Below are 144,179 nucleotides of genomic sequence, written 5' to 3'. Positions count from 1 at the left end.
ACCATCTGTCTCAGTCAGCTTGGGCTACTATAACAAAGTACCATAAACTGAGTGACTTGTAAACAAGATAAATTTATATCTCACCGTTCTGGAGGCTCAAACCAGGTGTCAACATGGTCAGGCTCTGGTGAAGAGCATCTTCCAGGTTGAAGATGACTGATTTCTTGTGTCCTCATATGGTGGCAAGAGATCTAGCTAGCTCTCTGCCCTCTTCTTATAAGAGCACTAACTCCATTCATGAGGAACCCACCCTTACAACTTAATTACCTCCTAACGCCATCACAATGGGGGTTAGATTTCATCATATGAATCTTGGGGGAACACAAGCATTCAGTCCATAACACCATGTATGACTTGCTAAGCTAAGGGATAGCCTAACTCCAATTCTGTGGCCTCTTTACCAATTGCCCCCCACCAGCCTAAATATGGGAGGACTAGAATCTGATTGGAGAAGGGGGTGGGACGTGGAGTGAGACAGAGGTTTACTTAAAGAGACACAGGCTGAAGTATGTTTGTAGGGAAGAGGAGTGTTTTGCTGCCTTAAGGGAGGGTCCAGAGGGACGCTTACACTCCCTCCTGGTCAAGTGAATGGGCTTAGTAGCCTGAAGAATCTTTGGAAAAAACTGACCTGTGTCCCTAGACTTCAAGGGGCATAGAGACCATGCCCCTGGAAATGTCCGAAGGTAAGAGGCTGCCTATGGCCACAGCGCCGTGAAAAGAGGTTGCGATGAGAAATGTTTGCCTCCTAATGTTGGGCTGTCACGGAGGCCTGGTGGTTCAACAGAGCCTTCCAGGTGAGGGTACTCACCAGAAAGAGGCTCTAAGCCAGGCGGAAAGATGGGGTGTCATTGGAAGGTGAGAAAGAAAACACAGCAGCCAAGTTGGTCAACAGCAGTGTCAACTTGACTGGATCACAGGGTGCCCAGGTTAAACATTATTTCTGGGCGTGTCATCAGGGTGTTTCTGGAAGAGATCAGCATTTGAATTAGTAGACTGAATGGAGCACATTGCTCTCCCCAATGTGAGTGGGCACCATCCAACCTGCTGAGGGCCTGAATAGAACAAAACATGGAAGAAGGAAGGATCCATTCCCTTCTTGGCTGCCTGCTGAGCTGTGACTTTGGTCTTCCCTGGCCCTTGGACTGGAACTTACATCCTCTGCTCCCCTGGTTCTCAGGTCTTTGCATGTGGACTGGAATGACACCACTGGCTTTCCTATGTCTCCAGATTGCAGACAACAAATTGTGAGACTTCTCAGCCTCCTAAATGGTGTGAGCCAATTCCTCGTAATAAATCTTTGGTCTGTTTCTCTGGAGATCTCTCACTAATACAGATTTGTAGGAACTGCCTATTTTAGGTCTTCAAAGAGCTCATAAATGTTGTCCATGAGAGAAAATACCAGCAATACTGGCATTTGCAATCTACCACTAAGATGACAGCACAGTACAATTGCAACATCCCAAGCCAAGTATGAACTTGCTTCTTAACCTTGCATCTCTCCTCTCCATGCCAACTCTGGAAGAGTTATAAGAAGCAGTGTAAGTATAGAAACTTAGAAAAAAAGAAGGAGAAACAAAGCAAAACAAGGCACCTTCCTTCTTCACTGAGGTCTCAAGCTTGATTCAAGCTTGAGTTGGGGGCAGAGGAAGTGCTTTCCCCTGGAGGACAAGTTCAAGTTTTGATTTGGATGAGATTTAGGTCTGAGGACTGGTTGATAATATGAGAAAGTGAGCAGAGGAGGTCTGAGCTCTGGCTGATTTGTTATCTTCAGCCAGGGAAGGGAAGGGATATGCTTCAGAACTTGTTTGAAATAGTGGTAAGAAACTGTAAAGTAGTTTCCCTCCAATCTATTTGGTAACCAGTTACATTTGACTTCCTTTGTGATATACTGAGATATGAAAATGCATATAAATATATTCAGTCCTGTATTTGAGCTTTAATTGACATATAGTATGTTTATTTTATGGACATACCTCTGGAAAAAGAGGTACCAGAACACTTGCATAATTCTGAGAAAGAAATTTTGGCATATTTCCCCCAGTAAGGACCTTATATGCTTATATATCAGAGTCTTTGCTCAACTCCAGGAAAGAACTCTTGAAACTATTGGTTGGAATACATCTAGCATTCAGAAATGTCTGGATGTGTTCAAGGCAGGAGCTTTAACTTATGCCTACATGAGTTACTCAAATCTAGTTTATTTTTATTTTTGAAGATACTGAGAAAGACATCAATATTTGTGGAACTGTGAATTCTTTAAGTAGTACCTAATCTCTCGCATCCTCAACTTTTTAATCAATAAAATAGAGACATTAATGCTAAGCTTACAGGAAATGCTGTTAGGATTAAATGAAAGAAAATAATATCTATGAAGCACTGAGCACAGTTTATGGTGGGTACTCAAGAAATGACAGTTACTAACATATACAATTCTCTGCTTGGAGGTAGATGGAGATATTTTTAATACTATAGTTGCAATGTAGGCAAATTGAAAGCTAATTCATTCCACAAACTTTTACTGCACATCTAGATGCTGGGAGTATAAGGTTGAGGAGATATGGAGTCTACCTCAGGACCTGGAGATATATAATTTATTCTGAAGAAATAGGCATAGAATATCTGTTTAGTTCATTAGGGAAGACATGTGTAAACTGGCAATCCATTGCAGTGTGACAGTTACCATGTACCAATGTACAAATTGCTCAGACTCACACGTGAATGACTAAGCTATGTGGGGCACTGGAAAGGTAGTAAAATGGTAAAAAGAAAAAAAAAGTATCCCAGAGGGAAAGCTTCCATGGAGTCTTAAAGAATACTGACAAGATGGACACATGGGGAACCAACCACCATCATCTGTGTTGTGACAGAGACGGTCACTGTCGGAAGGGCTGTATTAGCATTGTGGGAGGGGGAGAGGATCACATTTTTAAAGTCTGGACTCTTGACCAAGCTAGAGAAAAATCTGCCAATTAGGTTGTATTTGGATATCAAATCCCCACTTTAAATGGACTGGCCGCATCAAACCCAAAGAAATGTTATGAAGACACGCCAATGCAATTCTCTCTACAGATCAGGCAGTGAGCACATTGATCCTCCAAACTTCCCCAGTGAGTAGCCGCCTATGCTCTCTACAGTCTCCAGGAGCAAGGGCACTGTCCCCTCCATGTAGATGGCCTGGAGATGCTCCTTCTGGCACACGTCCCAGCAGGTTCTATAGCACTGCCCCATGACTTAATTTGTTCTGCTGAGGTCTGTGCACTTTACCTTGAGTCTAAATAGTATGTGGGTCCACAAGAGTTACTTCCAGGTTATCCCATAGACACTAATGATTGATAGGTATCCCATTAGTAATTAGTGTCTTGTGCAAAGTCCTTTACTTTCAGCTGCCAAATAGGAGTTTTACTTTTTGTTCTTTTTTTGTCTTTATTGAATTTGTTACAACATTGTTTCTGTTTTATGTTTTGGTGTTTTGGCCCCGAAGCACGTGGGATCTTAGCTCCCCTACCAGGGATTGAACCCGCACCCCCTGCCTTGGAAGGCAAAGTCTTAACCACTGGACTGACAGGGAAGTCCCAAGAGTTTTTCACTGGAGGCATTCCACCAGCAAAGGAGTCATGACCTTCCACCTTCCCCAGAATTAGATGGTGTGTCCCTTGCCCAAAGGGCTGTTTGCTAATTGTACAGAAACTGAAATTGAATTCTTTGTCCCCTTAGCTTACTTACCAGTTACTGGCTAAGATACTGGCTATGTTCTGGGAAAAGCTATATTAATAATTGCTTCTTAGGTAACTGGGGTGGATTGTACAACATTCCAAAATATGAACAGAGAAGATTAAGTAGATTTAACCCATTAACATCAGGTTTAGCCCTGTGAATTAGAAAGCCCTTCCTTACAAAGGGATTATACCTCCCTGCCCTATTGACACCAGTCCTGGCCATATGACTTCTTTTGGTCAGTGAAATGTGAGAGGAAGTAGCTTCTGACACTTCTGAGTAAAAACTTTAAAAACTCACATGTGGCTCTGTTATATTCTCCTTTCCCTCTGCCACGAAACTCACAGTTTCAAAAAGAATTGCTCCTTTATCCTGGATCCAAGAAATGTAATTGACCTGTAGTGAATGTGTAGCATGGCCCAAAAATTAATTTTGATTTTTATAAGCCCCTGACAGTTGGGGGATATTTGTTACTATCACATAATTTAGCCTATGCTGACTGATACAGACCCTGAGATCTGAGGTCACCAAAGATGTATGATACTTATTTGATCAATCTTTGTAACATGGCCTACAGAGAAGGAATTTCTAGGTATATTCCTTTAGAATTTGATATTGCTAGTTGATACTACCAATGAGCCTCAGCCTGTTCCAGAGGATCTGGGGGGAACAGAGTAGAGAAATTCAGTGTCCACAAGTCACAGCAAGCCAGGATGGACACTCATCAGTCAAAGTGTGTCATGTTTACATTCAGCCAAAAACTATTCAAAATTCAGATACTATAAGAGTCTTCCCACAATGCACTGGAGCCTTCCTGGAATGGGAATCTTGCAAAGGAAGGTGCACACCCTTCTTTAAATAGCGTGTGTTTTGTCTACAATATTTCAAAGAACATCTTTGCATTATTTTAAAATTACTACCGAAAGAATAAAGATGCTTTGTTATGTTCACTTAAATATATGCAGTCTGCTTTTAAATATTTGCAACCACTTTTAGGGATAACTATCCCTATGGTAAAAGTACACTGTTCAGACAGTGGGACTGTTATTGTTTTAATCCTGTCTAACTCAACAGGTCCTAAGGGCACAATTTCGATAACTCTGAGCTATTCAAACATTCAACCATGAGCCAAAAAAGATTAAAAGCATCTCTGAATGGAATCAGGTTTTTAAGGAAAGTTAGTTTGCTCAGGTATCCAGAATGTGTCTCTGGAATCACACCTGTATGAAATGAATTTATTTTATATCTGTATAAAATAAATTTTATCAAGTTTATGAAATTTAAATTATAACTGCATATACTATATTCTATTAAAATTTGAAGAATTACAAATACCTAAGATATTCCTTTTGGTCTTTTTCCCCTTAGAAATACTTCATTACTTATCCTTCAGGCTAGGGGCAGAAAATCTACAATTTTAGAAATATTGTTAGTGTGTCCACTAAAAAGAATGGAACTCACAGAGTTTGGCCACAAGAAGATGTATGGACAATCTTTAGTCTATGTCCAAGTTGAACTGATGATTCACTTGAAAATTACCAATCAGTTGGCCAGAAGTTACAGGACATTCTTTTGATTTATTTAATTCTATAATTAGAATTTACTTTCTTTACATTTTCTTTCAGTTCTTTTTCAAGTTGAAATGGAAATTGACCATAATTTATTCCTTTATGTATCCAAAGGTCTTCATTAGTATCTATATGAGACATCATATGTAACAAATCCTGACTGCCATTGGTAGCACAAAGGTGTGATCTTGATCAAGTTTCTTAACTCATCTGGGTCTCTTTGTGGGGCTAAGAGCAGCTCTCTGGTGAAACAGTGATGACCAGGAAAGAAGGAATCCCACGTAAAGCACCTAGCCTGGTGCCAGGCATGTAGTAAATAAATGTTAGCTTTTATTATTGTGATGGTTTTATTATTATTGCTATTTTTTATTTGCATTTAATAATTATCCCTAAGGTGTTTCAAAGAGAAAGCAGGGGATGGAAGGTGTGGAGAAGAGATACACTTTGCCCTTAGCCAGCGTAGAGTCATTCTCAGGACCCTGGAAAAGTGCTGGTAGTATCTGGTGTGCACTTTCCAGACGTTATGTTCATTTTTCCTTTTATAGATGAGGACACTAAGTCTGAGGGAGGTGAGGAATCTTGGCTAAGTCAACAAAAGTCTTGAATGGGGAGCAAGAATCTGAATCCCTGCCTCCAAAATCCCCACCTCTTTTCCATTACAAAGAGTTTCCAAACTTTTACTAAAGAAACACAGGAAAGCACTGTCCAATCTGTTTTGAGATTTTTTGAAAGTTTGATTTGTTGTATAGGCAGCATGTTCATGGTTGTAAATTGAAAGGAAAGACAAAGAAAAGGAATAACATGAAATAGCAGGTTTTTATTGCCTATGTCCTATGATGGCATATAAAATTAGGGAACGATATGAAAAACAGGTATATTGCCATAAAAATAGTAAGTACACCACTGATGTTTATCATTGTGCCAAAGATAAAAATTAAGGAATATTCCTTCAGAATTCTGAAACTAAACATTTTTAATAATCATTTTTAAATTCTCACTAACATTCAGTCTGTTTATAGCTTTTCAGTAGAAAATGGAACTCTGCGTTCCCTGCAATCCTCTTTTAGTATTGCCTGTTGCATGAAAATGGCTAATTTAAACTAACTATTCTTTTTCTAGCCTGTTCATCAATGTGCAATGTCCCAAAAGGGTAAAATAAAAATGACAAATTTATTTACACACAACAGCAGTGGCATCCAAAGTAAAAAGAACAATGCCCAAAGAATGAGAATAAAAATAAACAATGAATTTCAAACGAGCAACCGTAAATCCCAAACAAGAACTTCTGTGAGGAGTCATCAGTATCAGAGAGAAGCATTCTCCCTTCCCTTCTCATGCTGACCAGGGGTGTTTTGCTACAGAGTTTCAAGGCTGCCCATGCATCTGTTGCTCCAACCATCTCTTTCCCCTGCTCTTAGCTAAATATCCTACAGGCACAAGGAACACCTGCAAAATATGAGAATTGTGATGGTCCCATCGCTTTGCACTAAATACCAAAGTGGTGAAATATTTTCAAGCCATCTCTTCTTTATCTGAAAAACAGAGAATGGCAATTGAATTTGGTCTTGGGTGGACTGATATAGCAGAGGGAAAAATAACCCTTTACGACATATTCACTTCTTTGTAAGAATTCCCTGATAATATGCACCTCTTTGTTACTACAATATAAAGACCTGTGGCAAGGGAAGGTTTTGGTTTTGGTTGCTGTTTGTTAAAGAGTTTCAAGGGATCAAAGTCCTCCAGTTGAGGGAAAGGAATTTCAGCAGTTGTTCACCTACACAACGTGCTTCTAGAAGAAGGGAGCCCGAGGGCAGAGCTGAAGACAGCTCTCTACACCTGGTTGTAAGTTTTTATTGCTGAGACCACTGAGACTGGACTAAGTTTACTCTAATAATGCTTTCACTTGCCCTTTCTGGTGACCTGAATTTTGTCACCTGAAAAATCATATACTGAGGTCCTTATCTCATAACCTTATAATAAATACAGAATGTGACAGTATTTGGAAACAGTGCCTTTAAACATGTAATTAAGTCTTTGGGGTTGAGCCCTAAATCATTATGACAGGTGTCCTTATAAGAAGAGATTAGGACACAGATGCTCACAGAGTAAGACCACGTGAAGACGCAGCAAGGAGAGGTCTATCCACAAGCCAAGGAGAGAGGTCTCAGAAGAAACCAACGCTGCTGACACCTTGATCTTGGACTTCTGACTTCCAGAACGATGAGAAAATACATTTCGGTTGTTTAAGCCCCCCAGTCTGTGGTACTTTGTTATGGCAGCCCTAGCAATTAATATATCCATCTTTAACAATTCTAATGAAAGAATATTTTCTTAACCAAAATTCCTAAGGCTAACGTTTATCGAGTGCTTACTATGTGATAAGAGCACCACACTGGTATCTCTATACCTGAGTGTTTGTATCTGTAAAACAGGATATTAATCATAACTGCCAAGCTGTAGTGAGGATTGAATTAAATAAGCTATTTTAACTGCTGGGTTATCATTATCATCCTTACCCCCTCACAGTAGTCCTGCAAGGTATTTTTATCCCCATCTTACAGATGACCACCAAGGGCCAGATCCTACTAATCCAACCAATGGGCAAACTGAAACTCATACTCTCCCAAGTATTTAAATAATTATGCAACAACTTGGTTAAAGAGGAGGATACTGAGGCCCAGAGGCAGCCAGGGGATTGGGACATGAAGAGGTGAATGACCTGCTCAGGGTCACACATAGCCCAGTAGATGGCTGATGGGTGTTAGATGGAGGGTCTGACTCCAGACCTCACATGTTAACTATTGCAACTCACTGTTCCTTCCTTGCCTGTGCGTGGAATTGTCAACCATGGTGAACCTCAGCCATCAGGAATCAGTGGTGGAATGAAGGACACAACAGTTTACAACATGATGTTTAAAACTTGAACCTGGATTTCTACTCACCTTAATTTAAGCCATTCATATTTTTTAGTAGTGTGCTCATTCTCCACTTTGTACCTATTCACATATTTATCTGTTGAATGAATAAGTTTGGACTTCTCACTTTAGCTTTATGTATTTCAAAAGTTGTTATCACTGTCTGTCGCTAGCTACTCCCATTCAACAGGTGAGTTTTTACACAATGGAATTAGATCACGAGATACACCTTTGCCCCAGGAAAGCCCATCATATTTCCATCTGTGTGAAACTGGAGGAGACTCCTCCTTGATATGCACAGAAAATTTACTGTCTTGTCTCTAACATTCAGTCCCTGCCCCATTCAGAAGTGGAGCCCACCCAGAGAGCTGACCCAAAGAACCTCAAGCAGGGTGCAGGACCCCAGGCTCTGGGTGTTCTGCAAGGCTGTGTACATAGGACCACTCATTGCCACCTGTTCTCACCTCAGGTATCAGCTGAGCCTACAAGCTGCACCCCAGTTCCTGTACTTCCAGTCTATGTCCTGCTGGTTTCTGCCCTTCTGGGATGTGGGAGTATATCTAGAAATACCAATCTCCTCACCGGTGTATATATATGTATATATTTCATTTTCCAGAACATGTTACTTTAAAATATTGTTCAATTTGGAAGCAGAACTAAAGAACATGCCTCTGATCCTTTTATTACCCAGTCTGAACACTTCCAGGCTTCCTGAGGCAAAACCACTGGCAGAGAGTAAAGGAAGACGGATTTATCAACGTGTCAGGAACTGGCCTGAAGCTTGGTTGGCTCACTAGTGCCCGGAATGATGACACCAAGGCAAAGACTTCATGACAGCAGCCTGGTTTCTCTGGAAGGTCAGTCTGACACAAGCGCCAACCCCTCACCTCACACTTGGTTCATGAAAGATGCAAACAGCAGAAATGACAAAGGCAGGTTTTAATCTGTTGGGATAAGTGTTCTAAAGATGAAGTGAGCTGAGAATCACCATGGTAAGTGGAAAAATTTAAGTATCTATCTGAGTACATCAGGTTACAAATAATTTTTCCATATTCCCTCCTTGAAATTAAAACCAAGTGAACTTGGGTCATGAATCTTTTAGCTAATGAAGTATTTTGCTAGCAGGAGGTTTAGCCAGAAAGGGACAGAAACGTTTTTAAGTTTTTGAAGTAATTCTCTCACCACAAAAGGAAAAAACCTTCCCTCTTAAGAAAAATGTTCTAATTGTACCTGTGATCAAATTATAACTGGTTTGCTCTAAATTCAATACAACCTTGGCTGTGTATCAAGTAGTTTAACAGCTTTTCTCCAGGTTTTTTTAACCTCCATAAAATATTAATTTTTTTCTTCCCTTTTAAACATCGTTCCAATCAGCTTGGTTAATGTGATGAGGCGTGTGTGGTCGGGTAACGAGAGCTGTGTTATTACCACCAAATGCTCCGCACGATACAGCACAGTCTTTCAGAAGCAAAAGGCACATTGAAATAAAATCAGACTAAAAGTGTTCTTCTATGTTTACGTTTCACAATAGCAATCACCACCACCACGCAGGGGCGTTTCTTAGCAAGGTCTTACTGGCTAAGGTTAACTGCCCAGAGTACAGTTGAAGGCCACCAATTCTTCCCAGCCACTCATTAATCCCCAGGAAATCTCCTGAACCTTGAGGGTCATTGTTCAGAGTCCTTTAGAGGTGATTTTCCAAGTATTTTGAGTACTTGTTCTTTCCTGAACACCTACAGCCATCCAGATCGTGTCTGCATAAAGAAAGATTCTTTTTTCTTAGAAGTGGATTGAATCCAGCCTCCCCATAAGGGCACCTTAAAGGCCAGTGGCTCAGAGAAAGCCTCTTTAATTGCATTTTGTCTTCTCCCTTTCTCTAAGGGACCAAGAGAATGGAGAAGCTGAGGGAAAGTAGGGGAGGGAAGGAGACTAGGAGAAGGCAGAGGATCCCAGACACCAAATTCCTCCTTGTCCCAGGAATCACCCTGTAAAGGACATAAGAGCCGCGGAGCTTCTGGGGAGTAAGGAGAGGCCTGCTCAGGACACAAGGAGGTCAGCACGAAGGAAGCGGAGAGCCTCGGTCAGAGCCACAGGTTCCCTCCTGCCAGCCACACAGCCAGGGCCGGGGCAGCAAGGGGCACGGGCCAACTAGAGACCAAGGCTCAACTGAACAGGTGAAAGGCAACCTCACCAATTTCCTCCAGCAAATCCGAGGGATTTCTGTCAACCGAGTCCCAAGCATGCATGATTTAATATTGTACGCATGTGAATAGTAAAAACTAATTTGTCTATTTATGTCAATAAATAATATTAGAGGCCAAGGTTCAACTCAGCAGACAACCCTACTGATTTCCTTCTGCAAAACCAAGGGATTTCTATCAACAGAGTCCCATGCACACATGTTTTAATATTGCAAAAATTTGAATAGTAAAGGCTAATTTGTCAATTTATGGCAATAAAGAAAATTAAAATTTTTGTCCGCTTTGCCAAGAAAGATTTTATATTTCACCTCAACATTTAATATCTTCTAGATCAGGTGTCTGATATTAAGAAGTTGTATAAGTAACAGAGATTATTTTAAAACCACAAATTAGTTACAGTTGTCCAATGTTAACTTATTGAGGTGTTCTAAGTACCATGTATGTTTTAAGTATCGTGTGTGTATGTGTGACAAAGAGAGAAGAGGGAAGGAAAAAAGAAAGAAAGAGGTAGAGGAGAGAGAGGAAAGAATCTTCTTCTGAGTCAAAGTGGCATCGTATATTCTATGTGTTAGTACCCCTTCTTTCAAATCATTTTTCTATCGCTTATTAGTGCCCCATGAGAAAAAAGTGTCAAATGAAAATAAGGATCTTCTGAACAGATATTGTTAAAAATAAGTATATCCTTATTATGACTTAAAACTATTAGGTTCTCTTCTTAGTCATTTAAAATCAGACAAAAGACTGGATACATAGAAAAGACAGATATTTTGTTTATAAGTTTAAAAAAAAGTGAAGGCTGTCTCAAAGGACCAATGGCTTTCTAAAGTCATATCACAGAAAAATCTCCACAGATTCTTCCTTTGGATGAGAGAAGAGAGGAAAACTATTTTCATAATCAGACACATACCAAATTGCCCTACATTGACATTCAGGAGATCCCTAGCTCCCTTACAATCTAGTGATGGTTTTCCCACATAAATTTATTTTAAATCAGTCCAGTGCAAGCCAGCAAGCAGTGAAGGGGCATCTGGTCGGAGAAGAGTCCAGCCCCTGTATTTTTACTAGGAGTGTAAAATGAATTGTGACACCCTAACTGCAAAGGGAATGATGGGAGTTGCCTATTCAACCAGAGTAGAACCAAGGGAAATTTCTATTAAATGTTTCCTAATTTGACAACGTCTACACAAGCAGAATTATAGTCTTGGGTAAAGCACATTCCATTATTTCTATATCTTGGGCGTTGACATAAATACATAGGCAAGTCAGTAATTCAGTCAAACAAAAGTAGTGTTGGGTTCAGTCTTTATAATGATTTGGTAACTGGCATGAATTTAATCATAAAATACCTCAAACCAAGCCTGGAGCCAAGAACGCAGGTTGAAGGAGGTGTTCCTGCACCGTCTGACTCTAGGACTTCTAATTCAGAAAGAAGCAAACAGATTAGCTCAATTGCACTTCCTTGGCCCGAAAAGACTCCGAATCCCCAAGTGTGAGAAGGAGAAATGCCTTCCGTGGCTGACTTCAGTCTCGCTCACAGCCGCCCTGTCCCCAAAGGCTACCCGGTGACTAAACGCAGCAGGGTCTGTTGAAACCTGCAAAGTTGTGATTAAAAACAGTTGGACCAGGACTTCCACAATAACTGTTTGGGTGGGTAGGTACAGTTAATTATTATGTTTTTCTTCACCCTTTCAGAATTCATAAACTCTGCCTCAAGGTCAAGGCATGATTTTTCTGTACTTTTAACAGGTCATTTATTCTTAAAATGTTTGGGGATTTTTTTTTTTTAGAGAGAGAGTGAAATAGCTATGTAACTCTAGGGAAAAACCAACAACTCAATTTGAAGCGATGGTAAATGGGGAAAAAAATGTTTGTTTTTCTTAAATATTTCATTCATTTTTCACCCTGGGATTTTTTTAAAGCTGCATGCTTGGGATTATTATTATATGCCAGGTATCTTGCTAAGAACTTTCAAACATTATCTTTAGTTGTCACAATAACCATATGAAGAAGATATTTCCTTACCACTCTCATTTTACATACTGGAAGTTAGAAAATTTCAAAACCTCTGCAGGAGTCATGCAACTAGCTAGACACAGAGCTGACGTGTGAATTCAGGTCTGTCTTGACTCCAGATCTCTTAATCCTAATTATTGTGTAATTTTGCAACTGAATCATGTTTCTGAGGTAGACTGACTCCGATAACAAAATGAGATTTGCGTTGCCTTCCCTGCTATCATGTCCAAAGGATGATATTTTAAATCAACACTAAATTAGATCTTTATTTTCTTGTCATTTTCTTTGCTTTTGCTAAGAGCCTCATGAAATAAAAGTTTCTTTTCAAAAGACAATGACGATTTCTTTCCCAATTCTATTTCACCTTAAGGGAATCTTGTATAATTAAGGAAGACATTGGTTACCCCCCATTTTCACCCAAGAAAAGCTTTTCTAAACCACTAGAGCTTAGTAGTGACATGTTGATATTATGATGGCTGTCTATCAAGCCTAGTGTCGTACTAACACTTTTAACCAGAAAATTCACATTATCAATGTAGAAACGCCATATTATAAATTCAACCCTTTTGGTCCCCTTGGAAATGTTCAACTGTTTACATCTTTGTAAATGGATCGTTCACATTGTACCAATAGCATCACCTTCCTGCTTCCAGCTCATACACACACACACACACACACACACACACACACACACCCTGATCTCATTCTTAGAGGGAGAAATAATGAATAGGGTATTTGAATAAGCAGCTAATTAAATGCACTTAGCCTACACTGCTATCAGCTTTCTATTCAGCTTAATGTATATTCCTTTACCTATGTAATCAAGGACTATACCCCACGTTGTCAACACCTCAGCCCAAATGATCAAAGCAGCTCCTGGATAATAAAGAAACAATATGCAAACAAAGTGTATCTGTATCCTTATGAATTTATGCATGGCTCGAATTTCTTAGATATTCTTTCTATGAATTTCTGATTCAGTCATCATTCTACCTCCACCCAAAAAAGAGTGAAACATCCTTGAATAGTTTCTTATGCCAGTTTATGCTATTTACTCACAATCTAAACATTTATTTAATAAGCGTTTCATGTAATTTTTAAAAGAATCTTCATGAGAAAAGGTAACAAAGCAGCATACATAGAAGAAAGAAAATGTGTTCTATTTTAAAAGAGTATATTTTGAAAGTTCAAATTTATCCATTAAAATGCCCTTTTCAGCCATCTGAATGTTTCTTTCACAGGGAAACAGAAGAAAATCCCAACTTGTTTTACAAATATATTTCACATTAATTACCAGATCACTATCAGTCTGGAAAGAATTGTTGTTTTACCAAGTTTCAGTAAGTATGAAATGATCCTTGAGGAATGAATGTATACTAAAAATCAAATCGGAGTTGCCTTGTTTCCCAAACGCAAACTTGTTAATCTGTGGCCCGTTTATATACCGCAATTCTGAAGGGGAGAATTAGGTCATGAATGGATGTGGCTGAGAAACGGAGGTTGAAGAAAAAGGATATGACATTTCTCAACCAAGCTCAAAGTATTATGAAAATACATAATGCAATGTGACGCCCTTCCTCATAAAACAGTGACCAGTACAATTTTAATAAATATACCAGTGTCAGCGGTTAAAGGCCAGGCAAGATAGTCACGGGGAAATTATTTTCTTAGATAAATAACACATTGCATTTATATTTATGTATTTTCACCAGAGTTGATAATGGGCGAAGGTTTATGTACATTGCAAACATTCAGGGTATAAAATCTTTTTAACCAGATGCACTGTGTGCCAAGGAAATAGAACAGTGAAAATAAAAATCAGGAAAAGGTGCTGATTTTGAAAAAGTTTAAAAATGTGTTAGATTTCTTTTATTTTATACCAGTGTACTAACATGCTAACTAAAAATTGAAACTATCAATGTAAAAATGCTATAGTATAACAAAATCACCCCTTGCCATTTTAATGTGATCCAATATCTCTCTTGGCAACACAGCCTTTAAAAAGTGCCAAGATTTATTGCTTTGGGAAAATATAATAGACTATAAATCAAGTTACGATAACAACTATGAAAACTTCTCTTACTATTTTCCACCTCTGGGCTCACCTCTGCCCAAGGAAACCCTGGAAACCTTTCTATTCAATAGACTGTGTTTCCAAATAGTTATTTATCACATCTTGTGATAAGGTGGCTTAACCATTGCAGCGAAGTGTCTTGATTTGTCTTCACTTATAGTTATGAGGACAAAGGAAACTTTGATTCACTTGGTTGGGATGAAATGTATCCATATCACAGCAATATTAGGACCTTTTAATCGTCTCTCCATAAGAAAAGATTAAAATGCCTTAGTTATGCGAGATTAAATCCTCATTCAGTAATTGCAACAGACAGTATGCTTTCAGAGTGGGAGAATTAAATTAAAAGAAAGACAACTCTGGAAAATGTACTAGTGGTAGAATTAGAGAATGTTTCATCAGATCCTGATGTCTCTACAGTAATGAATCTGCCAAAAGATAATAATATTTTAGTGAAAGGTATGATTGGATGTCACATTATTTATTAACTGTTACCCTAAAATATCGCTTTTGTCTTATGATTAAGAATGGTTAGAGGGCAGCCAGGATGCCTGACACAAGGCATTAAAATTGGATTGTGTCCATCACAGACCCTGGAGGCGTGAGCTCCACGCTCCGCGGTGGAACTCACTAGCACAGCCCCACGGACTGGAAAGGTCTCAGTCAAGTCCCCAAGCTCAGCCAGTCATTCACCTGGTCCTTTCCAATGGCCTAAACAAGAGCGGGTCTTTAATTTCTAAACTTGCTTTTCAAAAATTTTCAAATAGATGCACATGCTGGAGAAGACTGTTGGAGACCAGGAAGATTAAGGTTATAAAAGTTGGTGGGAAAATGTCTCCAAAGCCATCTCTGGAGGTTACTGGCATTCTCCTGGGAAGCAAACTTTCACGGACAGCTTCATTTAACTCCGGAAATTCTCAAAGAGTGTGTGTGATAAAGACCATGATGGTGAAACAGATACCACTAAAGAGCAAAAGAATATAGACTACTTCAAGCAAAGCAGGCCTGGGGGCTAAGGAAGCAACAGGCAATCGGTAACTACCTTGAATTTCCAAGGGCCTGCAATTAACCCCCTGAACAGGAATATTAATCTAAAGCCTAAACAGTGCTGACAAACTGACAGGCATTTATCTGGTTAGCCAAAAAAGAAGAAGAAGGAGGAGGATGGGATGTGGGGAGGAGCGAAAGGAGGAAAGAAAGGAAAAACAGAGAACAGAAAGACAACTAACCACCCCAGGATTCCCTTTCATGAAATACAGGGTAGGTGAAAAACCCGAGGGGACTGCCTTAAAGTGTGATGCCTCTTCCTCCAAGTCTCAGGCAAGGACCATGTTAGTATGTTAGTACAATGGAGAGAGGTCCTTATGTCCTGGGAAAATGACACAGAGTCTCAGCACATTTCTGTTTGTAGTCTTTATGGATCATAGAATCGTAGAATAAAAGGGATATTAAGGAACCCCAGGCTTGTTGGGGCTTACAATTAAGGAAGGGACCTTACTTGTAATTCTCAAGGTTGGTCCATCCGGAGGCAGAACCGGAGCTACGGTCATTGGTCATCTGCGTCCAGCAGACACAGACCTGTACCAGCACAGTCCTAGCCCCGCCATGCACAGCACGACCCTGGGCACTGGTCTGCGTGTTCCTTTATACAAGTGTTCACTCAGGGTTTTGTTACTTTTCATGCAAGGACCCTGGATGCAGCTCCAGTCCTCTTGGGTCAATATTCAACACTGTATTTGTTAACAGTATCTCATCATTTTGGTTTTATTTTCATTCCTACTGATCACAACTTAAAAGATTGTCCCATAGCTCTAGTCTCTAAATCCCTGCATATACAAAATGCCTAATTTCATTAAATAGAACTTTATTTAGTCAGAGTGTGTTGATAGGATATCACTGCAATATCCAACATAGTGAAAAATTTAGTAAATTAACTGGTTACATGATGTAAAACTAACCAAAATGGAGTCAACCTCTTTCCCCCTTACATCCACACAATGACTTGTATTTTTATTGAGCTGCTTGATTTAGTTGTTTTAGACACATTCTCAGTCCATATTAGGGATTCCCAATATTTTCTACATCAAGACGCAATTTGCTACATTATCCGTGTAATGAAATATATCCAACTTTATAATTTACCCACATATCACATCTTTTCAAAGAGTTTCTCTACCAAAGTGCCTTTATTAAGAGTTTAAGAGTTTCTCCATCAATCTTTTTTTCTAAAAGGGCAGCAATTATAGTGCTACAAAAGTTAATAGCAATAGGAATAAAAACAGCTACACTCAGTAACAGAATTTGCAGGGCCCAGCACAAAATGAAAATGTGGAGCCCTGATCTAAAATCAGGAAACAAGCTTCTCTTTTCTTCCGCAGTCTCTCTGTTGAGCTGTCGTGGTATTTTTTGATTGGTATTTAACGTAGTGATCCTTCTGGCACCATGATAATTGCCAGGTGAGTGCGGACAACTTCTTGCATCCTGGAGCCTCCCAGGAAGGCAGGTGACAAGCTGTGGACCCACACTTCACAGTCGCCACCCCCCGAGTTAACTTGCAAAACATAAATACAAAGATGAAATTTTTAAAAATTCAAGGCGATGATCACAGAGCATCAAACCCCTTCTCACCATCAGGCTCTGGGTGACTACAGTGAAGCAGCCTTGAATGAGTAACAACCTTCCCCATTTAAAGACACGAGTGTCATTGCAGTCAGTCTATTTTTTGGATAAATGTATAATATTAAATACTTTTGAAATACTGAAAGTAGTAGGAACCTGTATTTCACATTTCCTCATTGTTCTAGAGCAGCACTGTTCAACAGTACAACTAATAACAAGAGGCTATTTTGAGCCCTTGAAATGTGGCTTGATCTGAATTAAGATGTGCCGTAAATATAGAATACACACAGACTGTTTAAAAAAAAAAAAAAGAAAAGAATATAAATAGAGTTACCATGTGATCCAGCAATCCCACTCCTTGGCATACGTCCAGAGAGATACACGTACCCCAGTGTTCATTTCATCACTATTTATAATAGCCAAGACATGGAAACAACCTAAGTGTCCATCAACAGATGAATAGATGAAGACGTGGCACATATATACAATGGAATATTACTCAGCCATAAAAAAGAATGAAATAATGCCATTTGCAGCAACATGGATGGACCTAGAGATTATCACACTAAGTGAAGTCAGACAGAGAAAGACAAATATCATAAGATCATAATATCACTTATATGTGGAATCTAAAAAATAATACAAATGAACTTATTTACAAAACAGAAATAGACTCACAGACAGAGAAAGCAAACTTATGAGATTGGTTCAAGATGGCCAAGTAGGGCTTCTCTGGTGGCGCAGTGGTTGAGAGTCTGCCTGCCGATGCAGGGGACACGGGTTCGTGCCCCGGTCCAGGAAGATCCCACATGCCACGGAGTGGCTAGGCCTGTGAGCCACAACTACTGAGCCTGCGCGTCTGGAGCCTGTGCTCTGCAACAGGAGAGGCCACAACAGTGAGAGGCCCACGCATTGCAATGAAGAGTGACCCCCACTCGCCGCAACTAGAGAAAGCCCTTGCACAGAAACGAAGACCCAACACAGCCAAAAATAAATAAATAAATAAATAAAAATTTTTTTAAAAAAGAAACAAGAAAAATCTCAAATAAACAATCTAAACTTACACCTAAAGGAACTAGAGAAAGAAGAATAAACGAAACCCAGTTAGTAGAAGGAAATAAATCATAAAGATCAGAGCAGAAATAAATGAAATAGAAACAAAGAAAACATTGGCAAAGATCAATAAAACTAAAAGCTGGTTCTTTGAGAAGATAAACAAAATTGATAAACCTTTAGCCAGACTCATCAAGAAAAAGAGGAAGAAGACTCAAATCAATAAAATTAGAAATGGAAAAGGAGAAGTTACAATGGACAACTCAGAAATACAAAGCATCATAAGAGACTACCACAAGCAACTGTATGCCAATAAAATGGACAACCTGGTAGAAATGAAAAAATTCTTAGAAAGGTATAACCTTCCAAGACTGAACCAGGAAAAATAGAAGATATGAACAGACCAATCACAAGTAATAGAATTGAAACTGAGATTAAAAATCTTCCAACAAACAGAAGTCCAGGACCAGATGGCTTCACAGGTGAATTCTATCAAACATTCAGAGAAGAGCTAACACTCATCCTTCTCAAACTCTTCCAAAAAATTGCAGAGGAAGGAACACTCCCAAACTCATTCTAGGAGGCCACCATCAGCCTGATACCAAAACCAGACAGAGATATTACAAAAAAAGAAAATTATAGACCAATATCACTGATGAATATAGATGCAAAAATCCTCAACAAAATACTACCAAACAGAATCCAACAACACATTAAAAGGATCATACACCATGATCAAGTGGGATTTATCCCAGGGATGCAAGGATTCTTCAATATATGCAAATCAATTAATGTGATACACCATATTAACAAACTGAAGAATAAAAACCATATGATCATCTCAATAGCTGCAGGAAAAGCTTTTGACAAAATTCAACACCCATTTATGATAAAAACTCTCCAGAAAGTGGACACAGAGGGAAACTACCTCAATATAATAAAGGCCATACATGACAAAGCCACAGCAAACATCATTCTCAACGGTGAAAAAGTGAAAGAATTTCCTCTGAGATCAGGAATAAGACAAGGATATCCACTCTCGGCACTATTTTTCAACATAGTTTTGAAAGTCCTAGCCACAGCAATCAGAGAAGAAAGAGAAATAATAGGAATCCAAATCGGAAAAAAAGTAAAACTGTCACTGTTTGCAGATGACATGATACTACACATAGAGAATCCTAAAGATGCCACCATAAAACTACTAGAGCTAATCAATGAATTTGGTAAAGTTGGAGGATACAATATTAATGCACAGAAATCTCTTGCATTCCTGTGCACTAACAATGAAAGATCAGAAAGAGAAATTAAGGAAACAATCCCATTCACCATTGCAACAAAAAGAATAAAATCCCTAGGAATAAACCTACCTGAGGAGGTCAAAGACATGTACTCAGAAAACTATAAGATACTGATGATAGAAATCAAAGATGACACAAACAGGTGGAAAGATATACCATGTTCTTGGATTGGAAGAATCAATATTGTGAAAATGACTATACTACCCAAAATAATCTACAGATTCAATGCAATCCCTATCAAATTACCAGTGGCACTTTTTACAGAACTAGAACAAAAAATCTTAAAATTTGTATGGAGATACAAAAGCAGTTTTGAGGGAAAAAAATGGAGCGGGAGGAATCAGACTCCCCGACTTCAGATTATACTACAAAGCTACAGTAACCAAGACAATATGGTACTGGCACAAATATAGAAATATAGATAAATGGAACAGGATAGAAAGCCCAGAGATAAACCCACACACCTATGGTCAACTAATCTATGACAAAGGAGGCAAGGATATACAATAGAGAAAAGACAGTCTCTTCAATAAGTGGTGCTGGGAAAACTGGACAGGTACATGTGAAAGAATGAAATTAGAACACACCCAAACACCATACACAAAAATAAACTCAAAATGGATTAAAGACTTAAATGTAAGAACGGACACTATAAAACTCTAGAGGAAAACATAGGCAGAACACTCTTTGACATAAATCACAGCAAGATCTTTTTTGACCCACCTCCTAGAGTAATGGAAATAAAAACAAAAATAAACAAATGGGACCTAATGAAACTTAAAAGCTTTTGCACAGCAAAGGAAACTATAAACAAAATGAAAAGACAACCCTCAGAATGGGAGAAAATGTTTGCAAATGAATCAATGGACAAAGGATTAATCTCCAAAATATATAAACAAGTCATGCAGCTCAATATTAAAAAAACAAACAACCCAATCAAAAAAGGGGCAGACGACCTAAATAGACATCTCTCCAAAGAAGACATACAGATGGCCAAGAGGCACATGAAAAGCTGCTCAACATCACTAATTATTAGAGAAATGCAAATCAAAACTACAATGAGGTATCACCTCACACCAGTCAGAATGGCCATCACCAGAAAATCTACAAACAACAAATGCTGGAGAGGGTGTGCAGAAAAGGGAATCCTCTTGCACTGTTGGCGGGAATGTAAATTGATATAGCCACCATGGAGAACAGTATGGAGGTTCCTTAAAAAACTAAAAATAGAATTACCATATGACCCAGGAATCCCACTACTGGGCATACACCCAGAGAAAACCATAATTCAAAAAGACACATGCACCCCAATGTTCACTGCAGCTCTATTTATAATAGCCAGGACATGGAAGCAACCTAAGTGTCCATTGACAGATGAATGGATAAAGAAGATGTGGTACATATATACAATAGAATATTACTCAGCCATAAAAAGGAATGAAATTGGGTCATTTGTAGAGACTTGGATGGACCTAGAGACTGTCATACAGAGTGAAGTAAGTCAGAAAGAGAAAAACAAATATCATATATTAATGCATATATGTGGAATCTAGAAAAATGGTGAAGATGAACCAGTTTGCAAGGCAGAAATAGAGACACAGATGTAGAGAACAAACATGGACACCAAGGGGGGAAAGGGGCGGGGGTGATGGGATGAATTGGGAGATCAGGATTGACATATATACACCAATATGTATAAAACAGATAACTAATAAGAACCTGCTGTATAAAAAATTAAAAAAAAAAAAACAAGTTACCAAAGGGAAAAGGGAGCAAGGAATAAATTAGGAGCTCAAGATTAACATATACACACTACTATATATAAACAACAAGGTCCTACTGTATAGCGTAGGAAACTATATTCAGTATCTTATAATAACGTATAATGGAAAACAATCTGAAAAAGAAAAAGTGATTCAGTTATATATATATACACACATTAATGAATCGCCTTTCTGTACACCAGAAACTAACAACAAAAAAAGAAAAGAAATGCAAATATTATTTATCTCATAAATAGTTTTTACAATATTGAGTACACGTTGAACTGATCATATTTAGGATATGGGTTAAATAAAATATATTATTAAACTTAATTCCTTCTGGTTCTTTTTACTTTTTTTAAGGTGGTTACTAGAAAATGTAAAATTGCTTATGTGACTCACACCTGTGGCTCACACTATATTTTATTTATTTATTACAGAGCAGACACATCCTGGTGTTATCACTCCCAATACACATCCCCGAGAACAGAATACCTTCTGTGTCCCTCTCATGTCTTCTTTTGATTGTCTAAGATTTTGCTTTTTGTTCTTGAAGGATTCAGTAAACATGTTTTGAAAATAATAGGAAATTGAACAAAAATCAGGGGATCTGGAGCATGGTTCTATTTTACTGAGATGACCTGGGCTCCTCTTCTGTTAAATACAAAAATGGAATTGAGCCCGATTATCATTGGGTCCCTTCCAGCATTAACTCCCCAGTGTCCTTACCACATGTGGGAAAGTGCACTTCAGTAACTGGGAAAGTTATGTAAAAATGTTACTAGAAGAATCTCCCCTACACCCCATTCCTCAGGAATGACTTGTTAAAAATTATGAATTAGTATATGAATTAGTATCAGCCCTCCAAATAGCTATTGATTAGAATAAGGGAAATGTGTTCCACAGTGGAGAGACCTGATGACCTAGACCAGAGGTCGAGCTTGGTGGGCATGGTCAATCCTGACTCGGCCTGACGTCCTGAGCATCCTGCATCCTGATGTGGTGGCGTGAGCAGTTCCCAAAAGCACCCCAGAGGCAAGAAGCATTTTGGCCATGCTGGGTCACTGGTGGGAGCAGCCCACGGGAAGCAGGACTGCCCTGCAGGTGTGAAGTGACGTGTACCAATCACAGCCACTGGGCCCCGGCGACCCACGTCAATTTCCTGCCACAGATCTGAGCATCCAAACAGCACATTCTCATGACTGCCACACTGTGGGCCCCAGGGGTCTGTTCCCGATGCTCAGCTTGAGCCATTCCAACCGGGGGAACCACCCTTCCCGGAGGTCCACGTTGGAAAGGGTGCTTCTCTCCTTGGCCTCCAGGAACACAGCATCTACTTGTGAGGTCCCAGACACAGAGAAAGTCACCAAGCCCAGCCAGATTCAGCTTCTTTATTCTGAAACATTGAAAGTTCCCTTGGGCCTCTGTTGAACCCTCCCAAATCTTACTAGCGCTTTGTGACATTTTAAAAACTAAAACTTTATTTTTATGCAGAACAAGAGCTATCCTTTAAAACGTTCAGAACAATGGAAATCCCAGATTAAAAAGCCGGAATTCTGCTCTGTCGGTTGTTCCAGCTCTCTCTGTATTAGTCACAGTTCTCCAGAGAAACAGAACCAACAGAATCTGTATGTGTGTGTGCATATATACGTATACATAAGTAGGCATACATATACATATACATATAGAGAGAAAGGGAGAGCGAGAGAGAGAAATTTGGAGATCTGTTCTGAGGAATTAGCTCACAGGATTGTGGAGATTCAGCTCCAAAATCTGCAGGCTAGGCTGTCAGGCTGAAGACCAGGGAAGAGTTGCGGTTCCAGTCCAAGGGCTGTCAGCTGTCAGAACTCTTTCTTGCTGGGTGGAGGTCAGACTTTGTCCTACTCAGGCCTTCCACTGATTGGAAGAATCCCACCTTCATTACGGAAAGTCATCTGCTTTACTCAAAGTCCACCCATTTAGATGTTAATCTCATCCAAAAACCACCTTCACAGAAACACCCAGTATGTTGGGCTAAATATCTGTCCACGGTAGCCTAGCCAAGTTGACGCATAGAATTAACCCTCACAGTTTCCAAATGGACTCATCACTTAAGACCCAGCTGACTGAATAGCTGGGATAAAAGCTACAACATCACTTTCAGAGAAAAGATAAAAGAAATGAAATAAATCTGCAGATAAAAATGGACTCTTCCAGATGTGAAGAAGAGAAAGGAGCCAGGGTAGGACCAATCAGGAAGAATGATTTCTTTACATAATAAAATCATTTCATCGTTTCAACTTTTCTCAAATTGAGGCAAGTGAATAACTATACAAAAAACAAAAGACTGTTTAATAAAATATTAAATCAAGCCCATGCATAATTGTATTACAGGGTGCCATGGTTAATTTTATATGTCAACTTACTTATGCTATAGTGCTCAACTGTTGGGTCGAACACCAGTCTAGATAACGCTGCAAAGGTACTTTTAGGTGTGATAAACATTTACATCAGCAGAGGAAAGCAGATGACCTTCCATAATGTGGGTGGGCCTCATCCAATCAGTTGGAGGACTTAAGAGAAAAGTCTTAGGTCCTTTGAGAAAGAGAAAATTCTGCCTCCAGACTGCCTTCAGACTTGAGATTGCAAACACTGACTTCTGCTAAAATTTCCAGCCCAGAGATGCAAAAGCACTCTGTGAGGAGACAGAAGGCAGGGAAAATAAAAATATGATTATTAATTTTAAAAAATAAAATAAACTTTGCAGCCTGCTGACCTGCCCTGCCAGATTTACCAGCCTCCACAATCACACAAGTCAATTTTTATAAATCTTTATCTGTGTCTCTCTCCCGCTTGACATGTCACTCTCTCTCTGTCTCTCTCTCTATATATATGTATACACACATCCTATTGGTTCTGTTTCTCTGGCGAACCCTGACTAATACAGTGAAGGGGTTTATGGCACCAATGGACCCAGTGTCTAAAATACTTCTCTTCCAAAATAGATGTGCTGGTCTATAAACAAGCTTTATATCTTATTTTTTAAATGTATATATTAATGCTTATTTATTTTTGTTACAAACTTTAAGACATACTTGTGTTAAATTCACAACTGACCAGCACAAAACTCCAGGAAGAGGAAACTAAGATTGCCTGAGATCTGTTCACTGACTCGCAGACAGCAAGCACTTTTTGCGTGACTGAAGTTTACCAATTAATCAGAGAGGTTTGTATAGTCTCCTAAGCATCGGAAAAGACGTAAGCTCTGTAAGTACAACATGGTAGGTGGACAGCATTCCTTAGCTGATAAGCAGAGGAGGAGAGACATTTGGTTGGCTTTCACCAACCTCTACTGCCCATGTCTCTTATCCAGCAAGTTTCAAAGAAAGAACTCCAAGAAACAGAATTTACTGACTTCCCCGGTAGCTAATTCCAGAACACACAGCACCCGCTTGCGTGCTAGAAATGATGTTCAGTGGATGACACAAACTACTGAAGTGAGTTCCTCATTCAGTTAATATTATGGTAAAACCAAATATGCACATGAAAAATTATTAAAGATTTGTTTACGTGGGACTCTGATATTTGCCATGAAAATTCCTACAATTAAAATTTGACTGAAAAAAAAAAAAGACTTCTTCCCCCTTTCAAAATCAGTTTCAAGAAACCCTTGATAGAATCAGCTAGTTAATTCTTGGCCTCTTTAACTAACACCACATTTGAAGTCACGTGCCATAAATCAGTTTCAGTTGAGATATTAAAATCAGATTATAACAGAAAAGCCTTGCAAATATTTGCCTCTAAATGAGTTTAAGAATAAATATATATTCAGTAATTCATCCATATTTAGCAGATATTAATAAGACAAAGCATAGCTTTAAATTCACTTATCATTTAATACAAAGGAGGAAATAGGAAAGTGGGTCTGATTAGCTTGTTTATTCTTGGGCTTGGTAATACCTTATTAAAATCTGAAGTTCAAAATTGATATAATCAGTCAAATGTCAGCAAAAATATTTATTCTGTAAATGAAGCTTTAGTTAATAGAACTTTAATTTGAAGTATTTTACATTTTCTTTTCCTCCATAAGGAAACTGGAAAGGGGGTGGGGAAGTCTTGATAGGAATGTGAAATTAACACAGAGGTCTGAATTTCCCTTCCAGATCTGTGCTGACACTAGAGGTCAGCAACCTTCCAGAAATGATACCTCAAATCCTCATTTACTCACTGTAATTTACGAATTTTTTTGTGACAAGAACCACAGAATTTTAGGTCAGGAAGTGGTCTTACTAATGACCTAATCTGCTGCTTTTTTTAGAGGAAACGGGAGTGAGGTCTAGTGAGATCCAGAGACTTGGCTGGTCTCACCCTTACACAGACGCAGGACTGAACTGAGGATGCTGGGAGCTGGTCAATAACACTTAGCGATGGGGATCTTCATGGCCACCAAGTTACAGAGAAATTAGGCACTACTTCCTATAAATATGGACTAATAATGTTGGAAGGGACAGGGGAAGGAGAGGAGGAGTTACAGGCTTAGAAAAAAACATGGTTCCTGGAGAAAAGACAGGGATGAAAGAGCTAAAATCTGCCAACAGCTTAGGGATGCCAATTTCACAGGTTCCACTACCTCTTCTCTCTTGACCTCCTCTCCACGGGGGTCTGGGGCTTGGACACTTGCTTCATTTCTTTCTACATTCCAGTGAAAATTCCCATAGAGAAACCTTCTCCAGTGTCTAATTAATCCAGCTCTTTACTGGGTTCACAGCACTCAAAACGACCTCATGATCCACCCTTGGCCTTGGGCCGTCACAGGCCAGCCAGGATCCTTATTCTCATCGTGGCCTTGGGCCAAATAATCATCACCCTCACCACCCCCCCCACCACCACCCCACCACCCCCCGCCTTCCTTGTGGTGCAGCGCATAAGAAAGGAAGGTCAGTTGGAGGAATTGTGGAGAAGTGGCTAAGCCCTGGGCATTGGGAGACCAGACAGTTTTTTGGAATTCCTGCCCTGCCAGTAGCTATGTAGCTTTAGGCAAGTTACTTAGCTTTTTTAAACCTTAGTTTTCTCATGCTTAAAGTGGGGATTGTATTAGTACTGGCCTCACAAGTTTTCAAATGTATTAAGTAAGATGTACATATGGGTTTGTTTGTAAGCGAAAGATATTTGACTCGGACTGTCTTATTTAAAAAAATGGGACTAGGGTGGGGAGGGAAAGTCTAGGCATGTTGCTGCCAATCCAGGGTCTGCCCTTCTCACTGCAGCCCTTCCTGAACTCACCACCTCCCTGACTGAGTCCAGGAGAGGAGAGTGTCCATGCCTCAGCATCCCAGGTAATCCCCCCAGGACTCCTGCTATCTCTGCCCTTACTATAGGCTGCTTCTCCAGTCAATAAAGAGGGGAAGAGATGAGACTCCCAACAGGTATAGTTGTGTGCTTGGCACATGGCTAAGACTTCAATAAACGTCACCTGCCCTTATTGTTGTCGTTATGATTGTAAGTCACAGTCGCCTACATCTTCCTCACTCACAGCAACCTGTTTGGTTGTGACTGACGAAGGAATGGAGGTTCACAGAAGTTAAGAAATCTGTCCCCATGATTTGGAGTGTGGACTCATACTGTGTCATTCTCAAGTCTCCCATCACCACTAGGCCCTGCACTCTGGTTAATCAATACATGAGGCATGTCAGGAATGGCTCAAAAGGCTCCTCTGTACTGAGAATGAAACCCTGCAGGAATGGAAATTAGCTATGATACTCAGATTGATGCTGGGTCAGAATAAAGGCAAAATAATTGGTGGATAACTTAAGATGGAAAGATACTTTTTTTTTTTTTCCAAATGTCTAGATAGGCTGTCTACAAGATACCAAATACTCAATTCGGATTTTATTGATAAAATCTACCCAATTCCAGTATTTTCAGTACCACAGAGGACCTTAATGCAATGATTTTGAAGAAAAATTAACCTCTGACTCTATTCTAATTCATGTTTGTAAAATGTCTACTTACTTTAGAATGGGAGATGTTCAACTTTAGCCTGAGGACACTTTCAAAGCTTTCCAATCCATCAGGTTCAGAAGACATATCACATTAGGGAGACAAAGACCCCACTGCTTTGCTTTACTGAGAGAGGCTCAGATAGCTTTTGTTTTGTTTTGTTTTCTTTTCCCCCTCTTCCTGACACTGTATCTTTGGAAGATACAGAAGAAAAACTTAAGTCTGTGACTCCTGAAATGGTCAATTAGAAAATCACTTTGAGTGAACATGTAAAACAATCTAACTACTCTAATACCATAATGAAATATTTGGTGATGATGATTTCTTTAAAAAAAATTAATTGCTGTCTTAAGTAAATAAATCCAAGTGAGGATAAAATGACTTCTGAATTTGGGAAGTGGATGAACTACACGTAAGAAAACTCAAGTTATGGCCTGCTATCCAAGATGACCCGTTCATAATTCACACTCTTTTTGTATAGAAACTGACCACTGTCTCCCAAGTATCTTTCCATTGTTTTCTGAGACATGCACCAGGCCGTAAGAAGATAAATATGTTCAGATGAGATTGTTAGCCCTACTATGCATTCCTTCCTTTCCACCAAAAATGTACAAACTGACTTCCAGTTTTGGTGAATTGACATAAATTATTCAAAGGTAAAAAGCCTCTACAGATCAAAAAAATTTTCAGTGTTTTTGTATATCATAAACTTATCAACATCTATTCTCTCCTTTTTTTCAATAACACTATCATCTGAATTTTCTTGAAAAATTATGTTTCTATAGGAACAATTTATTTGCTTTTATAGTATTATCAATGAGAAATATAAGAAATTACCATGAAGCAAATCCATGATATCTTACATAAGTGCCATTTTTTATGTAACTCTTCAATCCCATGATTTTTAAGTATTATATTAACATTAGTACCAGGTATTATTTTGCTCTCTAAATCCATGTCTGCACAAGTATGACAGTTATTAATACCCACAAGTTTTCTTCTTCAATTCTATTCAACAAAGTCTTTTAAGAATGCCTACATGACAAACAATATACTAGGTAATTCCATTAGGTTAATGGCAAAGAGAAGTTGTTGAGATTTTTGTTTGTTTGGTTTTGCTTTCAATATTTGTACTACTTTTTTAACAATGTACACATGCAAGTTCTTCATAAGACGTTAACATCGCAGTGAGAATACTGGGATAAAACCCATTTCGTATTGCTTTGAAGACTGGCGTTTGACCCATTAATGAGATCACGACCTCAGTTTTCAATCTTTATAAAATTTATCGAGCTATTAGACTGAATGCTCAGTTCTATATGAAGCCAGTGAGACCACACAGTGTCATGGTTGGTAAAGTCGACCAAAATAGAGCACTGTGGTCAGTGAGAAAGTTCTCAGGGGTTAGAACAGAAACTGACTTCATGACACATCTTGCTTGGCATCTAATTCCAACCAGCCAATTAAAAACTCACCTTTGATGTTTCCTGTATTACTCTTGCTGCACTGAACTTTCCTTCTCTGAATTCAAATAACACCTCTTGCTCCATCACTTGTCTTTAAATGTAATTGCTACATGGAATTCTTGCTTTTTAATTGTTTCCAGGGTAGAAGGGTGAGACATTGGTCTTCTCCTGCCCTTGGACTGGGATTTACACCACCAGCTCCCCTAGTTCTCTGGCCTTTAAACTTGGACTACAACTACACCACAAGCTTTCGTGCATTTCCAACTTGCAGAAGGCAGATCATAGAACTTCTCAGCATCCAAAATTGCATGAGTCAATTTTTTTATAATATATGTATGTATTTAAATATCTACATATATGGACAGAATATAGATAGATACAGATATAGATATATGTATAGAGGTAGATGTAGATAAGGATATAGATACAGATATTTCTCCTATTGGTGCTATTTCTCTGGCAACCCCTGACTAATGCACACCTCTTCTTTTTTTCCAACTTAATAACAGTGCAAGGTAACAATGCATGTACTAGTCTGCTTGGGCTGCCATAACAAAATACCACAGACTAGGTGGCTTAAGCAATAGACATTTATTTTCTCACAGTTCCAGAGGCTAAAAGTCTATTATTAAAGTGGCAGCAAATTCTGTTTCTGGTGAGGACTCCCTTCCTGGCCTGCAGATGGCCACCTTCTCACTGTGTCCTCACACGGCCTTTCCTCTGTGCATGTGGACAGAGAGAGCTCTGGCCTCTCTTCCTTTTCTGATAAGGACACCAGTCCTATTGGATTAGGGTCTCATCCTTATGACCTCACTGAACTTTAATTACCTCCCTAAAGGCTTCAAATACCATCATTTTGAGGCTTAGGGTTTCAACACATGAGTTTTGGAGGTGGAGCACAATGCAGTTCATAACAGTACATGATTGCTTAGTGTGAAGACTACATTTCCCAGCCCCCTTTGAAACTAGGTCACTAAGTTCTCATTAATGAGATGGAAAAGGAAGTGCCATGGGACAGTTTTGGGGAATCTACTTCAAGAAACTGTCCTCTGTTCCTGCTTCTTCATCCCTTCCTCCATCTCACAGCCTAGAAAAAAGACTACTGAGACAAGGGTCACACCTCAGGAATGGTTGGAAAGGATCTGGGTCCCTGGGGGCCTAAGGAGCAGAGATGCCAGACTGCCCTGAGCTGTCTATGGACTGACTTGGATGAATGTGAGAAATAAATTTCATTTAAGCCATTATTCTTTGAGATTTCCTTTCTGCTTGCAGCCCAATGTTATCCTAATTAATATACAAGATTTACTTAGCTAGAGTGAAGTAGATATGTCGTGTGTTTACCAAATGTCTTGGGGAAAATTTGAGTTTGCACTTTAGAGTGGGAAAAAACTTTACAGTTTATCGAACATAGGGGTTTACAAACTAGCTGTCCATTTGCTAAAGCCAACATAGTGTTAAAAATGAATTCTGACTCTTTTAATTGGGGCTTGTATGCCTCTGGTTGCCTCAGGCTCAAGCACCCCGTGTCATTTACACCAGGCTTGCTGTCCACATTTCATTTCCTGCCTGGTTTCTTACATATTTGAAATTGCAATGACTGATTTATTCTAATCCAAATTCTTTATTTTACAAATGAGGAAGCAGAGACTAAGAAGAGTAAAGTAACCAGAGATTAAAGAAAAATGAATACTAGTATTTCGGGCTGCTGACTCCCAGCCTGGGCCTCTTTCCATGGTTTGGGCACCAGTAATCCCTTTGAGTCACCTTGGGAAGAAATACGCACTGGGGAGAACATTCTGTCTGCATCCTGCAGCTTCCCTGTGGGCCCAGCTCTTTCCTACCATCTCAGCTCTAGCAGGTGCACCAGCGACAGGACACCTCACCCTGCACAGGTGGACTGCAGAGGGATGGGGAGCCTGAGACGCTACATGTCTCCGTTTGGCACTTCCTGTCAGCATTCAGCTTTTATCACACAGATTGAGAGACCAGTGTATTACATTCTCAACCCTCTGTCATCTCCTATCACATTAATGTGATATCATCTTAGTCTATTAGAGTGCCGTAACAAAAATGGAGGTGTTAGAGCATGACAGCACCTGTCAGAGTGTTGCAAGTACTTATTTGAAATCTTGGATTACACGGGTGTCATGTGGCGTTAGTGGTGGCAACTTGTCCCCATAGAGTAAGTTCCTTTATTTGCACTATGTAAATGAAGGCGTCGTTAAAGAAAATGTCCCCTCACGGAGTTAAGGAATCAAAAACTGTCACGTGGAGAGGAGCTAGTGGCCATGAAGGACCATGCTAGGCACTCCTCTGCTTGAGGGCTGGTTGTCTCAGTGCTGAGCAAGCCAGTCACCTTGTTCATGAACTCTCCAACCACACGGGTGGACATCATACTACTTTGATTATTTCCAAATAGGGCTTTCAAAACATCACAGCCTCCTCTCTAATCGAGCTGCACCTGTGTTTCTCATGTCCCCTTGACTGTAGACTCCCTGAAAGAGTAGGAGTCATCTTGCCCTGTTCCTCTCCACCTCAGCATCCAGTACCATGGTTTCCTCATACCAAAAGCACAGTTTTTATTACCTGAAGATCTAGTGCAAACTTTCGTTTTTAACAGATGAGGGAACCAGTCAACACACAAGAGATATTCAGTGGAGGCAAATTATTTAGTCACATTCCTTAAAGCTCACGTGTTTTTATTATACAGAGTAACAGTCTCACTCCTGACTTATAAGGATACAGGCAGACCCTAAATTAAGAATTTAAGATTAAGCCTTCAAATCTGAAAATGGGATGTGAAGTTATCCATCTGGAATTTGAAGACTTCAGTTTATAACCACATATTATTACTAGATGGCTGAACACGAAACATTTACTGTCTTATTATTGCGACTATGCTCTGCGTTGGTGAGGAAAGACTAGGAAGTATCAGCTCTCCCAGGTAACAGGGTATTTGGAGAATAATTCTATTGGTGATGATGACCATGGTGGGGATGTCGATACGGCAACATGAGCCACAGGAAAGCTCCAGGGCCCAAGCTGCCGTCAAAAAGGAACGAGCCCTCCGGGAAATGACAAGCAGATTTTAATGTTGACATTGTGCCAGCTCCTTTCCTGCTGGTTTCCATTTTCTCTAATGTTGGATGCGAAAGGTTTAGAAGAAGGAACTGTGAAGCCATGTCCATGCTCTGGGGTTCAATGAACGAAACATGGGAGTTTAATAATTTTAAATACATTGACTACAGGCTGATGAAGAAACGGAACACTGCATCTCCTCAGAAGCCCCCTCCCAGCCCTCATCAAAAGTGACCACTGTCCTGACTTGCAGGGAAATCACATCTGTTCTTTCTTTGTACTTGTACAATATGAGCATGCATATTCCTAAATACCATGCCTTAGTTTCACCTGTTTGGGAACTTTCGCTCAACATTATGTTTGTGAGGTTCATCTGTGTTTTTGTGTTCAGCTGTAAATTGGTTAGTTTTCAGTACTGTGTACTATGCTACTATACAGATAAACCCAATGTATTGATCCATTTTATTGATGATGGCAACATTGGGTTTTTTCTGTTTGACATAATTCATAATGCTGTTAAAACATTCTTGTATGTGTAGATAGACAGATAAAGATATAGCTATAGCTTTAGATATACATACACATATAGATATATAGATATTTCTTTGTGCACATATACATGCATTTCAGGGGTATATTCCTAGGTATGTAATTTCTGGGTCAGAAATTTTGATTTTCTTCAATTTTATTAGATAATTATAAATTATTTTCGAAAGTGATTGTACCAAGATTTACCATCATTAGCGGTGTGTAAGAATTAATATTGCTTCTTTTTCTGGAACACATTATCTGTCTTTTACAATATCAGCCATTCTGGAGGTTATGTTAATGTGGTGTATTTCATTCTGTGTGTGTGTTAGATGTTCCTGATTACAAATGAAATCAAGTGTGTTTTAATACATTTATCAGTCACTTTTGAGGGGTGCTCTGATTGAATTGTTTGTCTTTCTCTTAGACACATAAGAGCTCCTCATATATATATATATATATTTAAACATCTTTATTGGAGTATAATTGCTTTACAATGGTGTGTTAGTTTCTGCTTTATAACAAAGTGAATCAGCTATACATATACATATGTCCCCATAACTCTTCCCTCTTGCGTCTCCCTCCCTCCCACCCTCCCTATCCCACCCCTCTAGGTGGTCGCAAAGCACCGAGCTGATCTACCTGTGCTATGCAGCTGCTTCCCACTAGCTATCTATTTTACATTTCGTAGTGTATATATGTCCATATATATACTACCACTCTCTCACTTTGTCCCAGCTTATCCTTCCCCTTCCCCATATCCTCAAGTCCATTCTCTAGTAGGTCTGCGTCCTCATTCCCATCTTGCCCCTAGGTTCTTCATGACCATTTTTTTTTTTTAGATTCCATATATATGTGTTAGCATACGGTATTTGTTTATCTCTTTCTGACTTACTTCACTCTGTATGACAGACTCTAGGTCCATCCACCTCACTACAAATAACTCAATTTTGTTTCTTTTTATGGCTGAGTAATATTCCATTGTATATATGTGCCACATCTTCTTTATCCATTCATCTGTCGATGGACACTTAGGTTGCTTCCATGTCCTGGCTATTGTAAACAGAGCTGCAATGAACATTGCGGTACATGACTCTTTTTGAATTATGGTTTTCTCTGGGTATGTGCCCAGTAGTGGGATTGCTGGGTCGTATGGTAGTTCTATCTTTAGTTTTTTAAGGAACCTCCATACTGTTCTCCATGGTGGCTGTATCAATTTACGTTCCCACCAACAGTGCAAGAGGGTTCCCTTTTCTCCACACCCTCTCCAGCATTTATTGTTTCTAGATTTTTTGATGATGGCCATTCTGACCGGTGTGAGATGATATCTAATTGTAGTTTTGATTTGTATTTCTCTAATGATTAATGATGTTGAGCATTCTTTCATGTGTTTGTTGGCAATCTGTATATCTTTTTTGGAGAAATGTCTATTTTTTATGTGAACTTTTGGGGTTATATGTATGTAGTACAAATATATGCTCCAACTTGGTGACATTTATTTTCATCCCTAATGAATGTCTTTTGAGGAACAGAATTTCTGAAATTTAAAATCATGTCTCTATTCTACTTCATCTGTGTGGTCATCTACCTTTGTGATAATAACACAGTGTCTTAGGGTATAATATTTTAAGTCTCGGGTCTAGTAAGTTCTGCCACATTGTTATTCTTTTTTCCAATAACATCTTAGCCATTCTTAGACCTTTGTACTTCACAGCAATTGTAAAATAAAACAATAAAGTTCCACAAAAATAAAAGTTGAATTTTGATTGCAATTGCTTTGAAACTCTAAATCAGTTTGGAAATAATTAGCATATATATGAAATCAGGCTTTCCAACCTACAAGCTTAATATATCCCTCCATTCATTTAAGTCTTCTTTAATTTCTCTCAGTAAGGTGGTGTAGTTTTTGTGTAGAGTTCTTAAACATTTTTCATTAGATGTATTTTTAGGTACAATTATATTATTGTAAAAGGTATGGTTTTCATTTTAACTTTCTAATATTCTATTTTTGGTAAGCAAAAACCTATTTATGAATTTTTGAATATTGTATACATACTTTGTATATATACACATTTGTATGCTGTTATACACTGAATGTTTGTGTCCCCCTCCAATTCATATGTTGAAGCCCTAATCCTTGATGTTATGGTATCTGGAAGTGGGGACTTGGGGAGATAATTAGGTGTAGATGAGGTCATGAAGGTGGGACCCCCACAATGGGATTAGTGCCCTTATAAGAAGAATATCTTGCTCTCGCTCTCGCTCTCGCTCTAGCTCTCTCTCTCTCCATGCACAAAGAGCAAAGAAAGTCTAGGTGAGCACACAGCCACAGGTGCTGAGTATAAGTCAGGAAGAGAACCAAGATCCCAGTTTCCTGGAATTTTGATCTTGAACTCCCCAGCCTCCACAATTTGTTGAAAACAAATGTCTGCTGCGATAGCAGCCTGGACCAAGACATACACTGCTCACCTCTCTTGCTGAACTTGTTAATTATAGTAATTTATCTATAGAGTCTTCTAAATTTCTATATATGGAGTCATAGTTATATCATATCATTGTGCCATATTTATTGATTTCCAATTATTATACTTATTTATTTTTCTCACCCTATCTACTATTTGAGCACATCAAGTAAAAAATTGAATAGAAAGGGTGACAGCAAAGCTCTCATCATTTGCTGATCTCAAAGAGAAAGCTTTCACATTTCACCCTAAAGATGGTGTTTGCTGTAGGCTTTTTATAGATCTTTTTCAAGTTAAGAGAGTTTTATTCTACTGCCAGTTTGCTGAGTTTTTCTAAAATTATGAATGCATGTCAAATTTATTTAAAAATGTCTGCATGTATGTTTTCTCCTTTATCCCATTAATATGATGAAATACATGGATTGATCTTCAAATGTTAAATCCACTTTACTTTCCTGGAATACACCCAACCTGTCATAATGTATTGTCCTGTCTATAATTGTCAGGATTAGGTTTAATATTATTCTGTTTAGAAGTTTACATCTATTTTCATGAGTAGGAATGACCTGTAACTTTCCTTTCTTATAGTGTTCTTGCCAAATTTTGATATCAAGGTTACACTGGCATCTTAAAACTAGTTGTGGAATATTCTCTCTTTTTTCCTTCATTCTCTATAAGAATTTGTGAAATACTGATAATATTTATTCTTTCAATACTTGGTAAAATCCACTTGTAAGTCACTTGGACCTGGAGTTTATTTGTGGGAAGGTTTATAATTACTCTTCAATTTCTTTAAAAGTGAAAGGATCAGTAAGGTTTTACATTCCAGCCTTAGTCATTTTGGTAACTTATGCTTTCCTACAATTTCATAAAAATTTTCAAGCATATTAAAATAAATTTGCTTATGATATTCTGCCATGATATCTTAATGACTATAGGATCTTTACTGAAGCATCCTTTGTCATTCCTGTTGTCGCTAAGCAAATAAATATTGCTTATCTCTGCCATCTATTTTATAGGTGTTATTAAAGTTACAAACCCTTTTCCAATTAATTATTTATTATTTATTACTACTTCAATTAAGTATTAATTATCCTATTTTTCTTTTTTATATTTTCTGATTTTTCGTCTCCCCCACTTTACTTGAGTTTACTTTGTTATTATTTTATCAAATGTTTGACTTGAATGTTTAGTTTATGTATTTTCTTTCTTTTTTTAATTTAATTTTATTTATTTATTTGTTTATTTATTTATTTTTGGCTGTGTTGGGTCTTCGTTGCTGCGCATGGGCTTCCTCTAGTTGCAGCGAGCAGGGGCTACTCTTTGTTGTGGTGCGCAGGCTTTTCATTGCAGTGGCTTCTCTTGTTGCAGAGCATAGGCTCTAGACGCATAGGCTTCAGTAGTTGTGGCACGCAGGCTCTAGAGTGCAGGCTCAGTAGTTGTGGAGCACGGGCTTAGTTGCTCTGCTGCATGTGGGATCTTCCCAGACCAGGGCTTGAACTCGTGCCCCCTACACTGGCAGGAGGATTCTTAACCACTGCACCACCAGGAAAGTCCAGTTCATGTACTTTCAAATCTTCTTTTCTATCATAGGCACTTACTGCTATAAATTTTTAAGTGTGGCTTTAGTTGTATTCCACAAATTTGATATATATAGTAATTTTGTTATTCATTATTTAATTTTAATTGTGATTCTTTTGCTTTGATACATACATAGGTTATTCAGACTTTGTTATTATTTTCTAGCTTAAATGCATTATAGTCAAAAATATATGTTGCTTGATATCAATCTCCTGAAATCCCTGAGGCTAGCTGTGGAAGACTGCATTATTGCCCAAAACATGTGCTACCCCTTCTTCTGATGCTCCGCTCTGCAGTAGAGTTGTACTCTTACACCCTAACATCAATCTTAAGCCATGAAACTTGTTTTGCCCAACAAAGTCTAAGTGGAAGTGACATGAGATACCTCTGAAATCTCTTTTTCCTCTGCCAAAAAATAGACAGGGTCTCAGATAGAGTCAACTGTGCTATCTTGAGTCATATAATGAAGACATGGAGAAGAACCAGAAGCATTCTTAATGCTATTTGGGGTCATTGTGACTACAGCATACTCTAGTGTGGTGGACAGATGTGAGGATAGCTCTCCAGGACCTCTACCTCCTGGAATCCATACGCTTATGTAATCCCTCACCTTGAGAATTAAAGACTTGTTTCCTGGAATAGAATGCAGCATATGTGATGAGATATCATTTCTGAGATTGGGTTACAGAAGGACCATGGCTTCCACGGTGGCCACCTTCTCCTGTCCTCTGGTTCTCCCTCTCTCTCTCTTTCTCACACACACATCAGCAGCCGCCACATCATGACAACACCCGGGCAGCCTATGCAGAGACCCATATGGCAAGGACCTGAGGCCTGCCAGCAGCTACATAAGTGAGCTTGGAAGCAGATCTAAGCCAGGCACATAAGTGAGCTAAGAAGTGGATTCTGTAGCCCCATTTGAGACTTGGGATGGTTGCAGGCCCAGAAAATATCTTGATTGCAGCCTCATGAGATTCCCTGAGCCAGAACTACCCTGCACAGCCACTCCTAAATCCTTGACCCACAGAAACTATGAAATAATATACGTTTTTTGATTTAAGACACTACGTTTTGGGGTAACATTATGTAGCAATAGCTAAATAATACATATTTTGGTACCTGGAAATGAGGTGTTACCATGAAAAGATACCTTAAAATGTGAGAGTAGCTTTGAACAAGACAGTTGGTGGAAGCTGGAAGGATTTTTAGGAAATGTTAGAGAAGCATAAATTTCCTTGAACAGACTGTTAGTAGCACTCTAGGTTTTGAGGACTCTGAGTGAGGACTTACAAGGAAATGACAAATATATTTTTGGAAACTGGAGGAAGGGGGATCTTGGTTCTATGGTGGGGGAAAGGTTCACAGCATTATCACCTGCAGTAACATGGAAAGTAGAACATATGTCAAATGAACTAAGGAGATTTCCAAGCAAGTTGTTGAAGGTACCAAATGGTTTCTTTTTGCTGCTTATAGTACATGCGAAAGGAGAGACATAAATTGTGGGAAGGACTGTTAATCGCAAAGGAGCCAGGACTTGCTGGATTTGAAAGTTCTCAGACCCTCAAGATGACAAATGGTTATGTCCAAAGTTGAGAAATGGCTTCCAAGTAAAGGTCAAATCCAGGGCACTCTCAGCAAAATATGGTCTAGAGAGGAAGCTGAGGGTGGGGATATAAAGTCTTCTGTTAAATCTTCAGAACAATCAAAGCTGATGCTCCAGAGTGCTATTCAGTCACACAAAAACGGTCCTTTAAAAAGTAAGGGTTGGGGGGACCTTCAAGATGGTGGAGGAGTAAGACGCGGAGATCACCCTCGTCCCCACAGATACATCAGAAATACATCTACACGTGGAACAACTCCTACAGAACACCTACTGAACGCTGGCAGAAGACCTCAGACTTCCCAAAAGGCAAGAAACTCCCCACATACTGGGTAGGGCAAAAGAAAAAAGAAAAAACAGAGACAAAAGGATAGGGACGGGACGTGCACCAGTGGGAGGGAGCTGTGAAGGAGGAAAGGTTTCCACACAGTAGGAAGCCCCTTCGCGGGCGGAGACTGCGGGGGGCGGGGGGCGGGGGGGGGGTGGGCGGGGGGGGGGGGAAAGCTTCGGCGCTGCGGAGGAGAGCGCAGCCACAGGGGTGCAGAGGGAAAAACGGAGAGATTCCCGCACAGAGGATCAGGGCCGACCGGCACTCACCAGCCCGAGAGGCTTGTCTGCTCACCCGCCGGGGCGGGCGGGGTTGGGAGCTGAGGCTCGGGCTTCGGAGCGCCGGGAGAGGACTGGGGTTGGCGGCGTGAACACAGCCTGAAGGGGTTAGTGCACCACTGCTAGCCGGGAGGGAGTCCGGGGAAAAGTCTGGACGTGCCGAAGAGGCAAGAGACCATTGTTTCGGGGTGCGCGAGGAGAGGGGATTCAGATCACCGCCTAAATGAGCTCCAGAGGGGCCTGAGCCGTGGCCATCAGCACAGACACCAGAGACGGGCAGGAAACACTAAGGCTGTTGCTGCCGCCACCAAGAATCCTGTGTGCGAGCACAGCTCACTGTCCACACCCCACACCCCCCCGGAACCCTGTGCAGCCCGCCACTGCCAGGGTCCTGTGACCCAGGGACAACTTCCCTAGGAGAACACATGGCGCGCCTCAGGCTGGTGCAACGTCATGCTGGCCTCTGCCACTGCAGGCTCACCCCGCATTCCAAAAACTACCATACCCCTCCCTTCCCCCGGCCCGAATGAGCAAGAGCCCCCTAATCAGCAGCTGCTTTAACCCCGGCCTGTCTGGGCGGGAACAGATGCCTGGGGGTGACTTACACACAGAGATGGGGCCAAGACCCAAGCTGAACCCCAGGAGCTGTGCGAACCAAGAAGAGAAAGGGAAATTAAAATTAAAACTTGAATTATCATACGATCCAGCAATTCCACTTATGAGTATACACCCCCCAAAATTGAAAGCAAGGTCTCAAAGAGATATCTGTATACCCATGTTCATAGCAATGAATTGGGAGATTAGCATTGACATATATACACTACCAAACGTAAAATAGATAGCTCATGGGAAGCAGCCACATAGCACAGGGAGATCAACTCAGTGCTTTGTGACCACCTAGAGGGGTGGGATAGGGAGGGTGGGAGGGAGATGCAAGAGGGAGCGGATATGGGGATATATGTATAAAAAAAAAAAAGTAAGGGTGTACTTCACAGATCCTCTCAATTGAACAAGAGGACCTCTGAAAAGCTTAAGTTCTCACTAGAAAGGGATCCGGAGATATGGCTTTGTTTAATGGAGTGAACCACAAAGAGATTCTAAGGAGGCCCACAAAGTTTTTGAGAGAATTTTGTTAGGAGAAATATGATCAACCTGGAATGAAATAATCAGAATCAGTACACAATGAAAAGAGCCATTTGGACCCCCCCAGATTCTATTGGCGGGAGGCAGGTCAAGAAAACTACTCAGTTGCAAACAAGTGCTACATTTCATGAAAAAGACGATGACTTTGAGGATGGAATCAAGAGTCATGGAGACTTTTTCCAGGCCTTCAGACCTAATCAACAAACTTCCAATATTTTTCCCAACAAGATTTCAAAATTGCTATAGACCAATGACTTCTTTTTTTGGCCCCTGATTTTCCCATTTTGAACAAGAATGTCTCAATTATCCCATATCTGTCCCACCTTTGTATGTATATGTGGGGGCATATAAATTCTCTTCTTAGTTTTACAGATTTACAGATAGAAATGTGCTCTCCATCAGAGTTGTACTTAAGAACTATACCTGAGGCACCTCATCCATACCTGGACCTGACTGAAATAATGTCATTCAGAACTTTGAGCTGAGTTTAGAATGGGATGAAACTTTTGTGGGCCTTGAGAGGGTGTGGATGTATTTTGTTGGTTAGAGGGGAAGGACTCATAGGAGGCCAGAGGGAAGACTGTGTTGGGAAACCTGTAGGATTCCAATTAAACATTTATTAAAACTTCACTGTATGCCTCTTACCCTCTTTCCTAATTTTTCTAATATGTTTTCTTTCTGTGCTTCGATTTGAATGCTTTCTTGTGAGTTATCACCCAATTCATTCCTTCTCTCTTTAGCTGTGTCTAATCTAGTCATAAAACTCGCCGCTAAATTTTCCATTTCAGTTATTATATTTTTAAATTCCAGAATGTCCATCTGTCACTGATATCTCCAATATCCTGACCCCTGATCTGGCTTGCTTTCTTTGGTTTTATGTCAGGCTGTCTTATATCTCAATCAGATAAGTTTCAATCAGCTAAATTAGTCAGATTTGTACTGTTTTCTAGGTATTATATTTGCAAAATTACATGTAGAAATAAGTCTAGGCCTTCACAGATATCTGATGTTTGCTTGGCCAGCTACGTGGGGACACTCATACTCCAAGATTCACTCCAATTTTAGTGACTGAGGTGCCGTCCTCACAGAGCTAGTTCTCCTCAGTTGTAGCACTTAGGAGCTCCAGCCCTAAGCTGAGGTGTTTCATCCTGTTTTAACAGGTCCTAGGTAACAATCCTTGCTGTCTTAGGCCCTAGATATTGTCAAAAGCAATGTCCAGTCTCTCCCTCTCTCAGCTTCTCCCTTATCAACCATTAGTTATCTTTTGGAGAAAAGATGGCCAAAAACCAGCATCAGTTGTTTGGACCTCTGCCCTCCCTTTAATCTCAAACCACAATACAGTTGACTAGATCATTACTAAAACATTACTAGGAGGCTCGCTGGATCATACAGAGGCAACGGGCCAGAACTAACATTTGTGAACAACTTCTAAGTGCCATATGTTTACTATATGACGACCCATTTAAGCATCACTTTAAGAAGGTCATTCTTTTGTCCCTATTTTTACATACATAACCCCAAGACTCATAGTGATGAATGACTTGCCTAGGATTACAGTCAGAAAATGGCAGAAACAGAATTTATAGACCAAGTTTACCTGACTTCAAAGACCCTTTCCTAGACCCTTTGACCAGTTCGCAGGGAGAAAAGGACAGAGAGAAAGTTGAGAGCAAGCATCCAGAGACCTGTACAGCAATTTGGCATGGCCATGACCTCCAGCTGTGTGACCAGGGTCTCCTCTGCTTGGACGGGGTTTGGCTGTATCTGGGAGCGGCTGAGCTCAGACTCTGAATCACATGTGACAGGGCACGTGCAGCCTGGCACAGCAGGACTCGGTAGGACAGGAGCCCATGAACCAATGGAAAATTTTTAAAAGTGTCTTTCACAGCAAATAATTTGAGAAGCACTGATCATTGACTAGTGTCCATTTATGTGCTACTCTGGGTTGGTTCTCTTGCTGTCCCCTGACGGGAGTCATCCTAGCAACAGCTGAATCTTGGACTGGTCACTCATGCTGGGAGCCTCTGGACCTAGGAGCCTGTGCATGGTGCCAGCTGCCACGCCTGCCCTCTGGCAGGCTTATGTCCATGGAGGCTGGATGTTCCAGTGGCCGCCTGGTCAGGAAAATGACACGACCCAGAAGTGGGGGGAACGTCCCTGGGGCAGCATTATTCAGTTGTTGATGAAAGACTAGAGAGAGTTGGTAGATAAATTCCCCTCCTTGCTCTCTCCAGGCAATGAGCTGGCTTGTTACAATGTGAGGGCCGCCTGCAACGCAGCAGCACACACCTCATATGGGTCTTCTCTCCTTCCCTGCTTCCTGTTTTTCGTCTCCCTCATACCAGCTTCCCAGGGACCCTACACCCCGGTAAACTATTAGCATATAAGCTTTAGCCTCAGGTTCTGTTTCTAGAGAACCTAGGCCAGGACATATATTATGTAAAATGAACTTGTGAAATGCTTTTCTGATGCGTTAGACCAGTGGTTCTCAAAGCATGGGCCCCAGAGCAGCATCATTTGTGAAATTGCTAGAAATGTAAACTCTCAGGTCCCACTTCAGAGCAAATAGGTCAGAAACCCTGGGAATGGGACCCAGCAATCTGTTTTAACAAGGCTTACAGATGATTCTCCTGCATGCAAGTCTGAGAACCACTGCTTTAAGCTGAATTAGAACTGGAAAAGCTGCTTCCTTTTCCAAGTGTAACTGTATGCTAGAACCTCAGCTCAAGGATGGACCCTTTCTTCAGTGATATTCACGATGTTCACCTGACACTATTATAATGGTATATAATCTCATAGCTAAAATATAACATTTCTGCCAAGTACCAGATCAACTGAAAAAAGAAATGCTGCATATCAAATTTGTCATGATTTCTATATTTTAACCCCCATTTTCCTTTATTTTGGTTCTTCATAACTTAGACCAATACAGAGAAAACTAAACCTGGGACCATACTGCTGTGTAATTTATTTATTTTACCCCTCATTGCATCCTTCCTGCTTGCTCTTCCTTCTAAGATAGCTATCTAAAATTATAACTTTGTTTTAAATAAAGCATATTAAAACTAATTTTTAGACTTTCGCAACTCTTCAGGCAATCCACAGGACACTCTCTGGGCTGCTGAGGACATCCAGATTCGGAAACCCCACTCTGATCAGAACCCTGGGTGCAAGTTAGAATCACCTGGGAAGCTTTTAAAATATACTCATGCATTGCCCCCGCCCCACAAAGAAACTGATTTAGTTGGTGTAGGGGTGGGACTAGGTTCTGTCTACTTCAATAGCCCTGAGATACTATTCTGACGTGTAGCTAGGGTTGAGAAACACTTTGAGGCCAACTTTAGCTCACGGAGTGCTTGCTGTTTGCTCTTCGACCCTGTAAGCCCTGGGGCAAACACACTATTTCGTGTGTTTCTGCCTTTCAAAGGCAATTTAAAGAGCAACCACCATTACCAATACCTCACAACCATCAGGGAAAGTTCTAGTAAAATTACGTTCTGGAAGTTGAAGTCAAAGGACAAATCAGAGTCCATTTAAAATTACTCTCAAACTGCACCTCCAACAGATACAGGGTTTTAGGCTTCATTAAAAATTTTTTGGTTTGCAATTTTCTTATGGAATTGTTATTGCCTCTTGTATTCCCTGCCCCACGCTGTAGTCAGAGCAAACTTGGTCTCCCACAATCCCAGCTCAAAGACTGCAGCCTGGAGCTCTCCAAGGTAGATGGAGACTCCCCCCGAGGTAACCCAGAACGTGAACTCTCCAGCTCCATACAGCTCCAGGGGGCTGGGGGCCAGCTTCCAGCAAGGCTTGGAAACCACAGGCACTCCTGAGCCAGAACCCCAGAGTCTATACTGCAGCCTTACTCTGTGAGTTGGTTTGCACGGAAATTTTGTGTTTGATTCTCACCTTCTATTATTCCCTTCGTGAAAATCTCATTATCTCTAACAGCTGTGTGTCAAGAAAAGACATGAATTTTGTGTAACAACAGAAGGATACCAAACTTGTTTTTCTAGGTAGCCTTAGGCAAAACCGTTTTAGCTTGCTTTCTTCACTTATTATATAAAGACTTAAACTTTGTGTAGAAAGAGGGGAGTTGCATCAGGGTGGGAAACTTTTGAAAAAAGGAATTCAATCTCTACAGCACAGAAGAAAGTTTATAGATATTTTTTAAATAAAATACAGCCTGGATGAAAAAAGGTACAAATTTGCCACTAAAATATTATTTGCAATTTATCATTTCTAGATAAATTCATAAAGTGAAAGAAAACCAGGAAGGTGACATACACTGCTTGTGTAAGCCTTGAAATTGATTTCAGAAGCATCAGTGCTCACTACAAAAGAACTTCACAGTTTAATTAGGATGGCTCAAATCCAGCGTCTATATTTAGGATAAGCTGGAAATTACAGTGTAGAAATGAGAATCATCCAGCAACAGTCTAAATGGGGGGGAGGAATCTATAGAAAAAATACCACAGCTTTTCTCAGCTAACCATAAAATTTCTTAACTTTTGTTTTTCAGTGGATACAAATAGAATAATCTCTGAGGAATGCATTTTTACTAAAATTCAAGCGAGGAATGCATTTTTACTAAAATTCCTAAATATGAAATTTTAAATCTGCACCTATACATATTACCTAAATTATTTTTAATACCTGTATGATCTGCTTAAACACAGATCAATTTGGCAATTAATTTATAACATATCAAAGGAATCTCATTAAAATTCTGAATGTATATAAACATATTTTATACCGCTAATATTTTGGCTTCTTTTTGTAAGTGGTTGGCAGAGTTCTCATGGCACTCTATCATTAATTCCTTAAATATTCCTGTTTTCTTCTCATCATTGGTATATCATCAAATAAATCAGTTCAAACCCAAGATGTTACAGAAAGAACCATATGATTAATTTTTTTTAAATTCAGGAAATGTTTTAAATAATCTTGTACAAGTTATATTGGCTTAACATCCCATAATTTATTAGAGTAGCACATGATTATTTATGACCATAATTATGTTTTTGGATGTCGAACAAGGGTGTTTTTCTTCTTCCTCTTTCTCTTCTTTACAGTGACCTGGGTCTGGGTTTATATACACTTGTCAGTAATTTCCCTAAAAGCAGTTTAAATGCTCTAAATAATACACTCAAAATTGTTAAGAAAATAAATCGCTTTAGCGAGCTGACCTCGGCAGCTCTGATGCATGATGACTATGCAGCCAGAAAGTCGCAGAGAGAAATCAGAGTCTCAGGACTAGAGTCTGAAATTCTTTCAAATTAGCTACTTGCCTTGGCTGAAGGTTTAATTTTAAATTACAAGGAAGGAAATACTCTAGGTAAAACAGCTCTTGGCCAATTGTAACTAACAAATCCATTGCGGATATCCGGTGCAGAGGCTGAGCGTGCATTGGTCACATGTTAGTGAATTACTTTCTCCTCATTTCTTAATTTTGCCGTAGTTCAAGCACGACCCTGCTGTGTCACCCGAACGTCAGGCCTCTCATTCAGCATGATCATTCAAATTTTTTTTTGAATTTTATTTATTTTTTATACAGCAGGTTTTTATTAGTTGTCTATTTTACACACATCAGTGTATACATGTCAATCCCAATCTCCCAATTCATCCCACCACCACCACTCCCCGCCACTTTCCCCCCTTGGTGTCCATATGTTTGTTCTCTCATCTGTGTCTCTATTTCTGCCCTGCAAATTTTAAAATGGTGCAGAATTCACCCAACTCCCACTCTGAAGACCCAATGTAATTAAGTTGAGTTTGCTTGCTTGTGTGTTAATATAAGTTGACAGCAACTACTTAACAGGTACACAAATTAACTCATTTAATGTCACTTACGGATAGGGGTTCACACTCTACAGACGAATAAACCGAGGTTAAGTATATGTCAGTAATCTGGTGCCAGAGTCTTAATGTAGAACCCCTTCCAGGTCAACACTGTCATTCCCTGTGCTGTGCCTGTTTCTGTTCCAGGTCTCTGATGAAGCAATTTTGGAAAGATGTACTTGATCCATCCAGGAGGTGTCTGACATGAGGATGAAAAAATGAGCACTTCTTGTTTCCCTGAAGCTGTCTAGTAACTGAAGGTGAAACCAACAAAGTTGATTGTTCTCTTTTTGGGAAAACGCTGGAGCTGGGTAAGGGGATCATGACGAATAAACACCGTGGGCTGCCTCTATTTTCTATCAAATTAGCTAAACACCCTTGATGCCTCATGGCTTATTTTAACTCAAATTAAAAACCTTCAGTCTCCAACCAAAAAACTTTCTTACACTTTCAAATGAACTAAAATCTGGAGGAGAGCCAGTGATTCCTATGACAAGGCAGGCAAACCAAGCCGGGCAGATCTTGTCAGCCACCCTCATTATAGGCACAGGCACTGAGCGGACCCCAAGGAGAGGGGCTTTGGACAAGATGGGCTGCCATTCAGCCTGAAGCCATTCATTTTGCTTGTGCGTGCTCTCCTGTGGCTGGCAGGCACCCGGAAAAGGCAGAGAATCAAGGCAGAGGCGGGGCAAGGTCGCTTCCCATGTGGAGGCGCACCCAAGGAGGAGATGTTGTGCCTAACACTGCCACCAGGTGGTCGTTCCTGGGAGAGACATTTAAATAAAACAAAAACCGCCGAGCTTTGCCTGCTAATGATCAGAATCTAACCAAGTCTCAGATCTATCATCAGTTCACAGCCAAATGGAGGAGTCAATCAGCCAAATGCAGAACCCTGAGTCTTCAGGACAAATAACCCACTTTTTCTTCAACACATTAATGGCAGGAAGAAAAGAAGAAGGAAAGGGAGCTAGAGGCAGGGAGGGGAGGGAAGCTACCTTAAAGGGCACTTAGATACACCAGTGAAATGCACTGGGTATGTACATCTCATTCGGATCCTGAGTCAAGCAAATCAACTGTAACAAGCCATTTTTGAGCCAACTGGGGACAACTGGATATAGGCTGGGTGTCAGGTGATATTACAGAATCATGACTACTTTTGCTGATAATACTATTGAGGTTTATTTGTAAAAGAAGGGCACTTTAACTAATATAGTATCCACTGGTGAAATAATATAGTATGAAGGATTTGTTTTAAAATAGATCAAAAAAAAGAGCAGGGCTGGGGGTAGATGAGAGGAGGCTGGGAGACTGTTGATACCTGTGGAATCCAGGGAATGAACACATGGGGTTATTATACTGTTCTTTATACTTGCATGTTTGAAAATACCTTCAATAACAATTTGTTTCAAAAACCTGCTAATTTACAGGGGAAATTATTGATAATTCTGAGTTAAATATGTGTGTATATCTATGTACATATATCTTTTTAATCTGTCCTGTGGCTAATTCTCTTCACACACACAGGTACAGATTGTTGCCACCTCAGTTACTCTTCCATGACACATGTGCTGTTGTCAACACTGTACATCAGATCCTACAAAGGAAAGTTGGCTTTTGAAACAACTTTGATTAAGCAAAGCAGCCACAATTCCTCTGTAAAGGTCTAAAAATCTTAGGAGTCCATTTTGTCTTCTCCAGTTAAAGGCTTTTCTCAGTAAGACACGTTAAACTCTGTAAGGTATATGTTTCCCTGTTCATTCAGTTCTATGACGTGGAAGGTTAGAAAACAAGCATACAAGATGTCCATTTCTCTTTTTAAAAAACTCACTCCTTGAACACATCTTAATATAGTCCTCCAGGACGTGGGGGAAAAAACCTAACCTACTTTAATAATAATATTAACAGTATCTGAACTCAAAGTCAAATTAACATTTTGTATTCAAATTCCCTTTCGTAGTCAACTTTCTTGTTGTTGAACACTCACAATAAGGCCCCACTGAATCCTCCAGGAAGTACAACAACTCAGAGCACACTCATGAAACTGGGCGCCAGTCAGCTTGGATTCTTCTGGTTTGAATTTCATAAGAACAAGAACTACAACATAGAGCAACCATTGGTTTACAAAAGGTTAGAGTTATGAAGGAGGAGGAAAGTTTTCCAAACAGGTAAAGATAACAAAGATAGTTTTCACACTGAATTTTTTTTTTTTTTTTTTTTTTTTTTTGTGGTACGCGGGCCTCTCATTGTCGTGGCCTCTCCCGTTGCGGAGCACAGGCTCCGGACGCGCAGGCTCAGCGGCCATGGCTCACGGGCCCAGTCGCTCCGCGGCATGTGGGATCCTCCTGGACCGGGGCACGAACCTGTGTCCCCTGCATCGGCAGGCGGACTCTCAACCACTGCACCACCAGGGAAGCCCTACACTGAATTTTTAAAAATTTCACTTAAAAATAGCTATCAAAATATTTCTCACCAAAAGCATTTAGTTTTGGTGGTTTTCATTTTTGTTTTTTTGCTTGGGGATAGCGGGGTGGGATATAAGAAAACATACCAATGCGACCAGGGCACTAGTAACTCTCCTTGTTAATAATGCATTTTATGTTTCTGAATCAAGAAGATCACTTCAGGTGATTAAAAGATGCCAAGAAGTCATTGGATATATTTCAACCTTCCCCAAATTGCCATTTCCATCAATTCAAGAGAGAGGTTTGTTTTGCTTCACAGCTTCCACAGAAGTCTCCGTCTCTGATCATAAACGTACCGGAGAGCCTTGAGCACTCCCTTGTTAACTGGTCTCCTGTGTGTGCGTGAAGCTGATCTAGCATCACCCAGAGGGCAGGGCTCTGCTCCGCAGCCTGGGCTCAGGTCCCAGCTCTGCCCTTCACCATGGTGCTGAGCGCAGCAAGTTATTTCACCTCTCGGTTTCCCCGGTTTTAAACTGGGCGTACATCACACCATAGACGTGCGGATCCAGGCAAGTCGACACCATCAGAGAGCTCAGGGGAAAATAACGGGGCAGAGCACCCACCCAGCTCCCTGAGGGGCCCGGCCCACGTGCACGCACTCCTGGGGTCCTGAGCTTCTGCCTGCTGCCCGGCGGGTGCTCATGATTCTAGGCTCCGCACCTCCTGTTCCCTCTGCCTAGACATCCTCTCCCTGCCCTGCCCCCCCCGACCCGTGCCAACTCCTGCATCTCCTTCGGGTTTCGCCTGCAACGTCAACCCTCCCAGAAGCGTTTCTTCACCTCCAGGTAACCTCTGCTTCTGAGAAGGTGAAGTCCCCTGACCATCTCCTTATGATTCCTGGGCTTTCGATATTTATTGGTGGTTTCACAACTAAACACCACTCCCGCCAGGCTAAGCTCCAGCAGAGAAGGATTGCCTGTCTTCTCACTGCTCCTCCTGTGTGCTTGGCACATGGTAGGTCCAGACTAAACATGTATGACAGGAATGTGCAGTCCATGCAGAACACACAGGATTTTACAGAAATCTGCCCAAGGGACAGCCAACCCATCCTGTGGGAAGGTGCTGGGGAGGCGGGGGCAGGGGTTAGAGGGGCTTCCAAGAGGAAGTGGTTCTTCTAAATTAGATACGCACAGACATGCAGAGAGACAAGGAAAACGGTAGCTGCAGTTGATGCTCACAACGTGTCCAGCACTATTCTAAGCCCTCATCACGTACAAATTCTAATTCTCACCGCCCTCCCGCAGAATTAGGAGTTATGATTATTCCCCCTTTACAGATGAGACAATTGAGATATGGGGAAGTTAAATGAATGTTCAAGGTCATGTAGCTGGTGAGCAATAGAGCCTCTCATGGACAAGCTGGGCGCTGCCCTCCTGACCACTGCCCTGCTGCCCAGCCTGGCTCCGCTAACGGTGCCTGCATCCACGTGGACACCTGTATTCAGCTATGCCTACAGCCAGAGCCATACATAACAAGGCAGGTATGGGGAGAAAAAGTTCTTTTCTCCTAAACTGTATCATTGTCAGTGTTTATCATTTTTGGGGGTTTTTTTTGGTATTTCTTTCAACTTGTAGAATGAGGCTACAGGTTAATAGGTGCTCAATAAATAATTGTTAAATGATCAAGTAGAAGGCTTTTACCTAATATTGCTAAATTGAATCCTGAAATATAACTGCAAGGTTCCTATGATTACTAGGAAAGAGTTAACTAGGAAGAGTACCTACAGGAGTATTCATTATTCTTATAAGAATTCTTGTTATTCTTATAAGAATAGGAGCTGTGCAACTTTGGACAAGTTACTTAACTTCTCTGTGCCTTAGTTTCTGCCACTGCAAAATGGGATTAATAAGAGTCCCTGCCTTGTGTGGTTGTTGTGAGGATTAAGTGGGAACATCCACTGAATATGTATAACCCCGCACAGCATCACTGAGTTATGCACCTGGTACACTAATACTGCTTTGCTAGGACCAGTACACCAGCAGCTCCCAGGGACCTGGAACCCTGACTGGCAGGTGGAACAGGAAGAGCATCGGCTGACAGCCCTCAGGCTTTCCCAGGGAGCACAGTCTCCGAGTGTCACCCTCCAAAGCCACACCTTCTCTGCTCCCAGAACTCAGATAGCCTTCCACCCTTAGCTCCAGCCACTGCTATTTTCCTCCTTGGGGAAGAGCTGTTACTTTCCATCAAGTCACCAGGGGGCAGTTGTAGCCTAGAGCAACTTTAGGGTCTCGGAAGAAGAGGAACAAGGTCACTCACAGCAGCAATATGAAGGGTGTACATGTCAGGGTGGAGAGCCCTTTAACCTTGGGTGACTGGACCTTAAGTCAGTGCCGGTGGAGTGGGGGACCCCGATTCCCATCAGCCTCTGCAGCCTCCCATCCCCAGCCCTGTCCAGCCTTGCCCTGCAGGACCAGAGCAGAGCCTCAGCCTGAGATGTCAGCAGGTCAGGCGGGCCCATGCAGAGGGCAGCCCCAAGGAAGAAAAGACCTTTGGCCCCAGGCAGTGGCCTGCCTTCAGCCTGGAGGGACTGGCTCAAGTCCCAGTCAGGAGGGCCTGGGAAGCAAATCAAGCCTCCTGCCTGGATGCAATTAGCTACGGACAGGCTCTGGGAATATGTATGCAAATGTGCCATAATGCAACCTTAGTTATTTTCCAAAGCCATAACTTCGTTTTTTAAAAAAACCTCATGCAGGGATAGAAATATCAGAGACAAGTGGCCTCTGCTGACCACTGGGTCACCATAGAGGTTCCTGGTCACAAAGCCCTATCCATTAATCACCCTGACAGGAGCAATTACGGAGCAGACGTGCTACAAAGGGACTGTTGCATTTCCCTGCTGCATGTGAACTGATGAGGGAATGGATAATTGGAAGCATTTTTGGAAAAACAAATACTATTATCCCCAGCTCTCTTTCATTATAAGTTTAAACAGGTATACATTTCCTCCATTAATTCAATAAATATTTATAAGACATGATATGGTACAGGAGGAACATTTAAACAATAAGCATTAGGAATAAAAGTAGCATAGAAGCATGTAAGCATTAAAGAGAAAAACATTTTAAAACAAATTCAAGATTTGTTCCCTGCTTCCAAGTGGCTTGCAACTAATTGGGAAGATGCATCATTTACAAGTGAAAAGATAAATGGCAATCTACACCCAGATGTGATACATGTTCAGTGAATGGTTTGTACCAGCAGTGGTGTAAGAACTCAGAGGAATGAGAGACCATTGACCACTAAAGAAGTTTCAGGAAGGAGCTGGGACAGAAAGGCTTTGAGAGACGAGTAACAGGGAGGAGAGGAAATTCCACATAGAAAAGTGACATTTATAGGAGAACTGTTGGGTTTTAGAGAAGAACTTTCTCAGGGAATTGTGAGAAATAACATGATTGGCGCTATATCATCAATAGATTAAATCTCCAATAATGTATCAGATTATATCTGTCATTTCCTAACAAGAGAGATTGACTCTGGGTGACTTAGGAAAAAAAAAAAACAGACTAGTTATTGGGGGATGTCACGGTAATTGAGGGAATGTTAGGATATCCTGAGGGGCCGACCTAGTGGGCAGAACCCGGCTGAGTCCGGGAGCCGTGCCAGCCAGGGTTCTTAAGGGGAGGGATTGCCATTCACGGGACCCAGTGTCCATGACTTCAGATCCCAGTGTCTCTGCGTTACAGATCTCCTTTCCTTGGCAGTAGCATCTTTCCACACCCATTGGATCAGAAGCCTTCCCTCTGCATCAACAGCTGTGGCCAAGGGGCAGTGCCAGTAGCCCTCCTATGTATCAAGACCGTCCCCGGAGAAGGGGAACTGGTTGTGATCCAGGCGACCACGGAGAGGTGTCTATTGTAAGTAAACTCACACCAGGTGCCAGGCACTTTGCTACATAGTGATGTCCCCTGACTATGACGTTAAGCCCATTCTCTATGAAATGGGAAACCCGAAGGTGCATAGCAGGGAAAGAACAAAATAAAAATATGTCTTTAAGAAGAGCATTCTATGAGTGAAGTGCCTTTTGGATTTAAAGGTAGAACTGACTTGAAGTCAGAGGTGTATGTGACCATGGGCCCCAACAAAATCCGGAGTGTATGTCAAAGCCATGTCCTCCTGGGCCCCTACACTCTACAACTCTGAAGACATGGATCCGGGGGGGTTGGAATTGTTGTCTGGGGAGACCTCCCCAGCTACTCAGGAGCCACTGAGATAGGAAACCAGACTAGTAATCCTGCCAACAAGCAATGCGAAAAAGCAGCAGACAAAGGAGATGGTGCAGCCTTTGAAAATGATATTGCCGGTTCAGGGACCTGTTTGGAAATGGAGGACCGTGATTAAGGACAAGTTGAGGTGATCCCAACAGTTCAAGGCCAGGGAAAGGGGACAGCACCAGCAAATGGAATAAAGAGAGCAGAAAGGACACTGGACCATACAGATAATGATTTTGCATTCGTGTCCAAGCAGGACGTCTGAGCAGAGACGGTCAGTAGGCATTGGAACCCAGATGAGAAAAGCAGGTTATCTTCCTAGAGGTTATAATTTGTACATGGGTAATAAAGTATGAACAGAATCTATTCAAAATGAAATTAAAATATTAAGATAATAATGAAATCTAAAGAGTATTTCAGTGATGCATCTGGATTCAGATTTAACTAACCATAAGAGGTGCTTTCATGAATATTATTTTATTTAACCTTCGCAATTACCCTGTCATGGAACTGAGCTTGAAAGCTCTAAATTATGTAAATTGTCCAAAGTAACACACACATGGGGTGGAGAAGCAAGAATCTGAACCGAGAGCTTTAGATTCCTGAGTTCTTTCTATAACATCTTACCCCTCCTCATTAAGAAACAAACAAAACACCTATCCAGACAGCCAGCAAATGGGAGAAACACTTATATGGTTACTGACACTGTGAAATGTAGGTATCTACCTTGTTAATGTCTGTATGGACGACTGTGTTTCTTAAAACTTGAAAAGCCAGGTGAACTAAAGAGATCAAAGACAACAGTCACTGCAGATTCTCAGCCTCGGAGTCAGCGGAGGGAGTGTTTCTGATTCCTCCGTGTCATTGCTATGTAGCCTGGGTACAATTTTGGTTCAAGGTCTTTAATTTGCGGCTCAGCTAGCTAACACGCAGCTCCTTTTCTTCTTCCTATTTTAATAATTCCACAGTGACACCTGCTGGGAAGAAAGCACTGCTCAGCCCCGTCCTCACTGGGGGATCCTGGGCAGGGACGGTGGGGGCGGCAGGTTCTCCCCTGCCTTCCTACAGCAGCTGCTGCTTCTCATCGGGTGAGTGCGGAGCTCTTCAGGATGATTCCTACCCAGATTCTGGGGCCCTCTGAGCTGGGTGAGTTCCAGCCAGGTCCCAAAGCAGCAAGATCCCCAGGGACTGGCAAGTGAAGGGGACAAGCCTACATCTCGTTGTCGCTGTGTGACTGGCCCAGCTTCCTCTCCCGCCTCTGCATGTAGCCATCAGTCCCCTCCATCACACCCCAGCCATGATACCATCCGTGGGTCTCTGTCATGCTGTACTTAATAACAAAGTAAAACTGAAAAAAAGTCCCCTGCCGTAACTGAGAAGAAGACTTCCGCGGAGAGTGCCAAAATGTTTTAGAAATAAACGGCAGACAACAGAGTCACTGCATATTTCACTAGGCAGGATAGTAATTTATGTGATGTATTTTTAACTGTGAGAAGTGATGGGGGAAACCACTTAAATATAATGTGAGTTGAAGATTTGTCAGTTACGTAGCTCATGCAATGGCAGATCTGGAAAATGTTATAAGAATGGAGGGATTACCAACAAAGAATGCCTACAATTGGAGCTCTTATTTGAGTTCCAACTCCCCCTATCGCTGGGAATTTGCTCCTTTCTGGGAATATTTTGCTTTCTGTGGAAGAAGCTGGAATTTTACATTGTCTGTCAAATGTTCTTTTTTTAATCATCTCTCTCCATTTTTGCTTTTATCCCTCAGGTCTCTATTTTAGCCACTCTATGATGTTGAGTTGGCCAGACACGAACTCTGTGGCCCCCTATTCTCTGTGCCCGAAGAGCAGTTTCCCGACCCAGGAAGACGCCTATATCCACTGTGGTTCCTGCCCCGTCTTAGGTGGACAGGCCCTGTGGAGCACAGTGGAGTGCTTGCCAGATCTGTGTCCCCCAACAGAAGCCTCAGGTTGGAGGAAGTAGTCTTGAATCTGTCCCTGGAATATGTGCTGTGTATCCTGAGGCCACAACAATCAGGAAAAACCAGCCTCGTGAGCCGCAGTGACTTCATGCTGAGACACACACCTCCCCCAGTTGTTACCCAAGGATAGAAGCCTCTTATCTCAGGCTGCCCTTTTCTTCCCCTCCCCCCGCCACCCTAATCCCCGCCACCCTTTGAGATGTGCTCAAGAGCCTTTTGGAAAATTCCCCGGGTTTCCAAGGGAAAATTTTCTTTATAGATGAAGCAAGCCCTCTAGTGGCGATTTTGCAAGTTACAACCTCTATTTTACGATTTGTGAGGAGGTGGGTTCAGTTTCTTCTTTCTTCTAATGACACACTCAGAGCTGGTTCTCACTAGGAATTGATGTGACTTCCATTCCTTGTTACTTTTTTTCCCCAAAAGAATTCTACACTCCTTTCCCCAGTTTGCAGCATCCCTGAGAAACTTTCTTTTTGTCCATTGTAATCTGTGCAACTCATTCTTACCCATCAGTCTGGGATTCTCCGTCCCCATGCCCTTCTCTGCTGTAGAATTGCTGGCCTCCTGACTTCACAAGCCACATGCTGAGAATGACACCACACTGGCAGTGTGTAAGCAAACACTTTTCTCTGAACAGTTTGGCCACGAGCTACAGCTGCAGTGCATTTGAGTTTCAAGGTGTTTCAATATTGACCCCCAAAGTCACACCATCTGCCATGTCAGTCATATCTAACACCTACACTTGTGCCGTTCTAGTCTCAAAAAAAAAAAACGGAAAAGGCACATTTCGACTATCTAGGATAGGGTGCTGGGTATGACGTGAAGCCGCTAAAAGCAAATAAATCTGAAATCAGTGCTAACTCAGATGGGTCCTGCGGCTTTTGGAAATTGCTCTCCCTCCTTCTAAAGCATTTAAATCAACAGACTAAATCCACAGAGCCTCTTAAGAGGACAGCTTTGATGTCCTTTTCGGGATCCTAACCAATCAGAAAATGGCATGTCGCTTGTATTTAGCACCCATTGTTTACGCCATGTAAAACAAACATAAGTACAAAGGCAAAAAGAAAACTCCTGGTGACCAAAGTGCTTGTGGTCAAATGAAGAAGAGAGCAAAATAAACAGGTGGAAATCAACCGGGAAGCTGAGCCCATCAGAAATATTAAACACAAGCACGATCGCTGCGGGTCACTCCATGCTCTACAGAGTAGTCCCAACAAGAAGGCCTGCGGTTCCCTCGGATGGAATTCAGGACTTGGTTCACGCACCTTGTAAGAGACAAGCCATCTTGACTTCTCTCCTTCACTTCTCACATCCAAGATGTATCTGAATCCACCCCCTCGCTGCCCCTCCTGTGCCAGGGGCTTGGCTGAGTTCTCAGGGCTCTCTGCCTGATCAGCTGTGACACCCTCATGGGTTCAAGCGCTCACAGTCATTTCACCCCAGGCCCCAGCATCCATTCTCCACGGAGCCCCGTTTCTACAATGCGCCCCGGATCTCATTCCCACTGCAAATGCCATCGGTGACCTCCTTGTCCTTTGCACCAGTGTCCAAAGTGTGCTGAGGATTTTGATGCCTCAGGATGTTACTACTGACAAGTGAGAAGGGGCCTCCATGTGGGAAACGACAAAGGTGACTTGTGAATCACCAGGAGGCGCTGGGGAGAGACAGGGACAGTACGTGGTAGTTTCCTCCGGAACACCTTCCCCAACCACCTGCAGGTAGATGAAGCCCTCCGCCCCCTGCACATCCTAACACGTTATACACACTTACCACATAGTTATGTGCTTTACACCCCGTGAACACATGAGCCCTTGAGAGGAGGACCATGTCCAGGGTGTTTGCGGTCCACTGTACCCGGTGGTGGAACTAAGAGAAAAAACAGTACGTTTCTGAACCAACAAAGTTAGGTCCTCGGTTCAAACTTGAGCTTTCTGTCGAAAGTGAGGACTGAGCTTCATGGTTTTCTGTTGTGAAATTTAAGACTCACGAAACCTAACCCAAAGTAGGGAAATAGAAATACAACACCATTTATGGGGGTGGAAGTGGATAATTTAGTTCATCGAGGTAAGAATAAGGCTTTGTGAATTTGTAAATGGTCATCTAAAAATATGAATCAGTATTTCTTTTTTTAAATTAATTTTTACTGGAATATAGTTGCTTTACAATGTTGTGTGAGAGTATTTCTTACAAAGGTCACTGTGAAGGCGTTTGTAGCCCATGAACAGAAAACAGGAGAACGCAGCTAAAGCAAGTCCACAGGAGGTGCTAAGGGCCCGTCAGCCCCACCTCTACCGCCTGGTGGAGTGAGGCTCACACCCCTCCCCGACCCCCCTCAGCCCCTGCACCAGCCCATCCCCCTGCCCGCTCCAGCTCCACCACTGTTCTGTGAACCGTGCTGCACGGGGGGTTCAGTGGTCCCATCAGGATGGCATCACAGGGCTCCAGAGTCCCACAGAGCCTGCTCACAGCACCTCCGCACGTAAAGAGTATAACGGCCTGCACGGGCCTCTTTCACCCTGACTCTGCCGTCAGTTTTACCCGTTCTCCTCTTTCCAAGAACAGAATCTCCATCCTATTAACAACAGCAAAGCGTTCTACAGGAAATCTGTAGAAGTCAGTCAGTGCTTTACAGCTGGTGCTTTTCTAGGATTCTCTAATTCAAGTTAGAAACAAATGATTTTCCTTATTTGAATGAGCAACTCTATAATTCTTGACATTTTTGGAATTACAGCCACCTCAACTGAAAACAATCCACAAACGTCACCTTCTTATGTCTAACGTTTGTTTACAAAATTGAACTGGCTTGGAACTAATGTTCTAAGAATTCTCTATCACGTATGAAAAAATCTATAAAATTATAATTATATTTTTTATAATTATATATAATTATATAAAGCAGAATTCTAACATAACCCACCGGTGATAATGACACGTCAGTGTAGGTTCATCAGTTCCAGCAGATGTACTACTCTAGTGAAGGATGCTGATAACGCGGGAGGCTGCTGGGATCAGGGTGCGGGCAGAGGACATACGGGAAATGTCTGTACCTGCTGCTCAATGTTGCTATAAACCTAAAGCTGTTCTTAAAAAATTGTCTATTCAAAAATTTTAGCTGCGGTTATTGTTATATAAAATCCCCTCTAGCTTTAGACTCTGACGTTACATGTAGCCAATATATATTTGTTGAACGAAGTTCACGTTTACCATGCATTTGTGTTACCCTGGCCTCTGGTGGTGAATTGGCAGAGATGTCATAATTCTTACGTCTGCATTGAGCATTTCCATAGCGCTTTTCCTTGATGATGGTTTTTCCTGAGCTGTTACAAATTTTGAGCCTTTCCCACCCCCTACAATTGCTTTGTATGCAGTTGATTACTATTATTATATTTAATTTCCAAAGGAGGAAACATGCACAATGGGTCCTCATCTAGGAGGTGTAATTTGGGCATAAATAACACCTCAGGTGAAACAGGTGAGGCACAATTTGCATCTTGGCATTAAATTAGAAGTAAACCCCAGGAATATTTTATTCCTGAAATAACAATCACCAAGTGGAAAAACAAGAGTGATTAACTAACGTTCCTTGGCTTTCATAATAACTTGGTAATAAATTCAGAGTTGGAGCCACCTGCTTATGTGCTGGACGGCTCTGGACCTGCAGCAGCCCAGCCTCTCCTGCTGGAGTGCACTGAATGTCCGGGCAGGTCAGTGGACTAAGCATCAGAGAACCTGGGTCCCATCACTGATGCTGCACTGCCACGGCCACAGAACCCTGGCAAGTCCTTGAACTTTTCTCAGCATCGGTTCATCAGTTTGGGGTGGGTTTGGTTTTGTTTTCAATTTATGGAATGAAGATGACACTCTTTCTGATTTTCCTATCTCGCAGGGTTAAGGGGAAAAAAAGATAAATGTGGCACAGGCAGATAAAAAAGACAACTCCTAAGGTGGTAACTGGATCAGTGCTCCTTCCTTTAGGGGGGCTGTGGTGTGCAGTGCTCATCAAGGGACTATCCTTCAGCCTCAGAGTTAAGACCAAGGCAAAGGGAGGTCAGGGCTGGACTCACTGATGGCTACACACAGCCACAGCATTACCAGAGATGTGTTCAGACCTATATCCACCATGCTGGCCACAAATCACAGAGCACTGAAATGAATCACACAAGCCCAACCAACGATTCAAAGCACTGGATACTTACTCAAGGCCCATCATACAGTTTAAACTGTATGTCTTCTAAACTAATAGCTAACACGAGTTTAGCTAAGTTCTTTTGCTAACCCAGGCCCCATTCACAGAAATGGGATACGTTCTATGTTGCTGACTTAGCAGACCCCACCTTGATTAAGGTCACATCACCAGTAGTGGGACATTGATGCCCTCCTGCATCTCAGGATACGATGCACCAGGAAGGCTACATCATCCCTGTGATATTCTCTCCCAAAAGCCATAGCTCCAACTTGTCAAAACATCACACAATCCCAAAATGAGAGACACCTGACAAGGTAACTGACCAGTACCCTTCAAAAGTGTCAAGGTCGTGAACAACAAGGAAAGACCGAGGAAAGGTCACAGATGGGAGGAGGCTATGGAGACCCTGCAACTAAATGCAGTGTGGGACCTGCATTGGATCCTGGAACAGTGAAGGACATTGGAGGAAAGGCTGGTGAGACGGAAAAGAGTGTGCAGTTTTAGTTAGAGGTATTGTACCAGAGCGAATTTCTTGAGAGTTGTCCTGTGGTTTCTCTGTCTATAGTTGCAACTGCTCTGTAAGTTTAAATTTATTTAAAAATAAAAAGTTTTGAAAATAGCTTGGTGCTTGATGTTCCAGTCCCCATGCACAACAATTCCGAGGAGATACTGGGACCGGGATTGCATGTGGTGCAGGATGGGAATGACATCTACCCTGCTTAGATCGATGCAAAGGGTCAAAATGAACATGGTTGTTATTTCTACAAAAAGTATATCCATAATTAGTTTATGCCAGACTGTGGGCAAATGATTGAGAATTAGTTTGATAAGTTCCTGCCAGCAACCCTCTTATTCCCTAACCCACCACTCCTCCTCCGACCTCCCACACGCCTGCAAAAGGGAAGTTCCTCCCTGAAATCGCCTGTTCCAATTCTTGTGTCGACCACTGCTAAGGCACCAGATCTTCTCTCCTTACATTGTTCCCATGAAGTATGCCGTTAGGGGCTCAGAATAATAAAGACCGCTGTCATAATTAAGCTCTGGGATGTATTTCAAAGACTCTCAGACGTCAGAGATGTGGAGGACCCAGCAGGTCATCCCAGCCCATCTCCCTGCCAGTGCACAATGGCTGTGTGGAATTTGGCAGGTCTGTCATCAGGCTATAAAAATTCTAAACTATTCAAAAAATTACCACATTGTATAAATTATGATAAAAAGTTTACCTTATTCCTGGATGATTCTTGAAAGTAGAGGGGAAAAAAAGGAAGTCATGAATAGCTTCCTAAAAACAATGACTGTCCTATTTAGAATATATTTTCCAAGGTGAAAATGTGGTTATTTTCCATTCAGTGAGATAGCCTGTGCTTATTGTTATGCAAGAGTTGCCTCCCTGCATCTGATACATTAAAATTTAGCCCTGACCCCAGCTGTCCCTCAAACGATATTATAAATGCGGTTTGCCATAGTTCCAACTTCTTCTGGCTTATGTTTAAGTGCTGGACTTGAACACAGTTGTATGTGAGGCTGCCATTGGCTCAGAACTCCTAGCGCCAGTGTCAACATTCCCCAGGAATGAATGCTACAACAAAACCCTCTAAGGACCTTCAAAGAATGATACTTAAGTGCCTGTACCTTAACAAGTTGGGTGTGGCCTTTTCCAATCACAATCGTGAAATGTACACATGGACATATAAATCCAGCAGAAAAGGGCAACAGCAACTATGATAACAAAAGCAGGAAGTATTTTCATTGGATAGAACTTGGAGGAAGATTGAAGAGAATCATTGAAACCTAAGGGTTAATTCCAAAATACATCCTTGGGCTATGTTTCCATGATGTACAAAGTGGAAACCTGGCAGAATAAAGGATGAAGGTGGATGAAGTCCAGTGAAAAATGTGACCACTGTGTCCATCACAACCACTCTTGCATGCTGGGCACGCAGAAACGGGCACAGAAACATGAATTATGTCAATATTTTCCATTTTTCTTGAGTTTTCTCTACTTGGCACATATATTTCACCTTTAAACATATAATATGGAAGAAAATGTAGGTCTGTGTACTATGGGAAAAAAGGAGCATTATAGCAAAAACCACGCCTGGCCTTTCTTTACAAGTACCATGTTAGCTGGGTACATCACGTCTTTCATAAGTCACGGTGGAAACTCACATATGAAGCGTATCCCAAGAACCAGAGTTCTGTGTTTGAAATTCTTCATCATTCTTCTTTTAACATGACTGCATGGAAAATGTATGCAGATGGGCCCCTGTTTATAAACGGTCGGCCAGTTGGTTGAAACTTAGAATGCATTTTCCCAAAGCTCCAGTGTTGTAAACAATAGCCTACTTCCCAGGGTAGCTCACAAAAGCCTCCTTATCAGAGCTGGTATCATGAACTTGCCCACCTCTATACACAGAATGCTTTAAGCCTAAGAGCTTCAAGACCTATTCATTCATAGAGCATCAGGGCTTAATGCCAGCAACCCAGCACTTCTGAATCCTGAATCCTGAGTCTACAGGATAAGAATGGTCATTTGTATGGAATGGTTGTCAAAAATCGATTGCTCATGAAATCTGAGGATCATGGTATTAAAAATAATAGGTAAAGTTTCAGATGTTGAAATTAGCAAGAGTAATAAGACATTTATATGACTATAACAATGAATGGGGGCAGATTAGAAACCAAATACTCTGCAGAAGACATAAACCCTGAGATAGAACTGGGTGAATAATCAATCCTCCACTGATACAGACTTCTTGATTCCCTCCACGGTACGTAAGCAACACGAACACACTGCCTGCTCCTCTCGCCCTGTTACTCTTACAGGTAACACGAACTGACCTATCGTGGGGCGACTGCCCCTATATTTTCCTTTCCAGTTTTGGTTTGGCTCTTTGGGTTGCCAAGAATGTGGACTCCCTCAGCTAGTGTAAATGGGGGAGGGGAATATTCGAACAAAACAGATGGTACAAGAAGAGAAAGTCTCACAAAAAGCCAAGAACAGGACACAAAAAGGCCTAGGCTGACTGGATCCTTGAGTTGGAGGCCAGGGGGCACCAACGGCCACAGCAGCAAAAGCTTCCGGACCTCACGACAGCCATCTGGTATTCATGGGGCCCCTCTACACTCTCATGTGGGTGACTTCCTGACCCGCTGGCAAAAAGCTTCATGTGCTTTCTAATGTCTCCATCCCCCTAAGCCTTCTGACTGTTCCCATGACGACTGCTGGCTTCTGTCTCTACTACTTCCTTATGATACCGAGCAGAGCCCTGTAGGGCTGGCTCCTGGGCACGAAAGCCTTTCTGTGTCCCCCATCCATTTCTTGATTACAGGAAATAGGCTTCATTCAGCCTCCAGGACCTACCCTGCGTTCCAACAAGCAGGTTCAAACAGTTACTCATCAGGGAAGGGAGAGGATGCAGAGACAAAGGAGAAGCAGTCAGGACACAACAGTGCAGCCTTGGGGCAGGGTCCTGGGTCCCCCTCGAGGGATGCACAGAACAATATCTTTGAGCTGTTTTGCAGGTACTGAAGCCCCCTCCAGGCGGGAGAAGTTAACTGTCTGCTGCCCACAAGCACGGAGACCCCAGACCTGTTGGAACCAGAAGGTTGATGATGCCGACTCCCGATGACCTCACCACCAGCCAATCAGAAGAGTGTCCATGAGCCAACACGCTATCATGGAACCATTACTATGAAACACCTCACGACCCCTCCAGGCTGGGACACAGGGTTCTGAGGGCATTAGCCCGCTGTGGCCCCCTTTGCCTGGCAAAGCAATAAAGCCATTCTTTTCTACTTCACCCAAAACTCTGTCTCCGAGAATTAATTTGGTGTTGGGGTACAAAGGCTAGATCCGGTTTCACTTACACCTCTGCATATGTCCCCAGTATAAGTTTCTGGGAGAGCAGCAGCTGGGGGAGAAGAGAGAAAGAGGAAGGGGAGAAGGAGAAGAACCCAACTGCCCAACTTTTGTCCCGGGCTACGGTCCTAAGTCACGAGCAGCTGGATAGACTATGGACTGGCTGTCCTGGGGCCAGGAGCCACATCTTGACACAGCTACCTGTTCTGGTTTTGTGGCATAAACTAGTGGTCTGGTCCCTAGAAAGTATAACAGGAGCCAGTTCTGTGACATTATTACTACCTTTTCTTATGAAGTATGTTTCAACAAAGTGCCCCAAGGAAATAGGATATTCTTAATGCAGTCATGCTTGGTGTAGTGAAGAGCAAGCAGGACCCGGTTGCTGAGCAAGCCACCCCTAACTTCAGCTGCACTTAAACTCCTCCTGCTGATCAGTACACATTAGAAGAGACAGACAGAATCCAGAGATTTGCTAACTTCCGCTCTGTTCCAACTCTTTAAAGAACGACTTTCATTTTCCTAAATGAACATAAATAAGCTACAGAATATTTGTTTAATATAAACTTTATATGCTGCTTCTGTTTCTTCTAAGTCATCAATAAAAGTGACCTTGCTCTGGGCTCGCCTCACCCCAACCACTTCCCTTCACTCACTCAGTCCTTCATTCATCCAGGCGGGGTTTACTCAGTACCTACTGTGGAGACTCCATCACAGAGGGGTTAGATCAGCAACACCCCTTAGCTGGGCCATCGCTGGGGAGAGTTAACTACTATGACGGACGGTAATCTTGCACCAGAACCAGGAGGGATGTCAAAATCATAACCAGGGGCTTCCCTGGTGGCGCAGTGGTTGAGAATCCACCTGCCGATGCAGGGGACACGGGCTCGAGCCGTGGTCTGGGAAGATTCCACATGCCATGGAGCAACTGGCCCGTGAGCCACAACTACTGAGCCTGCGCGTCTGGAGCCTGTGCTCCGCTACGAGAGGCCGCGATAGTGAGAGGCCCAGGCACCGCGATGAAGAGTGGACCCCGCCTGCCAAAACTAGAGAAAGCCCTCGCACAGAAACGAAGACCCAACACAGCCAAAATAAATAAATTAGTTAAAAAAAAGAAATCATAACCAGTTTTCCTGATGGCTCTTTTGCAAAGATAACATGTGACAACCTGGGACATGAGCTGGCGACCTTGTTTTCCAAGCTCTTTCAAAGAATGACTCTTTCAATTTCACAGATAGAAAAAATAAGCAATGTCTTTCCTGAGATCACAACCTACATCAGCCATGAGTAGAAGCAGTGTCTTCACTCCCACTTTCCCATAAATACTAGCAATTCTATTCATTTGTTCCACCAGGGATAACTTTCTATTACGTGTGACCTGAGACATGTTTAATACCCTTTGATCATTCACGGGGCAGGGACTGGATTCCTCCTCTCTGGTTAACAGCTGCACAGAGCTGTATCTTCTAACCAAGTCACATTCTAAAACATTTTTATTTCTCTAATCCTAAAACCACAGGTCACTGCTATCCATTGTATGTATTGGCCAAATCTGTTTGGAAGTTGCTTGTCTGTCTTTCTTGAACATTCTGTGAAATATAAATATTGTATCGTAATGAAGGTGAGGCTTAAATCTCCTCTTCTAAGGCTCAACACTCGACCGCACTTCCAAATGTGGTCTGAGGCTTCTTAGGCTGGGGAAAAACGGTTTCGTTTCAAGAAACAATCTCCCAAGATCAACGATGCACAAAGTACTTCAGTTCGAAAAGAGAAGAAGAGAGGAAAGCCAAGGGAGAAGCAACTCAGGCTGGAGGGCCTGGAAGCTGGGGTTCCGAGTCGTTCACGACGCTGAGTCTACCCTGGACAGGTCCTCTCATCCCATTTAGCGCTTTTTATTCTTTGTGTTTCGAAGCTCTTAAGCCAGCGGAAGAGGGAGGAAAGCTAACGTATCTGATAACGCAGTCTATCAGACTGACAACCTAACTGAAGTTCCTCTGTGGTGCAAGAGAGGCACGGTTCCAAAAAGAAATAAAGCAAAAGAAAGGAAAAAGAGGATCACAGAAATCACGCCTTCACACTTAATTTCAGAGAAGACCTGAAGTTGATTTCTGTGTAGATCAGTTGTGTACCAGTTGGGACACGGGTGCCCAGCCCTGCAGTGCAGTAATATGAGTTGGGCTTTAACTAACTGCCCAGCAGCCACGTGGTGGCTGGCAGCAGGCTGGAGAGCGATCTGGTTCAAAGTGAAGCCGCGTAACGAGGGCGCAAGGAGGGCTGGTGTGCGGGGGGCCGTTCTTCATTGCCTTTCTGTGCCTTCCTTTTTATATATACTTAAATGTATTCCCCATTTAAAAGGCACTAATTCAATTTGGATTTTTTTTTTTTTTTTTTTTTTGGTTAGCCAACCACATATGGAAACCCACCCCAGGAACTTCTGAGATAACTTTTCTTTGGCAGTCTATTTTCTATAAAAGGGACCTAATATTACTGTTGTCCCCCTCCCCACAAGTTCTTCTAGCTCTCATCACACTCCTGGGCAATCTTATACACACAGAGTCAGTGGGATGTAAGATGTTCCTAAAATGAGCGCAGGAATGAGGAAAACAGAAATGGTCCTGGAAAAATTATATCCACAATCTTTGAAAAGTAAGGTAAGAAGTCTTGGATCAGAAATTATAGAAACATGGTAATTCAAAACTAGAATAAAATAAAAATGAATAGCAATGATAGAGAGCATGTATTAAGCGATTACTCTGTGGCAGGCACTGTTCTAAACACTTTGCATGACCATTTTCGCTGTCCTTACTTTGTGGACAAGGAGATTGAGGCAGGGGGAAGTTATATAGTTGCTCAAAATCACACTGCTAATAGTTGAACTCACATTCCAAGCCTGGCGCTCCCTCTCTCCCTCTCTCCAGGGCCTTCTCTCTTAACTGGAAGGCGTCACCCCTGCTAATTGGTGCTCAGTGGGAAATCTGTTCCAAGCCAACCACAGACTGGACACTGTTCTGGGGGCTTTGCCCAATGATATCGTTTGGAGAAAAGTAAAGAGGCTCAGTGACCCGCCTAAGGGACCCAAGTCCACTGCCTTTCCCTACACATAGCTGGAGGTGCTCTCCAACACTGCGAGCAATGGCCTCCAATAATATGGCAAGGAAGACACTCCTGCAAGGCGGCATCTGCTTTCTAAATAGTGGGCTTTCTGTTTTGCACTCAAGGGGCATAAGCCATTCAAGTGGCTTCAGACTCATAGCAGATCCTAGGTGACTGATGTCACTGAGTGTGCCATAGGGACCTTGACATCTGCACCATCCCATTTAATGCCTGAAGCCCGAAGACTGCAGTAGAGGGAGTAGTCAGTGTAGGATCTAAAAGTAGCTCAATTTGTGGTTTTTCATTCATGCAACTAATCCAAGCTGTAGCCCTAATCATTCACAGAAATCTTTCTGTTTTTACTGAAATATGTTCAAAATATTTTCCCTCCACTATTAGGGAGAAGCCAAGTGGTATCACAGAAAGAGCATGGAGATTCAAACAGCTAGAAAACCATCTCCAATCCTTCCTAGCTGTGTGGCCTTGGGCAATTTCCATACCCTCCCAGTTTTAGGGCCCTCAACTCCCCATGGGAATGACACCACCAAACAACGTATGGAAGGCTACTGGTACACAGGAGGTGCTCAAGAATCAGGGTCAGCCCATTGTTGATCTTGTCTGGACTTTCACTCAGTGGAAATCTAGAGTGGAAATCTATTATTCTTGTGATACGATTTGCAACTGTCCACAATTATTTAACTCACAATAACCTAGGGTGGACTTTCCCTATCGTTCCTCCATTTTAAAATATGTCCACGTGGAGAACAACAACGTGACTCAAAAACAGTAGACGCTCCAGAGTCAGAGACTCCAACGCAGACCAGGCTGGCCTGTGTCTGAGATGTGCTGGCTTGGCTCATAGTGAAAGAGTGTAGATAATCTCTGAAATACTTAATGACACAAAAATGTTAAAGCTGTCATATTAAGTAAAAATCTAAGTTTACAAAACATCTTTCTGTATGACCCTTTTAGTTACCTATTAGAACCATTTATATATTGCTTGACTCTAGTGGTCGAATTATGGGTGAAATTTCTCTCTTTCTGCTCATTTGTACTTTCTGAACTGTTTAATAAATATGTATTGCTTTTGTAAAGAAAAACAGTTTGGAGAATTAAACAGTATTTTTAATATCTTTTTTCTGTCCTATTGTGTCTGTGAATAGGAAGTAACAGAACTTGGAAACTATTTTTCTGAAAGCTGGGTAGTTAGTGAAATTGTAGGCTTTGGGGTTCACACTTTATGACTGAAACAACAACGTCATGAAACAACCACGTTAATGAGAAACATCGTGCTATCATGTGGACAGGCGAAAGTATTAGAAATCATAAACTGTATTGATAACGCTATTGATCAATCGAAAACTACAGTATCTATGAGCATAAGATGTACCCCAGCAGCCTTGAGTTGGTCCACTGATTGTGCTCGTAGTCAGTCAGGCCAAGCAGTAAAAAAAAAGACAAGAACACAACTCTTCTACACATTCTGTTTTAAAAATAAGCTCCTCTAATTTTACTACTGATGAATTAAGAAATATAAGAATTTCTTAGAATCCAAACTGAGCCTCTTTCTGATAGTTTTATTTGATCACCCCTCTTCCATATACTGTACTTTTCCTTTTATCTTAGGGTATTTTTCCAGATCAAAAATACAGAATCCAGATCCAGGGCTCTAGTGCACTATCTGGTGTGTCTTCTGACTGTCCTTAAAGAGGAAGCTGAGTATTCCCACCACACCAGTGAATGGCTTTCTGACAGTCACCGGATTCTTCAAGAAAGGAATAAAACTGCCATCAGATGGAAGCAAGAAATCTCCTTCTCAAACACTTGTCTGGAGACGTCAGGGAGTATTGAGCTTTACAGCTTCACTAGCAAGATGGAATCGTCTAGATAGGCAGTAAGATCCTGACGGATCCATACTGAGACACTGGATCTGCTGTCGTTGCTGTTGACTCCCTGGGGTCCTCTGTACATGCCTGGCTGACCAGCAATGAAGAGTATCACATCTGACCTAGACAAGGGACTTGCCAAACTCTCTGTAACCCCAACACCTAATGTTGGAACAAGGACGTGGTAAATGCACAGCCGGATCTTTGTTTGTTTGTTTTTGTCAAATTTAATGGAATGAGTGCTCTCCACATTCTGGGTGTTTTTAGATATGGACCCCCTCTGAGGGGCGGCAGGTAGCACTGCCCCTCCACACACACTGGCAGCTCTTTGACTCCACTCCGGCCACCACGCCTTCCCACATCATCAACTTTCCCTTTGGACAAGATAATTTTCAAAACACACAGTCTTGGGACTTCTCTGGTGGCACAGTGGTTAAGAATCTGCCTGCCAATGCAGGGGACACAGGTTCGAGCCCCGGTCCGTGAAGATCCCACATGCCGCGGAGCAACTAAGCCCGTGCGCCACAACTACTGAGCCTGCGCTCTAGAGCCCGTGAGCCACAATTACTGAAGCCCGTGCACCCAGAGCCCGTGCTCTGCAACAAGAGAAGCCACCGCAACGAGCAGCCCATGCACCATAACAAAGAGTAGCCCCGCTCGCAGCAACTGGAGAAAGCCTGCGTGCAACAACGAAGACCCAACACAGCCAAAAATAAATAAATTAAATAAATTAATTAAAAAAACACACACACACACAGACTTGCTCTCATTCTCCCAGGTCTTCAGAATGCTTTCTCTGGTCCCCATACCCTCTTCCACCCAGATCCGTGACTGCTCTCCTTCAAAGACCACCTTCTCTTAGAAGTTGCACAACAAGCTTTCTCTACTTCCTCACCTCTCATTAACTCCTCTTACCAATCAAATCTGGCTTCTGTTCTGACCACCATGCCACGACTTCTGCTGTCCCTGTCACAAACAACCTCCACGCTTCCACAGCCTAAGGTCACCTTTCTTTCCTCGTCTTAGTCATCTTCTCAGCAGTCCCTTCTCAAAACAGTCACCCCTCTGGGCTTCCTCAGTATCACATTTCCCACCAATCCTTCCATGTCTATTTCTGGCCTCTCTTCAGGCTCAGTCTTTGGCTCAGTCTCTAGATGTTGGGTTCCCAGGGCACAGAGAGTCACTCTCTTTAGCCATCCTCCCTGGTGGTCTCACCTTTCCCATGGCTTTCAATCTGGTGACTCTCAAATGTAAGTCTCCAGCACAGATTGTTCCTCTGAGCTCCTGATGGCCACATCCAATTATCCACCACCCTCTCAACTTGCACCCTTCACAGGCTTATCAACTATTACAGCATCACAACGAGCAAGGGATTCCTTTCTCCCCCAAGCCTTTGCCTTCCTGTCTTCCCTGTTCCAGTCTCTTCCATCTACTCACTCACTGAAGCTAGAAATCTGAAAGCGATTCTTAATTTGCCCCTCTCTCAACCCATAGCCAACCCACCAGCAAGTTTTTTCAGTTTTACCCTTCAGACTATACTCTAATGGCTCAAGGGTTCTGAAGCATGGGGCCTTTCCTACTTCTCCAGCTGTATCACAAACCCTCCCTTCCATGCCAGCCACACAAGCCACCTTGCTGTTCCTAGAACATGCCAAGCTCTTTTCCACTTTCAGGCCTTCTCTCCCCCTAGTTCCCCTCCCTGAAATCCTTTCACTGCTGCTCTTCACCCAGATGGATGCTTCGTCTTTTATGTAACAGAATACTCAGAATTCTCTTCTTAGAGAGAAATTCCCGGACTATCCAACAGTCATGGTTTTATCTGTCATTACGTCTTGTGTATTTTTCTTTAGAGGATTTATCACAATTTATAAATTCATAGTTATTTTTTGTTCACTTGTTTGTTGTCTATATTTCTTCCTTGAATCCCAGTTTGAAGAGTGACAATTAAATGTCTGCTTTGTGTAGTGATACCCAACATCTAGCACCATTTGTCACGTACAGTGTGTACACAATTATGGGTGTACACACAATTAGTGTGTATCTGTTGAATAAATTAGTAAGTATTTTAGATGAAGAACTCACCAAAATGAGGTGGAATAACTTTCCAAACCAAAAGTTTAAAATCCAGAATCGGAGTGCAGGTCTTCAGATGCAGATGTATCACCTTCCCCACCACACCATCAGCTTCTCCCTAAGGTGAACCAAATAAAGAATCCATGGGGGGCTCCACTAGGCTTAATGTTCTGCAGGGGGACTGAGTGAATGTATCAGCAAGGCATGCTGCTTTATAAAGGAATCCTTTTATCCAGCAAAGTTTATAACTGTTAAACATTCACCAACAGCTATCAATTGCTAGGTGTCAGTTGCTAGAAGATGTTCAAGACAGGGTCACTGCCCTTGGGCCTTCACAGGGTAAGAGTGAATAGTCCACTGCACACGCATCACCACACAGGCCCTGGATCCAAGAGAGAGAGGCCATGACGCCACTCACTGAGTCTCCCCGATACCCCTCACCCTCCATGGGGACAGGCATGCAATAGCATGAAGATGACATGTGTCCTCCTGTTCAGCAAACCTTAAGAGCCTGGGAATGCCTGAGACAGATAGCTATGTGGAAATCCACAAACAATGATGTAAATGTAGGCATTTCTTATATATATATACATGTATACATTATAGATGTAAAAATATTTTTATAAATACACATATATTATGTATATAGGTACACGTGTATTCAGACGTATACCTACTGACAAATATACAGTTTTCTCCAAATCTGTATCCAAATACATATGCATACATACCACATATGTATATACATATAAACACACACACACAGAGATTAATCCAACTTTCTGTTTGACAACCCTCCAGATATTTACACATACCCATAAAAATCTTGAGAAAAAAATGTCTCTTGTATTTTTGGGGGGTGAAGACAATATGCCAGTATTTCTTACAGTGTCTTGCATATCCCACAGCAAAATATGAGGCAACAAGCATTACTCTTTAAGCCATACTGTACCCTTCTCTAAGCTGCATTGTTTAAATATCTACTTGTTTAGAGAGTCTGCAACACCAGTGCTGTCTGCACGCACTGGTGAATCTTTTAACAGTGGCAGAGTCTCTTGTTAGAATTAGTGGAGAAAGAAGTGCTAAGGAAAGAAAAAAAAAGAGTTGCCATATAAAGGGAGAACCATTAACTCCTGGATTCCCAGAAGAATGGAATATTAAAAGTTTTTACTTTATTGCAGTGAGTCTTCTCCCCCCTAAATCACCTGCACAATGCTCAGGACCAGTGCAGGATGCCAATGGCTCCAACCATACTTACCTCACACAGCCAGGTTAGACTATCGCTGTCACTTGTGTGAACCAGAAAAATCATCACTTCAAGAATTAAAAATCATTCTAATTTACTTACTTATAGATGCCTTGTAGCTACTTATAGATACCTGATGTATAATCAGCCCTCCCCTCTATATCCACCAGTTCCACACCCACAAATTCAACTGCGCATTTAAAATACTAGAAAAAAATTTCAGGAAGTTCCAAAAAACAAAACGTGAATTTGCCATGCTGGGATCTATTTATATAGCATCTACATTGTATTAGATATTAAAAGTAATCTAGAGATGATTTAAAGTATAGAGGAGGATATACATAGGTTATATGCAAATACAATGCCATTTTATATAAGGGACTGAGCATCCGTGTATTTTGGTATCTGCAGGGGTCCTGGAACCAGTCCCCCATGGATACGGAGGTATTGAGGGAAAACGCACTCTCTCTCTCTACACACACTCCCTCTCTCCATATATATACACACACACACACATACACACACATCTCACACATATATACATACATATACATGTGCAATAGAATTACTAGCGATACCATATGATTCTTTACAACCAGAGGTGGATCATTTTACAAAGTTCAACCATCCAATTGCCCCTTCAATTTTGCAAGTGAGGGGAAAAAATGACCCTTCGAAAGCCAGAGGGGGCCTCTTGTACTCCTCTGTCATTTCTGACTTGTCCTCTCTAATACTCCCACGTCCACAGCCAGCCCAGGCTGAACGTAACGGTCCTGAGGGTAGAGCTCCTACCACTTGCCTAAGCTGTGGCTAGTTCAGAAGCTCTAAGCTCTAACTGTTTTTTTCTTTCTTTCCTCTTTCCCTGCTAATCAGATTAAATGTTCCTTTGTTTAGTTTACGCTTATTATGATATGTATGATGCTAACTACTTCCCCACCCTCCTTGGTTTTTAACGTATCTAACATACCTTATTCCTAGGATTTTGTTGGAATTTCTCTGCCTATACTTGATCATCACTGAAAAAACGTCTCCATATATTTAACTCCTTCAGACAATCCATACAAGTTTAGTTTCTATTTCATCTCTTTCATATGAGATGCCATTCCTGGTAGAGCCCACCAGGGAAACAACTATGTTACTGTCCCTGAGAAACTGAATTTCTTAAAAATGTGCTACTCAAATGTACTGATTTCCACTATTCACTTTAACTCTATCCAAACTTATACATGTAACACACACATACACACACACACAAAGTTGATGATAGTTAGATAATTACCAAACACTGACACCTCTTCCATCATATAAATATACTCTTATAAGTGGATTTAATCTTCAAATTCAGTAAATACATTTCATAGATTAGTCATAAAAGCAGCCAATGACCAGTAAGAGCACACCTAACAGTATGATTTAAAGTCCTACACTCAACCCCAAATGGAGCATCTTCATTCATTGTCTCTGGAGGGTTTTCTAGCCCGTTTCCTGTGCTCCCTGCCACACGACTGAACTAAACTCCCTGGGCAAACACAGTGTGGAGAGATCACAGCCTTCACCAAAGTCCAAGCACATAACTCACTGCCCTCTCTCCTCACTCTTTCTAGAAGTGTCACCAAAAAGATATCTTATTTGTTGAACTGAAACTTTATGATGCAAAATCAATCCTCTTAAAAAGATTTTTAACACTTCATTTGAAAGCTTTTGAAAATAAATCAATACACCAAATAGAGAAATAAAAGGAAACATATTACCCCAAATGAGATAGAAGGCTGTGACGAGAATATACCTGCTATTTTTAAGTATATTTTACTCATTGACACAGCAAATACAATTCACCTTCCTTTCTTCCATGGATTGCTGGTGAAATAGGTCAGGAAATGTGTTTGAACTCGTGTGACCGATGCATTACACCTATGAAACACTTCCAAAGTGTTGATCTGTGTGAAAGTGTCATGTACATCAGATATTCAGCCAATTGCCTTAAGATAAATAAACGGTAGTCGCGTATTAGAAAGTAAGAGTAACCATCTGAAAACTACAAATATTCAAACCTTTACTAAAAGCAGCTTGCATGTGAAATTTAAATGATGTGTAATACACAGAAAAAGGCTCCATTCCAAAGTTCTACAAAAAGGAATTGTATTTACAGATGACATGAACTAAGCAAATACATCTAGCATCGTCTGGAAAACTTAATAGCATGCCACAACTTAATATCACAGTCAATGTGAATAACAGAACCCATAATTATTTTTGTAATAATCAAGCCAAAAGCAAAGAAATAAATGAAGCAATATAAAAATGAAACAGAAAAAGACAAAGGAAAGGACCAGGAAAACGTTTATGATAAAACTGAAATGGCTTGAGAGACCAGTTAAGGTCCTGAAGTCTTTTTTTTTTTTAAACACGCAAGCCCTGTCACTAACCCCTAAAATGCCCTGGTGATCTGCAGATACCTCAGATCTTCGCTCTTCCCCCAGAGCGCCCTCTCACTGAAACAAGGTTTAATGGCAAGTACAAGATGTGCAGAGAAGATTCAGGCAATCTCCCCATCATGGGAGCCCGGAGTGAAAGCCACACACCTCTATCCTACAGTGGCTTCTAGGTGGTCACCCTTTAATGTGCCTCCGAGTCAGGCCCTCGGTATTCAAACAGCTGCGGAGTAAAATGCTGTGCCTGAAACACAGTCCGCACACCATGCAGGGCCTCTGTTCCTTCACTAACAGGGGACTCCTCTGTCAGGAGGCTTCCAAAATGCAAATACGACCTAGGCTTCTCAGATGGATTTGAGTTCAATCAAAATTAGTGCCAAACAAAAATCTTTGATATGCAAAATGTCTACTCTGGTGAATAATAAAGAATAATTCCCACAACCATCCCCAAAACGTTATCTTCCAAGAGGTTAAAGGAAATAGCAGATCTGTACATGTTAACATACCTGCTGTAAAGCTGAAGACAGGGAGAGACGACCGTTAAGGGAATCAAATGATCAGAACTATAACCCATAAGATCTTGGGGAAAGTTCACATTTCACGGTCTTTAATAAAGCAAGGCTGTTATCATCCTCATCTGGAACTATTTCGAAAGTTTAGAGTTGAGTGCATATTAAAAGCACATTTCATCAATAAATTTTCACATGCTGAACATATTAGCAATATAATTTTTAAATGAAATCTAAAAATATCGAATAGAATTATGTGCAAAGTGAAGGCGCTTGGTTTTTACATGTTTTCAACCATATTACATATACAATTAACCCACTTTAAGTTCATAAAAATCCAATCTTCATTGTATGTGATTTGGTGTACAGATTTGCTTCTTTTAAATATAGTTTAAGATTTATGTAAGCATGCACAATTAAGTGAATACGTTACATAACCAAACTTGTTTTTCGTAAGGAAGTGGAATAAGTACATGTTGTTTCTGTTGTGACCCGTTGTAACTGGTGAGTTCACGCAGCCCCTGCTACAAGAACAACTGCTGTCTATTTTTAAATAATGAATAAACTGCTCACAGGTGTCAGTACATGTGTATGTGGATATTTATGTGTGTGGAGAAGAAATGGAGTAAATTCTCTGGCAACATGTGTTTGTTGTTCTTAATTAATCTCCAAAGGACTTTTTTTTTTGGCCATTTGCACATCATCTTTGGAGAAACATCCGCTCGGGTCCTTTGCCCCTTTTTAAATCTGGTATTTGCTTTGCTGTTGTTGCTGTTACTGTTGTTAAGCTGTAGGAGTTCTTAATATATTCTGGATATTAACCTCTTATCAGATATGGGATTCCAAAGGATTTTTTTAAGAGCAGCAGAAGTGAATGCCAAGGAGGACGCTTAACTCAAATCAGGATTTGCCCCTGGTGACTGTTTTCTGCTACTGCCAGGCCTTTGTTACCCGCAAACTCTAACAAGTGCAGTGAAGGGAAGGCCCATGTTACCTGTTGCCTAAAAAACTAGATTCTTGAGAGCACTTAGATAAGATGGAAGCAAGATGGAGTCTGGAGAGATTCTAGGACCCTCTTATTAGAGAAGATCCCAAGTAAAATGGATAATTCACATAGCAGCTAAAAAGTTACATCAACTCATTCTATGCTAGGATCACGGAGACAAAATTAAAAAAAAAAATGCTCTGTTTTAAAATCTCTCAAGAAAATACTGGTGGCAACAGTTTGATTAGTGATGTAACTGAATATGCCGTGCAACTACTAGAAATAGTAATCCAGCTAGCAAAGAAAAAAATATCCCCGCTGGGGCCAGAAAAAATGACCAGCCGTACAGCACAGAAGGGGTGAAATCCAAGCAGTCTTTCATTTTCATGTTTTTGTAGCTTTCCATGTCAGCCACTGCCTGGACCCAGACGACATACAGCATCACCACCAAGGAAAACAGGATGCCTGAGAAGGACAAAACAAAAGACCTTTAGCCTTTCTGAAGACGTCTGCCCAAGGGTGCTGCATCAGACCAGCCATACGCCTGATGGTATAACCATAAAAGTGTAATTGCTGCATCAGACCAGCCATACGCCTGATGGCATAACCATAAAAGTGTAATTCTAACTAGCTCAGCTACTTTGTGTCAGACCTTGTATTGTATGCTTTATAGGCACATCATTGATCTTTAGTTTTCAGAGCACTGTGGTGAGGGCTATAGTTGCAGAAGAAAAATGGCAACAGATGACATGTATTTACTGAGTGCTTACTGTGTGCCAGGTACTGTATTAGGTGCTTGTGAACTGTAAGAGTCAAAGATCCCTGCCTAGCGGAATTTCTTTTCTAACATTTATCCATTTTTACTGTATGCCTCGTCTGTGACAAGCACTGGTATACATTATTTCTTTCAATATGTACAATAAACTTGTGAAACAGGTACTATTAACCCACAGTTTTAAGTATATGCAAACTCAGCTGGTAGTTTTCATAGCTGATTTTCAGTTCAGGTCTTTCTGACTTTTGTAATATTATTATAACACAGCTAAATGGTGTTGCAGTTACATATGGCAATGAAAATAGAAGCCAAGGTAAGTACCAGACAAGAACAGAGATGGAAGCACTGAACTAATGTAAAAGAATATACATGACTCTTTAAGAAACATTCTGTGGAATATAAAACCTCAGGTTTGAGATCAAGAGGCTTATTAAACAAAAGAAAGGAAGGAAGAAAGAAAGGAGGGGAGGAGGGAGGGAGGGATGGAAAATGCTTAACCACTAACTAGAAGGCAAGATAATTTATCAACCATTTCAATGTAACTGCAATCTACCTATTCAAAAATATTGTTGGAATTATAAGGGTAGAGAAGTACCACGGTGTTGGACCCTTGACCTTAACAAGCAATATGACAGAAGAGCTTTATGAATGCTAAAATTTGAGAATACTACTAAGCATATGCTTTTCCATGTGACTGTTATTGTAGCAACAGAAGGAGGCGATACCACTGCACTGAGCTGCAGATTCAGAAGAGCCTGCTAAGCTGATCCACTAGTGAGTGAGGTCCCCGCACACGAATTTGCCCCAAAGCAAAATATGCTTAAGGACACTTGCCATTTGTCCAAAAGTTCAATCCAAACTCGTCAAGGATCTACTGTACTCTCTGAATTAACTAACTGAACCATCAGGTATAAAATCTCCATATCCTAATTGATATTCTATCTAGAAGGCAAACACCACCCTGTGATCAGAAGCAGAGGCTGGGGAACGTGGGCAGGAGGGAGTTGCTTTTACAAACCTAGCCATCAGTCACTCTTCTGGGGTTAATTGTGCTCCTACAGCATTTAGGATGTCCTCTCCCTCTTGCATCATCAATTTCATAAAGAATCTTGACAAGTAAACACGGAAGAAGGGCCCATACGTATGTTGAAGTATGTCAGCATCAGAGCTGAAACTTTCTCCTAATCATGATACAAACTACAAAGCTGTGAAGAATCAATTGTAGATGCTTCACTAATAAGAACCATCCTTCACCCTGTTGTCTGTAATGTAAATGCAAATACCGGAGCACAGAATAGAGCAATTTAACCACTGAACGACAACTGCATCACAGAAACATAGTAAAGCCGTAGCCCGCGAGCAAACTCCTCACAGAGCCGAGCCGTGCCTCAGATTTTGACAACAATATGGTGAGGCCATGTGTTGTCTAGCAACTCTGAGCATTTCAAAACATTTTTTCAGAAAATATACAGACAGTATGCTCTGCTAATGTAAAGGTTTGGCTTGGTTATTTGCATACCATTTGCCTTATGCCAACACATTGCGAACCTTTTTTATTATTTGTTGATATGTTTTTTTTAATTAATTTATTTATTTTTATTTTTGGCTGTGTTGGGTCTTCGTTTCTGTGAGAGGGCTTTCTCTAGTTGTGGCAAGCAGGGGACCGCTCTTCATTGTGGTGCGCAGGCCTCTTACTGTCACGGCCTCTCTCGTTGCGGAGCGCAGGCTCCAGACGCGCAGGCTCAGTAGTTGTGGCTCACGGGCCTAGTTGCTCCACGGCATGTGGGATCTTCCCAGACCACGGCTCGAACCCGTGTCCCCTGCATTGGCAGACAGATTCTCAACCACTGCGCCACCAGGGAAGCCCCCTGTTCTTTTTAATCTTCCTTACATCATGTGAATCTCTTGTGCTTTCAGGTATTTTCATTTTTAAAAATTTACTTTATGAAAAACCAGTAGATTTATACACCTTTTCTTCAAAAATTGTAAAACCCATTACTGAATTTAGAGTATTTTTTGAAAGTATTGCAGGACATCATGTAGATGATTCTTAATAAGGAAGAATTAACTTATATTTAATTATTGCTGTTACTTGAAGAGCAATTACAGCCTGAAAGCAATGAATAATAGTTGTTTCTATCACTACAACTTTTTAACTTGTTCACTAGTTGGAGATATAGTCCATTTAATTCCTATCAGATCAGCCTATGATTATACCCATGAAGTAAAACAGTACTTCCCTACTTTCCCTACCCGTTAAATTGCCAGTGTTTTATATGTATACATGTGTGTTTGTGTTTGTGTGTGTGTGTGTGTGTGTGTGTGTGTGTGTGTGTGTGTGTGTGTGTAGGTAAAGACTGACAGATAAACAGAAGGAAAATGAACTAACAAACATGGAGAAACTATACCAAAGGCCAATGGTTCAGCTACTACAGCAGCAAAAATGGATGATGGGGGCCTGCATGAAGTAAGGGGCTAAGAGTCAGGAGACTGGTACTTATAGCTAGACTATTCAAATAAATACATACATTGAGGTTAATTGGAATCAAGTTCTTCACTGCCTGAAAAGGGAGTTACAAATTTGAAAAGGGGGAAAGCTAGAATGAACTTTATGGTGTTTTTTTTAGAATTGAATATAGCAGTGTGAATTTATGGCTTTAGATAGATAAATGAATGAATATAGAAGTAAAAGTATATGTTTGTTTTAAAATATACCTTTGTGCGTGTATGTACCTAGATATATTTTCTGGCTCTGCTTCCTGAGAGGGTCTGGGAGCAACAAATCCCCAGTAGCATGGAGGACACCAAGTGTCCAGATCTTGGCTTCTAAATACCAGGAATTAGGACATCTCTAAGAAATAGTTGAGTCCAGGCTGGGACAGAAAGTACCACACGAATCTGGAACATCATGTTATACCAAAAGAGTACAGATGTGCTCAGAGAATAATGTGGGCATTTCAGAAGCCAGATCATGGGGCTTCTGCTAGCCAATTCTGAGAACATTTGATTATCAAACAAATAGTGATAGAGGCCCATTACATCTCATCAAATGAAACAGGAATACATGAGCCCACAGAGATATAAATAAGCGAGTGAATAAAGAAGTGGGGAGAAGGGAATGCCTTTCATTCAGAATGCTAACTTATAAATGTAGAAGGAATAGCTGAATTAGAAATCACCATTTGGCAATCATTTAAGTCATAATTAATTCAGGCAAGAAGCAAAAACAGATACTAAAACTAGTGGATGAAATTTAGATGAGAAATAAATATTTACACAGGCTCAAAGTCTTTTCCCACAAAATACATATTAGTCATAAAGAAAAAATAGTAACTTCACACTAAAGAAACCTGGCAAATCCCACCTTACTCAAGTGATTAAAGTTAATATCACCAAGGACATGACAAACTGATGTCACTCACCACCTCATGAGATTCAATGAGAACACAGCATCACTGCTATGATACTGCAGCGAAAAAATGAAGAGCCTAAATCCAATCACGAGGAAGCATCTGACAAATCAATTCAGGAACATTCTAGAAAATCACAGGCCTGTACTCTTCAAAAGAGCCAAGCTCATGAAGGTCAAGGAAGGATTTATTCTGGTTTGATGGATACTCACATGACACATCTAAATGCAAAGCATGTTCCAGGACTGGATTCTTTTGCTATTAAAGACATTATTGGGAAAATTAGCAAAATTTGAATGGAGTCTCTGGGTGAAGGAACTTACAATTTCTGTGTAAGTCTGAAAATATTTCAAAACAAGAAACAAAATGAATTACTCAAAAAAAAAAACGTGTGGGGGAAGTCTGTGGCTGCGTGTGTTGGAGAGTGTATATGTTGCGGTGGGAGGAGAGTATGTGTGTGTTTCTTTCACACACCCAGAAAGACACATCTCCTTTCTGTGGAATATCGTGACTATTAATGAAAAGTAGTAGTATTGATTTGGTCCACCTACCAAGTGAAGAGTCTCCTCTGGGGCAATACCAATACTATGGAAAAATCTTCATTTTTTTCCCTTGATATCTTAAGACCTTCATTCATAAAAACATAAGCAGTAACTGTCTTGAGTGACAAGTGAGTTACATTTCAAACCCACTTGCCATGGTGATTTTAGCAGGAATAGAAAATATTGCTAATATTCAGGTAATAATTTGTTTTAAATGAAGTTATATTTAAATTAGGTCACACATTTTGAAAGCATAATTTATTTCCTATTGAATTTTATAAATTTATATCTTTTGAAGTCCAACAAAAATTCATAAAATTGCTCAATGGAGGCATAATCAAAATATGGTCCCAAAGCCCACGGAGAGTTGTGATCACAATGAAACAATGGACAAATAATTGTCACATCAAGAACATGCTGGGTCTCTTTTATTGGCAGTGTGGGGAAGAGTCATTCAAGCTTATGATTTTTGCACAGTTTCTCTCACACATGTCATACATTCAATTTGGAAAACATTTTTTGAAACAAAGGTCACATAAAAATCAGTCACAAATTAGGGACGCAATTGCTAATGATAAAAAACATGGAAATAAAACCAAAAGGATTTCCCCAACGCCAAGTCACAGACTGAGAAATAAAACTGCACGTCTTCAATATTCCACAGATACAAGAACAGAAAAGAAAGCATACTAGAAAGATCATTTATTTATTTATTTAGATATAAGAACAGAAAAGAAGGCATACTAGAAAGATCATTTATTTATTTATTTATTTATTTATTTATTTATTGGCTGCTGCCACAGGGCCTGCGGGATCCTTAGTGCCCAGACCAGGGATGGAGGCCATGCCCCCTGCACTGGAAGCGTGGAGTCTTAACTACTGGACAGCCAGGGAAATCCCTAGAAAGATCTTTTATACTGTATTATAAAAACTGGATTTTAAAATGCATTCCTAGGGAAAAGCTAGCCACAGAAATGAAAACTTTCTTCTTCAAAAGACAGGCAAATGCCAACCCCTATATTCTTGCCTAGAAGTACATATATCTATATTTAAAAAAAAAAAAAAGCCTTTTGGAGTTACTGAAAAACAATAAACTTGATCTTTAGCTGCTTAGATGTAACTGAATTGCCTTTGAAATGTACTTAAACAGATTGAATTATGGACAGTTATTGGTTACTTGGGGAAGAATCATAAATTCCAGATGATTCATTGGCCTCTTTGCCTCCACACATATTCAGTGGAAACTCATTTTGGCTTTCAGTGGCCATAGGAAAGGCTGCGGAATTCCACAGTAAAAAAAAAATGCTTCATGAAGGAAGTTATAGTGAATACTAAATTAGAATCAGGATAACTCATCTTTTCTCTGTTCAGAGGACACACACACTGGGGAGACAGGGCAATTTTCAGCAAGGGCATCTATATAGAACTAGAAAGTAAGCTTCATAACATTTTAGGGATGATAACACCAGCTTACTCATCGTGTCTATTTTCAGAGGATGGAAATGAGGTCTGCAGTAGTTAATTGTCTACCGAGATCAAAAGTTTAGCCTGTGGCATAACTCAAACTGAAACCCTGATAGCAGGTGTGACACATTAGGTTGAAGACATTCCAAAATATCCTACAATATGGAAACTATTCCAAGGAGGCAGCAGGAGACTAGGTTACTTCTCCAGGTGGAGCTGCCTGGAAGGCAGGGCAAGAGTTCATCCTAAGTATAGAAGTAAAGAAAAAAAATCTGGAGTGTGGGTAAGAATGCTAAGGACAGCAGCATTCATGGAATGGTAAGCCTAGATCTGACGTGCTCAGAAGAAAGAACAAAAAGGACACTTGATAAGCTATGTATTTACTATCATTTTCTAAAAGGAATCATAGCAATTCATGAAGAAATATATAAAAAATGCCGTCTGCAGATCTGCATAGGAACACTGAAGGACATAACTGACAACATCCCCACAAGGAGTTTTTGAGGAAGAGACACCAACAGTCTTCATACAAACATTTCTTACATTAGCCCGTACTAATGTCTGAAGGTATAATGTTAAGCTCCAATGGTCTGAAGGTTTTTCTAATGGGTAAAAAGCATACCATGTATTTATTGTTTACTGTTTCTCATTATTTCGCAGCCTTTTAATTGAGGTATAAGTTAAATAGAGCAAAATGTATGGATTTTAAGTGTATAGTTTGATGAGTTTTGGTAAATCTAAACATCAGTGTAGCCACAACCTGTTAAAAATAGAACGTATGCATCACTGTCCCTCCAGAGAGGGTCTTCATGCACCACCCACCCACCGAAAGCATCTATCACTATAAGCGTAGTGTTGCCCTTAGAACTCGATAGAAATGACATCATAGCAGCGCGCCATCTTTTGTCTCTGGCTGTTTTTTCCCAACATAATGACTGAGAATCCATCCATGTTGTTGCTTGTGTTAGCAGTTTACTCCTTATGGCTGAGCGGGATTCCACCGTGTGAACCTACCAATTCATCCAGTGGTATCCACTCATCTATTGGCGAACATTTGGGCTCTCTCTAGGTTTTGGCTATTATGAATTAAGCTCCTATGAAAATAACATTGAGTTTTGCAAGGATGAATAGCATTTCCTTAGGCAAATGGTTTTGAAAAAAAATTGGCAAAAAAAACACCTTTTTACAAAACATGATCTTCTTCCCAAAAGAGAAAATGGCGCCGGGCTTACCGATGTTCCAGCGGTGACCTAGAGCGCAGCTGCCCAGACTCCCCCCACACCCCGAGCAGGCCCACGAAGCCCTACCGAGGGCACAGTTGTTTTTCGGACATTCTCCTCCTCAAACATCAATTTTTCCAACAAAACTTTCGACAGTCATGCACTAGTGCTCACGAAGAGGCTAAGCTCTCCAAGTGCCTAAAGCACAGGGATTTTCTGTAACCGGTTGTTTTCAATTCCCTAATTTTTTAAAACTTTCATTATGTATTATTTGAAACATATAAAATATGACATAAAAATGAATGTTATGAAGTTTCATTATAAAATGAACCCCTGTGAAGTGGTCCCCAACCTAGGAACCAGACTACCGTCCATGAACTGGTTTTTTCTGGGACTCCTTTGGAAACAGCTGCTCCTCAGATATTTAAAGAGAATCTCTGGGCTTTAAGTCAGTGGATAAAATTTAGACATCTCCCTTGAGAACTGGCAAGGGATTTGACCTTTGGGGATGGAATCATGTGCCCCCTCACGATATGGATGACATTGGGGTCCATTAGGATTATCTGATTTGAGCCCAATTCTCATACAAGACTTTGGATAATATCTGAAAATTGTCATGTGTAGGGCCACTACCTTTATGTATGTATTTTAAAAGCATGGAGCGTTGACTTATCAAATGTAAACATTTAAAAACTTCCACAATATATGAAAATGAATCTTGACATGTGTTAACTTTCAATATGTTAGGAATCTTAAAAATTGCAGTGTTTGAGGCGTTTCTCAACTTCTAAGAAGCCCTATGTGTCATTCCAGAGGGGGAAACACAAGCATTAGTGCAGGCTGAATCTACTCTCACAGGTCCATCCAAAGTCTAAACGTATACCTGGTTTTTTTTCTAATCATTGTATAATGGGGAAAGGAAAATTTACCAATTCTACATTTTCTAAAGAGTAATACTTGTTATTATATTGTAATATACTTCCAAAGCAGTCTTGCCTATAGTACATATTTCATTCATTAAAAAATTAGCTTTTCTGATAAAATAAACTAGAAGTTCTTAAAAATACTTTAAATTGTGTTTATGTAACAGCTTGTTCTTCAAATTAATGCGCCTGCCTTCTCTTATAATTCAGTTACGCTCACTTTTACATATCATACTTCAGAAATTGTAAAGCTACCAATGCACAATGGCCAACCGTCAACATTCTTTGCTTATCTCCACTCTTCATTTTCTGACTCACTTTCCACTGATTTTTCCCCAATTTTCTGAGATGGCCTGAATAACTTAAACAGTTATAACTTCACGACTATACATTTTCATTACATCTATCTGATTTCCAAATATTCATCGCTGCCCTCACCTCCTCATACTACTTCCCAAATACATGAGTTGCCTCTTCCCTTTCATTTTCTGGCCTCATGTTTTATTTAGTCAACCAAACCTACGTAATACCTATCATCTATCAGATTTTTCAAGTATTTATTACTTTCTTAGATTGGTATAATAATTTTAGGCATTAAACATCCTATATATTCAATACTCTGCACTCTCTTGAGAAACAGTTATTGACAGAGAATGATCATGAGGTTATATCCATCCCTACAAGTAGTTAGGGGCTTAATCTGAAAAGCAGTTTCATTTAATGCCAAGGAAGTGTCTACCGATGGTAACTGAGTTTCAGGAAGTATTTAGTGGTTGAAGACCACAGGTGTGGAATCTGTCTGCCCTGCTTCTAGGTTTACTGTCCAGAAAACTTTAAACTTTACCAGCTGAGAACCACTGAGCAAGTTTTTTACTTCTCTGTGTCTCCGTTTCTTCATTGGTAAAACAGAGATAATTCAAGTGCCCACCGCAGAGAGCAGTCACGAGGAATTAACGGAGGTGAAGTACTCAGCAAGATGCGTGGAACAGGGCTAGCGCATAACGAGCACTGGCTACTTTTACTGTTAGGCTTTGGCATGAGCTCTTGCTACGGCTAGAAATGTTGTTCTCTGAAATCTTCTAAAGCGTCAGAGCTTCTCATGTGACTAGGCTATTTCAGGGCTGGCCAAGAGGCAAGAGAATAAACTTGCCATGGGGCCTTCCCGTCCTGAAGGAAAGGTCGCTTCACATGTGTCTGCCAGTGTCTCGCTGGAATTCTCCACCAGGTGGCACACGCCACCTCACAGCCCCACTAGGGCACATTCTGGAAAGAACATCAGGTGAACCCAAACTGGGGCTTATTCATATTAAGGACGTTTTCTTTTTCCACTGCCCAGTCAAGCAAACCTCCCGCCCCTCCTCGACAGCCCCTGCGTTACAGGAAGCAAAAATTCTTCCTAGGACAAACCCAGCCTATGTTGATCTGATCATTCAGATGAATCTGTACTCCGTGTGCTTCTCTTCTACACGAGAAAGTATAGAGAAAAAAAAGGCCTCAGAAAATGCATAACATAATCTAGTAAAGAAAACAAAGAGCAAAGTGACAGTTTGGGGGAAGGGTAAGGAATGAAACAGAATATTTGCAAACAAACGAAATGCCTTAACAGTACTGGGTAAATAGTAGATGTTAATGACACACGTACTTTGGAAAAGGAGAATGAAGCAGATGGAAGCTCACTCTGCCCTTCCACCACGGCAAATTAATTCCAAACCAGAGATCCTGTTTATAGGCCAGAAAGTCTGGTCACCTAACACGTCTGCAGACTCCCTTTCAGGGTGGAGATTAATTATACCCCGTAGTAATATGTCACGTGAGTGAACGCATTCATTTGCCAGGCCTGTTGCTCTAGCTCTCAGAAAAACAGCTCAGGGCTTCCCTGGTGGCGCAGTGGTTAAGAATCCGCCTGCCAATGCAGGGGACACGGGTTCAAGCCCTGGTCCGGGAAGATCCCATGTGCCGCGGAGCAACTAAGCCCGTGCACCACAACTACTGAGCCTGTGCTCTAGAGCCCACGAGCCACAACTACTGAGCCCACGTGCCACGACTACTGAAGCCCGAGTGCCTAGAGCCCGTGCTCCGCAACAAGAGAAGCCACTGCAATGTGAAGCCCATGCACTGCAATGAAGAGTAGCCCCCGCTCGCCGCAACTAGAGAAAGCCCGTGCGCAGCAACGATGACCCAACGCAGCCGAAAATAAATAAATAAAATTTTTTAAAAAAGAAAAGAAAAACAGCTCAGATACATTTTTAAAGGGGGTGGGGAGCACTTAGTCAAGTCTTCAGAAAAGTTCCACCAAAGCTATTACTGAGCGAGCCTCTCACACCTCGACTCATCTGGGTAGGAGTCAACCAGGAACCAGACTGTATCCAGCAAGGACGGTGTAACAAGCTCAGGCTAGGGTGGGGACTCACAGGAACGAGCCAGCTCTGGCTCTCCTCTCTCCCCTTGCACTCCCCCTCCTTCCCACAGCCTTCATCTGGTTGAGACACTGGAAACTCACTGGACTGGGTGTGACGTGTCCCTTTTGAATTCTTCCTCTGGGAACTTGTTTCCTCACTTTAGTGCCACAAACAGGCAGACCGTGTTTTATCGCATTTTGCTTTATTGCGCTTCTCAGATGCTGCACTTTTTAATAAATTGAAGGTTTGTGGCAACCCTGCTTTCAAGCAAGTCTGTTGGTGCCATTTCCCAACAGCATTTGTTCATTTCATGTCTCTGTGTCACACTTTGGTAATCCTCACACTATTTCAACCTTTTTCATTATTATATTTGTTAGGGTGATCTGGAATCAGTAATCTTTGATGTTACTATTACAAAAAGATTACAACTTGCTGAAGACTCAGATGATGGTTAGCACTGTTTAACAATGAAGTCTTTTTTAATTAAGGTCCGTACATTTTTTAGACATAACGCTATTGCACACTAATCAATTACAGCATAGTGGGTCTGGAAGCAAACGCACAGTATCTCCAAGGTGTACCTGTGTTTACCATATTGGTTCCTATTCAAAACCAAGTCTGGACAAGTCTGATTCTAACAGCCTGTTATACATATTTCAACCAATAAGCAACATGGAGAGAAATAAATGCTCAAAGAACTATCTGAGAAAGAAAATAAGGCTTTAAAGTATTTTTGTAAATAAAAGCTCTTCTAAGCGCTTTCCTATTTAATATTAGCCAAGGTTGACTTGTTCTAGCACTTGACATCTATAAAAAATGTCAGATCAAGGACATTAAAATTCCACATGATAATAGTATCAGTATCCAACACAATAATTTTTGTTGGATACTGATACTATCCAAATAAAGTCCCAAATATGACAACTGAAGGCAGAAAGCAAGTGTACAAAGCAGGTAGTTTTAGAAACATAAGAGTGACTGGGTCTTCTGTTCCTACTTGGAAAGCAGATCTGTATACCCAAACCTCTGGCCTGAGCAAAAGGGAAATTCGAGCAGCCCTTCTGCAGTTCATGAAAATCAGAGACACTAATTCTACGACAGAAGTACATCTGGCTGATATCAGTAATACACAGTTTTTATTAATCACTATTTCCTTCCCCCACCCACCTCCAACAAACCAGAGCTCTGAATAAAATGCTGAAGTCCTGGACTTTGGTGAAATACTCAGTTCCGCGCTGGGAAGTGATGCTTTTGATTTTCCCCTGAGAGCCTACTTCTTGCGTGCTAAGAAAGACGGAAGCTTTAGCAAAGCTGGCAAGCACTCACTGGCCCTCCTGACCCGTTCCCCTCACACAGGAGGCCCCCTTTGCCTCTCGGGGATCAGCAGCTGTTTACAGGCTGATTGTTCAGCATACAGACATGGGGACAGCAGGTGTAAGCGGGGAGATGAGTGTGCTTCCCGTAAGTTTAGAATGCCTGCCTCTAGGCTGTCAGCAGCTCTCCCCTAATCCCTTCCTGCTTTGGGGCTGTTTCCTCCACATACTCTTCTCCTGCCCTGACTGCCGCCGTGTTCTGCTTTGTCTGGAGGGAGACGTGAGGAGCAAGACACGACCCCCAGTGCCTCCTGTGAGCCACGTGTTCAGTCTCAGCCGAAGGAAAATGAGCGTCTGAAACAAGTCCCTTGGCTTTTGTGAGCTATTTTTTCTAGGATGAAGGCAAAAAAGTCTCTTGTATTATGCATCCATCGCATCTATCTTATCTCAGGTAGAAATGAGTCATGTTTACCATGAGCTATACAAACTCCACGGATCTTTTTTAAAGAAACCAAAAAACAAACCGCAAATCCAGCTTACTTCTGAGTCAGTTTTGCCCTCTACACGTAAGAATGTTATATCCCCTTCGTATCCACTTACCTTCCCTATAGTGTGTTTTGAAGGGGGTTCATATCCCTACACTCTTAGAAAGCACTGTCCTCCAGACCAGAAGGGAGCAGGTTGGAGCCCCATGAGGACGTGCTCAGGCTGTCTGTCCCACCTGGCAGAGGGTTTATACAACTCACCCCGGCTCACACCGCTCACATTCCTGGTGACCAACGGCAGCTTGGTTGGGCAGACAGCTGGTGAAACAGCTGTCTGGGCAAGAAACATACCCTGTGGTCACAGAATGGGGCAGGAGTCAGGCCACAACTTTACCTCCATCAACCTTCCAAAGGACTAATTACACAGCAAAGGTGTCCTTTCCTTCAGCTAACACACCCTGGGCCTGGAGCGTGGGCTTCTATGTTCCTCCGACTTACAAGACGTCTGTGTAGTCTCACCAACGTGAGACTCTAACAAGGAATTTAGCCAAGATCCAGAAGCTTCCCAGGCCCCTCTGCTCAGGTGAGACTCTGTCTAGCTCTCCATCCAGCAGAAAAATGTAACCCCAGGTTGTCATTCAGGTAAAGGGGATTTCAATTATGGAAGAAGAATCTTTCTACCCTGATATGCTGGTAAAATACTAATGTCTAGCGTTTTTATGTCTTTTCACCCAATATCAGTGTCCCAGAACATCCAGACCCCATCCTCATCCTCACTGTGTACTCAGGGATCTTACTCCTGTGTAGCAATTCCTGTATGGATGTCACTCTGCCCAGGCATTAGGAATATGCAGCTGTACAGTAAGCTTCTCCACATAATTCAAATGTTTTGTAATGTCACGCCTCCTTGCATCTTTCCTAACACATCCAATATCACAGGGTTAGGAGAAAGCACAAGTCGGCCCTTTGTATCTGAGTACTCCTGGAGTCCACATTGAAAGAAAATTCAGCAACTGTTTAGGCATTGGGATGAGACTCACCGAAACACACTCGGGTGTCATAACGTCCTGACAATTACCGTGTGCTTGGTCCAGAACTGACCTCCCGTGGGGGACACATGGCCCAAGCTGAGGAGGCATCTGCCCAAGTGCAGGGAGTGGCAACATATGGCCTCCAGACCTTTGAGCCATTGACAGAACAAGACGAAAAACACGGACCCCACCCCTTGCTCACACGGACAGCTGTGACATCAGCATGCCACGGCCATGTGTGGAATGCCCCAAAATAGTCTTCTTGCTGATGCCAAAGAGTCTTTCTGTGTGCACACACCCAGCAATGGCCACTTGGAATTTGGTTCTGCCCTCTCTTAAGGCCATCTGTCCAAATAAAGAGAGAGTGTCCAGTCTTGTTTGTGGCACTGATAAAGTAGTCACAGAAACTGTGGGCCCAGGCTGCACCTGTTCCCAGCTGCCCGGCTGAGCACAGAGTGCTGGCAAAGGAAGACCGCGAGGCAGGGAATGACAAGGCAAGCCCTAAAAGGGGGAGATTTGGGAATACTAGTTCCATGGAAAGAGAGGTCTTCGCTTTGAAAACATAACATCTAAGCAAAGAAAGCATGACAAATTCAATCCAGTTTAACTCAGTGAAAGACTACACGCACAGTTCCATGTTAAACGTAGTACAGAAACATCTTGGCTGCCTGCCCCAAAAACCTAGTGTTTAGCACATATTTTCCTAGTGTCCATACAGAATAGTATGTAAGTTTCCATCTCCACATCTGAAAGGATTAGTTGCCTATGAACAAATCTGGGGATGTTAATAATAGACAATTGGAAGGTTTTGAAAATTCTTCTGTCAATAACACTCAGATCTGAGGATGATTTATTTGCCCCATAACTGCTTTAAAAGATGTGTCTCATGGTAGAAATTGCTACCTGACAGTAAATTTTAGTTATTCCTGAGAACACCACTTTTATTGCCCAAACTGATAAAAAATAAACAGTAATTTTTTAATCTCATCCAACAGAATATCTCTCTGTTCTTGGGAAATAAACAGTCCGATAAAAACAATAAAGAATAGTGCCATGAAGGAAATTAAGAGTCAGATTTTAAAAGAAGTATCCTCGTAATCGTCTGGTTGAGTGGCTTTCAGGATGGGCTCCCAGAACACGGTGGACCCCTCCCAAGGCGTTTCTGCATAAAGACCTGAGCTGAGAGGACTTCAGACCACACCCACTGCAGCCAAAGATTCACTGGAAAAAGGGAATCCAGTGGTCAGAGGCACATGGGTGCGAATCAGACGCTTAATCTCCCTTCAGAGTCCTCAGCCAACATAATTATTTAGATCTGCTACTTTCTCAAAAAAAGTATAAAACGGAAAAAATGACCGACAATTTTTTTCAAAAGCACTACACACACACACACACACACACACACATACAGAAACACACAATTCTCTAATAAGACCAAACTCAGGATCAGAGCATTTCTGAGTTTAAAACAATTATGTTGCCCATAATGTTAGCACTAAATTACTGCTAGTACATATTCCCTTTATTGACAAAGATTTTAAAAGATTAAAAAGCAAAGAAGAAGAAGAAACTAATATTTACACATTTTAGTAGAGTGCTATTGTTTCTGGGAAGACCATTCAAAAATATACACCTTAACTAGACCTTTGGATAAACCGAGAGTAGAATGTGATTTGGGGGAGAAGAAATATTTGGTGAAGAAGATGCTCACTTTTAAGGCATATAAGGGGTTTGGTCTTATGGAATTATGAAGTAAAGAAGAGAGATTATCAATTACGAGATCTAAGTGAAAGAAGCCAGACACAAAAGGCCATGTATTGTGTGATTCCATAGACATGAAATGTCCAGAATAGGAAACCCACAGAGACAGAAAGCAGGTCTATGGCTCTCAGGACTGGGAGGCGTGCAGGAGCAGAGCATGAGGATTCTTTGTGGCGTGATAAAAATATTCTGGAATCAGACAGTGGTAATCCTTGCCCAACTCTGGGAATATATCAAAAAACACTGCATTATATACTTTAAAATGGTAAATTTTGTAGTATGTGAATTATATCTCAATTGTTAAAGTTATTTCTTTAACTATGAGCTCAAATGGCTAAATCTGGGTCCTTGAAAACTCAGTGAAGAAGAGTTTTAAATAAAAGACAAAAATAAAGACAGAATAAGTTAAATAGAGGGCCCTGGTCCCCACAGTGTTATTGTTTTGTGGGGTTTTTTTGTTTTTTTTTTTGCTGTACGCGGGCCTCTCACTGCTGTGGCCTCTCCCGTTGTGGAGCACAGGCTCCGGACGCGCAGGCTCAGCGGCCATGGCTCACGGGCCCAGCCGCTCCGCGGCACATGGGATCTTCCCGGATCGGGGCACGAACCCATGTCCCCTGCATCGGCAGGTGGACTCTCAACCACTGCGCCACCAGGGAAGCCCTGTTTTGTGGTTTTTTAAGCTCTCTGAGCAGAGGATCTATGTGATTATTCTTTTTATTCCCTCTGCAAAAAAATTAAGCACAATATTATGCAAAACTAGTGTTTAAAGGAACTCTTTGTTAATTGACCATTGATTACATGATTTTGGGCAACAGCATGAGCCATCTTTGCAGTGATTAGAAAGACAGTAGAGCTCCCCCACTCTGTCCCTTTCCTTCACGGTCACTACAATCCCAGGTGAGACAACTGGTCCCTTTTATGGGATGCTGCAATAGACCCAACTCAGGTACAGTTTGGTCTTAGTCGTAGTGTAGTTTGTGTAAATTCCCAGAACGTTTATGTTACAAAAATCCTTGTGCTTATGTTTTCAGGTTAGTGCTCTGGCTTTTATTTCCTAATTAAATTTAAAAGTCTTAACATTCACAAGACTCACCTATTCAATTATTTTTCTATTTGTACTATGATCCTTTTAGCAGGAATTAGAAAGCTGACTAAAAAAGATACAGGTTTTACAAAGAAGAGAAGGTATTTAGATAATGCACATGAACCACAATTAAAATGGAAGGATGACGATATAGAAAAAGATGCTTTGTACCTACAATAAACAAATCATGAGGGTTTGTAATATCACAAAAAGCTTCACCCACGCCCAGATGTTACAGAGAGACGTGTTATAACCCCCTTTTACAGGTAGAAAATTAACAGGATAAGAGAGATTAAAGGGCTCTTACAGCAGAGCTTTCCTGTCTACTGTCTTCATTCATATGATGTGGATACAATGAGCAAATGGAAAACGGGAAGTCCCTGGAAAAGTGTGTGACATATAGGTAGCACTCAGGAAATATTGTACATGAATATTAACATATTATTACTACTAGAAGCCTCACCCCTGAAACTAGAAGTGGAAAATATGAAGATATGGGGAAAAACCACAGCTGGAAATCATACCCTTCACAATGGACGTACCTGCGGCGATGTAGGAGCCTCCCCCGGCTTTATAGAGAAGATGGCTGGCGAAGGGGGCTGCGCAGATGATCAAAAAGCTCGCAGTCACCACAGAAACTACCCCAAGAAGCATCAGGACCGCCCAGAAGCCACGGTAAACTGCAGACCCCAGGAGAAAAGGACAAGAGAAAGGCACACTTAGATTGTGAACGCAGCAGACTGTCACACAGTAAGTTTCTCTCTTCAGTTTTCTAATTTCAGCCCCAGCACTGCTGGACGGAATCCCAGGCTGTGGTCCTGAGTTCTCTTTAAAAGGAAGCCTCGCCAGACGACTTTGGACTCAATGATGCCGAACTTCTATCAACAATCGCTTGGTATTTACACCACATATGTGCTTAATATATACTCTGGGAGCTCATTTTTCTAACCAGATTATCCATGTTAGAAGTGGGAACACCTAACGTTCTATAAAGACTCCTCTTGAGAAAGTTCCCAGATAGGTCACACATAGGTGTTCACACCACAAGGACAAGGACATAAAAAGGCATTCATATTCACAAATGCTGCCTCTTCATTCCTGCCAAGATAGTGCTTATACCACAGTGATCCCTTAGAAGCTGGTAATGGTCCCCCCAATCTCCTAACAAAAAAGTACACTTCTATTTAGATTGTGACTCTACTGGAAAATAGTCTTAAGGTAATAAAAACGACAAGCAAAGCGGAAAAAAAAAAAGGGTTTGTACAGACTGAGATTTAAGATCAGATATATTTAAGGCTTACTACTTTCTTTTTTTTTTTTTTTAAGCTTTTTTTTTTCTTTTTTTTTTTTTTTAACATCTTTATTGGGGTATAATTGCTTTACAATGGTGTGTTAGTTTCTGCTTTATAACAAAGTGAATCAGTCATACATAAACATATGTTCCCATATGTCTTCCCTGTTGCGTCTCCCTCCCTCCCACCCTCCCTATCCCACCCCTCCAGGCTGTCACAAAGCACCGAGTCAATATCCCTGTGCCATGCGGCTGCTTCCCACTAGCTATCTACCTTACTACGTTTGTTAGTGTGTATATGCCCATGACTCTCTCTCGCCCTGTCACAGCTCACCCTTCCCCCTCCCCATAACCTCAAGTCCGTTCTCTAGGAGGTCTGCGTCTTTATTCCTGCTTTACCCCTAGGTTCTTCATGACATTTTTTTTCTTAAATTCCATATATATGTGTTAGCATACGGTATTTGTCTTTTTCTTTCTGACTTACTTCACTCTGTATGACAGACTCTAGGTCTATCCACCTCATTACAAATAGGTCAATTTCATTTCTTTTTATGGCTGAGTAATATTCCATTGTATATATGTGCCACATCTTCTTTATCCATTCATCCGATGACGGGCACTTAGGTTGTTTCCATCTCCGGGCTATTGTAAATAGAGCTGCAATGAACATTTTGGTACATGACTCTTTTTGAATTTTGGTTTTCTCAGGGTATATGCCCAGTAGTGGGATTGCTGGGTCATATGGTAGTTCTATTTGTAGTTTTTTAAGGAACCTCCATACTGTTCTCCATAGTGGCTGAACCAATTCACATTCCCACCAGCAGTGCAAGAGTGTTCCCTTTTCTCCACACCCTCTCCAGCATTTATTGTTTCTAGATTTTTTGATGATGGCCATTCTGACTGGTGTGAGATGATATCTCATTGTAGTTTTGATTTGCATTTCTCTAATGATTAATGATGTTGAGCATCCTTTCATGTGTTTGTTGGCAGTCTGTATATCTTCTCTGGAGAAATGTCTATTTAGGTCTTCTGCCCATTTTTGGATTGGGTTGTTTGTTTTCTTGTTATTGAGCTGCATGAGCTGCTTGTAAATTTTGGAGATTAATCCTTTGTCGGTTGCTTCATTTGCAAATATTTTCTCCCATTCTGAGGGTTGTCTTTTGGTCCTGTTTATGGTTTCCTTTGCTGTGCAAAAGCTTTGAAGTTTCATTAGGTCCCATTTGTTTATTTTTGTTTTTATTTCCATTACTCTAGGAGGTGGGTCAGAAAGGATCTTGCTGTGATTTATGTCATAGAGTGTTCTGCCTATGTTTTCCTCTAAGAGTTTGATAGTTTCTGGCCTTACATTTAGGTCTTTAATCCATTTTGAGCTTATTTTTGTGTATGGTGTTAGGGAGTGATCTAATCTCATACTTTTACATGTACCTGTCCAGTTTTCCCAGCACCACTTATTGAAGAGGCTGTCCTTTCTCCATTGTACATTACTGCCACCTTTATCAAAGATAAGGTGTCCATATGTGCATGGGTTTATCTCTGGGCTTTCTATCCTGTTCCATTGATCTTTCTGTTTTTGTGCCAGTACCATACCGTCTTGATAACTGTAGCTTTGTAGTATAGTCTGAAGTCAGGGAGCCTGATTCCTCCAGTTCCTTCTTTTGTTCTCAAGATTGCTTTGGCTATTCTGGGTCTTCTGTGTTTCCATACAAATTGTGAAATTTTTTGTTCTAGTTCTGTGAAAAATGCCAGTGGTTGTTTGATAGGGATTGCATTGAATCTATAGATTGCTTTGGGTAGTAGAGTCATTTTCACAATGTTGATTCTTCCAATCCAAGAACATGGTATATCTCTCCATCTATTTGTATCATCTTTAATTTCTTTCATCAGTGTCTTATAATTTTCTGCATACAGGTCTTTTGTCTCCTTAGGTAGGTTTATTCCTAGATATTTTATTCTTTTTGTTGCAATGGTAAATGGGAGTGTTTTCTTGATTTCACTTTCAGATTTTTCATCATTAGTATATAGGAATACCAGAGATTTCTGTGCATTAATTTTGTATCCTGCCACTTTACCAAATTCATTGATTAGCTCTAGTAGTTTTCTGGTAGCATCTTTAGGGTTCTCTATGTATAGGATCATGTCATCTGCAAACAGTGACAGCTTTACTTCTTCTTTTCCGATTTGGATTCCTTTTATTTCCTTTTCTTCTCTGATTGCTGTGGCTAAAACTTCCAAAACAATGTTGAATAATAGTGGTGAGAGTGGGCAACCTTGTCTTGTTCCTGATCTTAGTGGAAATGCTTTCAGTTTTTCACCATTGAGGATGATGTTTGCTGTGGGCTTGTCATATATGGCCTTTATTATGTTGAGGAAAGTTCCCTCTATGCCTACTTTCTGGAGGGTTTTTATCATAAATGGGTGTTGAATTTTGTCAAAAGCTTTCTCTGCATCTATTGAGATGATCATATGGTTTTTCTCCTTCAATTTGTTAATATGGTTTATCACATTGATAGATTTGCGTATATTGAAGAATCCTTGCATTCCTGGAATAAACCCCACTTGATCATGGTGTATGATCCTTTTAATGTGCTGTTGGATTCTGTTTAGGCTTACTACTTTCTATTAATATTTGTTCCTAGAAAGATTTAAAATGAGAAGCTATAGCGGTCTCTTAGTCAAGGACCAGTAAGTCTGAATTAATGGATGCAGCTGGCGATAAATAAATTGTGGATTTAGTGACATACAGTGATCAAATAAAGAAGAATTCTAATGTTCATTTGTGAGTGGGATAATTACCGATCTCTTAAACAAATTCATCATTTCCCAAAGGCTAAAACACAAAAATAAATTCCTACGTGTGTAAATGAGGGAAAGCTCACTGAAACACATTCATGAAATTACAGTTTTTTACGAAAATACAGAAACTTTATAAGAAAGCAAAGAACGATTTTTCTCAACAAGCCACCTGGCAGAGGAAAAAATATATCAATCAACTGGAATCTTTAAGAGAAAAGAGAATGGGAGGATGGAAAATCGAGGAGAGGAACCACCGCAGTTAAATGAGAAAAGAAGGCTTATATTTCCGCGTGAATAACTCGGTTTTGAAGACAGAAACAAAAGGCAGGCTTCCACCTCACAGGCCAATGCCATCCATCTGGCAGTGGCTGCTGGTGAGGAAGTATTCTGCGACTGTACTCAGGCTCCTCAAGGCACAGGGCAGTAAAGTACTGATCAGCTCTCAGTGCGGGAAGTGAGAGTGAAAGGCTTTGAGCCAAATGTCGGCCATCCCTGTCCTACCAGAGTTTGCTAGATAACTGGTGAGCCTCACATGTTACACTTTCGTTCACTTCATTTAGTGCACTATCACGCGGTCGTTCTGTGGCAAGTGCTGGGGTATAAACATTCGTAAGAGGTGGTCCGGGGAAAAGGAGCCGTTCTATCACCTCTCCAATCACCCTCTGATCACCCTCCAATCACAACTAAGACTAGACAAAATGGCAAACAACAGGAGTTTGGAAAGTAAACAACAGCAAGTGGATTAAGGAGGGAAGTAAAACCTTAATGAAAGATCAACTCAGCTGCGAGGGGTTTTCTGGGTTTTTTCTATTTTTTTCATCCAGGATTTGGCCTCAAGGCAAGCCAAATTGGGAACTGTGTAAAAAGGTTCAAAGAGCACAATATCCCTAGTGAAGGCCGTCATGCTGGCTAGAGAAGCAGGAGAGGGGCTCTGCAAGCCAGAGTATGGGGAGACCTCATGTTTTTATTCTCCTCGCCCTGCTTCACAGCCAGCTTCAAACATAGATCTGTACGGCCACCCCCATGGGGGAGCAGACGTTTAACATCCCAAAGATGATCCAACTCTCAGGATAGAAGAATCAGAACAAGAAACCCAATTGCGCAAAGAGTGGGGGACTCACCTTTTCTCTTGCTGGTCTGCACTGGTGCCGCTGCAGGGAACTCTGCCACAGCACAGGAGACCAAAACTCTGAAGGAACCCCATCTTTCTACCCAGAGAAACTGAGGAAAAGGGGCCGTGGAAGCCAGAGGGTGTACACGGCAGAAAATCCCACAGATGAGAGAGGGCTGGACAAGGGAGTCTCCAGTTCTGTGTTTGAATCTGTGCAAGTACTGGGCTCGCTCCCCACGTTGCACACATGCAGAAAACACCCAGAGATGTATAGCAAAGGCTCTGAGAACTGAAGTACAGTATAAAAACCACCCAAGTACCAGAGCAAGCCCGGAGCGGTGATGCCTCAGGCAGACCCAAATAGCATAGAGAACCGAATTGACAATGCAGCTACTATCACAGAGGAAAAGGACAGAACCATGCCAGCCAGTTGCCTATGCAAACAACAAATCAGTATTCTCCAGAGGATTTTAACAATACGTGGAGACTGACAACAAAATATTCAAAATGTCCGGGACACAATCCAAAATTTCTTGATATACCAACAACCATGGAAATCTGACCAATTCTCAAAGGACCAAGCGATCAGTAGATGCCAACACAAACACCATCCAGACATGTGAGTTACCAGACAGACTTTGAAGTAGCTTTTAGAACCAGCTTCTATGAACTAAGGTGAACACTCCTGAAATGAACAGAAAGATAGAAACTCTCAAAATAGAAGTAGTATCTATAAAAAAGAGAACTAGGCTGAACTTTTAGAGTTGAAAAATACAATATGTGAAATAAAAACTCCCTTAGATGGGCTCACTAGCAGAACAGGGAGGAGAGAGGAAAGAGCAACAAACTTGAAGAGAGAACAGTAAGAATTATCTAGTCCGAATCACAGAAGGAAAAGAGACTGAAAAGAAAAATGACTAGAATCTCAGGTACTTGTGGGACAATATCAGAAGATCTCACACTTGTGTCACTGGAGTCCCTAAAGCAGAGGGAAAAGATATTGGTGCAGAGAGAACATTTATAGAAATAATGCCTTCAAACTTCTTAAGACAAATTTACAGATACAAGAAACTCAGTAACCTCCAAAGAGGGCACACTCAAAGAAATCAGCCTAGACACGTAATAAGAAAATTACTGAAAACCACAGGCCAAGTCTTGAAAGCAGCTGGGGGTATGGGGGTGGAGATGACCCATTAGATGGACGGGAACAGTAATTCCACGGATGGCAAGTCTCTCATCAGAAGTGACTGAGGCCACTGCCCAAGTCAGAGCGGACATTGTGAGCTGTGGGCACGTTGTCACAATCACCGCAAAGTAGAGGAAAAGGGCTGCTGGCAAAGATGCTGACCTGGGTGGTCCCCTTTCATGATCACAGGGTGTACATTCGATCAGAGGGGCTGCACGAGGACTGAGGGCATGCTGGGGACAGAGCAGCCCTGTGTGAGTAGAGGGCAGAGGAGGTCTGACAGCTTCCACTTTCAGGTTGGGGACCCTGAGTAAGTACACAACAGTAAAAGTCACGGCAAAGAAACAAACAGAAAAAGAAACGACTGAGGCCAGAAGACAGTTAAACAGTATCTTAAAAGTGCCCTAGAAAAAGACCTGTCAACCTAAAATTCTGCCTCCAGTGAAAATATCTTTGAGGGATGAAGGGAAAAGAAAGCCATTTCTCAAGGAGGAAAATATAGACTTTGTCATCAGTAGACCTGCTCTACAAAGAAATCCTAAAGAAATTTCTTTGGGCTGAAGGGAAATGAGACCAGGGTTTCTTTGAAATTTCAGAAGTGAAGAAAGAGAAACAGAAAAGGTGGATATCCGTGTAAATATAGTAGATTATTTTTCTCACCTTAATTTCTTTAAAATATATTTGACTGTTGAAATAAATAAATAAATAAATAAATAAATAAATATATATATATATTTATATTTATATATATATATATATATATATATATATATATGGCATAATACAGTAAAGAAATGTAGGTTTCAGAATCAGAGTGACCTGAGTATGCACTCTTACCTGCAATGTAACCTTGGACCACTTACTTAAACTTATGAACCTGTAAAATAGGAATGCTTTCTGAACCTTCACTTCTGTAAAATAAGAATGTTTGTGTCCATCCTTTAGAGTTCTTGGAAGAATTACTAACAGTGTATTTGAAGTGTGTGGCATTTCACAAGAGACCAATGAATGCCACTTATTTTGTGGCTGCTTTTATTGCATGTTAAAATTTCATTAACATGACACAGCAGAGGGTATTATGGTCAGTAATAGGAAAGTGGATTACTTCCCCCAGAGAGCCTTGCACAGTGTTTCTTATGTATCATTGACATTAGGAAATCCCTTTAGATTACAGTACAGGTTGTGTTTGCCAATACACACAGTTCCACAGAGCTTTCACACTATCTTCCATGGGAAGTTTCCCTGTCCACTAAGAAGGCACTGGCCACGTTTCATACCACACAGCTCTACTCTTAATTACCCCAAATACAAACAAACGGGGTCAGATACCTGACACAAAGACCAAAACATGGTGGCCTCTGACCCATGCAGAGATGAGCTGAGCTAATCAGTGTGACCCCTTGAGAACGGGAACACTGCAAAAGGGAGAGGATTCACAGCAGAGCTGAAGCTACAAGGAAGCACTGGTAGCTGATCCAGAAGAGCTGTGGTGAGCCACGGCCATAGCCAAGCAAGAGGGCAGGAATTATGACTCAGGCCATAGAGAGGGCAGAAAAAGCAGAGGAGCCTCTCCACAGAGAGAAGCGGGGGGACTGCCAGAAAGAGAAAACACCGGGTGAGGGTGAGAGAGAAAGAGAGCCAGATGGAAATGGGGGATAAGTGCTCCCCAGAACTGCTGTTCCTGAGACCTGCTGCTTCCTGCCCTTGGTCTGCCCTAGCAGAGCAGCCTGACTTTTGATTCTGAGTCCCCGGTGAAAGGCAGGAGCAACAGATCTGTACTTAAAGGAGGGGGCACCTGGCTGCCTGGAGAGTCGTGACCATACAGACATAGCTTCCAAGTAGAATTCCTTCCTGCAGTCACCACAGGCTTTATCTTCTGCCTGTGCTTCAACATTCCAAAGTGCGCAACTTTAAGCCTATTTCAAAATTTCTTGGAATTTCCTGTTTCTTAGCTAATTATATTACCTAGTTTGCATATGTGGCACACTTTGATTCCAGAATTGAAATGTTCAGTTGTAACGAAGAATCAGCGCCTGGAACTGGGTAGTTCTTTCACTGTCTGAAGTAAAACTGAGGCAATCAGAGAATTTTCAAAATAAAATGAATGTTTTGAGATATTACTAACTGGGTGACTCTGAGAGACCACAGTTTTCTAACATAAAGCACAATATCCTTCAAATAAGTTTATAGGAAGGATTGAGAACATACATGAAAAGTAGCCGCATGCAGTAAGGGGTCAAACGTATTTGCTATTACTATTATTTTTACATGCCTTGTAATAAAATACTCTTGTCAACAATGTGCTTGACACTTAAAAGATATCCATTTATCTCATGGATTTAGGATGGGGACAAGCTTTCAGTTCTAGTATATAGACACTTTAAAAATTTTAAAGGATGTTCTTGTTTGGTTTAAAGGATGTTCTTGTTTGGTTAGTGGTTTATACTGTTTAAGACTCCTAGATCTTGAATGTATCTCTGAGAATACTTAATTTGTTTCCTTGTTCTTAATAAGACCCCATAAAAACTGCAACGCTTTGTCTTTGAAAGCTTTGGGCTGTACCAGGTGAAAACATCTCTAAAAATCCAATTCGACCATTTAATACAATTTAAAGCTCAACTTAAACAATATTGAATTTCTATTAATTCCTTAGAACATGAAGCAAGATTTACAGTGTAAACAGATTTACATGTAATCTATATCATCACAATTTGGATTAATTAAAGAAAGCTTCATCTGAATCTGTGAAAGGCCAAAATTAACTACTGTTTTCAAAGAAATGAAGTTCTGTCAATTCTAAATAAACTGGTGAACTGACCTAACAAAGTGATCCTTGGTCGGGTGTCATAATGAGGAAGATGATGAATAATTAGTCTAACAACAGACGTTATAGAAATGGTTCTCCTGAAGTACTTAGTTTATTTTCCTAAATCAATTAAACTTTTACCTTTACAGTATTATCCTGTTGTTTTTATTAGAGAAAAGAGACATCGAATTATTAGAGACTGTCTAGTTTGTTAACTAAGAGTGTATATGAATGCAAAACTATGTTCATGATGTCTCAGTTCATTCATAAAAAATTGCATAACATAAAGAGTCTTAACTGTACTGCAAATTCAAATTTCAGATTCAAACAAATACTAAACGATCTCATGTCCCAGAAAGTAGGAAGTGTAGGGAGACATCTGTTAAGAATCCTTCAGGTAGGAAACATACAAATCACCTCAAACGACAGAACAGTGAAGACCATGAAATAAAGTGGACTTTTAATTATACACATCAATATGTGTGCATGTGTGTGCATGTTTATGTAACTGTGCGTGTGTGTGTGTATGCTTGTGCAGATTACCACAGACAGGAAGCCAATGGCAGAAGTGGCACCTGTTCCAAATTCCATGTAAGGGGTTAAAAAAATAAAACCTTACAGTATTTCGTTTCCACTAAAAATGTAATAAAAACGTACAGAAACCTCATTAGTTTAGACGATGGGCAAAAGCAACCTGAAGTTTTAACTGTGGATTTATTTTAGAAAAAGTCCCATTCCAAGTCATTCACATCCATCCAATATTCCAAAGCTGATGTCTCACAAGGGACCTCTGAGCAGGGCCCTGCCAAGTTTGCCTGGTAAACGGGCACGCTGCTGTAACCAGAAGCCACTTAATTTGGCAAACATATATGGACAGCTCTTCAGGTGCCAGGCACCAAAAGCCGCTAGAGCAAGACAGAACCCTTGCCCTCACAAGTTCAGTCCAGTGAGGGAAAAGCAGTTAACACTGTGTGCTAAGTGCCCCAGCCGAGGGGTGCCCAGAATATCACGAAGCCAGATGACTCCTGCACAGAGAGGCCACTGTTTCAGGGCTGGATGGTAGTAAGAGAAGGCCTACCGTACTGGGTATAGTTGAACTGGGTCTTGACGTTTGCCTAGGATTTCAGTAGGCAGAAGGCAGGAGGAAGGTGACGGGGCAAGGGAAAGCAGCTTCCCTAAGCTGCCACCCAGGTGGATGAGGGGAACGACAATGAGGAACCCAGGAAGGTAGCCAGTGCTTTACATGCCACTCGAGGGCTGACGATGTATCATTCTGGTCCTAGGAAGCCCCTGAAGTCAGTGATCAGAGCTGGTGGCCACATGTGTATGAGAGTATCATTCCTGTAACTGGATAGAGAATGAACTGGCAGGAAAAAGACAGAACAGGGAAAACAAGTTATGTAGTTATCACAGTCCCCGAGTGGGGACTAATGCCGGGCAGTTGGGGGAGAGGTGAAACGAGCTTCAGTGATTCTGTTGTTACAGGTAGTAAGAAACCAGCAAGATAAAGGCTGTCTTCATGGATTTCATTTATGTATCAAAACAGTTTGTTCTGTTGAGATACTAAGAAATCTCGTCTTGATTTTGTAACATTTCAACTTACACAACAAACCCTCTTTCATACAGAGCATAGGGGGAAAGTCAATCCAAATGATCACAATTCCAAATTTGTAGTGTTTTGATAAATTATTTTGTTGGGTATATAAAAATGTAAATATTGTATTTGCAGTTTAAAGATAAACTTAAGTGTTATTCATTTTTCAAAACTTGCTATCTTGCCTCAGACACCTCACAAAGCTAGTTCAGAGAGCTAATCCTGTATTCCGACACATCCTCAAGCACACACGGCGCGAAGTGCTGTAAAACGGTCTAAATGAAGCCAAAACAAAACACATCACCCCCTCCACCATCCTCGGCAGCAAACGAGAGCCCCCAGCATATGTCGCCGTAGCTTCAGGCAAGACGCTTCTGCTACACAGGCCAGCAGGCCTGTCCTGCATCTCCATGTACTACTTGTCTTGGCGATGTCGGGCGGGTCTAAAAATACAGCAATGCCCGCACCAGAGCAGAAGGACAGGCTGTACAGAGCGGCCGTGTCGGAGCTCCACAGGCCGGGACGTGCCAAGCCACATGCTCTGCTCGGGCCACTGATTTTTCAGGACAAAAAGAACACTGAAAGACCTGACAGAGTTCATTGACTTCCCTCTTGTAAACTTGGCAGTGAAGGAAGAGCTGAAAGGGAGAAAGCGCCTCAGGAAGGAGGGGCAGGGTCCTCACCACCCACACTGGCTGTGACCTTGGGAAAGGCCCAGAAATCATTCTCAAGTTTCTCTTCCTGAGAGTCTCGGGGAGGGAGCGGCCGGAAGGGAGGCTTGCCGGGGAGCTGGGCAGAGGGGCGCTGCAGGAATGCAGGTAGGAGTGGTGGCAGCACCCTCAAGGTCGCAGTAGGGAGGGAACCCAGGCTCTCGGCAGTGAGGTGAAGGGGACCAGAACAGGCCACCCTCACATATGCCAGTTTGGTATAAGGATTATTTTGAGCTGGGAGCAAATGAGAATCAATGAATGCAGAAGGAAACCTCTTAGGAGTTTTCCTTATCTAACTGGGAGGAGAAACTTCTGAGAAATGAGGACTTCCAGGGGAGTTTTATGGCCACGAAAAAGACAGCAAGTCAACACCAACACGGGTCTTTAAACAAAGCTACAAATACAAGCCATATGTTCCGTTGCTTTCTCTCCTATACTCTTCCTGGTCACTTTCCCACAGTTTACCACCCGAGCCCAAACCTCTTCTTCCTCTGTCTTGTCGCATCTCCACGTTCATCGTTCTTGGCTAAAAGGTATGTAAGTTCCCGGGCCTATCTGCTTCTTTGGGTCTTCACGTTTCTATGAAGGCCTCCGTATGCACACATAACCCTAAACCTCTCCTATGTCAATGTCCATTTTTATCATCTAATTTGCAGGGCCCAGTTACTGAACCTAAGGGGGTAGAGGAAAATGTTTCTTCCTCCCCTGTGCGGCACTGTGTACAAAGCCACTCAGATCCTCGCACAGGGGGCCAGGTGAGCATCCAGAGTAAAGCCCCAGCTCCAGGGTCTTCCTCTGACCCCTGCTGTCTGAGGGGCCTGCACCGATGGCTCCCCTCCCCGCTCAGCTTCCAGAGCCACCTGGAGGGTTTTAACATCATACCCAAGCTAGGATTCCAAACCACACCAATCGAATGAGAATCTCTGAGGGTGAGCACAAGCGACCATACTTTTAAAAGCCCCCTAGAAGAGTGGGATGTACAGCCAGGATGAGAACCACTGGACTGCTGAGTCTCTCTGGAGCTGCGAATTTTACTGAGAAGGTGCTGCTCAGCCTTTGCAGGGATTCTCTCCTCTGTCATCACAAAAATCCCTATTTTGTGATTTACAGATGAGGCTCATAGAGGTTAAGTAAAGTCCCCAAAATGAAACAGCCAGTAAATGACAAGGTCAAGATTTGAACTCAGGGCTATCTGAGCTCAGTCTCAGACACCATTAGCCTCAATGTCTGTGGTGTTTATTTCCAATAAATTGTCACTGATCCATCTAAGGCTTCTAGGCTCAAATCCTCCCACTCTGGCTCCTCGTACCTTATCCTCCAGAAATGCTGAAATTATACTGAAGTTTCCGGTGGGGAAATGCTGTTATCACACCTGTAGGCTTTCATAATACTGCCTCTGTCAGCTAGAATACACAGCTTTCCAACTTGTCCTTTGAGATCCAATCAAACATCCTCCCCGACCCGCCAAAAGGACATAGTGGAGTTATGTCCTCATCTCCACCAAAAGGCAGGAGAGAGTAGAATCAGACTCAAGAGCTGGAATATCTCTTACCAGTTGTGTGACCTTGGCTAAGTTACTTAGCTCTCCATGCCTCACTCTCCTTCCCTAAGATGTGATAATAAAGATACCCATCCTAGGGCTTCCCTGGTGGCACAGTGGTTGAGAGTCTGTCTGCCAATGCAGGGGACACGGGTTTGTGCCCCGGTCCGGGAAGATCCCACATGCCGCAGAGTGCCTGGGCCCGTGAGCCATGGCCGCTGAGCCTGAGGGTCCGGAGCCTGTGCTCCGCAACGGGAGAGGCCACAACAGTGAGAGGCCCACATACCGAAAAAAAAAAAAAAAGATACCCATCCTATAGTGCCCTTAAGAGGACTGGAAGAGTTACTGTGAGTCAGCCCTGAGCAGTGCCTTGCCTCTGCACTCCATCAGGGTCTTGACACATGCCCGTCACCAGACAGCACTCTGCGTTGTGCTTCTGTCTTTACACTTCCACCTCCACTTCTTGCCTGTGCATTCCTGCAGGGCAAAAACTCAGTCTTGCCCATCTTTCTAACCCCAAGGGAATCTTTATGGCTGGCATGTAATAGATGCTCAATAAAATATGAATAAGTGAATAATCAATAACTTATCACTCAGTCTCCACTGAAATCTCAATGTATACAGTTAAGGTTTGTGAGATATTTAATGGCCATGGGACAGAATGAAGCTAACTCATTCAAAACGGAAATGAATTGATGGTCTTGGCCTATAATCACAATGGCTAGGGATCACTTAAATCCCTACTAGGGAGAAACAGGCACTCGGAAGAGAAGAGTTGAGGAATCAAGTGATGAGATGTTAACACCTGGATACTAAGTAAGAGTACCGAGGACTATGTAACCATCCTTTCCAGGCTGCTGAATACCCAGTACATAGAAATGAATCAAGAACATTGGGAACTTCTGTAAATGTTCCTGCCCAACTCTAAAAATGCCAGAAGAGAGGCAAATTTCCTCATTAACTGATTCCCTCTTAAAAAATCAGATCTATTCCTGAGGAGACTTCCTGTCTTTTATACTGAGCCATGAAAGACCATTTTTAGGATCCCTTTATTCATACACTTTTTTTAAACATCGACTATGAACCTGTTTACCCAAAGCTTTTGGCAGACAATTGAAAATAATTATAGCAAAGCCTTGCTTACTTGATTGTAAGTTTTCTAGGACTCCTGAGCCTTCATTTTCATATCTTTCAGATGATTTGCCTCCACAAATCTCTAACACCTTAGAAATCACACTTCTCTAAGGAATTTTATGGTCTTTCATTGCAACTATACATCCAGGAATCTTTCTCTAAGGGATGTGGCTCAAAAGTAGTTTCTATATTTATCAGAAAAGTTAGTTTGAGAATTGCATAGCACTAAGATGATTTGATATTTCCCCTCTATTTTGATCATAAAACACCAACAAAAGAAGTGATAAACAACTGAATTGAATCCCACTCTTTCATTTACCCATGCTCAAACATTGATTGAAAAATCTATCTTGTATCAGGTGCTGTGCTAGATAAGTACATACTGGTGATACGCCATGAAAAAAAGTCCAGTATGTGCTATCAAGCAGTCTAATGGGAGAGAAACACACCATCAGATGACTGTCAGCTACACCAAGGGCAAGGGGAGAACTCTAAGGTATATCACACGGGAATAGAGGAAGGGTAGTTGACCCAGTCTTGGCATATTTGCAGAAGGCTTCTTGGAGGAGCTGATTCTCTTTTTTTTTTTTTAATTTTATTGGAGTACAGTTGATTTATAACGTTGTGTTAGTTTCAGGTGTACAGCAAAGTGAATCAGTTATACAAACACATATATCTAATCTTGTTTAGAGTCTTTTCCCATATAGGCCATTACAGAGTACTGAGTAGAGTTCCCTGTGCCATACAGTAGGTCTTATTAGTTATCTATTTTATATATAGGAGGGTGTATGTGCCAATCCCAGTCTTTGGAGGAGGTGATTCTTAAACAGGACAGCAGTAATGCAGGAAATGAAGGCAGACAGCAGAAAGTATGAACAAGAAAGAAGGCGCGTGTGTGCAAGCAGCCTCGTGTGAAGGCACAGGAAGGAAGCTTTGGTGCTGGGGAAGTGGCGAGAGAGAGAAGGTACGAGGCACATCGTGACGGTCCTTGGAGAATATGGTCATTTAGCAGGGGAGCATTTTGGCCCACGTTACATGAAACTTTCCCTCCAAACGATATGAAAAATCACTGAACAACTTAAATTAAAATAGGTGTTTTGTCCACATGGAGCTTCAATCTATTAATAATCAAACCATAGGCAAAAGGTTTGCAGTCTGGTTTTGTGAGGCGCGGGGAGGTGTTTTCAGTGCGAAAGAGGGGGAGAAAAAGGCAGTAAAACACCTACTCCCTTTTCTTTATTACAGGCATTTGTATTTTCTTGGTATTTTTTTCTTAGGGATAAAATACTTAGAGATAAAGGTACCAAAAAATCTAGCGGTACTTCATGGAAACTAGCCTCTCTTGTGAGTAAAATGAAATGGGCTAGAGACCTTATCAAGGAATTGTAATAACAAAAGAAAGGAAGTTAAAAAGTTTCTAGCAACAAAATAAAGGTATAGAGCTGGGAGTAACCATTGGCTGCTGGGGTGAGAGGGTTGTGCAGGCAATAAGCAGTGGCCTGTCCCAGCCAGCAAATGCCTTGGAAAAATACTCAGCCAGCTTAGAATCTGGACCTGCGTAGTTTGGGATGTGAACCACACATACAAGGAGTACTAGCACAGCCGGTGTGAAATGACCATCCCCTGGGGACAGACAAGATAGCTGAGACATAGCTGCCATCCCTGGCAGGGCAAGCACGCCTCATTTACTCCAGAACAAACATTCACACTTTGCTTATTCACAAACAGAGTCACATTTTCTCCAATGAGCAGGAAACATGATCTTTGCTGTTCAAAGTCAGCATTCACCAAGGACCTAAACCCCTCTTGGGCATCTCTCACTGACTTGGCCTCTTCCAGGGCTCAATCTGAAGGAATGGGGTAGAAATGCCTATCGGCAGCCTTCAGTCTTCACTGACTTATCCGCTATTTGCTGTGTGTTCTTCAGAAGTGGGTCACTTGTCCAGCCTCCCTGGTTTTCTGCTTGTTCTTGATAAAAAGGTAGGCTATCAGTCTCAGAAGTCACTTCCAACTCTTCTGGTTAGAGTCCCAACAAGTGAATGGTCAATATTTCCCTTTGATAGTGAACTGCATAGACTGAACTTCCAAGTCTCCACTCGAAAAGACCAGCCTTCTGAAACTGCATGTTTAAGCAGAAAATCATTGAAAAGATCAAACGTAGCATTCCCATAGCTACTCTACACACAGTCTAGTGGGGGATTTGGTTGTATTTATTTATTTGCAGTGATAAGATACATCTTGGGAAGACTTCACTCTCTAGCTAATCAACATAGCAAGCTGTTGGAGCAAATGCCCTTCATATTGTGTAACAACAGCTGTGGCTCTGGAAACGAGTTAACACTTCGCTTTCCATACAACGCGTCCCTTCCCTTAACGACACTAAATCAACACTCTGTGGATGGGAATAATTGCCACGGCCACTTGCAGACTTGAAGCAATGAATCTGAGTCCTAGAAAAAGTGCTTTATAAAAATCAATCATATTTTTTAGAAACTATATATAAAAATCACTTTTATTTATTTCTATAGCCCCAAATTTGCTTGTAAAGGGTAATAAATGGTAAAAGAAAGACTCATACCGAGTCACCACACGAAAGCTAAGAGGCAGCACAATAGAAGTCGCCAATTCTCCCCTAATTAGTCGCAGAGTTTGTCGAGTCACCATACGAAAGCTAAGAGGCAGCATAATAGAAGTCGCCAATTCTCCCCTAATTAGTCGCAGAGTTTGTTTTAAACTATATACTCCTTGTTAGAGAGATGAAACATAATCTCCTTTACAATGTTATCAAGAAGCTGATTATGGAAACGGAGGCAGCTCACTGCAGAGCATGTACTTTGAGTTGAGAAACCCAAATGCTCTAAGTTTCCTTGGCCTTGAAATGGCAGCAATGAACTCTACCTCACAGCACTGTCATCAAGATCCAAGGAGGAATCTTTGTAAAGTAAAAAGTAGGTGGGCTAGCCCAATGACTGCACACAACAGGAGCTTATCATAAGAAATAAAATAAGTCATTTTCTTGTGATATTTTAATGATTTTTATAAAATAAATAACATTTTTTCTTTTTTTATATATTTGCCAATAGATTAGTGGGTTTCAACATGCAGAAACAAGAAATAAGGATATAAATGAACAACTCTGAAGAAATTAGGATGGTGCCTTTGTGCAATTAATGGCTCCAATTATTCATAAACTCACTGGATCTCATCCCTCATGCCAGCACTGAAATTTCTCAAGCAGTACTTATGTTTAAAATATAATTCATATATTATCATTTAAAAGTAAAAGAGAGAAAAAAGAGATTACACAAAATGTGATCTGTCAAAGGGGAAATAGTGGTAGTGAGCCCAAGAAGAAAGAAATCCAGGTTGCAAAACACTAGGTCAAATTGCTGTGGACAGTTTGCTAAATTCAAGGGTCAAATCCCAGTCCACGCCCTACTCTACTTCTTAGCAGCATTTGGCCAAGCTTATCACTCCCTTCTCTGAGAAAAGCTTTCTCTTTCTGGTTTCCAGAACACCATACTCTCCTGGTTTGTTTCCTGCTTCCCTAGCTGCCCATCCTCAGTCTGCTTTGTGGGTCTCTCCTCTTCTTCCTGACCTCTGAACAACAGAGCAGCCTAGGGCTCTGTGCCTGGACTGACCTCCTTTCTCTCTACACTCACTCTCCAAATGCTCCTATCTTGCCCCATGGTTTAAATGTACCTCCATGCAATGACTGCCAAGTGCACAGTTTCTGCTCAAAAAGCAACCTTTACCTCTAGACTCTGCGATCCAAAAGCCTACATAACATCTCTACTAGGTGTCCTCAACTTAACATGTCTGAAAACTCCAAAGCTTCCTCTTAACAATCAACTCTACCTCAGCTTTCCCCATCTCTAAAAATAACAACTTCATCCCTCCAGCTGCTAAGGACAAAAAGTGTCATCATTAACTCTGCTCTTTCCCTACACCTCACAATGAACCATCAGCAAATCTGGTCAGCTGTTCCTTCAGAATGTAACTAGATAAACTGAGCTTCTGCTTCCAGGAAGATGAAGCAAACATACTTTTTCCCTGTTGTTTCTTTTAATCACAACTAAAATCCCTGCCGATTATCTATGAAACAAACAGAAGAAGATTCAGAAAAAAGGGAGAGAAGAAGACCAACTAGGAAACTTGGAACCCAAGGAATGATGTGATGGTGAGTTCCCTGGGTTTTGTTTTTGCTCACTCATCCTACATCTAGAGCTAGGGGAGCCAATAACCAGGAAATGGCAATGGACACAGACACCAGCAGGCCCAACCCCCCTGCTAGGGAAATGCCAGAGAAGGAAGGGAGGCGAGACTTTTACCACCACAGGTGGTAATGGCCAGCTCCCATCCCGTGGTGTCAGTGGGGATGGAAAAGCAAGCAACCCAGAAATGCCAACAATCACAGTCAAAAAAATTCCCAACAAAAGCTGTTTGTCCAAAGAACCAGGTAAGGGGCTACCTATCAAAGCAGGAAACTTTTAGAAAATAACCACCTGACACCAAACGCTGCAGAATAAAACGTTGGCCCCAACCCCACTGTGATCAGCAAAGACCAAGAGGGGAACCTAGTCTTTGACTCTTGACAGACTGTGGTAAGGTGCCCTCTCCCAACTCCACACACATACATGGATGTATCAGAGAAAGCTGAATGTGGAGTCAGGACTTTGATCTCTGCAGGGTAATAAGGCCACCATTCACAGTGACAGTGGAGACCATGTGGGGAACCTGGACTTTCACCCCTACAAGGTGGAAATTAGACATCCTTTCCCCCTGGGGTGGTATCAGAGGAGGCTTAGTGGAGATTCAGGACTTTCATCACCACCCAGTAGTAATTAGGTTACCTTTGCATACCTACCATGTCAATGGCAACCATGGTTAAAGTTGTAATGATTCAATCCTGCCCCTCCTGGTCAGGACGGTATCAGTGGAAACATAGTGGGAAGCCAGAACTTTCACTACTGCCCAGCAGTACCAAGAAGAGTTCCCCTTATGTCAACACAGACTAAATGGGGAGCCTGGAATTCCACCCCACCTGATTTTATTCAGGCAATGCCCACCCCTTCTCCTGCAGGAGCAGTATCAAAAAAAGCCAACCAAAACAGAAGATCTAGAGTCTCATAACATAATACATCCTAATTCCTGGTTTTAATTTTAAAAGATGATGAGTCATCCAAGAACCAGAAAAATCTCAACTTCAATGAAAAAGATCACTCAATAGATGCCAATACAGAATACAGATGTTAGAATTATCTAAGAATGATTTTGAGTGAATCATGATAAAAACGTCTCAAAGAGTAAATACGTACATGCTTGACCCAAATTGAAGAGAAAATAAAAGTTACTGGCAAATAAATAAAAGATATAAAGAAGAAACAAAAGGAAATTTTAGAAATGAAAAATATAGTAGCCCAAAATAAAAACTGAGTGGATGATCTAAACAGTGTAGAGAGAGGAGATATACTCTAAAACACTTTAGATAAATCAAATGGAATGGCCTGGAATGGAATTTTTAAAAATTCAAGTAACCCATAGAAAAACAGGATAAAGAAAACAAAAATGAAAAACAGGCAGAACAAATAGAAAACAAAAATTAAAATGGCAGGGTTGAGGCCCAACATATCAATAATAACATTAAGTATAAATGGTACAATACACTAATTAAAAGTCCACTTTGCCTTAATGTACATGTATCTAACAACAGAGTATCAAACTACATGAGGCAAAAACTGATAGAACTGAAAGGAGAAAAGGATGAATCCACTATTACAGTGGGAGACTTCAACACCTCTCTATCAGAATGGACAGATCCATCAGGCAGAAAATCAGTAAGGACATAGCTAGACTCAACAACACCATCAACTGGATATACAGTTGCGACCCTGGGACGACACAGGTTTGAACTGCATGGGTCCACTAACGTGGAATTTTCTCAAAAAATATATGGTTGCCCCTTTGTAGCCACCAGGCCACATCCATGGATTCGACTAACCTCAGATCATGTATTAAGTTTGCAATCCACAGATGGTTAAATCCACAGACGTGTATCCTGCAGGTGCAGAGTACCAACTGTGGGACTTGAGCATCTATGGATTTTGGTATACCTGGTGGATCCTGGAAACCATCTCCAGCAGATACCCAGAGACAACTGTAATAAATATCTATAGAGTACTTCACCCAACAAAAGCAGAATACACATTTTTTTTTCAAACTCACATGAAATATTCACTAAGACAGACAACATTCTGGGCCATAAAAAATAACGTAACAAACTTAAAAGAATAGAAATCAAACAAAGTCTGCTCTCAGCCCACAACAGAATTAAATTAGAAATAAATAACAGAAAGATAACAGAAAAATCCCCAAATACGCAGTGATTATACAACACACTTCTAAATAACACATCGATCAAAGAAGAAATCTCAAAAGAAATTTAAAAAATAGTTTCAACTAAATGAAAATGAAAACACAATTTATCAAAATGTGTGGGATGCAGGGAAAGCAGTGCTTAGGGGGAAATTTATAGCACTGAATTCCTATATTAGAAGAGAAGAAAGATCTAAAATCTATAATCTAAGTTTCTACCTTAAGAAACTAGAAAAAGCAGAGTAAATTAAATCCAAAATAAGCAGAAGCAAAGAAACAATAAGAATTAGAGCAGAAATCAAGAATCTGTAGAAAATCAATAGAGAAAATCAACAAAACCAGAAGATACTTCTTTGAAAGGATCAATAAAATCAATGTCTCTAGCCAGGCTCTCTAAGGAAAAAATAGAAAGGACACAAACTGCTAACATCAGAAATGAAAGAGATGACATCACAGGCCCTGTAGGCCCTATAGACATTAAAGAGGTAATAAAGGAATACTATGAACAGCTCTGTGCCCCAAAATCTGACAATGTAGTTGAAATGGACTAATCCCTTGAAAGACACAATCTGCCAAAACTCAAACAAGAAGAAACAGACAATCTGAATAAACATATATACATTACAGAAACTGAATCAGTAATTAATAAACTTCCTAAACAGAAAGCAGTAGGCCCAGATGGGTTTACTGCTAATTTCTGTTAATTTCTATCAAACATTTAAGTAAGAAATTATACCAATTCTCTACAATATCCCAGAGGAAAAGAAGCAGAGGTCATATTTCCTAACTCATCCTATGAGGTCAGTGTTATCCTAATATCAAAACCAGACATTACAAGGAAAGAAAACTACAATCAATATCACTCATGAACATAGATGCAGAAATCATCAACAAAATATTAGCTAATTGAATCCAACAATGTATAAAAAGAATTATACACCATGATCAAGTAGAATTTATCCCAGGTATGCATGGCTGCTTCAACATACAAAAATCAGTTTATGTAAACCATCATACCAACAGGCTAAAAGAGAAAAATCACATGATCATATATCAGTAGATGTAGAACAAACATTTGACAAAATCCAACACCCATTCAGGATAAAAACTCTCAGTAAACTAAGAATAAAGGGGAAATTCCTCAAGTTGGTAATGCATATTTACAAAAACCCCTACAGCTAATACCATTCTTAATGGTGAGAAACTTGAAGTCCTTCCCACTAACATCAGAAATAACACAAGGATGTTGCCTCTTACCACTCCCTTTCAACCACACCGGAAATCTTAATTACGCAATTAGATAAGAAAAAGAAATAAAAGTTATATATATTGAGAAGGAAGAAATAAAGCTGTTTTTGTCTGTAGATGACATGATCATCTAGGAAGAAACTCTGAAAGAATCCATTAAAGACTCGTGGAACTAATGAGTTATTATAACAAGGTTGCAGGACACAAGGGTAATATAGAAAAGGCAATCGATTTCCTCTATACCAGCAATAAACAAGTGGAACTTGAAATTAAAAACAAATGCCATTTACATTAGAGCCCCCTGAAAGAAATATTTAGGTATAAATCTAACAAAATATGTACAAGATTTATATGAGGAAAACTACAAATCTGATAAACAAAATCAAAGAATTAAATAAATGGAGAGATGTTCCATGTCTAGAGTAGCAAGACTTAATATTGTCAAGCTGTCAGTTCTTCTTAACTTGATCTATACATTCAATGCAATTCCAAAAAAAATTCCAGCAAGTAATTTTGTAGATATAAACAAACTGATTCTAAAGTTTATACGGAGAAGCAAATGACCCAGAATAGCTAATACAATATTGAAGAAAATCAAAGTTGGAGGACTGATACTACCTGGCTTAAAGACTTACCATAAAGCTAGAGTAATCAAGATAGTGTGGTATTGGCAAGAGAGCAGACATATATAGATCAATGGAACAGAATAGAGAGCCCAGAAATAGGCCCACGAAAATATAATCAACTGATATCTGACAAAGGAGCAAAGACAATAAAATGGAGCAAAGAAAATTCTGCTGAAACAAGTGGACATCTGCGTGCAAAGAAAATGAAACTAGATACAACCTTACACTCTTCACAAAAATTAACAAAAAATGGATCATAGCCTTAAAAGTAAACTGTAAAACTATAAAAAATAATGTAGGGAAAACCTTGGGTATGATGATGACTTTTTAGATACAACCCCAGAGGAACAATCCATGAAAGAAATAATTGATAAGCTGGACTTCATTAAAATTAAAAACTTCTGCTCTGCAAGAGACAATGTCAAGAGAATGAAAAGACAAGCTACAGCCTGGAAGAAAATATCTGCAAAAGACACATCTGATAAAACACTGATTCAAAGGATACAAGGAACTATTAAAACTCAACAATAAGAAAACAAACAACTCAATTGTTAAAAAATGGTCCAAAGACCTTACTTAACAGACACCTCACATAATAGAGCTCATATCTCCCCCGCCTCTGCTATCCCAGGCCCCTTAGTTTCCAGCCTCTTTCCATGTTTTATGTTTCTCTGGGCACTTGTCATTTTCCAATGTACTATATAATTGGCTTATTTTATGTTGTTTTGTCTGCCTCCCCTCACTAGAATGGCAGCTCCACAAGGGCAGGGATTTCCAACTGTTTTGTTCACTGCTGTTCCCCAGAACCTAGAACAGGGAATAGCACACAGTATTTATTGAGTAAATTTTAATCAATATTATCACATAAACAGTAGAAAATCTTTGCCAGTACAGATGGTAATATTAAGTATCATGTACTAGGATGATGGGATCATGATAATAATAGTGAGCATTATTTATAAAGCGCCTACTCCTTGCCAGAAACTGTGCCAAATGCTTGATGTGGGCATACACCACACACAGACACACACAGACACACACACACACTCAGAGAGCAGGAAGCATTTCACTAGGGAGAAGCTAGGATGAATTGATGTGCCTTGAGGATGACTTATTTTTGGTGTTCTAAATTGGTATAGCATCCTAAGAATAACTGACATTTATTGAATACCAACTAGATGGCAACCACTATGCTAAGCATTTGTAGTATTCTCCTTTCATTTTAACAACCGCATGAGGTTGATACTAAGCTTATCTTCCTTTTGCAGTAAATCTGAGGGGAGATTAGAGACAGGAAGTCATGTTTCGAGATAGTGCACGCAGACCCGCTGACTGAAAGGCCAGCTTGTAACGCCCATAGAACCCTTACCAAGAGCCAGTCCCTGTGCTAAGCACTCTGAACAGCATCTATCCAGTCCCCAAAAGAGGGATCAGGAAACTGGACAGCTTAGCTGGGTGGCAGAGCCCCATTCAACCCAGGGCTGTCAACTCAAAACAAACGTCACCTTCTCTATAAGGCCTCCCCGTCACCCTATTTAATACTGAGGTTCCCTCCACACACACTCCTTCTCCTTTTATTCCTCTCCAAGCACATGACTGGTTCGTTTATCTTCTGCTGCCCACTACAGTGAAAGCCCCATGAGGGTCAGAATTTAGGGCTGACTCTGGAGCACCCAGAACAGTGCCCAACATACAACAGACACTATTTTTTTCATCAAATCTAGTTAATACTGTCTTCTAAAAAAAGGTCTGAAGCAGAAGCAATGCTGTTTAAAGATAATCGAGGCCAAGATGGTCTCCTTGCTCCTTTTTGGTTTAAACATTCAATATAAAAGAAGGCAGAAGGAAACTAACCATTACTTATGTGCTTTGGGGTCCAGAATTGGAGTTGGGCACAGTGTGTGGATAATATAATTCTGAAGAGGAGCTTGGGCCCTGGGTTAGAAGTGTTGGGGATGAATGTCTAGTACGTCCCAGTGGTTCCCATCAGAGGTGATTCTGTGCCCATCCAGATACCCCAGGATATTTGGAGACATTTTTGGTGGTCACACTGAGGGATGCCACCGGCATCTAGTGGGTGGAGGCCAAGGATCCTGCTGAACACCCTACAACACACAGGACCATCCCTCCCACAGCAATCATCTGGCCCCAGATGTCGACATGCTGAGGCTGAGAAACCCTGGTCGAAGCACCAGGAGGTGCCCTATCATTCGAGGGGATTTCTACTTCTGAGTGTGGCTGACGGCTCCACAGATGTTACCAGAAGCTTCTGTCAAGGCTGCAGCCCGTCCTCTGTGAAGGGAAGCAGACCCACACCGTTGTAAATAACCAGTCTTGTTTATAGAAAGCAATTGTCCCCATTATTGGAGGGATTTACATAAACTGCCAACCAATCCTTAGATGCCCGTGACTAAATTGTAGAGAACGCAAAATAGCGCTCTCTGAAAAAGTGATTTTTAATTACAGCTTTGATGCTGGGCCCTGGAACTGAAAAGCCAACTGTACCCTCACGAGCTGCAGCCTGGGAAGCCTGAGCGAGCTGCCCTGTGGGCAGCACTTTAACCTGAACGCAAAGAGAGCCCACACTGGGGCCACAGATGAAAAGTCAGCAGGAAACTAGGAAGTACAGCCCCCCTGAAATATCACTCTGTGTCTGTGATCATGGCTGCATGATCCCAAATGTCTGAATGAACAGTAGGAAATTAAGTGAATGTTAAGGCATTTCCAAATATCTAGGTACTTGACATTTGTGACAAAAAAAAAAACGACGGATTGTATTTTCCATTAAACTTTGCAGAGTATGCTTTTTTCCTACACAACTAAGGCAGAGCAGAAGTATTTAAAACTATTTGGTGAATTTACAACAATGTCCAGAATCACCATATACGAACACAAAAAAAATTGCAACATAAGATCCAGCTACACTAGCATAATTGATTTGTAAGTAGAGTTGGGACGCGGGGATCCTGATGTGATTAGATTCCTATGACACGCTGATGTGTCTCCGCAATTATTTAAGAATTTACATTAACTCTTGACTCAAATCTCAATTCATTTATTTGCTGCTTAACGCTGTGGTGTATAAGGGCAGTCATTTTTACGGTTTATTTCGCCTTGTAGAGTGAAGCGTGGGATGGTTTTGTGAGCACCAGGTGCTCGCTGCAAGGCTGTGCTCTTCTGGTTGCTATTCCAAGTCCCAGTGTTGGCTAATTGCAAAGGTCTCTGCTTCCTCACTTCTCGCCCCCCGTGGACACCCAGGGTGAGGTTTCACATTCCTATCATCAGGCTGCCCCGCCCGCCTTTAGGGGGATCGCCGCCTTCTGACGTCTCCTGGGAGAAGAGGAGGAAGCCTGCGGTAGGGCTTGGCTCTCAGGAGGATCAGGTGACAGAATGCACAGGAAAATGGAGGGGAAAGGCATTGCCACGAAGAGAGAGCAGGGCCCTCGGGCTCCACCCAAGGGGATGGGCCGTGCACAGAAGTGGGACGCAGAGCAGAAGGTCTGGAAGTCTCAGGCCAAACCAGCAGGGCCTGTGGGTTTATATTTCAAAGGAGCTGACTTTATTGGCCTCTTTATGGGTCCTTGGTGGGGAGGGAGCTACCAGGGGCCACCAGAACTTTTTCATTATCAGCATGCTATCCAATTCCTCTTTGCCCCCTTCTCATTCTCATTCACTCTACACCTGCACTGAGGACCACCATGCCTTTCCCAAGACTCACCTGTGTAGGCCCCTCTGACGACACACCAGCCTGCCCACTGGCTTGCTTCTCAATACCTCTTTCTGCTTCTCCTTTCTGGACTGTCCTCGCTTCTTTCCTTCTCCTACGTATAACTGGTATTTTACCATCTTCTTTCCTATGACATTTTTTCTTGAAGATTATATCTGATATCAAAAACCATGTCTGCAATTCCTGATCATTATCAGTTGTGCTAATTAATGTCTTTTAAATTAATCGTCAGTTCTGCACATCAAGCTACTTGTTGAACTATTTCAAACTGGTATTCCACCATCAACCCAAATTTACTGTGTCTAAATCCAAACTAAATCCCCATCCTCCACTTCAAAACATGCCACCTCCTCCTGATTCTCACATTTCTATCCTCCCTACCAAATTTTCTTGAAATAATTCACAGTTCAGTGCTGGTTGGCAAGCAATTTGGTACCTTGGCACAATAACGATAATGCAATTTTATTCCTATCTTTTGATTCACCACCATTCACATTTATGAAAACATAATCCGAAGAACCAAAACAAATTATGACAAATATAACACACATAAAATTATATTTAATGTGGAGGTAGCAACTAGCATTTAAAATCTGAGAAACTATTAGGCACATATATGGAGACATATGTGCTGACGTAAAAATAGGAAAGTGACATACATTTGCATTTATAATGATTGAAACAATGTACAATATGCACGTAAAAAAGACTGGAAAGAAATACACTAAAATAATATTTATTGTCTGGAGGAAAGTGACCATATTACCTTGATTGTATGTTGTTTAAACTGAATTACATCTTGTTCAAAAGGCAATTCCTTCATCGTCCTAGATTCCTCCAGCTTTCTTTTGTTTGGCTACCAAGTTTTACATGTAACTCTTTAAATATCACTGCTATCCATCACTCCCTTTTCACCTTTGCTGCCTCACCCTTGTCCTGCCCTGATAACTTCCAGGCAGGATTACGATGCTGGTCCCCTGAGGAGGCTTCTCTAGGTTGATCCATCAACACTCCCAGCCCTTCTCCCTTCTCCTCCTCTGCCACAGTGGCTAGAAAGCAAACAACTCCACATCCCAGCCCAACAAAGCCATGTGACACAGTTCCAATGAAGAAAGCATTGGTAGAAATCTACTGGAGAATTCTAGGGACATGTTTGCTCTTCTGAACATGGAAGAACATGACAGGGGCTATCCACCTGCCAAGGATGGTGGAAGAAAAGGTTGAAAGGGCCTGGGTCCCTGACAGCATCATTATAGCAGCTGCTTCTGAACTTCTTATTGTGGGAGAAAAATAGCCCTTATGTTTTAGTTGCCGTTTGTTTTCTGCTACTTCCAGCTTGATGTGCTGCTGACTAATATCTTGCCTAGCTGCTTTCCTGCTTCTAGCTTACATCACTCACATCACCCTATAATTTTTATGAGTGAAGGATGAACAGACCAGAAAGGAAAAGTAAATAAATAAATATTGACAATAAAAGTAAAGGACAGCTGACACGTGAAACAATGTTGAAGACCTAAAAAATTACAAAAAGTATGAAAAAAAAATTTTTAAGAGTAACCACAGTCCATTTAGTAAGGTTTAAAAAATTCCTACACACATCATTAGTTACTCAGGGCATCAGTACCAGCACCAGAGTACAGCACAGTTAGTGGAGACTCTCAAGAAATATTAATTCTACAAAAATATTCAGTCTACAGTGGATACAATGGTGAGTCAAACATAAAAGACGTCACAGCAGTGGAGCTTAGAGTTGAATCGGGAAGGAATACGTGAACAAAATAATTATGCAAGTAAATGATTAAAATCTGTGCTACAAATTATCAAATTAAAGCATGGTTTTTATAAAGGAGAACCTGGTCTAGTCCAAGTATTAGTGGGGACAGGGGGACCAGGCGCTACACTAAGCTCTGCTGAGATAAATTTGAGTAGGTTACATTCTGTGCCTTTGGGGAGTTGCAATAAATAATTAAGAAGCCCAGTAAACAAACAACTACAGTTAAGTACAAGGAGCACTCCAATGGGTGGGATCAAAGGCTATGGGGACACCGAAAAGAAATGACTGATTCACTCAAGGATTGAGTTACCCTGGAAATTAATCCACATTCAGTACATCATCACCAAATGTTACCAAATTAATGAACTATGACTGAATTTAAGCATGAAACAAACCAGAAAATCTAAATTCTGACATATCAAAAAGTAATGAAATTGTTTAATGGACTTTGAAGCACGCAGTCCTAGCTCAGAAAATAATTGTGAGAATTAGATCACCCCCTCTAAGCTTGGTCAACCATCCAAATGACTAGATTTGATCCATGATTGTATGCATTTGAGATTAAGACAAAAATAAAGGAAACAATGAATTAGACCAGACTGTATACACAAGTCAGGATCAGACAGCAAGGCAGAAAAAGCCAACATACGTTTACTTTGTTCTTTTATTGAGATCCAACTAAAAGACTTACACTTAAAAAGATTTCATACTAAGAACTAAAATCAGCCTTTTCATTCACTGTAGTTTATAAGATTATCAATAAACACCCAGAGACTTGGACCTTACATTAGTTCTGCCAGTGATCAGCTGTGTGAAGACAGAATCACATGGTTTCTCTGAGTCTCAGCCTCCTTATCATGAAAAAGAATAATTTCCTCAGTAATATCCAATAATTCTAAAATAGACTTTCCAGAGAAACCATCCACCACTGTATCATTTTCACTGATTTCAAATATTGGCTAACTGTAACTGTAACAAATCAGGAGAATACAAAGACATTTTACCAAATTTGCCAGGCCACGATACATCAGATTTCACAAACAACAATCTGAATCTTCCTAAGATAAGTTGGCAAATGTATAATGCCTGATAATTAAGAAGCTATGCAGCCAAAGAGTGGTTCTGGAGTCTAGTGAAGTCTATGTGGCCTCATTAACCGGGAAGCACAGACTTTCGATCAGGTGGAATCTTTTTGATGAAATCTATGTCCTTCTCTTGGATAAAGGAAACAATAAAATAATCACCCAAATATAACGTCACATATCATTGTACAGTATTATGAAGATAAATGAAACTTGCATATAGTATTTCTGCTGTAGGACATACCTCTTCCCACCTCAGTCATTTTTACTTAGAGTGTTTGATAAAGTTGCTTAAAGTGAATAAGGAGTTACAATATGTGTGCCAAAGAGGAGTTTGACAATTTAAACAAAATGGAATACGGTTTTGTCAGTAGATTCAAAAAATGACACAGTAATTATATGTAATGCCACATAATAATCCGAATGTAATTGCAGTGTAATTTTTCTGACATGCATTTACTATCCTTCTCCATCGTAATTATTATGCACAGATAACGTTACCTTGTTTCTCAAGTTCTCCACTATCTCCTTGAGGTGCAAACTTTTCAAATATGTAGATTCATTTTTAAATATATGGTACTTACAATACCTATCTTATCACAGGACCTCAACATATGAGTATCAACAACAGCAATACTAATATTTATGCAAATACCTAATGTTCCAGAAAGAATGACAAGGAAGGGGTACCATTTTCATAATTTTTTGTAATGTAACTTTTTTGTAACTTTTTGTAGTATATGATAGAATGGTTTGGGACTTCCCTGGTGGCGCAGTGGTTAAGAATCCGCCTGCCAATGCAGGGGACACAGGTTTGAGCCCTGGTCTGGGAAGACCCCACATGCTGTGGAGCAACTAAGCCCGTGCACCACAACTACTGAGCCTGTGCTCTAGAGCCCACGAGCCACAACTACTGGGCCCACGTGCCACAACTACTGAAGCCCACGCACCTAGAGCCTGTGCTCTGCAACAAGAGAAGCCACCGCAATGAGAAGCCCGCGCACTGCAACAAAGAGCAGCCCCCGCTCACTGCAACTAGAGAAAGCCCGCGCGCAGCAATGAAGACCCAATGCAGCCATAAATAAATAAATAAATAAATAAATTTTTTTTAAAAAATGGTTTATCCTGCTCTTCCCATGCCATCTGTTCTCTCGTCAGTGAGAGGGTCCGTGTCATCCACGATGTAAGAGGGTCTGGCTAGTGTGAATGAGGTGCCTCATGAGGTTTTCAATGGGAAAAGCATCTCTGTTGCACATGCTTCAAGGCCGACAGCCACAGACCCTCTGAGCACACGCAAGCCTGGTGGACAAGCACAGCTGTGTCCTCACCCCTTTTCCTATCCGGACCCACACCCGCTCCATAAAACGTCATGTTAATGCTGTGATATAAGCAGATGCTACATCTTTTGACAAACTCAGAACAAAATTATAATGTGTGGAAATACAAATTTTATATAAAGATGAAAAAATGGATGAATGATGTAAAAATTCATTAAGTTCCGTGATGGTTAATTTTATGTGTCAACTTAGTTAGACTATGGTGCCCAGTTGCTTGATCAAACAGTAGTCTAGATGCTGCTATAAAGGTATTTTTTTAGATGTGATGAGCATTTACTATCAGCAGACTATAAGTAAAGTAGATTATCCTCCAGAATGAGGAGGTCGGCCTCATCCAATCAGCTGAAGGACTTAAGAACAAAGACAGGTTTCCTGAAGAAGAAGGAACTCTCCCCAAGACTGCACCACAGATATTCTACCTGAGTTTCCAGTGTTCAGACTCAAGACCACAACATCAAGTCTTATCTGAATCTCCAGCTGCGGGCTTGCCCCAGATTTCAGACTTGCCAGCCTCCACAACAGCATGAGCCAATTATTAAAATTTCTCCATCAATCAATCAATCAATCAATCAACCTCAATCTCTCTCTCTGTATACACACACACACACACACACACACACACCCATATATAATCCCCTACTGACTGTCCGGAGAATCCTGACTAATACACATTTATTCAGAATGTTAAATATATTAAGTATCTTCTTTGAAAAACATATATTTTGGCTTTGTTTATGACATTGGTAAATTCTGTGCCAACCCTAGTTTTAAGGTTTGGATAAACAATATTAAAAACTTCATGAAACCAGCTGAGAATAAAGTTGACATATTGAGCTTATGTACTTTCTAAAATTAGATTTGTGTACACAAATATATATTGTGTACTTTCTATAGAAACTTAGTTTATATATTTTCTATAGAAAAAATAGTATGAAAACATGAAAGAATTCAGGTAATCATGACTCCCAGTTAATGACATCAGACTCTACTTCTTCTGTGGGATACCACACACAGCAAAGTTCAGTCACTTTGTAGAAATACAGTAGCATAATCATAATCTTATGTGTAACAACTGCAAAAAAATGTTTTAAAATCAGGGTGTATATTACAATATTTTCCATTGTCAGACCAGTTTTACATCTTAAGGAGCAGTTCTTCTTGATGTACACCACTACTTTTCATATCAGAAAACACACTTTAAAAAAAATTATCTTTATAAGTAGAAAGCAAATTACAATGGCTTTAATTTTAGACCAAAGTTGTATTTTATTAGGATTATAAATGGTGTTTTAAAAACGGCATCTTATTATTTTATATATAACAGACTGATATCAAAAAACATGTTGAAATTAAAAATGTTAAATTATTTTTTAATCGCCCACAGAAATGCTGTGGTGGGCATCTTTCAGAAAGAAAGGCCCCTCTCAGGGGCCTTGAGGAAAGAGGTACTTACTAACTGCAGAGTCATAGGAGGTCGAGTTGTGCTCTCCTCTCATGAAGGGATACGGCGACAGGTAAGCATGCATGCAGCTCTTCAGTGGTGGCTGATTGGCTAGGAAGGAGAACAAAACAAAGGCATTTGTTACTGAGAAGCTGAGTGAAGGTTTGTTCCTAACAGAAGAGAAATACAGGATCTGGGGGCACACAAGCAAAATGAAACTACAGGTTAGATCGACGAATTCAGAGAATTATTGAGTAAGGGAGGAAACTTCCTTAAAAACCTCATATGGTAAATACAGCACAGGGGACCTGGAAAGTGGATTCATTTAAAACATCTAGCGCATGACCTAATTCAAGGGAGAGAACGCCCTTAATATCACCCCAAAATTGAAAGCACCAGATTTCATTCGTTTTCACAACTATATTCTCCAATTCCTAACATAATGCCCAGCACATAGTAGGTATTCCAAAAACAGTCATTTAAAAATCTAATAAATTTCGATTTAACCTTTATTGGTTCTAATTAATAGAAAATTTCTTCTATATTCTATTTTCAGGGAAACGATGTAAATGATAGACCATACAAGTTAATAATTCAAGTACATTTTTAGCATTTGAAGAAACCACAAGAAAGAACTTCAATGTTGTTTGAAATCTTGAAGATTTCATCATATACCCTCTTAGGAGTAAAATACTCTTCCCTTCTCTAAGTCTTGGCAAACTCTTCCTCTTGCAAAGTCTGACCTACTCCACTTTACCAAAGTCTAAATAATCTTCACTGGCAGATCACAGGCTTATTCTCCTCCCCCAAATGACAATCAGAAACTCTATGAAATATTTCTCTCAAAATGCCATTTCATCATTACTTTGTTCCTTTTACATATGCCATTTACCGTTGACTCGTCTTCTGTGATCTCATATTTGTATGTTATATTCCATGATCTTGACTATTGTTTAAATACCATACTTTGATTTATCACAGGAGTATTTTGATAAGAAGACTGATAATTTCAACCCACAATAAGTCTGAGGGTAATAAACAGTTCTTTCATTGCTGGATGCAATAAGATAAAGGCTAGCTATTTTCAGTGAATTGATTTTCAAAGATTAACACAATACAGAAAAAGCAGTTGAAAGAATGCATCATATTTTTAAGGAGCTATTCTACTTCAAAAAAGAACTTTAAAGTTTCTATGAGAGAATGGAAACATCAAAAGCAAAGCATTTCTTAATATTGCCCACAAACTTGGTTTAAGCCCAAACAGAGCAAGCTTTCATCTGCCACTGCTGATCACTGTTTTGTTATAAAGAAGATTTTTTTAAACTTTGAAGCTATTAATATAAAATAATACATCTTTAATTCTGGATTTTTAAACTTGGGATTTCAAGCCCCCCAAAATAGCCAAAAGAAATAAAAGCATTTATTTGCAACACAGCAATAATAGACACTCGAAAGAAATACTATAGATAATATCTGTGTTGTTTGTTAGGGCTGGTGTATTTTAAACATGAGCGAGGAAACAGCGGATTACTCAATTCTGCCATAAGTATTCAGACTCCAATTTCATGTTAGAAAATAAAATAATTATTCCTATAGCCATTTCTACTTAATAAAAAGGAATCACTTATGAACATTTGGAAGATATCCTACTGAGATTCTACAACTAATCCAATCCTATTTTATAAGTGACATGCACCAAATGAGAAACTGTTCATTTTTATTTTAAAGCCAAGGGGGAAAATAAAGCTGAATTCCACTTACTGTACCAGAACTGCCAGATATTGGAATCATTCTCTTCCACAATCCCATTAAACCAACATCTCCAGAAGAATCCTTCATGGTGGAAAGTGACGTTTTCTATCTGTACAGAACGCAAATGAAGTAACTTGCCATCAACACAAGGAACATAATCTAAACAGTTACCTCCAGGAAATTTTTTAAGCAATGTATTTTTTCCCAAGTAATGATGATCAGTAGCTTTCTACATATCTCTTCTATGAAGAAATACACATTCCACTACCATTTTCGGATTTCAAGAGGATACATAAAGCTATGCTCGTTACTATCGAGTACAACAATATTTTGAAGAAGAAACGCACATTCTGTTCACCTGAACACTTTCCCACTTCAGTCGCAAGAAGCCAATAATCTGATCCAAAAGCCACCAAAAAGAGTAAAACCCCCAAAGCACCAAAGAGAGCCCCAAAGAAGATGGCAATGTTTAGCCTCATTTTCAATTCACTGGCTTCCCTTTAAATAAAAGAAGAAAATAAAAAACAGCTAACACCTAGCTCCTCAACCGAAAAGAATAAAGATTTCTGAATAGGCAGAATCTTCTTGAGAAGTGTCTCTCAGCTTCTGTTTCAGTGGCTTCGCACTCACACCCAGCCGGTGGATTTGTATTGCCTTTGCTCTCCCCTGGAGGGACTCCAGCCCAGCAGCTGAGAATGGCTGACTATTTTAGGATACTGATTGAGGAGCTGTCTCTCTCCCATGGGGATCAAAAAATAACTGACCTTCCCCTGACTGTGGAGGGCAGTATCAGGAGCTGGCCAGAATCATCGTTACTGCTGCTGGGTAATCCATAGAAGTGGAAAGAAGACGGAATGGTATGAGGTCATTGACGGCACTGGCCCAAAGTCTTAAGTGTCTGAACAAGCTCCTCTTAATCCAGAATGACCATTACAAACCCAAAGACACTGAAGACTCTCTTTGAAGATATATAAACCGCAGCTATAAAGACCCACAAAGACCTCTCTTGGATATAACTGAGGTTGTAATTAATATCTTAATCCTTTTGGGGTATTTGTGGGATATAAAATAATTAGTGGGTTGACAGATCTAACGTAACAGCAAGTACAATTCAGGTTTTAACCTATACATTCATAAGTGTATTTAAAAGATCAAGAATATGGTAACATAAACTACTTAAAGTAGAAAAAAATACTTTTATGTAGCATACACTATGACATAAAAACAGCACTTTATATAGCAGCTCCCAGATCTTGTACAAGTTATTCCAAATAATCATCTCAAAAGTGGACTAATGAAAAAAAAGTCTCAAAAATATATTACTTTCTGGATTAGGATGAAAGAATATGGTCTACTTTTTGTTTCCTTCATTTTAAATATTCAACCTCCTCAAAATATGGATCTTACCTGATACCCATACAAGTCACCAAATAGCAATGAATCTATACTTTCTTCATGTCTATCCTCTACAGCTCACTTCTTTGTTTTTGTTCCATGTCTAAATATGCCCGAGAGCATTTTTTTAAGTATTTGTGTAATATTTTAAAACTTTCAGTCTCTATAGCTATTGTTTTTTATAATCCCAGTTTTAACACGGGTCACTGCATCTTCTCAAGAGGCATCTGAACTCTACCGACTTCCTTCACCACTTCTGTTTGACATGGGATAGATCCTTAGATAATGAAATTAGCAAGGGCAAAAAGACAACTCCTTAGTAAGGATGTAGGGCCTTGACCAGCTCCAGCTATATGCAATCAGAAGTGCCCAAGAGTCAGGAATGGAATTCTAAGTCATAGAATCTTTTTTTTAAATTTTATTTCATTTTTTATACAGCAGGTTCTTATTAGTTATCTATTTTATACATATTAGTGTATGTATGTCCATCCCAATCTCTCCCAGTTCATCCCACCACCACCACCCCACACACTTTCCCCTCTTGGTGTCCATACGTTTGTTCTCTACATCTGTGTCTCTGTTTCTGCCTTGCAAACCTGTTCATCTGTACCATACTTCTAGATTCCACATATATGTGTTAATATACGATATTTGTTTTTCTCTTTCTGACTTACTTCACTAAGTCATAGAATCAGTGACTGTGAGGGTTAAATGGAATTTGAGAGCACATCTGTGCTGATCCCTCATCTAGTGCTCAAATCTCCTTTATAAGACTCTGCAGATCAACAAGCCATGCCATTTTCAGCCGTTTCATTTAAGGACATCAATAATGTCCATAGCTCTGCCTTAATTTCTGCCCCAAACTCCTTCCCTAAAGGTTCCAGTCTTAATCGTATTCTGTCCTCCAAGGCTGTACAGCACGTTTAAACTCTGTCGTATGACAGAGCTTTCTGATATTTTGAAGAAGCAATCATTTCGTACCTCCCTCAAACCCCACTCCACCCCTTAATATAGGTCTTCATTTTTCTAAGCTAAACATCCCATTCCTTTAAACATCCCTTAGATTGGAACAACTCCCAATCTCCTTGCTGTTCTGATTCTTTGCTACAATCTGCAAGTACTTGATTGAGGTGAGGCATAGCGAAATATTCCGGGTAGAATCTAACGAAGTTAATATCACCACCTTTCTTATTTGGATGCTGTGATGAGCAGAATAATGGGTTCCCGAAGATGTCCATACCCTAATCCTAAATATAATCACGTAATCTGTGAATGTGTTACCTTACATAGCAATATCCTGGATTATACAGGTTGACCCAATCTAATCACATAAATCCTTCAAAGAAAAGCAGAGACTCTTTCCTGACAGTACTCAGAGAAAGAAATGTGACCACAGAAAAAGGGTTGGAGAGTCGCTGGTTTAAAAACGTGGGAAAGAGACCACACGCCAAGGATTGTGGGCAGCTTCTAGAGGATGGAAGAGGGAATAAAACAGATTCTCTCCAAGAGCCTCCAGGAAGGACTGTTGCCCTACCAACACCTTGACTTTGGGGATTTCTGACCTCTGAAACTGCAGGATAGTAAATCTGAGTTGTTTTTAAGCCACTGACTTTGTGTTAATTTGTTACACTGTTACAGCAGCAATGGGAAACTAACAAAGATGCTGTTCTATAATTAATACAATATAAGATCAAATTAAGGGGGTTTTTGTGTGTGGGGGGAATGCATCTTCAAAAAGTGCTTACTGAGAACTTGCGAGGGTCCAGGCATTTTATCAGATACGCAGGGCCTGACCTTGAGGAGTTCATGAGCTAGTGAGAAAAAAAGATTCTTCAGAATGAGGTACCTAAGGTTGTAAAAAGCTTCTGGCCGCCCCAGTCACAGCCTCCTGCTCAGCCACACACCTCCCCACCAAGACGACTGTGGTTGTGGTTCTGCAGCTTTACTGCAGGTGACAATGCTGTTGTTTGCAGAGGAAGAGGAATCCTTTTAGGAAGGTTTTATTTAATTGATTTATATTGTAATGACATGTAAAAATCTATGCATTAATACTAAATCTTTAACACACACACATTCACAAACACAAACAACTGGATTTTTAAAATAAGTAGAAAGAGTGCAGGATCTATTATTGCTACAGTTCATCTCAATTTTGGTTTCGGTCACAAACAAAAAATCGTCTTTCTGGATGAGGTCTATCAACTAATATTTTTTCACCATGTTTTGGTGTATCCAAAAAGGTATAAGCATCATTATCAAAACGTGTATTTATCAAAGCAGCTACTAATGTAACCCATCTAATTGTTTCCAACCATTCGTTCGTGGGCATCCGTTTGAGAAAGATATCATAGACTACTTCCGACATCATCAAACTGAACTCCTTTAGCTCAGTTATCCTCAGTGCTTCTCACAGTGCTTGACACACAAGGGGCACTAAGATAAAAAGAAAAATCCATTTGTATTAGGACTCTTGGCTGTGATACAAATACGTAGCTTCCTGAGCTAGCCAACTGGTAATCCATCAAGAAGAAATGGCTCTGATCTGGCCTGGTGTTTGTGAAACTTGGAGAAGTGGATTTTAGCAGGGTCTGTGCTTCCTCTGTAGATAACCTCCCTATCAAACTACCACTGGCATTTTTCACAGAACTAGAACAAAAAATTTCACAATTTGTATGGAAACACAAAAGACCCCGAATAGCCAAAGCAATCTTGAGAACGAAAAACGTAGCTGGAAGAATCAGGATCCCTGACTTTAGACTATACTACAAAGCTACAGTAATCAAGACAGTATGGTACTGGCACAAAAACAGAAAGATAGATCAATGGAACAGGATAGAAAGCCCAGAGATAAACCCACGCACATATGGTCACCTTATCTTTGATAAAGGAGGCAGGAATGTACAGTGGAGAAAGGACAGCCTCTTCAATAAGTGGTGCTGGGAAAACTGGACAGGTACATGTAAAAGTATGAGATTAGAACACTCCCTAACACCATACACAAAACTAAGCTCAAAATGGATTAAAGACCTAAATGTAAGGCCAGAAACTATCAAACTCTTAGAGGAAAACATAGGCAGAACACTCAACGACATAAATCACAGCAAGATCCTTTTTGACCCACCTCCTAGAGAAATGGAAATAAAAACAAAAATAAACAAATGGGACCTAATGAAACTTCAAATCTTTTGCACAGCAAAAGAAACCATAAACAAGACCAAAAGACAACCCTCAGAATGGGAGAAAATATTTGTAAATGAAGCAACTGACAAAGGATTAATCTCCAAAATTTACAAGCAGCTCATGCAGCTCGATAACAAAAAACAAACAACCCAATCCAAAAATGGGCAGAAGACCTAAATAGACATTTCTCCAAAGAAGATATACAGATTGCCAACAAACACATGAAAGAATGCTCAACATCATTAATCATTAGAGAAATGCAAATCAAAACTACAATGAGGGGCTTCCCTGGTGGCGCAGTGGTTGAGAGTCCGCCTGCCAATGCAGGGGACACGGGTTCGTGCCCCGGTCTGGGAAGATCCCACAAGCCACGGAGCGGCTGGGCCTATGAGCCATGGCCGCTGAGCCTGTGCGTCCGGAGCCTGTGCTCCACAACGGGAGAGGCCACAACAGTGAGAGGCCCACGTACTGCAAAAAAAAACAAAAACAAAAAAACTACAATGAGATATCATCTCACTCTGGTCAGAATGGCCATCATCAAAAATCTAGAAACAATAAATGCTGGAGAGGGTGTGGAGAAAAGGGAACACTCTTGCACTGCTGGTGGGAATGTGAATTGGTACAGCCACTATGGAGAACAGTATGGAGGTTCCTTAAAAAACTACAAATAGAGCTACCATATGACCCAGCAATCCCACTACTGGGCATATACCCTGAGAAAACCAGAATTCAAAAAGAGTCACGTACCAAAATGTTCACTGCAGCTCTATTTACAGTAGCCAGGACATGGAAGCAACCTAAGTGTCCATTGACAGATGAATGGATAAAGAAGATGTGGCACATATATACAATGGAATATTACTCAGCCATAAAAAGAAACGAAATTGAGTTATTTGTAGTCAGGTGGATGGATCTAGAGTCTGTCATACAGAGTAAAGTAAGTCAGAAAGAGAAAGACAAATACTGTATGCTAACACATATATATGGAATCTAAGAAAAAAAAATGTCATGAAGAACCTAGGGGTAGGATGGGAATAAAGACACAGACCTACTAGAGAATGGACTTGAGCATATGGGGAGGGGGAAGGGTAAGCTGTGACAAAGTGAGAGATTGGCATGGACATATATACACTACCAAACGTAAAATAGATAGCTGGTGGCAAGCAGCCGCATAGCACAGGGAGATCAGCTCGGTGCTTTGTGACCACCTAGAGGGGTGGGATAGGGAGGGTGGGAGGGAGGGAGACGCAAGAGGGAAGAGATATGGGAACACATGTATATGTATAACTGATTCACTTTGTTATAAAGCAGAAACTAACACACCATTGTAAAGCAATTATACTCCAATAAAGATGTAAAAAAAAAAAAGAATCCATAGTAGACTCTTATTTAGAAATAAAATAGAACTATCCAGGGGTCAAAATAAATTTTAGAAATAAAATAGAACTATCCAGGGGTCAAAAAGTATCTTTCTTCTTTAGAAAACTGGACCATTTGTCTACCATCTGAAACTCCTAATTCACCATGATTCCTAAAACGCTCCCAGCAATCATTCAGTATCTCTTCCCCAGGTTCTCTCGGCAGCTTAAAAAACTGTCTATACTCCAGGGTGATTGTTAAACAGCTGCTGTGTCCTCATGATCTCTTTACAACTTCAGACGTTGGATCTTTTCCCTTTCAGCCTCTTTTCTAGACCAGGTGATGAGGGGAGACAGACATACCTTAGCACCAACCTCAACTCACAGTAATCCTATAATAGAACAACTCCATGGCTACTGTACGTGCCCACTCCTTTAGTGAATACTGAATCTGTTTTACGCTGATATGATTGTCACAGTGAATCTGCAAGAGCACAAGCATAAGCATGGTGTCTCAGGTTCAGTCCTGTGGGAGACCTTGATGGTCAGAAATGTAAATGGAGGTGAATGATAATAACTAATACTCATGAGCATCTACTGTGTAGCAGACACCATCCCAAGCATATTAGATGCCTTGAGTACAAGTAAGTCTTCAGTAGGTAGAATATGAAATAATCCATGTCTTGGGTGGGAATTTCAGCATCTAAAGGTCTTCTTGGTAGGAGTTAAAGATGTTCCTGGTCGCATGTAGAAGGCCAGAGGTAAGCAAAGAGAGCTCTGCATGGGGTCCCACTGCCAAAGGCAATTCACAATAATTTGTTTATAACTTTCAGTCTGTCCTCTGGATCCCTGAGGCTCCATGAGAAGGCAACGTGGCTGACTGAGGACCAGGAAATGACCCTCCAGGATCCGGTGAACCTGGGACAAGAACAGGAACTGCAGGGACCAGCTCTCATTCCCACGTTCTCCCTTGTTACTGGTATTTCAGAACTAGTATTTCATTGAATTAAGAAGAGGCGGACTTTCCTTTCACAGATGACTGATATTGGGCAAACGGTTCAACTCTGAGTCTCTGAGGGTTTTTTTTTTTTTATTGGAGTATAATTGCTTTACAATGGTGTGTTAGTTTCTGCTTTATAACAAAGTGAATCAGCTATACATATACACATATCCCTATGTCCCCTCCCTCTTGCGTCTCCCTCCCTCCCACCGTCCCTAAGGATGGCACTCTTCTGAGACATTATGTCTGTTAACCTGTTCATTCTCACGACTCCCAGTGTACAAGCCAGGAGACCGAGGCGCAGTGACATACACCCCTGCCCAGGGTTGCCTAGGCGGGAGGTGGGGCTGGCACATGGTTAGCAACTGAGTGTTGTCTTAATGAATGAACAGGGAGGTATTTAGGACAGGTTTCTCTGAGTTTTTTGAATACGGAAAATGGGAACAACGCTTCGGAAGATGACTGGGGGTATCAAGTAAGAGGACGTGCATCAGAGGAGCTGATGCACCACACACATTAGGCTTCTCTTCTATCCTGGGGATCTGGGATCATTCTTGATGAAAAAAATATATTTTTAAAAAGAAAAGAAAAGAAAACTCCCTATGCTAGCATCCCAGATCTGACTCAGGTTTATTCCCACAGGCTAACTTCTCACCAAGGGCTCCCAGCCCTCCTCTCACCCATACACACCATCCTCCCTCCTAGGTCACCAGCAGTTCCCCAAATCTCTGCCCATTCTGCTCCCCTCAGATGAGAAGTCCCTTCTCTTCCTCCTGGCTGATGAACTCTTCATTAATCCATTCCACAAACATTCACCATTATGCTGTGGTGTGCAATATGTTCTTCTAAGTGTTGAGTTACCATCCGCACTCTCCAAGGAGACTGTATTATACACCCTATGCCACTTTCCCATATATTTAACTACACTCCTGCCCTTCTAGACAGTTGTCAATTCCTGTGTCTTGAAAAAAAACTGGGTCAAGAAATTTTGTTCAATGAATAAATTAATAATCAATGAACAAATGTCCCATGGACAATCTGCCCCATTATCCTTCAAGATGTTACTGGGGACACTGGTCCCAACATCTACAGTGTCCCATTATGAAGACCTGGAGGAAATTTCTGGATGCTAAAAAAATGTTGTGTTTCCACAGAGCACTACTGTTATTTTTCATCTTAGAGACACTATACTTGATTCATTTGACAAATGCATATCACTTGCCTGTTCTAAGACAGGGTGCTGTGTCCTACAACCGTGACAGTGAATAAAATGTGCTCTCTACCCTCAACGAGCTTAATTCTCATGGCACTGAGAGTACTTTTCTTCATTTTGGTACCTGGAAAGCTCGGGGGCAAATGTGCAAAAGGTGATGTCCCAGCTTCCTGCTTCCCTCCCCTACCCCGACTTCCTTAGTTTCCTTTCTGTGTGCCCCTGACTTTCTCTCTCTCTCACACATATTTTTAACCTATTATTTTGTATGTGTTTATGTTAGCAGCTTCAAATACTTTTGAGAACAACATAAAGACTAAACAGTGAAGCAAACAAACATAGACACTTTGTGAAATCAGATATGAGAAGTCACCATGTATCAGCTGCGTTTTTCCATTCTGAAAGATCCTTGAATTCTCGTTCATCCCTGCCTTTTTTCCCGTCATTCTGATTACTTCTACTGTCATAATTTCACTTGGCAATCCTCCCGACTTCCTGGAAATAGCACCCCCTTTAGAGTCTCTTGTCATTGAGAGAAATTACGGCAAAAATGTTTTTAATTTTTCAATCTAAAAAATTTATAGTCAACCTTTTAAAATCTTGAGGATACAAAGATCATTAGCATTCCAAGGTGGTGTGGTAAATTTTTTAACAGATTAAATAAAACTTGACAACCAAAGGCTAGATGACCATAGACAATGGAAGGCTTTGCCTATTTTGATTAAATGTCTTTTTATTTAGTTAACTGTGTTTTTTTATTGATAAATATACTAAAACTTAGCAGAAATCCCAAGCCATGCTTAATTTGTGAGTGATAAGGAGCAAAATATTTTTTTCTAAGGTCATAATTTCTAATCCTGATATTGTAATAGTCTTAATTATCTCAAAATATCTAATGAAACTATCTAAACATTCTCCAAAACAATTAATTCTGGTTCACTTTAGTTTAAAACAAATGCAAGAATGGCTCACCATCCAAAAGTGCTGAACAAATGTGTAAACAAATATACAAATCAAACTTTCAGAAAACTAGAGTGGTTTTTTGGAGATTTTCGGGTAGATTTTTCTTTGTCTTGGAATAATATATTGCAGAACCACAATACTTATCTGCCATTCCAACATCCAAAATTTCTGATAACCAAAAGCTTTGGCAAAGCAAACCTGATTGGCATGAGGGTGCACACAAGCTATCGTGTGAATTCTTACATACTTGACTTCACAAGCATGAATGTGTTTGATTACAGGGCTCGCCAGGTTCCACGGGGGGTGTTAAGTAATATACGGTATATGCATGTTGCTACTTTTTCAAAATCCTCAAAATTCTGAGTTCTAAATACACCTGGCCCTCAAGGTTACATATAAGGTTACATATAAGGCCCTCAAGGTTACATATAAGGGATTGTGGTCCCACAGTCCTAGACACAAGACAATAGACTAAATGATGACCCTAAAATTAATTGTTTTCCCTTTGATCACTATTGAAACAGATTTTTCCTGCCCATGAACCATTACTATACGTCTCTGTGACTCTAATGACCTTTGTAAATCTGTTTTGTGTTACGGTTCTCGGTTCTTGTGTGTCACCCTCCCTGCTACCTCCCCCATCCAACAATAGGACAATAGGACCACAATCTGGAATTTTAAGAGATTATTTTCACAAGCCTTCTCATCTTACACAGAGGACAGGAACAACAAATAAACTCTATGGGGGTGATAAGAGGTTCTGTTTTTGTTTACTGCTACATCCCTAACACCTAGCACAATGCTTTATGTACGTGCTCAGTAAAAACTTACTGACCAAGTAGCAATCTTACTGAGTTGAATTAAATTGGGTTGAACATTGCCATCTGCTGGCCACAGTAAAAAATTGCATTCCATGGTACACTATGGTCCACTGGGATTTTTATATAATGCAAATATTGTAGAGCAAGGATTTGCTATTGGGATTTTTATATCACAATTTTCTATTTTCACAGGATATGATGCTGAACAGCCTTAACTAAGATGATGCCATCAAAGCACCAAGGCCCTGATAAATAGCTTATGCTGAACACAACTGTATCAGGATCCACAGGCTCATTCACTTCATTAATGCGGGCAATTTACACTCCACCAAATTAAGAGCTACTTACACGAGTAACTCAAACAAAGGGAGTTCTATTACAAAAATATCTTTCACTTTGTAAAAGTGTCCGACGCCTAGCTCCAAGTTCAATTCCCATAAAGAACTCTTAGTGCACTTAAGTGCATTAACTCTTGAAAGGCACAAAAAACTTGGAACTTATTTTTTTAAAAACCTGCCTTCAATTGCAATCAACACACAAAAAAACATTTCAGAAACAAAACTGAGGACAAAGGGGAAATTTTCTGATACATGAAAATAGAAATGAAAATTATGTAACCATAGGAATGTATTATATAAACAAATACACATTTAACGATTATAATTTTGATTTAATTTACTCATCCCTTTGTCTCGTTGTATTTCTTTCTGAGGGTACATGTATATTCCATATACCAGAAGCCTGTGAATGAAAAGGTTCCCCTCTCTGGTCTCCTGGTTGTCAAAGAGCTTTGCATGAATCTTGCACACATGACTTGAGTCTTAATCTAGAGAAAGACACTTTTATTTATCCTTGGCTCTGGGGATGTTGCCTTCCCCTTAAATACCTTTGCCACTGGGTCTTTCTTTATTTGTAAAGATGAAGATGGACTTTTACATTTCCATTCCTAAGACTTTTCCAAGAAGGGATTTGTGAAAAGCTCAAATGAGCCCCAGGTCTGTGAGCCAGCACAGGTCGACCCCAAAGGAAAGACAATCCAATTCATGAGAGAGTGTGGGAGGCAGGGAGAGACACACCCGGGTGACCTTAGTGCCCCCTGAGGGTCTCGTCGGGGGAAAGTAGGTGGTGTTGCATTGGTGTGAAATTACAGTCAGCATGCAGGCAGAGGGGCTGATGGCTGCAGGTGCCACAGACTTCCCTTCATGTCCCGCTCAGCCAAGTCCCTTAAGTTCTAGTTAATTTAATTACACGTGTGGTAAGGGGTTAAGGGAGGACTTATCAGCATACTCAAATAGCACAAAAGCTAAATAATAAAAAAGACAACAGCGACAAAATAATAACACCCAGCACCCACTTTGTCCTGAGCATTAGTCTCAGAGCTTTGGGCGTATTAAGCCATTTACCCTCCACAATAACCCACTGTGATAAGTGCTGTGGTTTCCCCCGTTTCATCATCGAGAAAATCAAGGCAACTCTGAATCTCTCTATGGCAGAGTTCGCTATTGCGGACTGATTTGTTACTCTTCCCCAAATTCATCTGTTGAATCCCTGACCACCACTGTGACTACATATGGAATCAGGACCCATGAGGCGGCAATTCCGGTTAAATGAGGTTGTGAGGGTGAGGCCTTAACGTGTCACCCCAGAACACGGAGATAAAGTCAAGAGTTAGATGCTCTAGGCAGATCTCAGTTCAGCATCAGTTGTCAAAGAAATACTACAATGTGGAAAAAGCAATAAGGCTTCCATTTCCATCTTGGAGTTTATAGAGAACTGGGAAGAGCATTCTGCCACCTTCTCCGCAAGTAAAAGGTGAGACTAACTTCAAATGCACGACTTTTCTTGAACCCATGGGAGAATCAAAGTCTCAGGTAAACAATCAACCAACTTGTGTTTCTGAGGAAAACTTGTCTTTCTTCTGTGGGAAGAAAAGGGACCCAAGCTTTGGGGAAATGCAGAATGGCAAGCATGTAAGTTCCTAAGAATATTCAGCTAAAAAGTTCTAATGATTTGCATTTCTCTAATAATTAGTGATGTTGAGCATCTTCTCATGTGCCTTTTGGCCATCTGTCTGTCTTCCTTGGTGAAATGTCTATTTAGGTCTTCCACCCATTTTTTAACTGGATTGCTTGTTTTTTTGATATTGAGCTCCATGAGCTGTTTGCATATTTTGGAGATTAATCCTTTGTCTGTTGTTTCATTTGCAAATATTTTCTCCCATTCTGAGGGTTGTCTTTTTGTCTTGTTTATGGTTTCCTTTGCTGTGCAAAGGCTTTTAAGAGTAATTAAGTCCCATTTTGGAATATTACTCAGCCATAAAAAGAAACGAAATTGAGTTATTTGTAGTGAGGTGGATGGACCTAGAGTCTGTCATACAGAGTGAAGTAAGTCAGAAGGAGAAAAACAAATACCGTATGCTAACGCATATAAATGGAATCTAAAAAAAAAAATGGTACTAATGAACCTAGTTGCAGGGCAGGAATAAAGAGGCAGACACAGAGAATGGACTTGAGGACATGGGGTGGGAAGGTGAAGCTGGGGCAAAGTGACAGTAGCATCGACATATATACACTACCGAATGTACAATAGTTGGCTGGTGGGAAGCAGCTGCATAGCACAGGGAGATCGGCTCGGTGCTCTGTGACCACCTAGAGGGGTGGGATAGGGAGGGTGGGAGGGAAGCTCAAGAGGGAGGGGATATGTGTATGCATATAGCTGATTCACTTTGTTGTACAACAGAAACTAACACGGTATTGTGAAGCAGCTGTACTCCAATAAAGATCTATTTAAAAAAAAAAAAGGTCTAATGAATCAATACAGGCCAAGTGTGGTCAGCATGAAGACCCTGCAGGTCCCAATAAAAGAGGATTTGATCAGCTTACTTTTTCTCAACAATCCTTGAGATCCTTTCCCATCTCGGTATTGGCTGGGAGAGCAGAAAAGCAGGCACTGCCAAACCACTGACCTCTCTCCCCTATGGAACAAAAGCCTTAATCTGCATGGGGAAGAGCAGCAAAATTGTCACATTAGGGCACTGGTGGAAACCCTCTGTAGCTGAGTAAGACAAGAGGTTAATAAAACAAGAAAGAAAGGGATAGAGACAGAAAGAAAGGAAGGAAAGAAGGGAGGGAGGAGGAACTTTCTTCCCCTGAGAGAGAAGCAGGAATATGCACAGAGCATGCAGAATTGTACAGAAACTACTCTGTATGAATCCATAATGGTGGATACAGATCCTGATACATTTGTCCAAACCCATAGAATATGTAACACCGTGAGTGAACCCTTAAGTAAACGATGGACTCTGGGGGATGTAACTACCAGTCAGTGTAGGTTCACTGACTATAAGAAAAATACCACTGTGGTGCAGGACGCTGACAATCAGGGAGGCTGGGTTTGTGTGTGTGGATACAGAGGATATATGGAAACTCTCTGTATTTCATGCTCAATTTTTCTGTGAACCTAAAACTGTTCTAAATAATAAAGTCTACTAAAAAGAAAACAACCAAAAAAAAAAAAAACTCTGTCCCTAAGAGAGGAGATGGAATATGTGATGCCAGGCCCAGCACCACAGCTGAAAGAGGGATGGGAGCATTTGCGAAGGCTGCACCCCCAAGACTCAGGTTCGCAGGGCCCGTCTAAGACAGAGCCTGGCTGAGACACAGTTATCGGAGAATGCTCCCCTCCCCTGCCGGCCACCAACATGCCAACATGGGTCAAGTACAAAAAACAGTGGAATACACCTAGAACTGTAACAGAAATTTGGCACTGCAGGCATTAGGTACTGGATAATTCTGTTGTGGAGGGTGGGGTGCTGCCCTATGAGTTGTAGGCTATTCATCAGTATCTCTAGTCTCTATTCACTAGACGCCAGTAGCACACCCCAAATTCAAAGATGTCCCAGGCAGCGCCAAATGTCCCCAGGAGGTAAAACCACCGTAGTTGAGAAACACTGCACTAGAGAAAGGCCAGGAGTATGGTGTCTGGAGGGCGACCACGGCAGCAACAAACTACAGTCTCAGACCACTCTCGACCAGATCAACACACACCCTCACACTGAAGGACTGGTAGGAGGCAAAGTGTGTGTATATATATGTAATAGTATAATTTCACTATTACTGTCCTATACAACATGCCAAGCTTTCCACAAAATATTACAGGAACGTGAAAAGCAAGAAAAACAGTCTGAGTTCTACTTCCAGAATGACAGTCAGGGCAGTTCCACGGATCCATTCCCCAGTGAAACTAGTATAACTCGTGAAATCTATTTAAAACATCTGACCATTTAAAGTCTAAGAAAACTGTCCTAAAAGCAAAGAGCAAATGAAGAAACATTTATTCAAAAAAATCTACTTAAATTTTGACAAGAACAGCAAGAGTCCTTGACATTTTAGCCATGGCCCACTCCCTCCTTATCTCGCAAAATTTACAAAAAATAGTAATTCACAATAGACTACAGGCCTAAATGTAAGAGCTAAAACCATATAACTCTTAGTAGAAAACACGGGTATAAATATTCATGACCATTAATTAGGCAATGATTTCTTATATGTCACAGCAAAAGCACAAGCAATACAAAAATTAGATAAACTGGACATTATCAAAATAAACTTTTGTTCATTAATGGACACTATCAAGTAGGTGAAAAAATAACCCTCAGACTGGGAGAAATATTTGCAAAGTATATATATCTGATAAAGGACTCATATCTAGAATATATAAAGAACTCTTACAACTCAATAATAAAAAGACAAACAACCAGCTTAGAAATGGGCAAAGTGTCTGAACAGACATTTCTTCAAAGAAGATATGCAAATAACCCATAAGCACATGAAAAGATGCTCAACATTATCGCCCATCAGGGAAATGTAAATCCACAATCATTAGATAACAAGTGTTGATGAGGATGTAGAGAAATTAGAACACTCATATACTGCCGGTAGAAAACAGTTTGACAGTTCCTCCATGTTTAAACGTAAAGTTACCAAATGACCTAGAAGCTCCACCGTGAGAGAAATGAAAACACATATCTCCACAAAAACTTGTACACAAATGTTCATAGCAGCATTACTCATAATATCCAAAAACTGGAAACAACCCAAACGTCCATCAACTAATGAAGGAATAAATAATATGTGGTATAACCATACAATGAATGTTATTTAGCATCCATGCTACCATATGGATGAACTATGAAATCATTATACTAAGAGAAAAAAAAGTCACAAAGGAACACATATTATATAATTCCATGCATTCTGAAATATCCAGAATACGCAAATATAGAGTCAGAAAGTACATTAGTGGTTACCTAAGCTTTGGAGGGCTGGGGGTTTGGAGGGTTATGCTTAAGATGTGCAGGTTTTCTTTTTGGAGTGATTAAGATATTTGAAAATTGATTTTTGTGATGGTTGCACAATTCTGTAAATATTTTAAAAGTTATTGAATTACACATGCTGATTACACATAGGTTGATTGTGTAGTATGTGAATTATATCTGAGTAATGTTGTTTAAAAAAAAAGAGAGGAAAAACACAGTCTAAAGAGACAAAGCAATCGTCATAACCAAACCCAGATATGACACAGATGTTGAAATTATCACACAATGAAATTAAAATAATTATGATAAATATGTTAAAGATTATGTTGGGAAAGGTAGACAATATTTAAGACCAGATAGGCATCTTCAGCAGAGATGTAAACGGTAAGAAAAAATCAAATGCAAATTCTAGATATCAAAACACAATAACAGAGATGGTGATTGTCTTTGACAATTTCATCAGCAGACTAAACACAGACAAGGGAAGAATCAGTGAACTTGAAGACAGATCAATAGAAATTATCCCAGCTGAAATATGAAAAGAAAAAAAGAGTGAAAGAAAAAACTAAACAGAACACATCATTCAAGGTCTAATGGGTAATAGCATTAGGTCATGCTACTGCATCACTGGAGTCCCGGAAGTACAAGGCAGAAAATGGGGCAGAGAAATATCTGAAGAAATATGGCTGAAAATGTTCCTAAATGAGAAACACAGCAAATAACAGATCAAAGAAACTCAGACAGTATAAAGCAGGATTAATACCAAAATAGAAAAAGCACACAAGTAGGCCTATCATATTCAAACTGCTGAATATCAAAGAAAAAGATAAAATCTTAGAGGCAGCCAGAGGGAAAAAGCAAATTACCTACAGAAGAACACAGCAGCCAGTATCATCAGATAATGTACAAGGATGAAAACAATAGAGTGAAATCTTTTAAGGACTGAATGAAGAAAAAACCCACATCTCACTCTAGAATTCTATACCCTTTAAAAGTAAAGGAAAAAACAAGCCTAGTCATACAATAAAAACAGGGGGAATTCATTGCCAGCACATAAGATAAGAAATGTTAAAAGAAGTTCTTCAGGAAGAAGGAATGTGATATAGATCAGAAAGTTGGTTCTAAACAAAGAAAGTAAAATTGCTCTCCTTCTAGTTTCCTACAGTGGAATCCTGGATTATTGATTTTAGATCTTTTTTCTAACATATGCATTCAACGCTATAAATTTCCAAGTGCCACATTTGTTGCATCTGCCAAGTTTGATAAGTTGTATTTTCACTTTCATTTGGTTGAAAATATTTTTTTAAATTTATCTTAAGAGTGTATCTTTGACTATGCGTTATTTAGAACTGTGTTGTTAATCTCCAGATATTTCTGAGTGTTTCAGCTACTTTTCTGTTATCTAGTTTAACTCCATTGGGATCTAGTTCTAGTACATTTTTTCGTAGATTCCTTAGTGTTTTCTACATAGATGACCATGTGGTTTATGAATAGGGACAATTTTATATCTTTCTGTCAAATACAGATGTCTTTTATATCTTGTGCTTGCCTACTGCATTCAGCTGGGAAACTGATGAAACTCACTGGGAAGCCACCAGAGGGGTGCCTATGGAAATGGCCAGGAAGTCACTTGCTGGGGCACCTGGGAGGTTCCCCTGGAAAGCAGCTGGGATGCCCACTGAACTTGCCGCCTGTATGGGTGCCACTGAACCTTGCTGGGGGCTAAGGAACACTAAGTGTCTCACATTCTCATGGCTACCACACACAGCACACTAGTCTGGAAGAGAAGCTCCTTCCCCATGCAGTGTCCCTCAGCACGGTCTACTGCCAGAGTTTAACATCATGCCACCTAGCAAAGGAGATATGTTTACAGGGTCCAGCTCCAGGGTCACACAGCAGGGCAATAAGGCGTGTATCTGGAGCTAAGAGCAATAAACTGAAAACGGGCACGGTCCATTCTTCGGTACTCAGCTTCCAAATGCACCCTTCTGTTCACATTTCAATTTTCATAGAACAACTCTATTTTTCCACCTAACACAAGAAAAAAAGTCTCAACGGTCGTTGCACCCATTCTGGCTCTATACATTACTCAATTACTCCTCAAATTCAGTCAGTCTTACTACATTTTCTGTTACCTAAAGACTAAATTGTAAAGTTAGGCTCCAACTGCTTGTATGTAAAATTACACTTGGAAGGAGACAGAAGAAGATTAGCATACGCGAACACCCACACGTATAACAGAGAGAAAATATGCAAAGCTTCTACAAGTCCTCACTTCTGTACTGGGCCCGGGCCCAGGGTCCTAGCTGATATCTATGGCTTCCTTCTTTTGCTACCTATTTCTTTTTTCTTTTTTTTTTTTTTTGCCAAGGTTCTTTATCTAAAGGAGAAAACTTTTCTAGAGATTTCAGAAACAGTAGTAATGTTAATGACCTAATTCAAATTGACAACAGCATGACAATTAACATATAAAATTTCGTATCTATAAATGAAGCTTGAAACTAAGTGTCCCTTAACCAACTTATTCCTGGAAACAGCTATTATAGGAATAACAAGAGACACTGCTTCCAAAACTGAGATTTTTTTTCTTTGAGTTTTCTTTTTTTTTTCCTACGTATTTCTTCCTTCACTTGCCCTCAGCCTAAACATAAGCTGGTCAGGGGTCTTTACTCCATGTAAGGATGAAACTCTTCCTTCGCGAGTTCAGGAACTGATTTTCCAGAGTTCTACCTTCTTTTGTTCCTATGTTTCTGGAATTTTCCACATAAAGTCCTTCCTCACTCCACTGTACATCATCCAATTTCTCCTCGCTAACCAGGTTCCATCACTCCAGCCAGGACAGGTACCCCTTTTGCTTCCTAACGGGTTGGTAGCACCTGGAGGCCCAAACGTCCATATGACGGCCTCCTCTCCTCTCAGGAGCACCTTTGTTACGCCCCTGGTGGAAGCCCTGCCCTCTTGCGATGGAAAACCTCAAAACCAGGCGGCTCCAACTTGCCTAAAGGACAGCGAATGTTCCAGATGTGAGTTCCCGTCGCGGGCCCCAGAGAAAGCGCTCGCGGCTTTTGTAGAATCCTCACAACTCCAGGAGGCTGGTCCACACTATGGCCTCCTGTGTTTCAAGGGGGCAAACCGAAACCGGGAGGGGCCAAAGGAACTTTCTCCAGGTCAGTCACAGCCAACTAGGGCCCTCGGTCTGCGCATCTTCCCACCGAAGCCGGCGCTACCACCTAGGCCCACCCCTACCATTCCTCAGGTGAAGCTCATTATCTCAATTACCTCCAGCCCTCCAATAGCATGGGCGGCGGGCTCTTTATCCCCAGGATACGCAGAGCTTCATCATCACCGTCACAAAACCAGCGCGTCGGGCACACACGTCCGCTCCCCGGGCGGGACGCGAACCAGCGGGAAGCCGTGCAGACTCCCCCCGCCGCGCCGGCTTAGGAAGCCCAGCCCAAGAAGGCCCGCCCGCGGCGTTCAGCTCTGCGCAGGCGCAGCCGCTCGCTTCCGCCTAGGGGCGGGGCCAGCGCCGCGGGCCCGTCAGGTGAGCTCCGCCCCCAGCGCGTGTGAGCCTACGGAACGCTGGGGCTGAGGCGGCATGGCTCCGGACCGGGGCCTGGCCTCGGCGACACCGTGGCCGCGGGAGAAGCCCAGGACAGGGACCCAGGCGGGGGCTCCCGGCCCCGGTACCGTCGGAGCCCGCCGCTTCCTGCTTTGTCTCTACCTGGTGGGATTCCTGGTGAGTGCGTGCGGGGCTGGGCGCGAAGTGCCGGCTGCGTCCGCGACCTGGAACCCGATCAAAGGTGCTTTTCCTTGCAGCGGTCTGCCTGGTGATGCCTCCCTACCTCTCAGTCCCACTCTTGCCCCGTAACCCCCTTACCTCTGCACCTGACCACAAATGAGGCCTGCCCTTCGCGCCTGCACTGGGTACAGTTCGCGCCCCCCAATCGCAGCCCCGCTGTTTAAGACGCTCCAGCACCAGCTTCAGGTGTGACTCGGTGACCGAGTCGCGCTCGAGGGTGACCCTGGGTGTTAGATCCTGTGGCAGGTGCATCACCTGCAGCGTGGACAGCAGGGGCGCTCGCGGCAAGCTTGGGGAAGCCCAGCCGTGCAGTAGCTACGGGAGCGGTAGGAACACACAGGTCCTTCTTACCAGGCCAGGTGGGGAAGTTCTGTTGATCACCCCGCTTGGGCAGAATTAGGTATATTTTCCTTAGGGTTCCTGGTAGACTGGAATGCTTAAAAATGCAAATCACAGTGAATTATACACATCTGCCTTTCGACAAACTTTATATATTGCACAAGGCAGGTTCGGTTTTGTTACGACTTCTGTGCGCGTCCTGGTTTAATAAGGACAATTATTAATTTCCCATGTAGAATGGGAAGATTAGAAAACTGAGTGTATGGTAGGGTAAGCCATCCAGCCAGCTGGCCCTCCATTTATTCATGGAATTTATGAAAACCTGTTACGGGGTAGGGGTTATGGAGCTCCAGGCACTGTAATACACATTCCCAACCGGGAAGACCCTGCAGTATTACTAACTGAGCTTGTGTTGGTAATTCCTGTGCCATT

At 41.1% G+C, this 144,179-nt stretch overlaps 1 protein-coding gene across 1 annotated transcript; it reads right to left on the bottom strand.

The window, feature by feature from the left end:
- Positions 1 to 74,665: 74,665 nt before the first annotated feature.
- TMEM182 (transmembrane protein 182) lies at positions 74,666 to 124,904 on the bottom strand. Its single transcript, XM_082851768.1, has 5 exons — positions 124,710 to 124,904; positions 124,372 to 124,471; positions 122,623 to 122,721; positions 91,378 to 91,515; positions 74,666 to 74,893 (listed from the first exon to the last, which is right to left on the bottom strand). The coding sequence occupies exons 1-5, from the start codon at positions 124,839 to 124,841 to the stop codon at positions 74,673 to 74,675; spliced, it is 690 nt and encodes a 229-aa protein (XP_082707894.1). The 5' UTR covers positions 124,842 to 124,904; the 3' UTR covers positions 74,666 to 74,672.
- Positions 124,905 to 144,179: the final 19,275 nt, after the last annotated feature.

The sequence above is a fragment of the Leucopleurus acutus genome (genome assembly GCF_964270905.1).
Source record: "Leucopleurus acutus genome assembly, chromosome: 12".
Taxonomy (NCBI): Eukaryota; Metazoa; Chordata; class Mammalia; order Artiodactyla; family Delphinidae; genus Leucopleurus; species Leucopleurus acutus.
This window is presented reverse-complemented; position numbering and strand designations above follow the sequence as displayed.

Bases quoted from the DNA above. Each gene is read 5' to 3' on its own strand.
- TMEM182 (XM_082851768.1), bottom strand. From the start codon at position 124,841: ATGAGGCTAAACATTGCCATCTTCTTTGGGGCTCTCTTTGGTGCTTTG. The intron at 91,516-122,622 runs GTAAGTACCTCT...TGGGGTCTGCAG, and splicing joins CTCCTATGACTCTGCAGTTA to TTTACCGTGGCTTCTGGGCG. The intron at 74,894-91,377 runs GTACGTCCATTG...TGTCCTTCTCAG, and splicing joins AGGCTCCTACATCGCCGCAG to GCATCCTGTTTTCCTTGGTG.